The following is a 139,533-nucleotide window of genomic DNA, read 5'->3' on the forward strand; positions in this document are numbered from 1 at the left end:
TAGTGAATCGATTTTAAATTTTGTTTTGGAAAAGCTCAATCAAAGGCTCAAATTTGTTGGGCGTGTTTAAATTATAAAAGAAAATTACAATTTACCTTCTTTTTTTTAAAGCTAGGAGCCTCCCTCTCTCGACTGGAAAACATGGCAGCGCAGACCCAATTTTATGGCAACTTTCCATCTTCAAAACAGCCTTATCTCGTTGTCGTTCCTTCACGAAAGTTGCTCGCCATCACCTCCTCTATGATCTTCCCAAAATACCCAACCTAAACAGCTGACGTTCATGGCCAATTTTGGTTCGAACAGTCCAGCAGTCGTGTCACTATAGCACCACAATATCCAAGGCGCTGTCTTTTATTTGTTTTAGTAATTTCATCATGGTATTGTATTTTTTTTGCCCCTAACTTTTTAATAGGTGCATTTTGCTCAGAAAATGTTGTGTAGTTTACGTTTTATGTACATTTGTTTAGGAAGCATTTGGATTTTAGTATGAATATGTTAAGTATATGGAACTTGTACAATTCTATCAACAATTGATATGTCTTTTAATAGTTTTAGTACTTTCATCATGCTTTTGCCTTTTGGTTCCTAACTTATTAATAGGTGCATTTTTCACCAAACTCTGAAGTGCGGTTTCATTTTTGTTTTTGCTATAGTTTCTACTTTCATTTCTAGTTTATATTTTTGTTTGTAGTTTCAGTTTTTGTTTGCAGTTTTTATTTTTGTTTACATAATTGATATATGTATTGTTTTGTTATAGAGTAGTAGCTAATGGTTTTTTTTTTTTTTTGGTCTTTGTTTTTGCAATTTGTAACATCCTGACCCAAATTTAAGTATTCATTTAATTTAATTAATGTAATAAATTATGAAATTACAATTTTGACCCTAGGGATAGGGTCATTTTGGTAACTTTTTAATCTAGAAGGATTTTGAGGAAATGAATGGCACCATGGTGTCGATCGCGTTGAGATGAGTCCGTAGACATGTAGTGGGCTCAAATTGGAGTGGGAACGAAGAAGTTATGATCAATGAAAGTATAACGGTATAACCGTAAATATTTCGAAGTCCAGTTTTTAAAATCAGATTTTTTTTTCTTCTTTCTTTCTCTCTCTCTCTCTGGAAGCCCCCCCTCGCAACAACATCTTCTGCCAACCATTTCTTTGGCTGGCCGCTGCTTCATCCTGTAACATCCCGACCCAAAAAATTAATTATTCGTTAATTAAATAAATTTATTAAATTGTGAAATTACAATTTTGCCCCCGTGGATAGGGGTAATTTGGTCACTTTGTAATTTTGAAGGATTTTGGGGAAGTGATTGGTACTATTATGTAGATAGTGCCGAGATGAGTCCATAGACACGTAGTGGGCTCAAATCAGAGTTGTAACAAAGAAGTTATGATCAAAAGAAACGTAGTGGCAAAATCGTAAATAATTCAAAGTTGGTTTTTAAATATATGAAATTCTCTCTTCTCACTCTCTCCCTCTCGTGCAAACAGAACGGTTTTCTCACTAACGCTGCCACCTCCGGCCACCAAACTCAACAAGGTTGGTACCAAAAGAACCAGCACAACGTCGCCTTCCCATCCCAACCCTTCGCCGCCCAGCCGTATCTTGCTGGAAATTAGGGGTTATACTGGTTCGACATGTTCAGACCGTTGGATCGACTCCAATTTAATATATGTTGATCTAAGCATCCCTAAGATCGTGTAAGAATTCGCATATCGTGAATCGGAGCCCCAAATGTTCCGATTCAATAACTCAAAGTTTGCATTAAACAATAACCGTCCGAACGTGCGATTGCGAGCGATCCGACTGTTCGATTCGAGCCAAAGTTGCGGGACATACTTATTAAACCTTGTTGAACCCATAGGAACTTCCAGATCGAAAATCGGAGGTTGTTGTTTAAAACCAAGTGACTGAGCCATGCCCACTTCTAAAGAAGAAAAGTAGTTACAAATGATTTCAGATTATTTATTTAGTTATTTCAATTTCAAATAAAGGGATGTAATCGCACAAGCATCAATACAAGTTCAGTTTTTCGTTCACAAGAAATGTGCAGTTATCTATAAGCGTCCTAAGGGAGAAGCATGCCAACTAGGCTATCGTCCATAAAAAGCTTCCTAAGGGAGACACAGGGCGACCACCATGAAGCGTTCTAAGGGAGACGCAGGCCAACTAGGTCGTCGTCAATAAGAAGCGTCCTAAGGGAGATGTAGAGCGACCACCATGAAGGGTCATAAAAGAGATGTAGGGCGACCACCATGAAGCGTTATAAAGGAGACGCAGGGCGACCACCGTGAAGTGTCCTAAGGCAAATGCGGGCCAACCAAGTCGGGGCACAAACATATAAAATCATTCAAGTCTGTTAGGGTATTAAATTGCTAACAGTAGCACGCTCACATAAAAGAAAGTTAATAAACCATTAATGCTTAAAAGATTAATGGAGAATTTTACTTAGCCTTCAACATGCTCAAATTCAAAAAGGGTAAACAGTGTGTGTGTGTGTGTGTGAGAGAGAGAGAGAGAGAATCAGTTCAAGTGGATACTACATGTTGAATTTGCACCATGGCTTGCTGATTCTCTAATGCCTGAAATTGTGCAGGCTGAACATGAATCTTTAACTGCTCTGACTTCGAAGGGTTAAGATCGCTTTGGTGGCCATGTCAATGTCTGAAATGGTGGCTGCGCTGCTTTGCGTACTTCTTAAGAAAGATTTAGATCTGGAGAACAACGAAGATGATGTGGTTTTAACTGATTTTTGGTCCATAGTTCACACAATCTTAGCAAGTCATATATACTAACACCATTAAGATTTGTAATGGCCGTTTGGTAATCATTTCATTTTTTATTTTCATTTTTCTTCTTGCTAGAGATACGGAGAAATTATACAGGAGAAAATTATGAGGAAAAGCACGGGTGCATGCAAGTTTCTCTCGTCTAGAGGCTTATTTCAGAGTGCTAACAGAATACACATATTGTGCCTCTTTTCACATCACCTCAAAAACCCAAGGGTTATTTTATTGGAAGCCATGGGCCCTAAATTTTTGCGGTGTGTTATATCCTAAAGAAATAGGTTGGACAGAAGGAAGCCAGGTACAGTGCTACATGTCTAGTACCCTGCAAATGTCTATGTTAACCAAATGGGCAAGGAAATACTCTTCTATAAAAAAAGATCTCCCTTTGATATCATTCAATACAACCACATGCCAATGAAGATATCATTTAAATTTAGAGACAGGAGAGGGAGAGTGGGAAGAAACACAGAGAGAGAGAGAGAGAGAGAGAGAGAGAGAGAGAAGGGACCTAAACAGGAAACATACTTCCTTCCAAATTATTGTTTGTAAGCTACTTGATCGTTATGTAGCGATTTGTCCCGTGTCTGGCCCAGTATTCCTTCAGATCCAATGGTATTGACAGATCATGACCATCTGCTGCTAGCCGACTGAGCAATCTTGTAAAAACACTTCCACTCATCTTGCGCCCACCCATCCGGGCATGGCGCTTATTTGGCATCTGCGGTAGTGGATACATGGACATATGGGTGGTGCAACAAGATGACTGCCACCCACCATTCCCCCATTTGTAGCACTGGCGTGGTACTCCAGTGCATGAGCAAACTGGCACTGGCATTGTAGACTCATCAAAAGAGACAAGATTCAATCCCAAATCATGAGTATCCCACTCTGATTTATACTTTATCCCGTCAGATGAAGCCTGCCTATTCAAATCTTCGCCTACTTTCTTTCGTGATGGCTTTGATGCCCTGGATGCCTTGTTCTCCTTTGCTCGCTTTGTCTGACGTGACTTGACAGCTTCAGCAGATATAACTGAAATAGGGAAGGCATCAGTTATATGCATATCTTTTGTGCTGTAATGAGCCTCAGCCAGTGTAACTGAATGGTTTGAAGGGTGGTGCAGGCGCTTGGCTCCACGTTGAACTCCACCACCCAATGGGAAGTTCACAGCATTGTCCCGCATATGAAGGGCTGCAAAGGCATTGTCTCGTTCCATCATGGCAGTATCACGCTGAGCAAGTGCCTCATCTCGTTGACGGAGAGCCTCATCTCTTGCAGCTAAGGCTTCATTCTTTTCAGTAAGTGCTGCATTCCGTTCTCGAATAGCAGCATCCCTCTCAGCAATAATGGACATGATCTTCTTGTTCATGACCAAGGCATTTGGTTCCTTCGCTTGCTGCTGGGTCGCCATATTCCACTGCACATGTCAAATCTACCCCATTCAAATGGATCCATAATTGCATAATATAACAAAGAATAAACACCACATGGTAGTACATGCTTTCTTCTTACCGGAGAGGCCGCCCCTCTGTAATAGTCCATCTTGTGTCTCCCATTTTCATGTTGCCGACCATCATCCATTTTTGAATTATTAGCAGCAAGTGCTGAAATCAATTTTAAGCCACTATACATTTGTTAACATCAGGAATCAATGCTAAGCTACTATACAACTGTGAATTGTGAACGTATCACAGAGAAGCAAAGAATCGTAATCGCAGTTACAAACCCAAAACACATTAGTCTTGTCAAGAAGCACATAGAAAGGAATCTACATATAATCATCTTGCCAATTCACTAAACATTACGTTAGAAACAAAATCCAGTTATAAAGGAAGAACCATATTTACTGAAATATTATCATATACCTATCAAATCATGTAGCAAGAAATATCTCAAATTCCACCAGAAAAAATGAAATATCTCAAATAGTGTAAAGAGTTGGCTCAATGATATTGGCATTTCTTTTGTAGCTTACTTCATTATGAAGACAACAAAATGAAAAGGATCCAACCCCCATTAGATGCTTACTGCTAATAGCATCACCACCTGAGTCCCTTATGTATGTCTTTCTCTCTAATTTTTATTTGGTAATGGTCCCATCCCATATCACTTGAGCTAGCCAAAAGAGCACCTGCCCATTGTTACTGAGGATTCTTAGATTTTAATCATCAAATCCAAAGTCTTGAAACCTGAAACTAATGCATAGTTTAGGTGGAAAATGAGCCAGTTGGACTTAAAGTGCTGTTAGTGAACTTAAAGGACCTTTATTGAATACAAATACAGTTAGCAAAATTGTGTTAAGCCAAGCAGCATGGATGATAACGATGACAACAATCCTCATTGAGAATGAGTTCTTGTAGTTGCTGCATTCATACCTTAGCAAGTGTAATATATACATGTTAAGCAATCACTTTGACCCAAAAATAAAGTAAAATTCATGTTAAGCAAACAAAAAAAGATACTATTTTAAGTTCGGAACACAAGAAGAAAATTAAAATACTTCAAAACTTACTCTGTCCTCCTCTCCTGCTATCTGCTGACTGCACACCACGAATACATCCCCATGCTTAATACAGCTAAAGTAACAGGTACACAATAAGTCATCCAAACATGGCAAAATTTGTTGCGGTTACCATATATTAGATCTGCTATCTGAAATGCTCAAAGAGAAAAAGGAAGTAAATGAATTAGTAGAAGGAGGCATACACATGCAAGAACATGTAAATACCTTTTGTTTTGAAAGAACAGCATGCAAGCATGCTTAAATCAAAATACTAGTACACAAAACTTCCAGTCAGAGTGATAAAGAAGTGATTTAATCATGACTTCAAAGTACTACATCATTACACGTAAAGGGCACCAAACACTAAAAAGAACCCCATCCGGTGGGGGTGACACCAATAAAAGAAATTGTTATATTTTTTTGGTGAAACTATAGTAGCACTAAATGCTTGGTGAAGGAAAACTAAGATACTTTCAAAGAAAAAAAACTGAAAAAATAATTCCACTATTTCAAACTTTCAAAGAAAAAGAAATAAACTGATATCCTTATCTCTGTTTTAATCATCCTCCCATCTTGCACTTACTCTCCTACACAGCAGCGTCCACTTCTTGAAAGACTCAAAATCATCACTCTAAAACCAACAACTAATTTTACTAATTAGCTTGAATTTACTTCCCCATAATCTAACCAAAGAAAAACAGACATTTTAAATACTACTTAGACACACCAAACTGAGCTAAGCGAATCCAAAACTAGCCAGTAACTTATAGTCTCAAAAGGGAACAAGAAGTCAAGTCACTCATCAGTATGGTTTATGTTCACTCAAAAGAAAACCAGTTACAATTCTAAGCAGTATGTTGCAGTTCTCAACTTCCATAAACAATCATTCATGAGCTCAAAACATTCACGATTTCGAAGAGAAAAAAAAGAAGAAAAGGTTTTAAAACCTAAATCCACAGTAGGATTCATGTTTTCCATTTCCACAACAGCTACCAGAGATTTTTTTTCCTTTTTCAAATTGATTAAATAAATACAAATCTTAAATTCAAGTACTAATCTGTCTGTTGCATACACCATATAGCATGTAGCTTAGCAAACCAACAAACAAACACACACTCCCTCGCATACTAACTCAACGTGCTAATATCCAAGAGCTAAAAGGACAGAAGAAAAAGTTATCCAAACAAGCAAGAGCTAAACATAAGCAATTACAGAATGCACAGCTCAATCTCAGTCAAATAGGAGGCTAATTCTGAGAAAAATCTACCTTTTTTTTTCTGGAGAATTTTTATTTTTGGTATCAAACTGTAAATGAATGACAAATCAATGACTTCGAATATGAAGCGCTGGAGTTTCAGTGAAATTAGGTTTTCGAGCAGGAAATTCTGAATGAGGATCTCCAAGATTGAAGCTTGAAAGCTCAAAAGCATGAAAAGTGAACGAAAATCACTAACATAAATTGAAGAATCCGCATCGGCTCCGATAGATCGCGTGCTTTGAAGTTGGAAGTTCGAAGAGTTTCCGTTTCTTGGTTTTTTATTTTCTGACTAAACAAACAGTCGCATAGAGAGAGAGAGAGAGAGAGAGAGAGAGAGGGCGTGGTACGTGTGTTTGGGTTGTGCTTCAATCATTTTCGGGCTCTACTGCACGACGTCGTTACGATACCCAGCTCAAAACGACAGCGTCCCCATTTTACCCGCCTCCCATCAATTTAAGAGAAAATTAACAAAAATGGTGACCCTAATTAATCTTTAATAAGATTTCTATAATTATAAATTTTATAATATTTTTATTTACAAAAATACATTTTTTGTAAACTTTTTATTTACAAAATACATGATTTTTGTAAACTTTTTATTGATAATTATACGGTGTACATGAGATTTGAACTCATGACATTCTCCAAGAAAGGGAACTTTGACGTCACAAGACCAAATAAATCAAGTTTTCTTAAATCAAAACTCCTTTTCAATACCAGTTTCTTTTATAGTATATGTTCAAATTCATGGAGATTTCAGTGCAACAACATTAGGGTTGAAAATGACAAAGCTCGAATAGTATGTTCTAGAGTTCTGAAAAGTGAGTTGCTTTACTAGTATAGTAGTATCTTGACAATCTAGGTTTGATGATGAACTTCCAATAGCATACAATATAATTATAAATTATGATAAATCTCAGTTTACCGATACCTCACTATACAATATGAAATTATAAATTATTTATGAGCATTATTGATTTGAATTTATTTTAGAAACCTAATAAAAATGTGCATGTGTTATATTGCAAAAATTATAAAAATGCAGACTTGGAGAAATATGAATTATAGTGTCGGGCTAAGGGATACAATACAAGGGTACGTCTCCAGTTTATCGACTTAGGCAACAATGCCCGGAAGGCCCTTTTTCGTACCGAGGACACATGTCGCGTCCAGAATCCCACATCAAAATATTAAAACAGCCCAAGTGAGTTGTAGCTGTGCAATTTGACACATTTATAAGTTCATTGTTGTAAATTGTAATCATGATGTTAAGAAGTAGGTGGATCCCATGGCGAGAATAAAAAATCAAAATGCTACACAAACAGAAGTTGTATCTCTATCCTCAGTTTTGACAAATCTACAGTTGTTATCCAACAATACAACATCCGAGATCAGTACATAATTTTGTTATATTCACCCAATCTGAGACAGATAAGGTCAGAAAATGTGGAACATAAGTTAAAAAGTAACACATGGTTTTCACAATCCAATCAACCCCTCAATGAGTACTTTTTCCCTGTAAAAGGCTGGAACTTTGGGTCTTCTTTCTTTTCGGCCTGCTCCTCTTTTTTAGTCTCCTTTGCAGCTTCCTGCAGAGTAAATTATAAAATAAAATAAGAAAGGTGCAAATGATTTACAGTCAGCTTCGGACTGGGTTAGGGTTTGTCATATAATTCCAAAGAAAGTTGATGGAAGTCGAAGCAAGAAAAGCAAGAGTACCTTTTGTTTTTCCTTTGGAGCACGGTTGGCATTTCCTCCAAAAACAAGCTTTCCCTGAGCTTGACGACTGGTAGCTTGTGAACTAGATCCCGTAGAAGGCTGTGCACTACCGTTGGTGACCATAGGTTTCTTGTCTTTTGAACCTGAGGAAGAAGCTGGTGCCGGCTCATACTTCAAAGGCCTCCCATCCAAGCGTCTCCCAGCTCCAGTAAAAGGGTTGAATTTCGGCTCCATCTCAGCAGGATCCTCTTCAACTGCAAGACAATCAGTAACTCATATAATTCCTAAATTAACTTGGACAATGGAATAGTCAGATTAGGTGGAAATACATGGAGTGATCAAAATTAAAAGCAGCGCAATGCAAGCTATGTAATTTCTGTTACTTGAAGAAAACCTTTTAAGAGTTCCCATTGTATGCCACCATTTCATATTTTCAATTTCAGACCTTCAAGCAGAAAATTTTGTAAACATTTCACAGAATCTCACAATTTACCGGAATTTATATTGCACCGAGTTTCTTTTTGGTGAATATATTCTACCAGGTAGATGAAGGTAAGAAAACTGGTTTTTATGGGGATTCTGTCAAAGACTCCACCGAAAAAGCTCTTATCACCAATTTTTGTCACCAGTTGTAGCAAACAATGTAGATAATTCTTAAATAATTCACAGAGATAGGCAGGGCCACAGTGGCAAGTGAAGTTGGTAAAACTCACGCAGTTACCAAGTAAGATTCTTCCTCAACAAACTCCCTAATAAGATATTTCAATCAATACCTGTGTAGCCTCTAGAAGCAAGTACATCAAAGATATCGTACAATGCCTATGTCTAACTGCATTAGAACAATGTTTTTAGCATGACGCTCACATATAAGCTGACTCAATCTCAGGAAAGAGCATGGACAGGAAGTAATTTTTTGGGAATGAAAAGGCCACACTATAAAAAACAGCATATGCCAGAGATACTTGCGGCAATGAGGAAATATATACGTACCTTGAGCAGCTGCCTTGTTTAGAGGACCAGATGCAACAGGCTTTTCCGGTTCCTTATAGTCAAGAGGAGGTGCAAAGTCCACCTCACAGTCTGTCTCAATAATACTTATTGCATGAGAAGGCTTTGCTTCTATAATATCTATATAATACTTCTTGTTGTTATATGCTACCATAATACTATCCCCCGTGGTTAAGCAAGAAAAATTCCTCAGTGTTGTCTCCAAGCTGCATGAAAAACAACATAATCAACTACTTCTTTTACATCAGATAGTTTACAGAAAACTTAGCAAACAACCTGTAGAAATTATTTGTTTTTAAAAAAATAATAAAAAAAGATAGTTTCCTGGAATGAACATGGAACAGGTACTCAGCATAAAATAGACACACCACTCACACAAGATACTTGCAAAGAAAGGCAATATCTCAACAATAACATGGCAACAAATCAAATATGCATAATTAACTTGTTTGTTGTCCTCTAAGTAACAGCTCATATCAATTCATTCCTCTGCTATAACACTGATTATATTTCCTCCAACAATAATCCTCCTCAAGAAGCAAACTTTTCCTCCTACCTCACACAAATCAAAGAACCCATAATCTAAAATAAGGATGAAATAGAAAAACCAAAACATTCCAAAGTTCCATGCATGCCTAGGGTCTCCAGAAATAACTGAATTAACACAAGTGTATCACTGCAGAGACATGTTGAAAATAACACAACCAAGTTTAATATAAGAAAACAAAGTGAAGTTCACCTTCAAGAATCCCCTTTTCCAATATACATACATAAATGAATAAGCAATAGTATAATAAACATTAACTTACATCGCTTTTGGATTTGAGATATCTAGAAAGTCCTTTGTATGGGGTTGCAATTTAACATATGTTCCCTTTGGAAGAGTCACATTTTTCAATCGCACAATATCACCTTCTTGCAAAAGCATATTCTCCATCATCTAAGTATAGCCAATTCAAAATAGAAACAACTCAAATTAAAGATCAGATGACATTTTGGCTACCAAAAACAACCGCACAGAAACTTGTTCAAGTTAAGCCAGGCATAAATTCAAACACACTGAATTCTTACCCAATAAGGCATATAGATCATGCCTTCTTCTGCAATGAACTCCAGCACCCCACAATGAGAGACCCGCTCAGCAGAATCATTTTGAAGCTCAAACAACATTGGATAATCAATGTGTAAAGATGCTGCATCATGTTCAATATAAGCACTCTAGATCAGAGGCGACATATTACAAAATAAATTAATTTGAAGTAAAAATCACCAAAACAAATGACTAAAGTAAAACAACTAACCAAGGCGGTCAAGGGCTGAGGGAGGCATTATAACTGAAAAAAACAGAAAATAAACAAATCAGGAATACACAACAAAAGGAAGAGCTAACTAATGAAACTGACAAGACATTGGAGACTTACTTTTATCACCACTTTCAATTTGTGGCTGCAAAACAGATAATATAAATTGATATCAGATATAGGAACAACAGGGAAAGTGTACAGGATTTGGCAGCCTTAAAACACTCCCCAGGGGGATATTGATCATTTATTCTTTTCTCTTAAAAGAAAAATATCTCCAAAACTGAAAAAATGTCTGAATGGGGAGGGGGGAGGTGATCCAGTAGACAACAGAAACCTAATAATCAAGTGTACATTCATCATGCAACAGTAATATAATTGGCGCAGAAAGCCTTGCACAGAGTTATATAGAACTGATAAAAGAGCTGTACGACAGTTTAGTTACAATTCTTAAAGAAAAACAAAAAATAAGACAGCATTCCAACCTTCTCAATAAAAGATGCAGGATAACATCGATATGTCTGCTCGAATGAAGTCCCGTGATACCCATAACCATCAAAATACTGCAACATTACAGAATAATTTTTATCAAATGAAGAAAAATGAATGAGAAAAATCTTTTCAAGTAACAAACGCCAACCAATATACAGTAATGGTATCTGTTAACATCTTTATTTCATAAACTGAAATTTTAAAAAAAAATTGTGCCAATAATATATAGTTTGGTCTGCAATAACACATGCCCATCATCAATCTAAACGAAAAAGAGTCCATAACCAGTAACTTCTCCGAAAACATGAAAATGCAAAGTAGATACTAAGCTATGAGTTAACCTCAAAACCACTCAAGCAATTACTATCTGAACACTGACCCAAGGCCAAGGACTTCACATAAACACATAAAACATTGTTTTAACTAAAGAAGGAACAAATATAAACAGTAATATACTCTTCAACCCAGAAAGTCATCACCTACCCATTGGTATCATCAAGTGACTAAACAATGAAAAGTAAAACCTTTTTTTCTTATTTTTGGATAAATACTTATATATACTGAGCTGAATTCATACCATATTCACTGCGTATGGATTTGCACACTGGCTATCAACCTCCAAAAGCTCCCTATCAAAAAGAAAAGAAAAGCACAAGCTCAAATACTTACACAAAACCCAACAATTAATCCGTACATAAATTTATCTACCCTAACCAGAAACTAATGCCCGCATCATAGTAACAAATATTGAAAGGTTCCAACTTTTTCAACTTCTATCAAATTTTCCTTAGTTTTTCTCGTTGTACTCGGAGCGAAAACTTCAGGCTAGAGTAATCAAATAAACAATTACATTCATATCAGTAAGAAAGATATAATCAATATATTGTATTACATTTCTAAATACAGATAATTGATCAATGTCTTACTAGTGCAGCAACCCAAAAAAGGGGAGAACTTCAAATACCCTTTACTCAAAACTGAACCCAAAAGCAACGCAGTTTTGACCTTTCTTCAAAATAAAAACATGTGGTCAAAAGAGAAAGCTCCAAAATTTGATGGGTTTTTGCTGGGCATGCAAAATTTGATGGATCTAGTATTGAAATAGATTATGAATTGGAAAACTAAACGCGAAACAAAACGGTAATTAAGTGGAAAATCGAAGGTGAGAATTGCGATACCGTCTGAGGAGAGAGAAGAGAAGAAGATGATCAAGTCACTGTGTGTTTGGTTGTCTTTTGATCTCTCCGGGAAGATGTGTTATTGTGTAGAATACTAGAATTAGACAACCGATTGCCCAAGAAAAGGCTAAGATGCGCCTCTGTGCGTTTGGTGCACGCTATGTTTCACTGTCGGCCTACAATCCAAGTCCACATCCAAATCCAAACCCGAATCTAAGTCCGATTCTAATATGGATATTATTGGGCCTAAAATCAAGGGCAATGGCTAATTTTTATTTTTTTTTGGGCTCAATGGTTCATGCTCATCATCTTGGTCGTACTTAGCCCAAAATTAATAATCTACACCAAAGAGTAGCCCTAATTTTACGAAGACTTTTTATTTTTCTTAAAGACTTCTCCAATTGAGAAGAACGATAATATACTAAACTCATACACATTACACAGACGTTGGGACTTGAACCACTACATTAGTGAGTCCTTTACAATTTGTATTTTAGACAACGACATTAAAATACATTGCAAGGTGCGCCTCGAGGCAAAGCATCAACGAATCGCCTCAAGCTTACAGTTGTTTAGCTAAGGTAAGGTCATGGAAAACGTATGCCTTGACAACGAGATGTTGTAAGGCAGTGCAAGGCGCGTACTATTTTATAGAGATGACACGAGGCATTCTTTGAAAGATATATGAAACTCGAAAAGGAGTGAGGATATCTGAACCATTAAGGCACTTTACTAGAAATTAAAAGTGGAGCAAAATGTCATTAATTCGGAACCTTAGTTTCCATGTGAACTCTTGTACTTTATCCTAGCAGTTAAAAGACAATTCAAGTCGGTAAAGTTATGCCAAAAAATTTAGGATATCATGACACAATTTCACTACACTAATCCCTCATCCTATCCAAGATGTAAGGCTATCAAGGCCCCAATCTGATTTCTTCCAAGAAAGTGTGCTCAGAAACATGAGATTCCATAGACAACAGATTCATACACCTTTGCAGGAGTAAAGTAATGCTAGAATCTTAGGGCTGAGGCCAGAGGAATGAAGAATCCCACTATCCCCAACTCCCTTAGATGAGGACATTTAGATAAGATGATTTATAATCATGCAAGAGTTGACAAAGAAATTCTGAATAAAGGAAAGCAATTCATGTCCACAACAATAAAAGGGTTAATATGCTGTCACAAGTAGATTGGTTCAAGGCCATATTAGGATTTGTAGTAACGCAAGGCATCATGAGAATCGGGTTCAGTCCAGCTTAAAAATATATATATATGAATCCTCAGAGCTGAATATTCTCATTCAATCTTAAAGATATAAGATCATCTTCAACGCTTGGTCCCAAACGCAAGAGGATGAAGCTTTATGTTCAATTTCAGCGAGACGGACCAGCAGCACACTACTAGCAACACTGATATTGTCTCCAACTTAATCACCTACAAAGTCCAGTAAATGTGGAGTTTTATCACAAAAGGCATCGGTGCTATTAGGAGTAGAACCACTTACTAATTTATTTTGTTAAGTTTTCAATTGGTAAACAATGAATAAAGTTGGGGCCTCAAATTTTGAGACCGTAAAGTCGAAGGAGAAAACTGTTTGAGACGTTGTATATAGATAAATAGTTGTATTAAATTTGAGTTTGGAACCTTTTGGAGTGGAGATAATCTTGTAATGTTATTGTTTAGATTCCTTTCCACTGAAAACAAAAATAGGTTGGTGGGAAATAGATTCAAGATTATAGAGGCAACCGACAGACAAGTGATCTGTAGAAGATGGCGTTAATTTAGGTGCTCCATTGTGAACCGGAGGGAACAAAAATATCATGAAAGATCTTCACTTTGTTCCAAAAAGGCTGCATTATGCATATTCCATGACCAAATTATAGTCCACCTGCAAAGTGCAAGCCACCATCAACAGAACATCAAATCTCAGCTACAAAATCTGAAGAGCATCATGAGTTGATAGAACCCAAATGCAGAAAAAGGAAAGATGGAAAAAAATGCAGAAAAAGAAAACGATAATGGAAAATATTCAATTCATTTCTACAAGCATCTCAAATTCTTCATCCAATAACTTCCAGAAAAGTAGACATGAAATAGGGTTTAGTAATAATAAGCATGGTTAATTCTCTGCGTTTTTTGTTCCCTGAAATGAGACACACTCATTTGTGTTACTCAAATTGAAGACAGCTAGAATTCTTTTCTAGTTACTCTTCATTGTTCTGTTCTTTTTCTTCTTTCTTTCCTATCACTACAACCCAATAACTCACTCACCTGCACATTGGTCTCCCAATTTACTCCATTTCAAATTTCCATATAAAATTGTATTGTTTGTACCGGTGCATTGTTTTATCGACGACACGATTTTAATTTTTTAATTCAATGGCTAAAACATGCAACGTACCAGTGCATTAGATGTACCATATGATTCAATTAAATGTGCTATTGGTCAGTGGTCATCATCGACTGAGCTAGTTTAGTTTAGACTGGTTTACAATAGCTTAAAACCACAACCAAATCTGAACTATTATGGTCTGGTTCAATTTTGGACTATTTTGACCACTTATTTTGTGGTCAAAATCGAACTAAACCGACAACTACACTTCGGATCAACTAACCACCACTGTTTGCTCCTCGGCTCCAAGTTCGCCGCTCCCGTTGTTCTTGCTCGGTGGTGTGTGGTGGTCCGTGGCTGTGTTTAAAGTGCAAACTGCACTTGGCTCTTGAATTATGGGAGCGCTTCCGCACGGGTGGCCTGCTCACCCCCATCTTCCGTTGGCTTCTTTGATACCCCCGGGTATCGGTTACTCCTCCTTGGTTGTGGTGGATCTGCTCTGGTGGTGTCGCTGGCATGCTGTGTGGTGCGGCTGCTCCTGTGTTTTAGATCTAGGGTTTCTTTGTTTAATGTTTTATGGGCTTTGTTGTTTATTTGGTTTTTGTAACTGTGGGCCTGCTTTATTTGTTGGTGTTGGGCTGCATTTGAATTGAGCTTCCCTCATTTTGTAATGTTTCCCACTTTTAATGAATAGAGTTCCCTTGACCAAAAAAAAAAACTGATTCGATCAGTTTGACCAGATTGTTGCCCGCCCTTATAGTTGATTGCTTCCAAGAAGACAAGCACCATATATAATTTGTATACCGAAGTTGCATAATACTAATTAACCCACAAGCACTCGTGCAAAAAATAATTCATCTCACTCTAACTGTGAGTTTAATACTTCGGGTACTCTCCAAAGGAGAGCAAAAGGAAAAAGAAACTCTTTTTTTGGTCAAGGTAATTCATTCCATAAAGATGAAAAGGATTACACAGTCAGAAAATGTAAAAATAAAAACTAGCCCAACACTGATAGGTACAAGGCCTCATCCCAATATAAATAAAAAGAAGCCACATAAAGGAAAACCCTAAAACAAACATCTAGCCCAATACAAACACAAAGGAAGAACCCTAAATCTGAGAAGCTACAACCGCCACTTCCCCCCTACCGCACTGCAGTCGCAAATCCACAACCACCAGAGATGGGTAACCAGTAACCAGACAGACCATTGCTTAGAATGGAGAATGGTGGTGGACAAACCACGCACTTTTTAAGCATCCTCATCCATGGAGCCGAGGAGCAGTAGTTGATGGTTGAGATCTCGGGTTGGGACACAGTTGTCGGAGGGAATGTGTAGAGGACACCATAACAGAGAAGGGATAAGGGATGTAGAGGTGAGAAGTGTAGATTGAAGAACAACGTTTATGGGTGGGGGAGAAAGAGGAGAGTGGAAGTGCATAATTTAGGGAAATTTAAGGTGAGGGTGAAGATAAAAAAGTAGAGAAAGTCAATCATAGAGAAAGGGGAAGAGGAGAACTTGAGGGATATGTAATGGATAGATGGGGACGTTTGGAAACACAAGGAGTCAGAGATGAGGGAGATCAGAGGGATGGGAAGGAGTGAGAGAGGAGATTCAGAGAGAAAATGAGTACAAACAAACAAACAGAAAAGTAACATAAACTCTCATAGAGGAGAGGAAGAACTGTCACAAGAGAGAGAGAGAGAGAGAGAGAGAGAGAGAGAGAGAGAGAGGAGAATGAGGAAGTGGGAAGGAGGAGAGGAGAGGGGAGGAGGAACTAAGGCCTCCTCCCCCAATGCGGCGTTGCAAGTGTTTTCAAAGGAGGGGATAGGGTTAGAGAGTAAAGCGCAATGCTGAAGTAGTCATTACAACTTCAGTTTTGCTAATAAAAAACTTAGACTATGGAATTCCAGCCGTGGCAGCTCCCTTTGGGGGTCGGCGATGTCCCTCTTCTCCCCTCCCACATCCCTTTGCCCCCCTTCCTCCTCTTGTCCTTCTACTCGTCCCTCTACTCCTACTTTGCTATGGCATTTTGACAGATATGATGTCCTAGATACTCTATTTTTTGGTTTGGTAGTCGTCGATGGGTTGCAGTTGTGTGTGCCCTGTGTTGGTTTGTGGCTATTATGAAATGCAAGGAACATAGTACTTTTCGGTTTTGAACTAATGCCCGCAGAGAGAAGTCTTATATGTGCAAAGAACTATGATGCTGAATTTGAACAGTCTCATTTGCTTCATCATAAGAGGCCTTCTTGGTCAGTTCGTGAATGGCGTTGGTGATGATACCCGCTATAGGATGGTTATTTTAAATTTGTTATTGTTGGTGTGATAGATTTGTTTGTGTGAGTTTGACTCTTTTGTTAATTGAAACTAAGGGTGCTACTCTTTCCTCCCCGAGGTTTTGTCCCATGAGGTTATCTCCGAGAAGGTTCTATCGAGGCTACCGTTAACATGTTGATTCTCAGTCTCTACTGTTTCATAATTTTTTAATGGAATATCTTTTCGTATAAAAAAAGAAGAAGTTGCAGAATACAAATCTTATTAACAGAAATAAAGCTAGCTAGCAATAATTAACCTCAAAGTAGCATCTCATCTCTGTGTGTGCTTAAGCAGAGACACCAAGAAAACTTGACTCAGTGCCTAGTGATCCTAAAGCTCGACGACATTTGAATAAGATAGGTGGAACACTCATGAATGAGCTTGACCAGGAAATTCTAACAATGCACGTCTACAACAGTAGGTTTTTTGTCATGCATGTCTACAACAGTTAAAAGAGCAAAATATTCTCTGACTAAAAAGTAACCAAAGCATGAGAAAGCATGATTTGAGAGAGAGCCTTTGCGATTTTGTTAATTTGTTGAGAAACAAGAGTCTTATTCAAAGAAATCAGATTAATATTTCAAAACATCCATCTCTTCTTACCAATGTGAGAGCTACAAAATCCCCAAAATTGGCGGAAAATCGCAGCGAGCAAAACACGGTATGTGTCGACATTAAAATTCATTTAAAGGAGCTCATAATAGAGGGAACCGACCAGACAAAGCAATCTAATCTGTCCTACATCAATGGTGCTCTCACTATGTGCTCAATTGTGACTTAGAGGGTACAGAAATATCATGAAGGATCTTCACTTTGTTCCAAAAAGGCTGCATTATTATGAATCTCCCATTTGGGTAGGGCAAAAAAGAAGGGGAAAAAAAGATAGAAGATCAATCCCACTCCTGGGTAGGTCATTGTTCTACAAGCATCTCCCGAGCCCTAACCCGTTATTTTCAGGAAAGCAAATCCGAATTTCGAATTTGATATCTCCGGCCAGACTTGACATACCAGGATTGGCTGGAGATAGCAAAATAGTATTATCCATGTTCCACACCAAAGTTTTTCTCCATACATTTTACAGTTGCAGTTTTTCCAAGTTTTCAACCATAACAACCTGCTGCATCTATGGTTTGTGTGCCTCACAAGACTCACCACAACCACCAGTGTTTGGAAATAACATCACAGCCAATCTTGACCACAAATGTCTTGAGGCTCCACAAGGCTAAGCAAACCAGACACAAGCCCACAAAATTGTGGTCATGGTCAACCGAAAGGCAAGTCCTTCATCTCATCCAATCATGCAGAAGAATCATGCAGAAGCAGTTTATTCTACATCATTTTTGTATACTTAAAGCAAAAAATATTCACCCAAAAGACAGAATATAAACACAACAACCAGAAGACCCCACAACCCATGATCTCAGAATCTCCTTATCCGACCCTTTTCAAAAGACATTGACCCCATTCTATTAATTTACTTTTTTTCATCAAACGCTTAACACAACCCAAACCAACCGCCCACAAGGGCCCTACCAAAGGATCTCGAATCATAAAGCAATGAAGAACATCATCAATTTCAATGGCAAGCAACTTTCTTTGTAACATGCAATGGAGAACAAAAGCCAAAAAGAAAATTAAGTTAAAAGCCAGGCCAAGCCAATATCTGAAGAAGAAAAAAGTAAAATTATTTGAAGTCTACTAAGAAACATAGGAAGAGGAGGGAATAGGGCCCCGAATTTACAAAAGGGTGGATTCGGCTCCCATCCCACTCTTTTCCACAAATTGCAAAGGAACATACATGACATCCATTGCTCTTCATGAAATTTAAACTCGAAGAAAACAAAAAAAAATGAACAGAGAAAATTAAAATTAAAACTGACGACCCCAGCAAGCAGACACACCAACAACACTAGAAGGGATGTTCGAGACTGAATTGATAGCAGTAAAGCTCTGTCAAGCACAGCAGTAAGACCACTGATCTTCCTCACCACCACCACCACCAGCAGAATCTGCAACAACATCATAATCATCCTCACTGCAATAGTACAAGCCATGGTTGTTCATTGCAGTCAAGCAACACGATGAAGTTGCCACCAGATACGGCATGTTGTGGAAGGAGCGGGCAAGGCTGGTGGCGACTGCGGCACTAGCCATGCCGCCATCGTCGCCCTGCCCGTACTCCTCCGCACGGTGCTTGAGTGTCTCGAACATGAGCTCGGGCTCATGCTGCATCACTCGGAGGACATCCGAACACGACGGCCCTGGCACAGCCCGCGTTACCGCAAAGCTGTGGGGTCCGTCACTCTGGGAGACCCGAACAACGCTCGGGCCTCCAAAGAGGTTGTGGACGCCTCCGAGTGCCTCCTGATAAGCCCCGCCCAAGAACATCCCCAGATAGTACTTCTGCCCACCGCCATTAGCCCCACCATTACCTTCCAATTCATGCAGCGGCAGGCTCGACTCGCCACCGATGAACTTGTCAATCTTCCCATCACTGTCGCAGGTCAAGTCCGACAATATCCCCCTCACCGCCGGCCGCTGATCGAGGCGGTGAATCGGGACTATTGGGAACGTCTGCCCAATGCCCCAGAAGTCTGGAATTGAAGTAAAAACTGAGAGATTCACGTGGTATGTACGGACAGGGTCAGATGCCCCGATTGCTTTCGAAACCATATCACAGAGCCCATCAACAGTGGCTAATTGCTCAATGCCCAGAGACCCTTCTTTGAACTGATCAATACAGCGTTGTTTCAACTGATCAGCATATGTCAAGCAAGCCTCATACTCACCTCTGATTGCCGCAGCTGAGAGGTTTCGGTAATCGGCACGAGCTTCCTCTGTGAGCCCCTCGATGAAATACTGAAGCGCAAAAGCAGACATGGGAGGAACATCATCACAGGCGCTGGAAGAAATGGCCTCAAATATCATAACCGACTGATGAGACACGAGGGCTCGGCCACTTTCGCTGCAAATCACCGGGTGCTTCACCGACTTCCGGTCACAAACGTTCCGGACTGCTCGGACAACAGCGGCAGCATACTCTTCGAGGCTATAGCTGACTGAAATCTCCGAGTCACTGGATTTGGATCCATCGTAATCGATACCCAGACCGCCTCCAATGTCTATGAACTTCATGTTGGCACCGAGACGGACCAATTCACAGTAGATCTGAGCAGCTTCGGATACGCCATCGGCGAGCAGAGCAGTCGAAGGGATCTGAGACCCAATATGGAAATGCAACAACTGAAAGCAATCAAGCAGACCCAATTGATCAAGTTTCTTAACAACCCGTAAAATCTGAGTGGTGGTGAGCCCAAACTTCCCTTTCTCGCCCGAAGTCGACCCGAAATGACCTGAATGCTTGGTTTTGAGCTTGGCTCGGGCCCCAATCACGGGTCGAACACCTAGTTTCTTGCTCAAATCGATAACCACATCGAGCTCTTCCTCTTGCTCAAGAACAATCACTGTGTTTAAGGCGAGCTTGCGAGCAAACAGCGCCAGAGAGATGTACTCGAAGTCTTTGAATCCATTGCAGATGAGAAGGGCTTCTGGGTTACCTTTGCACAAGCAGCTCATGGCCAAGAGAAGCTCCGGCTTCGACCCAGCTTCCAATCCGAACCGGAACGGCGAGCCGAACCGGACAATGTCCTCCACGACGAACCGGTCCTGGTTGCATTTCACCGGGAACACGCCCTGGTAGTGGGACCCGTAGTCGTGGGACTGGATCGCGAGATCGAACGCCCCGTGGAGCGACTCGAGCCTATTTTTGAGCACATCGGGCAGGCGAACAATGAGCGGGAGCTGCAACCCGAGCCCGCAATCTGGTTTCGGATCCGAAACCTTCTTCACGATCTTCAGCAGATCGATCTCCTGGTGGGGCAGGGTCGCCGACCCGTGCGGACGGACCGCGACGTTGCCGGAGGAATTGACGGTGAAGTAGGGCGCACCCCAGGCGTCGATTCGGTAGAGGTCGGATGACAGGGAGGGAGACCAATGGGAACTGTCGGTGGCGACGGCGGTGGTCGCCGGAGGTACGCCGGAGAATGGCGGCGCGGGAAGAGAGCTATCCCCGGCAAAGGCGTGGCCGGGAGGAGCCACAGCAGCGTCCACGCAACAAGCCAGGGCCGGCATCTCTTCTTCCGCGACGAAGATCAATCAAAAAATGAAATCAACAAAGAAATCAAAAATTAGAGAAATTGGGGGTTAGGGTTTGATTTTTGTGAGTTTGTAATGGCTGGGGGCTTTAGAACCCGCCGAGGCCGGAGCCCCGGCTACCCCCTCAAACGAAGCAGTAAAGGCTCTATTGAAACGGGTCAGTCCCCCTGTAACCCGCTCAGCAAGCTCCGTTATCCCCACACCGAACCTCAGGAGAGAGAGAGAAAGAGAGAGCGAGAGGGTTTCACGATTGAGATTTCAACAGGTCTCGGGTTTTAAGCTCGGAAATCCGACCCGACCATGCAGTGCATGTGACAGGATAAGGATGAGGAAGTAAGGTAGCTGGTTACGGGTTTTCACCTGAAAAATGAAAAAAAAAAAAACCAACGGAAACGAAAGCTAAATTTGGGAAAAAAAATTTCTTCTCCGGGAAAGGCCGAGAAAATTGCTAGGAAAGAAAACGGAGTTTCTAGTTGGGGAAGTTTTTTTTTTTCTTTTCTTTGTTTAAGAATCCGGAAAGGAAGATGGAAGTGGCGAGAATTGCATGAGAGCCTGGGCGCCTTTATATAGGGAGGCAATCAAGGGATTAGGGTTGGGCCGGTGGGTCCCGCGTTTTTGATTTGGGCCTCGGCGAATAAAATATCTTTATTTTTAATTTTTTCCTTGTAAGCTCAATTTCTCGTGATATTATGTGGGACTGTCGTGGCCACTCAGCGTCGAGTTGCCGCGTGGCCCCTGTAGCAGGAATGGGGCCCACTTTTTGGCCGCAGCGGCTCCCGAGACTTCTCGTGGTCCAAGTTGTTCTGTGGCGAGAAAATGGGGGTAGGTTTTAAGATATCGCGAGTGCGGTATTTTGTTGTAGGAAAGCGCGGGGAAGTTTCTTTCTCCTAGCGAGATCTGGGGTTTCTTTTTCCTTGAACGGCTAGGATGGAGTGTTTAGTCGCCGCTCGTATTTCTATTTAGATTATCTCGGTTTACAGGTGTAATTTGTGAAACCTGATTGCATTTTGGTGCCTATTTTTTCGCGGGAGCATTTTTGCTCACCACTTTAGGATACGTGTCAAGCATTGAGGATGGTGGTGAGAGTACATCTATGGTTAAAGTGGTGAGCAAAAATGCACCCATTTTTTCAGTTACTTTATTTTTCCCACCAATCATGTAAATTAAAAAAAAAACACAATTTTATCTTTCCACCCACCATTATTCCAAAAGAGTGCTACTATTTCAACCCTCTTTCCTATTTCAAGTAAATTCTCTTTATTAATCATTAGTAGAGATATGGAGAGGGATTAAGTTGTGTTTGATGGACTGGATAAATGTTTTACACTAATATTTTGATTTTCTGGATCTTTTAATTTTTTATTCTATGCCTTGTAACTTCTGAAAAAAATTATGTATAAATGTTTTAAAGAGAAAAGTGTAAATTTGAAGGGTAATTTTCTATTGTGTTTCATTTGTGTGTAAAAAGAGAAAGGTGAAAGGAATAGAAACAACACCTTGCAGACCCAAAAAAAAAGAACGAAAATAATTGAACTGCTGAACATGGAATATAATCAAACGGTAGAATATGTGGGTTACATGAGTTGAGTTTTTTCCCCAAGTCCTAAAAGTCATTTTACAAATATTTGTCTCGAAAATTTTGAAGATAAGGTGAGAGGGGAAATAGGACTGGGGTGGAAATAACAACACTCTTCCAAAAACACAAATCCAATTAACACATAATTAAAAAAATCGCATGGATTATAGAAACTCGCAAATCTAATTTGGGAGAAATTTACATGTAATATGTTGAAGTTGTGTAATAAATATTAGTCACTCGTAATTTTCTAATTAATTCTTCGTATGTGACCTTTTTTTTATGCGGTTATGTGACCTTTTTTTTATGCGATTATGTGACCTTTACTCATCTTAAAGTGCAATATGGTGTTTTTTTTAAAGCATTGGACTTGTATGGTGTAAATATTGGACTTAAATGGTGTTATTCTAAAACACTGGGTTTGAATAATTTTTATCTAAGGTGTAAAATTATTACTATCTTATATGTGAAAAACACCAACTGAAGAATGGGTATCAAACTTGTTGCGGTTAGGTCTTTGCCTGAGTTTAGAGTCCTCTCACAAAATCTCATAAAATCAAAAATAATATTTTAACCTTGTAAAGGGTATTTTGGTCATTCTATTAATTTAGTTAGCTTTTGTAGGTTGAATTTTCTTCTCATGCGGCGAAAATAAATGCAGAGGAAGGGGGTTTTCACACACGCCAAAGTGTCATGAGGTTTGAATTTCAGTTTTTATTTGCTTCTTGTTTTTTCCCTTTATTTGTTCATTATTTTGTTTTAATTTAAGAGAATGCAAAATATTGCAAGAACCATGTAACTGAAGACGTTAAAAGCATTTACTTATACATGAAAGGTCATCTATTCCGATGTTCCTTCCCTTAATATCGCTTGAATGAAAAAAAACTTCCCAAATATTAGCCAAAGAAAAGGGAAATGCAAATAACTATAGGACAATGCTTTTTGCTTTCCTTTTTGCAAAATGCAAGAATACAAAGCGAGATGTTGTTTACTCATACAAGTGTAATAACCGTCTCCCGACTCATCATACCCCAACAATAGACACAGGATGAATTCCCAATCTTTATTTCATGAACTCTTTTTTTTTTGGGAAATTTTCATTTTCAATTCATGATTTTTGTGTATTTTTTTGCCAAAGTTAGAAAGAGGAGGGGGTTTTTTTTCTTACACACACATTGTCAAGAAAACATGTGAGTTCGAACCTGCGAATACTAATCAGTACGTTAAGACTCTTTTTCCACTGAACCAAACACGTTTGGCCATTTTTGTGGCCTTAGGTTTAATGAAAAGAACAGATGGATATGAGACCAAAGATTTTATAAAATAAAAAGTAGGGGTAGATATTTATTTGGTGAAGGTAGATATTGGGTGGGGTTTGAAACAATTTCGGAAGGCTTTCTTTAGCTGTTTATTTAGCCTAACATTATTTGCGAGAGAATCTGCAAATTTGACGTCTTAAATTTCTATCAAATAAAAGTCCTGAGAGTGAGAGAGAGAGAGAGAGAGACAGACCTTATTTATTTATCTTACGCGCATCCCACACGTAAACAACGTTGATAAAGAAAAAAAAAAAAAAAAAAAAGCTCGAAAGCATGACACTCTCTCCCTCAAATACAGCGAAGTTCAAGAAGCTCCTTCCCAGCGCTATGAACATTAAATATAAAATATTTGTTTTTTTCTATAGAAAAATGCGATAATTATTTATTCTTAAGAGGAGGTAACAAGTTTTAAAAAAAATCGACTAACCTTTAAGGGATTAGATGAGCATCTCTACATATTCAGTCGCCACTCTAATTATTAACCTACTCTTTTTTCGCAAAGCGATTAGCAGGGGAGGCTCTGAGCATAGGCGAGGCAAGGCGGTCGCCTAGGGCCTCCAAATTGGAAGGCTCCCAATTTTTATAAACCTCTTTATATAAATATGTATGTTACTCTAAAAATTGTACTATATTAATATTATATTAAGCCCAAGTACTGTTAAAAAGAAGTCCAATTATTTACTCTAATTTTTTATTTTTTTTTAAAAAACTTAATAAGGGACCAATTTTTTTTTAAAGTTAAACAAGTTTAATAAGTTAATCTAGTTGAATAGGTTAACCTAGTAGCATATACCTTAGCAAAAACCAAAAAAAAACCTAGCAGCATATAGGAAAATATGCTCTACTCAACACAACAACAGCAACAACAAAAAAGCAATTTATTATTAAATATCTACTGCAAGAGGAAGCGATCTTCAAGGAAGAACAAAAAGGTAAAAGCCCACAAGACTATTGCTTATATTTTTATTGAAAAGACATGGTAGAAAAAGTTGATTATACAAAGTTAATTGATATTTTGGCATCGAAAAATACAAACAAGTGATGTTTGTATTTTATAAATTTGTTATGTTAATTACATTTTATTTGTTTCTTGTTAAGTCACAATTCTGACTTTAAGTTCATATAATTTTTTTTTTTAACTTATCGAAAAAATATCGAAGAAACATACATAAAGAGTAGAAGGCCACATTTTTGTGGTTCGCCTAGTACCTCCAAAACATTATAACCGCTGTTGGCGATCACAATGAATCTTACCTCTGATAGAGCGCCGTCTGTTCCGTCAAAGGCGGGAAAAACCAAAAAACTAACTGGACTGGAAAAAGAAAAAGGTATATAATTGGACTGACTCACTTGGGGGGTCTTGTTTTTGTTGGGTGTTATCTGAGCCAGGTTTTCACTGAGTCGCCGCATGGCCCGTCAAATTAAGTTTTCTTTACTCCACAGGACAGGACGCCATGGCTTGCGTGTGTCTGTGTATGCGAATTTACTAAAAAGCCCTTTATCTCTTTCAGTCCTCCCAATACGCTTGAGATTTTCAAGGATCATGGGGGGCTCTACATGCAGATCCTGGAAGTGGTGCATGCCTTTGAATGGACGACATTGACCCTCTGAGATAAGGCTTCATTTGAGACGTCAGATTGGACCGGATTGTTGTTTTGGATTGGATAGGACTGCTACAATTCAATTCCCATTGAATAGCTTCGCATTAGGGTAAATGCATCACATATTTACTGCGACCACTTTTGTTACCAATGGATTGACGGGATCAACTTTTCCTATTAAGCCTTGTTGTCTGGTTCCTAGAAAGCGATTGATAAGAAATTATTTTCCATGTAATTGTTACAATCCAATCATTATTTAGACCAGGAATTGCGTGGCACTTCTTTTTCTAATATTGAAAGAGGTCTTACGTTCGAATAATAATTCTCTACTGATAAATAAAAAATTGTAATTAAACAATATTTCCTTTCGCGTACCAAATGAGACCGTAGAAGTAGAGCTTGGCCTAATAATCAGTATAATATTAAAGATGAATTTTGACATGTGGGATTTTCTTTATAATTTTATTTTTTTAAAGAAGGAACAATGTGTTGGATGGTCTTGAGTAGATGGTAAGTAACACCATGGCAGGTATGACAAATTATTATATTGTATTGAAATACGACCATTTGGTATAGTTTGTTAATATGTTATAATATAGGTGGACGACAGGGTTATGATTTCTTACTTTTAAAATATAGTATTAATAAATATTAATTTCTATTAATAAAATTGACTTTTGGTAGAAATATTAAGTCAAAGATGAAGACCAATTAGACCTTTTCCATCTCCATATAATTAAGCAAAAGGAGCAAAAGAGCCAAAGACAAAGAGTTAGTGGTTGAGGAAATCGACATGCATGCACAAGCCTTCTTCTTTTACCCGCAACTCATGCCATTGACTCTTTGACTTGGAATGAAACTATTCTCTCTCTCTCTCTTTTTTTTTTTCTTGCATGTCACGTGAAATTAAATTCGTCAATTAAGGAGAAGATGTGGATGTTGATATTTCATGACCTAAATCGAAGTTGTTATAGACATCTAATCATGTGGCAAGGTCTCCCGCGGAATATTCGCCAAAATGACTCAATCTACCCACCTAATTATGCTCTTTCCAAGGGCATTTTTGTCATCATGCCACCATTAGATACCAAATCTCTGAAAACAATAGCTCCTCCTCGAATCTTGGATATCTTAGAATATTGTCACCTCTTTATGTTCTTTAGCTCATTTTTATAGTGTTTTTTTTTTTCTCTTTTTCTTTGTTTGCCCGACATTTTTATACGCATTTTTAGCTACCACATTTGATATTTGATATTTTGTATTCGATATTTGATACATCAAGTAAGGTTTATTGCTAGATGAACTAGTATATTATGCTACCAATCTATAACCATTCTGCCAATCAATGGTGATTTCAGGATTCGAAAGTAAATTGGGCAAAACTTATATACTAAAGTCGATGGTATGAGTGAATTTCATTAATAAACATAAAAAGATACACTTAGTCGGGGATGATGTAATGAGCCTTACCCTCAAATGCATCTTTATCTATAAATAAAAGTTCTGCAAATGCAAAAACTAAAACTAAAACCCAAAGTAAATGCAATGCAAAATAAAACAAAACTATCGATGCTTAGAACTCTTAAATTCTTCAATTATCAATGCATTATTGATATTATTAGAAAACTCTCTTTCATCCCTAATTCAACACTATAATACTCAATTTTAAATTAAAACTATAATTAAAGATATATAGAAAATGGAGGGAGAAAGAAGATGTTGATGTCAGGTAGCTAAAAGATAGAGAAATAAGATGATGTCGCATAGCCAAAACATAAGGAGAGAGAAGATATAAGACCACCTGGATGGGCAGAGAAGATATAATTTAGCGTTTGCTTTTAATTTTTTTAATTTTGGAATGGGCTTATAACATATGTAGGTGTTTTTTTTAACAAAATTTTTTGGACTGGGCGGACACCCAACCTGCCTTGTGCATAGAACTGCCCCTGCCCATCCGATTAATTTTTTTTCCTCCATCCCTGCCTTCATACATGCATTTAATATTCAAATCGGGGATTCACATCCCCGTCTTCGTTGGAGAATGGATTCCCGCATTCGTTAAGGTGTGACCTGCGTACTAAATGATTCCTTATGTGTAAGTAAATGCATGGAGAGTCATAAATGAAAATGATTCACTTTCTTCTCATTAGTTGTAAGTAAACATGCCAATGGGGCGAATCGTGGATGTGTATGTTGTTCTCATCCCTATCTTTGTTAAGTTTTTCACCCCATCTTCGCCTCCATACCCGTAATATTTAAATTGGGGATTCCCCATCCTTGTCTTTGTTGGGGAAAGAATTCTCTGCCTTGCCCATTTCAAAAATACAAAAATAATTCATATGAGAATCATAGAACACAACTACGATGGATTTAACACTATATTTATATGAAAAATAAATAATATATATTTTAAACAAGGCGGGTTCAAGTTAGGAATTAGAATACCATATCCCACCTCGTCCTGAACACCGCACTCATTTAATTCATATGAGAGTTATGGGACACAACTAGGATGGATTTAACAATATATTCATATGAAAAATAAATATTATATATTTTAAACAAGACAGATTCGGATTAGGAGTTAGAATACCCCACCCGGCCGGGCCCTATCCCTAAATTTGATTTCTTTCTTTCATACCCAAACCCCATCAGCGTTGAAATACCGTGAAAACCCTAATCCGTGAGGAAAATGTCATCCTAGCCATGAGTAGTCCACCTAGTAGGACCCACTATGTTGGGCCCAGATTCAGACACAGATCTGGTTTTCTGCTTTTTCTAGATTCCTAACCGTTGGGGACTCCAAAACATGTTTAATAGATTCCCGTAGGTCATTTAGTTTTGCTACACTCACTCGTATTGGTTTATTCAGATCGTAACGGACCAATACTGCACACCAACATGGAAAGGTTGACCTTTTTCTTTTCTCTCTTTTGTCTTCATGTTCTTTTGGCTTTTTGCTTTTTTTTTTCTTTTAATAGATACTTATTTTCATCCGGAAAATACTTCCCTTCTTACCATGTAAGTGCGAGTTTATATATTTTTACCAATAACAATGTGTTATATATGCAAAAGTTTTTTTTTTGTATTTTTAATAAATTATTTTTACATATATGTCAAATTGTGGTTCGCACAAAAAAAGAGTATCTTCTCACGAAGAAAGAGGCAAATGGAAACAACCAGTAGCTCAGTTGGTAGAGTGAATCCGCCTTCGAACTGTGTAATTTCCCCCCTCCCCTGTGTAATCGGTCGTACTAAAATAATAATAATAAATCATCCGATTTTTTTCTTTGTTGGAAATTCGCCAAACACCTGTTGCTGTTGGAGACACAATAATGACTTCAATTACTGGTCAATATTGTCATCTCCATGTGTATTAAATATTAGCATTCAATAAGGTTGTGCCGACATTAACAGATGATGTTTTTTTAAAAAATTAAATTTATTTTAAAATTAAAAAAATAATGGGTAGTTATGTTCCATAAAAATAGGATTTATTATTTAATTTTTTTTAATTATGAAAAAGTGTGAATTTACCGTATTGAGTCGCATAATCATAATTCATAATAAATTAACTTGGGCTAGCTAGCCAGGGACATGTGTCCTGAAATGGACCAAATTTCTTATATTCTTGGTAGCTTATAGCTAGCAATAAAGAAAAGATAAGGTGAGGCGGACCATCTAGAAATATAGATGAGGTTTGTTCAAAATGGGTGTTCAGCAGGGGGGGTGTGACCACTTCCTCAATACAATAATAATAAGGCATGTTCGTTTTGGAGCTATTGTTGGCACTTTGGCACGCAGTAGCATTTAGAGGTGTCTGTGGTTGCTTAAGACACACCCACCCTAAACCAACCTCCCCACGACATATCTTCAAGCTAAGGCACTTGTTTGAAACTATTTTGATATATTAGATTCATATTTCCTACACCTATTGAGTACTCTAGATTATGACTGGTTCTGATATTTTGAGGGCCCTGTGCAAAACTTAAATTGGAGCACTCATATAATTTAATATGAAAAATTAAAGAAAAATAAAAATTTCCATGACTTAATGTCATAAAATAATTTTTTCATAACTAAAATTCATCATCAATTAGCATGTAATAGCAATCACAAATCAAATTCATAATTTTTTTTTAATGTTTTTATTTGATAAAGTTAAATATTAATTAGTATGTTTGGTAAAAAAAACAAAAATAAAAAAGCGTTCAAGAGAAAGAAGAAGGCATGAATTGTTTTTTGGTTTTGTTTTGGGTGGAAGAAATTACTTGTTTTTGTTTTGGGTACTATATATACGCTGGAGTATATATACAGTTTTTCAGGAGCCCTCAAAAATCGGGGGGCCTTGTGCAGTGGCGCACTTGCACCATACCTGGGTTGCCCTTACTCTAAATATATAAAAAATAAAATAAAATGAAAACTTGCTTGCAAAGTTATTAGGTACTTCATCTTGACCATTGTTTTTTCTTTAATTGTTGAAATAGCGAATTTTGTAACTTCAAAAAATACGGTCAAGACGGTAAAAGGTTCAAGATTTCAAAATGACAACAAATTGGAGTGACAAATTCAAAGCCAAATTAGACAAAAAAATGTACATGGAAAAAAAAAAACCACAATTAATTAAATGTACATGACAAATTCAAACCAAGGCCACAAGCGTATTGATTCAAGTTTCGAGGGCTACAAATACACAAGCATAATGTATGAGTTTTATTTTTGTCAAATAGTAGGGAGATTGTTTTCATAAATTATGTCACGAGGGCTACAAATACAATAGCCACTACGACTACCCCAGAGGGTTTAAAACAACTTTACAAACAATATGGAGAGATCCATCGGCGCCATCAAACTCATACAGTATACCTCTACTCAAAGTCACACATGGCCAAATATAGTTGGGCATAAACGCATATATGTAAAAGCCAAGTATAACACCCAAACGCAAACTCTCCCGTAGAAAGACCACAAACACACACCAAACTCGAAAGAGTTAAATTTGATGCACTTATTCAACATCAAAAGTTGGTATATAACGTTGGTTAGGTATTTGTCATATTTGAGAATGTATCATGTTTTGTTCCTTGCTTGGTATGTTGAAAGCCAATTCTTTGCTTGGTATATTGAAAGCCAATTCCTTTGCTTTGGTATATTGAAAGCCAGTTCCGTGCTTGGTATGTTTTGTCCCTTAGAAAGCCAATTCCTTTCTGTTTCTGGGGTTCTTCCCCCCTTGCTCATGAAAAAAAGAAGCCAATTCCTAAAAAAGTGGAGCCATTTTGGGAAAAATTGAAAACAATGTGAGTTGTACTGATTACACTGATGTGGGTATCGATTAGAATCTAATCTAGTTTTAATAAAATTTCAATCTTATCCAGTGATTGAAATTTAATGACCGAAAACACAAAATATCCAAGAATAACTTCTTCTTTTTAAAGATATTTATAATTTATCATCATAACGCACCGATAACAAAGTTACATCATCATAATGCGGTTGGCTATAACAAAGTATCAAACTCAACATAAATATATAATTCTCGTCATTTCTGTGAGCCGAATTTGAGACCTATCCAACTAAATTTACACAAACTTAAATGGACTAAATGTTAGTTGGTAAGAATAACTCTTCATTCGGTGCTCACATGACGATAAACCTCCTCCAGTTACGTGTGCAAGTACCGGAAGCTAAGTCTGGTGCATGTGGTGACCTGACTTTTCCGAGAGGAGAAATGAGATCGCCATAGGCCAAGAAATTCATCATCCTCTCATAATTAATTCAAACACTCTATGCATTAAAATATCTTATCTCGCATGCTTTTCCGGCCTTTCTTCCATAAATTTAATAATTTTTTCTTCTTTTTTATTTTCTAGATAAAAAGCAAATGAAAAAGAAACTTTAGATTCCCAGGCAGGCCCCTTTCGGATTTTCTATCAACAGGTTTTAGGTTTAGGTCACAGTAGGGATGGCTTTTGTTTATAATAATATCCTGTAATTTTATAAGTGAAAAAAAACACAATTGGGATCCCAGGTATCGCCGCAACAGGCTTGCTTTTTTATTATTTCTGAACTTTTTCACTTTACTTTCTAATCTGGTATTGTATTAGCGCCACTGAGAGGCTTTTGCTTATTATTTTTCTTGTTCATAATTAAAGTAATATTATTCTTGTTTCATTTTTAAAAACGAAATTTTATTGGACAATGGAATTATAAAGAGACTTACCCTTTTGTCGATCCTATATATATATGCAGCATGTGACAAGTATAACTTTATTAATTTCCAAGAAAAAATAAATAAATATTAAATGTTCCTTTTTACAATAGAACTAATGACATTTTACACCATCGAAACTTGAAGTCACTATCTAAATATTTGTACTACCCCTTTAGAGTTAGTCGGCCTTTACACCTAAATTATGAATGTAATATTTTTTATTCGGCCGGATCCGGAGACAAAAAGATAATTATCACTAAACTCAAACTGATGGTGGCAGCCAGATGGCTACTTCTCAAGGGGTGCTTGCAACACCCAATCGGTGCCATGAGCCACTTAATTTGGCGGTGGTGGTGGGCGCGAAAAATGGCCAACAGCCACAGTTGCTAAGCGGTGGCAACCTGGAAGTTCATCCGATATTGTTTATTATATGTTGGGGGTGACCCAAGACAAGATTTTGACACCCATCATATAGAAGAAGAGCTTTTGAAGTGGCAAATTGAGTCACCACCGCCCATCATCTCTACGCTTTTCCTAATTTGAAGTTTTAGTTCAGATAGATATAATATTATTCATTTTGCTCGCCCGACAAAGAAACAATAATATAAAAGAAAAAAAGTGCTAACCCTCTCTCTCTCTCTCTCTCTCTCTCTCTCTCTCTCTCTCTCTCTCTCTCTCTCTCTCTCAAATGTATGGTTGCCCCATTCTTAATTCACAAATATAAAAAGCTGAGGCTGTGGTCTCTTACTTGATTCCTGCTTCAATTCATCAGCAAGTATGTATGAATGTCGATATGATATAATCTAAGGCACTTCATGGATTTTAAACCACCTTTTTAAAATGAATTTTTGTAGACCTTTATGTCGTAAGCTTGATTAATGGTAAAAATGACAATTCTTTTCCTCATATTTAAATTCTATGACAAATTAGGTAAATATTCTCGTATCATATATATAATTCGTTACGTTACGATATATGCAACGTTCCTACATATATATAATGTAGATTTTTATTTGAGCATACGGTTCGAATTGCTTCTTTCAATTTGGACCACATATAGTCATCTCAAAAGAGGAAAAAAAAAAAAGGACCACATAAGGGATATAATTAAAGAAAGTTGGGCAAACCCTATATCCCAAAAAAAAAAAAAGACATGAGAGAGGAATGGAAATTAGGCCATTATTTGAAGGACGTGAGCAGTGCTGCACCTTATCAGACTCCAGAAAAGAACGATTCATATAAAATACATGTTTTGGTCAGCAGGACAGAGAAACATGGTTTCCCACGTAAGATCTTGGATCATAGAGCACATTGCACAAATATTTTCTAGAATCTAAACCCTAAAAAATGAACACAACATGTACATATAATGCAATGTTGCGTAGGGTTATCTTCTCAGATCCATCCACGATCCACCGAACCATTTTTTTTTGTGTCAAAGTTGTTGTCGTATGCAACTCTATCACGCATGATGTATCGCCTTCAATGCTGATTGCTTGCTTGCCATAAAAAGGGTTTGAGTTGCTAAACAATTGCAAAGCAGCAAGGTGGGGCTGCGTGATCGGTTTGTGAAAGAAGGAGAAAGTAAGAAAAAGAGATAGATGGCTGCAAACGTGTTGAGAAATTGTGCATCGTGACCTAATTAGTTTTACATTTTAAGAGGAGAGAGATGTGGCCTAGCCTATCAACGGGTTGATTGCCTTTGCAAAAAGGAGATAAGAAACTTGTAGGAAAGAGATATGGGTGAATTCGGGAAATTTGACACATATGGTGACCTAATTTGCATTTTAATCGAGATTTGAACGCAATTGTTTGCATTTCATATGTTTATGTCGTCACAAGAAAACATAATTAATAATCGCTAGTCAACAGAGTTTAGTCGAGCCCAATGAAAATGGACATTGACTTTCATATTAGTGGTAATTAAGAGTAATTAATGTGGAGCATGTGCATTTAGCCAAAGTATTACTGAAAAACATGGCACACAGCCTATTATTATCTGCAATTTGTCAGGAGGTAAAGAGAGGATTCTACTGGATGTGTTCATGGTCGTCTGTGGGTTCCAATTTCCAACAATTACTGGCTTTGTCCAACAATGACCTAATTTTTTCAGGTCAAGAAACCCCACGATTTATTTTATTAATTACTTACCCACTAATACCTCATGATTGGATGGTGTATTCAAATTGTTATCTCTAAGTACATATCTTCACATGGATCACATCTTATCTTGAGAAAATTTTCAATTTTCCAATCATATTTAAAAAGTTGGTGTGTCGTGGTATGAATTTAAAGTATAATAAATATGTCGGTAAATATAGTTCAGTTGATTGAGCTCTTTTATTCGCTTATATAGCCAAAAGTTTGAAATTTTAAACACCCAATTAATATTTGTATAAACTGGCTTTCGAAATCACTTAGAGTAAAAAAAAAGTATTTGTTAATGGTTGCATGAGCCATAATTGGAATTCAATTCAATTACATAAGCTCCCATTTTCCTATGCAATAAGACAAGCCAAACCCAATCAACTCATTTACTCAACTGCTACAAGTCCAGGAGGGGGGCCTGCCTGCCTGCCTGCCTGCCTAGTCATGCAGAAAATAATTGCACCCCTTCTGATGGATGTATTATTGCACACCTACACGTTTCGCGGCGTCGTTTTAATAATTAGATCATGTATTTATTTTAGTGGTACAAAAAAGATCACTTCAAGTTAGGGTGTTAACTACTATTATGTATTATGAATGAAGAAGATAATTTTGCATGTTAGGCTGTTCCCTTTTTAAGATGCATGAGAACTACATCTTATTTTCAGTGACGAGGGGGAGGCCCGATTTATTAGCCGAAAGGGGTTGGTTTTTTGAAAGTTTTTGGGTGGAAAGAGAAGAAGTGCTTTCACAAGAAAGGATCTTTTAATTTTTTTTTTATAAAATAACTTAGAGACTAGGAAAGGCCTGTGTTATGTACTAAAGAGCTCCCAAACTTCAAGTTAGGAAAGGCCTCACACATCCACCTAACCATTTACCAGCCAAACGTTAACACGTGGACAACATATATTGGGTGATGTGAAACACGTGTGATCGTTGGGCTTTTACATGTGAGCTAACCCGCTCTAATACCATGAAGAAAGTTGAGGTTCCACCCCAAAACCAATTGACAATAATGGGAGTAGCGCAATAGCTAGGTCCCTTAACTTTTCAGTATGGGACATTTCACCTTCACATTCTCACACCTTGTACCAGTAAACCCATTAAGGACAGGGTAAGATTCACCTTTACTCAACATGAGATGTCCCAAATTGCATTTTATAAGTCCAACTACAACTCAACCATCAAAGAAGTTATTTTACTCAAATATGGTCTTGCAGATTCCAACAATTACTAGCTTTGTTTTAGAACCGTTCTACCCTTATGAAGGCCAACTATTTTGTTCCAATCAATTACTACATGTTTGTACCAAATTTCCACAACCCTTACGGATGCCAACTGATTTCTTTTAAATTTTTCTTTGTAATAGAGGTTTTTGCTATACCCTCAATTTCAAGACAATTTCATTGCTGTCCTCATAATTGAATAATATCCAAAGAATAAAGCAACTCCAACAAAATAAAAAGGAGAAACAAACAACAGAAAAACAAGAATTTATAATAAAAGGTTTATTACCTTTAACCGTGCGCACTATAATCTCTTTTTTATTTTTGTTTATTTTGTTTTTCTTTTTGCAATGATTCGATGAACACATTATGACTAACATGTAATTGAGATGTATCACAACCAGCCTCCTATAGATCATTGGTGGATGAATAAGATCATACATGCGCTAGTTTTAGAATCATAAAAAATATAGCAGTTCATAGTTCTGTTGGAAGAATACATAAACATATTTAAAAACCTGCTTAGGAAGATTTTATTCTGTTGAAAAAGTCAATCCTACTACAAGGCACAGTCGTTACTTTCACAAACATAATCTGTACGAACCAGCAAGCACAGCCCAACGACCAACCAGAGATCAGCCAAAAATTTTCCCCTTCAAGTGCCATTAATAAGCAATAAAGAATATTAGACTGCATGGTCACTTCTTAGTCTGCTCTGGATTGGCCTGATCGGGAAGACAAGATGATGCCGACAATGAGGCCATAGAGGGCCAGTGCTTCAGCAAAGATGAGAATAAGGATCATCCCAACAAAGAGTTTTGGCTGCTGTGCATTAGCTCTGCAAAAGAAGCTCAGTTATTCCAGAGGTGCACAACTTCATTGAAATTAGGCCGATACGATGTAGAGACCATGGAGCATTATCAATCTCAAATCATGTACAGGGCATCCAATGGAGAAATTATGGGAATATCTATCTAGCACAACAAGATAATGACTTCTAATTATTAAAATGATTCCCCTCTCAAGTGACAAACACTAGCCTGACATAACCCATGAAAACTTGCTAGGCAATCTTTCATCTTTACTCCTTTTGACCCATGCTGCCAAATTATAGTCAAACAACATGCTAGTTGTGTAACCAAATAATAGTAATTCTAAGCTCTAAAGTTAACTACAATTAAAGGGTCCTGCAACTAACATTTTCATTTTAAATGCGACACATACAATTGAGACATTAGGATAATAATCAGGTCAATGTGGATTATAGTTATAGGCTATAGCCAAACACCAAACTAATTGCAAGCTCTAAATTAAAACCACTTTCAATAGTTGTTCCTGAGAATGATGTTTTTTGTTTTACATGACAAACAGACATTGACAATTGTCTCATTTGCAGGGCCACGGGGAAAACTACCCTGGGCATGGACTATAACTTTTCACATTGCCACAAAACATTTAAAGATTTCTTGGCCCTTGCATAGTTTATAATGTTTTCACCATCCATTGCCAGACCAATACCTTTATCTTTAATTTTCGTTCTTGAATCTATCAGACCAATGGCTTTAACTTACTATCCTTGTCTAGGAATTTAACTTTTCATATTGCAATAAAAACTCTTTCTTTGGATTTTCTAATTTACAATGGTTTTGCTGATCCTCTATCACACCAATTGGTTTTCCCTTGATTTCAGTCTTGTTAGAAAATTCTGGCTTGCATATCAATAATTCGGGATTTAGATTGAGAGGTGAAGTATTTCAGTTCGAAATGACAGTCAATAAGAAAAGCTGACGGCCAAACTCTGTAATAAGCAGCTTCTGTAAGAAACATTTAAAAGAAGTGGAGAGAGAAAGACCAGTATTTCTATTTCTGCAATTAGATCAATTTTGTTTACTACTCAAAAGAATGTTCAAGGCCAAATATGGCTGCCCTACATATGTTGTGTATGGATCTCAGTTTCTATGGTTTTGGATCCTGCCTTTGATAAAAAAGACAGAACTAATCTAAAAGAGAAAGAAAAGGAGTTCTGACTCGTATAGCATCCACTTCAATGACATTTTTTGTCATACACATTACCATACAACAAACATACCAAAACAGCAGCAGACAACATGAAACAATTATGCGCATGCCTATGTACTCAAAAGAACATAAAATCATACCTTACACCAGCATCACCAACTATACCAATTGCCATTCCAGCAGATAGCCCAGCGAGACCACAAGCAAGACCAGAAGAGAGATGTGCATAACCATCAAAAAGATAGTATGGCTTGGCCTTAGGGTTAATTCCAGTACTAATGATAACAGCAATAATAAGGCCATAAATACCCAAAACTCCAGCCATAACAACAGGAACAATGGACTTCATCACAAGCTCAGGCCTCATCACCCCCATAGATGCCACACCAACACCACTCTTTGCCGTTCCATAGGCAGCTCCCATACCTAAAAAAACCAATTAAACCCTCACATCAAGTACAATAAACCTTCAACGGGCTTCTAACAATTTTTACAAGAATCACTAATACTAACTGTAAACCAAGCCAGATAGATCAATCAGCCTTTTTTGAGTCATTGGGTTTATGATTATTAGCAACAAAGATTCAAAATTTAATAGAGATCCATGTTAACAACTCTAGAAATCCTATCAGCAGACCATAGAAGTGGATAAACAACGAAGATTAAAATACTATGATGGCCTCATCATAACCAACTAGTAGAATAATAACCAAATCTAGCTCGTTTCCAGCAAAAGATTTGTTTTTCAGGGTCCCAAATGATAAATAACCCAAAATTCAACCGAGAAAACCCAAGTTAATCACAACTACAACTTCACTTAATTGCTTGTTATTATAGAAACGAAGTTCAATTGACAACCCAATGAAACAGATACTCAATTGATCAAATCCAAAGTAGATCTAAACTTTCTCGGGAACAAAACACATCGCAGAAAGCAAAAAACATAGAGACAAAAAAAGGAGTTTGAGGTTAGCGTTTGGTTACATGAGAAGACGAGGGCTGCAGCAGCGCCGAGGAAGCCGAAGAACGGCGCCGTTTCATCGCCGCTGAAGGTTGAAGATGACATTATGGAGCGTGGATCTGGGACGACGTCGTCTGGATCTCAGAATTTTGGATCTCTGGTCTCTCTTCTCTCCCTCAGTGGTTGTGTTTCTCGTGCTTCCGCAAGCCAAAGTCGTCGAAAGGAATTGTCTAACTGCTTTATAATTGGCAGACCCGACCCGGATCATAGTCTAAAATATCCACGAGGATGTTATCGTTAATTCGAGTCACGGATATTTCGGAATGTATTCATATACATATCGTATAAATATTAATAATATCGAAAAATATCAATGTAATGGGGAAAAAAAAAAAACACACACACACACACAAAGGAAATTCAAACCCTTGCCATTGCACACCTCCAACGCCTTAACCACCATATTGCTTATATTTTTGTGATAATATGTTAAAATATGTATATTTATATTGTTTTGTTTCCTTGCAAGAATCAGATTTTCACATGAGAATGTGAGTCTTTGACCTTTTCTTTTGGGATGGAACTGAGACCCAATCTTCAAATGATTTTGCTTATATACAACGTCAACCAATCTTGGATCCATATAGGTGGTATGTTAACAATTACATGCAAAACTAATTTTGGGATTTATCATTTGATGATTACTCTTTACAATGCACTTACTCTACACATAGAGATGATGAAGATATGAAAAAATTTGAACCTTATAGGAACTCTATGTGGTACTAAGTCACTCATGTATCTTACCATGCAATGTATAAAGTGTAAAATATTGTAGTAAATCATTATATATAAATGATTATTGTGTGTTTAATCTTCTTTCATTAATTACTACATAATTTCTACATTTATAGTGTTTGTCAGCACGCTATATAATCAACTTAAATCAGTTAAACCCATCATACAACACATTTCCTTCTAATTTTTTGTGATAAATTAATAGATAATTAACTAAATAAACATCCTCCAAAGTTTCAATAAAAATTTCCAAGTTTTTCTTATAATTGTCGTGGTTTTTATTCAATTTTTATTGATAACAATAATATCCCGATATTTTCATTGAAATTTCCGTGTTTTTGGACTACCAATATTTCCGATACCATCAATATTTTAGACCTTGACCCATACCAATATCTGCGTGTCGACCCGTCGACAGTTGAGTTGCGTACACTATCATTGTGCGCCCTCGTGCTCAACTGTTGATCATCTTCCGTTGTCTCGATTTGGGCCGTTCAATGCGTGCTGCGTGTAGCAGATAGACGACATGTCATTTTCATTCTTTTGGCGCAATACAGCCATTGGTTCTCCAACGGCCCAGATTGCACCGCTTTTAATTTCGATCTGAGCCCTTACTTAAACCCAATTTTAAATTATTGAAATCACCGCTCCCCTTGTGCGTATAAATACCCCCCAAACTTTTATTTTTACTCAACTTGCTTACTGGTTTCTTCAACTTGAGAGCCTCTCACTCCTACTTAAGGTAAATCTCTCTCTAGTTTTATTTAATTTCAATTAGTTAGTTTTAATTAGTTTAATTCTAGTTTAGTTAGTTTAATTTTGACTTTTGTTAATTTAGAATTATTGCTTGGTTTAATTCATTGTTAGTAAAATATGGAAAGAAAAAAGTATGAATAAAATACATATATGTTTTATACGACAAAATTTGTGAAAAGTACAAATGTAAAGTTCGGCCACTATATAATATTTTAATATAATTTATTTACAATTGATAATATATATGATTTTTATTCAATAATATATGAAAAATATGTGTATAATACGTGAATTTTATATGTATTATTGAAAATTTTGAAAAAATTGTGTGTATCAAACGTGAAGAATACGTACATACGTGTATTGTATGTTTGATTTAAAAAAAATTGTATTTCACTGTACTTGTACGGAAAATGGAAGTATTTTTGAAAAATACATACGTACATGTATAATACGAAAAAAATGCTAATTAAATAGTCTTAATGAATTAATTTAATCATTTCGAATTTAGTTATTAATTTAGTTAAATAGTCTTATAATTTCCTAATTAGTTTACTTACTTTAAATTTTGTAATTAAGTAATATCTTGGTCTTATTTAATTAATTCAATTAGTAATTAGATTTTAATTAGTGCTTATTGAGTGAATAATTAGTATTTAAATATTTTAATTAATTTCAGACTTTAAAAATTAATAAATAGTAATTAATTGTATTTAATTATTTTCTAGACTTTAAAAATTAATCTTGTATTTCCAAAATTATTTAAATAGTTTCAATTATTTAAAATCCTAGAAAAATATTTTAAGTAACCAAAAACATTTTAAAAATTATTTTAGTGTTCCACAAATGGTTTTTAGCCTACAAACCCTAATTCCATGTTCCGAACCAAAAACCCTAATCCTGAACATTTTTCGAACCTATTCTAAAACCCTTTTCAAGCCTCGAACGCTAACCCTAAACTTACTCTAGGGCACTTAAGACTTGATTAGCTTGAATACTAACTTAACTCAACCTTGGGTTTTACGATTAGGGTGAAGGAATTATTAAAACTTTAGTTTCATTAAACCACAAATGTGAGATTACATATAATCTCTAGGCAACGGAAGCAAAGATTGAATCTTTGAGTTTAAACAAAAAACTAACCCCAAGTATCTTTTAGGCGTAGTTTAGATTGTTCTACGCTAAACATTCTTGAGTCAATCACCTTGTAGGATGGGCCTTCTTTGGTTTATCAAGGAATCACCAAGAGAGGTGACCTACAATTTCTCCATACCAAGGCAAGGAGGAAGATATGATGCAAGCTAGGGAGGAGCTTGATATCCTCTCACTCCTCTCTTGAAACTAGCTCAAAAACCATAACTCTTCTAAAGAGACAAAGTGCATATTTATAGCCCCACAAGAAGGAGGCCAAAGTCTCCCTCTAGGTAGTAGAACCGGCCATGGGGTCCATGTTGGGCCTCTTAGGCTCATGTGGTCATCCTATTATGCCCACATGTCATAATAGCTCCAAGCCCAATGGGCCTTGAACCCGTTTTGTAGTTTAGGCCCAAATTAACCCGCATTCTCTTAATTAATTTAATCTCTATTAAATTAATAATTCTATACTCATCATCTTTATTCTCTTTCCATCCAACCTTATTGGTGTGCATATATTGTGAATTAAAATCCCTTTTTAATTTTCCCTTTATGAGGACTTAACTTTGGTGTGTGTCCTCATGGCTTTCACGAACCATGAGTGATGTCTAGTAACATGTCACGGTTGCCCAAGCCAATATAGAATGAGGTTGTGAACCTATTTAGTTGGAATTTAATTCACAATGTATGTGATACTCACCCCTATTATTTAGTGTAGATTACGTTTAGGTCGACTAGCTGGATCTTGGTTAGGTAGTTGGTTGGGCCCTAATAAATTAGGAGCCTATAAATAGTAACCATGGTAGAAGGCATGATAATTTGGTCCACAAGACGCAAATTCCATACGAGAAAGTGTGGCATGCAAATTTGGAAATTAGTATGAAGAAAAATGGTAACGAGGCTTGCTCAAAAGAGAGTCCCTATATGGACTTACTTTCATCTCATATTTCATGTATAAAATGGCCCAAGCTAAACATTAATCCTTGTTCTAAGATCGTCAGTTGGCAGCAAGTCCAAGTAGGGACTCGCTTTTGAGCAAGTCTCGTTACCATAATTGGCCAACAAAGACATACAAGTTATCAAGAAAGGCCTCGTTTTGTAACTATTCTTCTTTTTATCATATATTTTCCTTCTCTCTCTGCCAAAGAAAAACGAAATGGTTACCAAACATTTACTTAACTTTTTCACGGACTTCAACACATATTCCAGACCAGATGCTCCCAGATCCCAGATTTCAACCTTCCATTAGAGCTCTTTCAATCCTTGAGTCCCTTGGTATATCTCGGTCAGAATATTCATTTCGAACTCGTTCTTTCTGCATGCAGTTGCTTTCTTTTACTTGATGACGTTCTTTTTCATTCAGATTGATATCAATATTCAAAGTCGTTTCATTATTCTTCTTCCTTGATGACAGTTAGTTAAGTAAACGCATAGAATTTAAATCAGATGGTGATCCAAGTTCTTCATATCAAGAGAATTAAAAGTGGAAACTGAGTAAATCCATTAACACAATATTTTTTATATAATTATTTTAAGGCCTTTAATAAGAGCAAAATTTGATTTTGTTGATTCATTTTGACATGATATGATAATTAGAAACTATTAACCCAATTATATAAAAAAAATGGAAACTGAGTAAATTCATGTACATGGCTTGGAATGGTAAACTCAAAACTGAGCCTATAATTATGCAGTGGCTCATACAACACCTATTAAGAAATTGAAAATATTAATTAACCATTCTTTTCAATCTGTCAAAGTTTCGTTTCTCATGCTTATCGATAATCTCATTCGTTTAGTGTTTGTGCTATCTTCGTGTTCGTGTTAAATAACGATTAACTCTATAACTCGTTAATTAACTTTATGTCGAATTTAAGTTGTGTTATTGTACCAAGCAATAAATTACCATGACACCCCCGCTACCACTGAGAATAACGGTGAAGTTCTTGAAACTTGTGGCTCTTATTTGAATAAATCTAAACCTCTCAAAGCATGTTGTTGATAGAAAATAGAATATACCCAGCAGATATTAGAAAATGCTTCCCCAAACCTTCAGATTGTTGCTTTTGTAATAGCAACGGTTTTTCCAAACCAATAAAACAGTAAACAGTTTCTCCATATTTCTCTCTCTCAAAAAGTTTCTCCATAACTTCATGTAACTTATGTCACTGTTCCAATTAGGGTTGCACATGCCTGTCGATTTTCAATTAACCAAGCCACATGCCTACCCGTCGATCGGAAAAAACAAAGAGATGCAATTTCACATGCCCTGATTCTGTGACCAAAAAAAAAAAAAAAAAAAAAAGATTGCGTGATTAATAAGGACCACTAGGCCAATACAAGGCCACCAAGGCCTAGAAATGGTTGGTTAAAAGAGGACAAAAAGATTGTGCAGAGGATAAATGATAAAAGGTTGTCAAAACTTGGGCTTATTTTAGCCAGCGTTTGGGACTTTTTGCAGCCTTATTTCTGTACTGGCTTTAGGCTAGGGTAACTCTCAGCTTAGGAAGGCCTAAGAAGCAACAAAACTAGGATGAGCTAGGTTTTCACCTGACACCTGTATGCCCTAATCCCCTTTCGTTTCACAAGCCGGCTAGTGACTAGAGGGTAGGGACAATATTTATCAAGTCGTGGTTGGAGTGTACTTGACTTCTTATAGGTTAGGAGATAGATATTTGTGTGGGTAGAAAGGAAGGAGGATGGTATATATTTAAAACGCTTGTCTTTTATCTCATATATGTGTGTGGCAGAGTATGGTTCAGTTCGATATATGATTGTGGTGTTGATAACGAGGTCGGCATGGAGAATTTTTCATTTTCTATGGTCGGTTATAGTTGGTTATAATCGGTTATAAGTCGATTACATAACAATCATGCGATTTATATTATGTCTCTCGTCTCGTCACTAACGCAATATGATGAGTTCGTGTATAATTGTGATATTGATACCTGAGTGTCAGTGAAATGATTTTTACTTCTTCTTATATTAGTTTCATACAACTATGTGTCATATGTCTCATCATTACTTAACCTAATTGGTGACGAAATATAAATATGATTGTACATGATAGAAAAAAAACTTTTTCGTAGAGGAACTTTGCTTAAAGATATTATATATACAATAAGTGATACAAAACCATACTTCGTAGAAGAACTTTACTTACAAAATGAGATTAAGACATCATAATTCATTATTAGGGTCTTGTTAGGTGACTAAGGTCTAGGTTTGATTCCTCCCGTTCATAATTTGCTTACCTTATCTCATTGGGTATTGCAGAATTACATTTGTTTCTCATTAATTTTTTTACAAAAGACTTGTGTCACGACCCAGGAGCCGCAAGCCACCTTGTCGCTATATCCTAAAAGAAACTAGTCATTGAGGCTCTCTGCAACTACTTCTGAAGCCTGAATTGGTTTACCGATGTGGAACTCAACACGCCAACCTAGACTAGACTGTTACAACCTGATTGATTACACTTTCATTCCTTGTTTTTAGGTTTATTTTTTTAATAAATAAAAGATAGAGAGAAAATGCATAGACGACAAAAGAGAGAGAGAACGATTGGAGGAAATGGGTGGCATAGATGATTGGAGGAAAGGGGAAGGAGGATGGATGAGGGAGAGAATGTGCGCACGGAATATTACCTAAAATGAAAACCAAAAACCAAAAACAAATAATTCCAAATAGCTTTCAATTTTCCAAATTTTTTTTTTTTTTAAAGACGAAAATATTATCAAACGAGCAATAAGATACCGCAACGTCAGCCCGAAAGATTTTAAGACCCATAACATCCGGACTAAAATTTAAAAAAATCACTGTTGATTTCATTATTCATGTGGACCCAATCACCTTTTCCAACATAAAGTTTCTTTTTATTTTATTTTATTTCATTTTATTTATTTAAATTTGCCTGCTTCCTTAATTATTTCATGCCCATGCAGCTATATAAGGTCACAAGGGGCACGAGGTTTGAGTACTCACAAGCATACAGAACACTGAAAATACTCATACACGAGAGAGAAGAGAGAGAGAGAAAAAAAACAGACTGCAGAAGTCGGTTTGTGTTTGGAGAGTGAGAAAACATGTCCACCATAACTCTCAACAATGGCTTCGAGATGCCGGTCATCGGTCTCGGTCTCTGGCGCCTGGAGAAAGAAGAGCTCAGAAACACCATCTTAAACGCAATCAAGCTTGGCTATCGCCATTTTGATGCTGCTGGTATGAACCCTTCCATCCCCTCACCTTCTTCTTATTTTCTTTCCAAGATTGACCATCTTTTCTACATCTTTACATTAATATTCCAATATCTTGTGAATAAAGACAAATAAAAAACAAGTTTTTTTCTTCTTACTGTAATAATAGCGTTGTTGAGTTGTAAAAAAGAAGGGTTTAACTTTTTATTGTTTATACAAACGATAATTTAAATCATTCTAAAGCTTGCTATTTTGGATAACTGACTAATACCTTTGTTTATCCGGACAAAAAAAAAGTGCACCACCAACAACATGCCAAATTAGAATAACTAAGGTGCAGTTTGATGAGGGAAGGAAAAGAAATGAGTGGCATACGATCGTTCCTATGTTTTTGGACCAGTCAAATATTTGCTTCACATAGGATATAGGAAAATCCCGACAAAAAAAGAAGAAGGCAAAACTACAATCCTGGTGACCCTAAAAACTAATATAAATTTTGTTCTTTTTGTTCTATAATTTAAATATATTGTCACTTTTATTTATGAAATTCTGAATATATATGCTGCAGCTCATTACAAGACTGAGGTAGACGTTGGGAACGCAATTGCAGAAGCAATTCAGAGTGGGCTTGTCAAGAGGGAGGAACTTTTCATCACCTCCAAGGCCAGTAGTCTAATTGCCAATCTAATGAAGTTGCTTAATTTTAAGAGTAGTATTATTATTAGACCTTATCTCATATAATTTGTTATGTTCATGTGTATATAATTGCAGGTTTGGAATTCAGACCATGGGCATGTGGTTGAGGCCTGCAAAAATAGCCTGAAGAAGCTTCAGTTAGATTATCTGGATCTCTACCTTGTTCACTACCCATTAGCCACCAAGCATAACGGTACCCCCCTCTCTCTCTCGTTTTCTTTCGTGATTGTGTTAGGATAATCCAATTAAAACATGACATGTGTCTAAAACCGATAGATGGTATGTTTCATCTAGATTGCAACGAAATGGTATTTGATCCATTGCTTGTGTGCTCACAGGAGTTGGTGCAACTGCTAGTCTTTTGGACGAAAATAAGGTGTTGGACATAGACGTAACAGTCTCCCTGGAAACGACATGGCACGACATGGAAAAGACCGTCGACCTCGGCCTAGTTCGTAGCATTGGTCTCAGGTAAATGTCACTGAATCAAATGATCATCGGCTCCTTTATGTTAATGTTTTTTTGTCTTGGTGGGGAATTTTTTTTTTTCAATTGGTCTTGTGTCCTAACAGAAAAATGATGATATTATATGCAGCAACTACGAGCTCTTTCTGACCAGAGATTGCTTATCTTACGCCAAAATCAAGCCTCAAGTGAGCCAATTTGAAACTCACCCTTATTTCCAGCGTGAATCTCTCGTCAGATTCTGTAAGAAACATGGAGTTATACCTATGGCCCACACCCCTCTGGGGGGTGCTACAGCTAATGTCAAAGCATTTGGTTCCATTTCACCTCTGGAAGATCCAATTCTCCTTGTAAGTATACTCTTTCTACTGATACGAACGACCGATCATGCAATCGGAAGAACATGTGATATGTGCGATCCAGATTCTCATTCTGGCACGAGAACATTAGGCATTCATAAAATATTTGTTCACCTATTTCTCTTACTTTTTCAGGCTCTGGCTAAAAAGTACCAAAAGAGTGTGGCCCAGATTGCTCTGAGGTGGAACCTTGAGAGGGACACACCAGTGATTCCAAAGTCCTCAAAAGTTGAGAGGTTGAAAGAGAATTTGGAAGTTCTTAACTTCAAGCTGGAGAAAGAGGACATAGAGCTGATCAATACCATAGACAAGAAATTCAGGACCACTCTACCTTCCTTATCTTGGGGAGTAGATGTTTATGCATAAACTGCGTAATTCGAAACCCTCCGAATCACTGCTTCCACATGTTCTTCAAAGGGTAACAAAAAGGGAAGCAAAACAGAAACCCTCATGAATTTTCACTTGCAATAAACTGAGCTTTATGTCCTCCAACAATGCTCATTGTATCAGTTAGTTCGAAAACTCCATAATTTTGTACATCTTTGCATTAGGCCTTGCAAAGAAAAGTCTAAATAAAATGAAGGCTGTTGTATTTGTTTGGTATTAATATTTAATAGAATGATCATTAAAGTAATCATATGTATAGTTTGGTGTACCAATTACAGATTGCATACCTATTTGTTGCTACATGCTTCTTTGGATGAAATTGTACAGAGTATCAAGTTACAATGTACTTGCTTGTATGTCAAGATCAGCAGAGTTGTACATTGGAGACTTGTCAGAGGCTCTCCTATCCAACCCTTCTTTCTGTTAAACAAGAAAAAAGAGTTTGGGAAGGGCATCAAAGTTTTCAATCTTTCCATCGGCTTGCTGTGGGCAGAAAAGAAGCTACCATAGTGATTGTTCAAGTGTGTATAAAAAAGCTTTACGATCACTTACCTTTGCACAAGCTAATATATGTTTGCACTTAGTATACAAATGGAATAATGGCAAGCCGATTACTGGGATAATTCTTGAACTTCTTGAGGTACCACCTATGTGTTTCCGCGGATGCAAATACCAAGTTTGACACCTGAAAGATACCCCAATGAAAGAGTAAAGTCACTATAGAAGACATCGGTCTCTTGTGCGTGTGTGGACTCTTGTTCTCTTGTGTGTGTGTGTGAGCACTCTTCTGTATGCATGTTTATGTACATTATATTTTCAGCACAAAAAAAAATCATACCACAAATCCAAAAAGTAACCAGATTGTAGGGTCTGTTCCTCCACTAGCAACCACAAGGCCAGCATATATAACCTTCATCATCACCAGAAAAGCAATTAACCATATAAATCAAGACTCAGGAAGAAAATCCAAGTTAATCATGAAAAAAGAATACTCCTTAGGCAGGCAGTTAAGGGAAGCATGAGACTTACTATCTCAGCCAGATAGTGTGGAGATGAAACAACTTCAAACCAATCACCATGAGGAATCACATATTCATCATTTTGTCCACTGTGTTCTCGTAATGAGCCCTGTTAAATATATTCGTATGTCAGTGGACAGCATAAAAGTGAATGCAAGGAGGATTGAAATAAGAAACCACAGATTTAAATTCCTCTAATCAGCTGTATGAAATGATTCAGTTCAGTGTATATTTCTGCAGCACCTCGTGGATGTCAGGTTATTCCATTTTGTTTTTTATATTTCTTCAAATTTAAACAACTTAGTATGATTTCTTAGGGCATAGAATATATGTTTATTCGAACTGCAGAAGAGAGAGTATGTGTGTGTGATGAAACATACAAGAATTGCATGGCAATTGCGCTGATGGATCCAGCCCCAAAAGAATATAACCGCACCAGTCCATTGGAGCCAACGAAGCCTCAAAAGAGAACTCACAAATTCCAACCAATCAAATTCCATGTGTTGCACAGTAGTCTTGCCTTTGACAATGAACTCAGCCACTGCATTCAATGAAAATTTGTACACCTCCAGAGCATTATTGCAGCAAAGTGACAATGGTGCTGCTGTGTAGAAGCTAACCTCAGAAAATAACATAAATCAGTAGAACATCTATCATGTATACAGTAAATGTGAAAGAACATGGGAAATTGACATCTGCAAAACATTTCTCATTCCAGAACAAAAAGGTTAGTCAGTTATGAGTTCCCATAAATATATGACTCCTAAATTTTACAATTATTAAAACAATATCTATTATCTAGAAGAGAGTACATCTTGCAAGAAAGAAAAAAGTCGGAGATGTTTTAACCAGGCTTAACCTATGGAAAACTGCAGTAGCAGTTATAGAAAATATGAATTTCAGCCAGCTTTCTTACGCTTTATCATTTGAGATTTGGTTTTTACAATGAACAGGAATAATTTGGAAGTGGTATCTCAACTTGTATTAACAACTGTACCATTAAAGATGCCGTAAATTAATGACATATTGAAAGCAGTTGAAAAGATGCACGCTGCAAATCAATATATGTATTGCACAAAGCCAGTATCTTTAGTTAATTCAAACTATCATAGCAAAAAACTGAATGGACAAGGGTTTCTGAAATAACTTACAAGAGTCCAGTCAGATATCCGAAAATGTGCATCCGAGCAGAGGAGCTATAGTTGAATACATATATTGTCTCAAAGAGGCGCCTCAAGACTTGAACTTCCATCAATAAAAGCAGAAAGACAGAACGCCAAACGCCATATCTATAACTTATAGGAATCGAATGAGACTTGTGCCATGAAAAGATGTGTGAACCTCCAGTCAAGTGGCCGGCGAATGTAGGATAAACCAATGGCACTGTTTTATACGCATACATCCAAGTTGTAACAAGGAGTAGGGTTGTCCACACTACAGCCACCAGATAGAAATGGCAGAAGAACTTTTGAGGAACTGTGAACTTCTACAATACAAGAACAGGAAAATTTCTGAAGTTTGAAAATGAGAAAATTGATCATGCAAGGAACTAAAGAACAAAACTAAATAGAGAAGATTCCATTGCTGCAATTTTTTGAAAACTATATAGGCAAGAATATGAATCATTCAAACTCTTAGGTCATGCTATCAACCAAGGAAATATTCCAAAATCAGAAAATCTCTGTTTGTTATGGAGAAAATGTTGGAAATGAAAAGTAAACGTGGGAAAGCCTCCTCACTTCTACTCAGCCCGGTACAAAAATTCACTTAGTTAAGAGTTTACATCCTCCAAAACTCATCACAATTTAAAATTTAAACCTTTAAACTTTTTTATTTTCTTCCACTTTCTCCCCAACCAAATAGACCATAAACCTAAAAAGACAATCACAATCAATCAATCACTAACCTGAGAAGAAGATTTCATGATCTTCCCTCTCTTGGTAAATTCCAAAACAGCTCCATGAAATGAGCTCAGCCTAGAAGAAGGTACAGAAGCTATGAGTATAGGCAGTATCGCTGCAATCCAAGCTGTTCTGAGCAACCCAACAAGACCCACCTCCATTTTAGCAAAAACCCAGATCAGAACAGAGCTTAAAGAGTTGAAAAAGACTAGTCTCTCTGCCAAAGGAAAGCACTGGCTCAACTGGGTCTTCAAGAGCAAGCGCCTTTTTTTTCTTTGGAGAAACAGTGCATGGAATGCACATAAAAAGGAAAAAAAAGAAGAAGAAAATCTGGAGAGAAATTTAATTTATTGTAGAAATGAATGCAATCACGAGGTGGTGGGCACGAGTCGTCCAAGTTGATGAGATACCATTACCAGGCGTGAGGTGAGGTTTTGGGATAGAACTAAGTTATAGGCTTATAGCACAGTATTGAAGGATTAAACGACAGTCTGTTCAGGGTCGTTTCGGGCTGTATTAACTTCCGCCATTTCACAATTTTTTTTTCCAGAACTACAAACCTCCCAAACCATGGGTCATTACAAACTCATACCCATTGACCTAGGGGTGTACGTCGGTTCATTACTAGTATTTCAATTAAAATTGGATTGGATTGAATCAGTCAGTTTGGGAGAATTGAACTGTTGCCCAGATTCCAAGCCTTCTAATCGATCCAGAAGTGATCCAAGGTGGTAATAGTACCTGTTCTTATAAGATCTATCTGTTGTGATCCTTTTTTGTTTACTGTTTTGTTTGCTTTCTATTCCCTTTCCTTGTATTAGAGAGTGATAGGACCGTTACCCACACTACATCACCCTGCACTATCCATATCACCCTTCTATTTTCATTGCAATAGCTAGGAAATGGTTATCATTTTCTCTCGGTATGCTTGCCATGTGGCAACATCCAGAATCATGTATAAAGTACCTAATAGCTGGTACAGAGAGGGGATTATGAATGAAATATGTTGTTCCTTTAATTTCCTTATCTGTATTTCCTTTTCTACATTCACGAACCTACCATTTGGTATCTAGAGCATGGTTGCTTTTCATGGGAAAAAAGTCCCAGGCCACCCTGGCGGCAGAGCTCGCCACTGTGGCAGAAGTCGAGATGGACCTACTGTCAAACAAAGTAAGGCAAATATTCAAATATGCTCATATATGCTCATATTATTATTCTTCTCCAATATGGAGGTATTTATACACGTACAAAGATGTGTTAACCCTAAATAAAATAGGAAATATATATAAATTACAATAGGAAGTAAATCTCTATTACAATAGGACTAAATAATAATTGGTAAGTAACCAAAATTCTAATGAAATAAGGAACCAAAATCCTAACTAAGTAAGGACTCGTCAACACTCCCCCTCAAGTTGGGCAAAGATATTTCGCACGCCCAACTTGACAAGCGAGTCACAGAACACCATACTAGCACCAATTGTAGAGAAGGTCTTTTCGTCAACCACGAGTGAAACAAGTGACAAACTAAAGCAAAGTTCGCAGCGGAAACACAAGAGCAAACCCTAAAAAATAGAGCACATAGCAGAACACAGAAACCCTGTGAGCACAACAGCAGATAAGGTAGAACATATAAGCCTATGAGCACGACAATAGATAAGGCAGAACACAGAAGCCCTGTGAATACGGCAAAAGCAAAGGCAACCAAACCCTAAAAATAGGGTAAGGCAGGGTAAGGCAAATAAAGGCCAAGCAAAGGCAAGGTGGGAAGGCATGGCAAAGAAAGCCTAGATAGGGCAACAAAACCCTAAAAATAGGGTAAGGCACGACAAAGGTAAAGCCTTACCCTAAAAATAGGGTAAGGCAAGGCATGGCAAGGCAAAGCCAAACCCTAACAAATAGGGTAAGGCAAGGCAAAGAAAGTCAAGAGCAAAGGCAAGGTCAACGAGCATGACCACAATGGAAACACACCAGCAAAGGAATGAGCAACAATATTGGCACCAACAAGAGCAATAAGGCAGAGACATAACAGACATCATCAACAGCAATACAAGGCATTGGCACCAGCAATAGCAGAGACAACTTCTCTTCACTCCCCTTCTTCCCCTGAAGAGAAGGGGTTGATGGAGCCATATGATCAATGGTACTTGAGAAACATGCACTGACTAACACTGAGATGTAGCAGAATCAGCCATGGCAAATAGGTGGTTAAATCGCAGCGGAATAGATGAGCAGCAGTGTCACTCCCCCTCAAATCCAATGATGTATGAGAGTCGAGATTTGGAGAAAGTAACACTCAAATAAAGTTGCAACACTCCCCCTCAAATCCGACACTGGTAAAGGGTCGAGATTTGGAAGAAGAGAAATTGAATAATAGTAAATAGACTCAAACATGCCAGTCTCGTGGCAGAAACAAATGCAAGATGGGAAGGTGGTAGGGAGGTGGATGAATTTGTATAGATAGGGTAGGTGATGTTGACAAATGCGAGAGGTGTTGATAAAGGAAGAGACATATGGTGCAAAACAAGTCAATAAAATAAAGGAAACAAGTGGAAGACAGAGTGCATGAGGGATATGGGCAAGACAAGAAGCCGGGACAATGCCGGCAACACAGAGAGAGTAAGTAGCTGTGCAAAGGGAACAACGACAGTGTGGATTGGCTGGGATAACTTTGAATGAATTGGTTTTAGGCTGGTATGGTAAGGGATTGCAGATACCATACGGGCCTAGAAACTTAATTGGAAGCTTGACTTGGGATGTGATACCAAGTCTGTAACACAGAGGAAGAAATCACGGCAGATATGGCTCGGCGAGCGTTGACGAGGCTCGCGGAGGAAAGCAACGGCTCCGTGAGTGGTGACGAGGCTCACTGAGTAAAGAGACCTATTATGAAGTTTTAAAGATAGAGAAGCTGGGACATCAAGAAAGACCATTTGGCATACAAAGATGAAAAATAAAATTTTTGGGATAGTAGCAAAGAAGCATGTGAAGGCTAGGTGCGGTGAAAACACATATGAGAGGATGAACAAAAAAAGATGACTATACAAGATGAAGACCCATGATGGGTTAGGAATGAGGAGTGCCAACGACTCTCAATTTGGCAGAGGTTATCACAGGGGAACACAGCAAATACACAAATACTGTAGATGCACGAAGACAGGAATGACACGAACACAGCAACACAACACACAAACCTAGGAGGGCACATAGGGCATCGGTAGGAAAAAATATGAGGCTAGAACACGGGTGAGCACAATACACAGGTCACCAGAAAAGTTGGCTCTGATGCCATGTCAAACAAAGTAAGGCAAAGATTCAAATATGCTCATATATGCTCATATTATTATTATTCTCCAATGTGGAGGTATTTATACAAGTACAAAGATGTGTTAACCCTAAATAAAATAGGAAATATATCTAAATTACAATAGGAAGAAATCTCTATTACAATAGGACTAAATAATAATTGGTAAGTAACCAAAATTCTAATGAAATAAGGAACCAAAATCCTAACTAAGTAAGGACTCGTCAACACCTACAGCGTGACCATCTGGAAGCTCAGTTCCAGGAATTTCAGAATATGGTGACCACTGTTTCTCAACGCCAAGACGTGGTACAAAGCGACGTCGCAGAGATTTTGAAAATGCTTACAGCATTAAGCGACCAACAAACCCAGAACTTGACCTTCCAGAAAACGGTGATGGATGAACTTCGGACCTGACGAGCTAGAAGCCCAGTTTTTCCTCGCCCTCCTGTGTCTCCCACCCACCATCCGGTACCAACGCCACAGTTGCCGTCGGCATGGGCAATTCCGCCTACAGGTCCGATTCTCGGCTATAGCCAACCAAGTTTGGCTTCCATGACCACCATGCCTCAACCATCGATACCCACTTCCACGGGTTCACCAACAACCCAGATCTTACCAAACCTCTCCACAAACGCAGGCCCAAGTTTCATACTAGGATCGCTCAGATCCCATCCATCTCAAGTCACCACCCAAGTATCCCATCCATCACAGGTCACTACCCAAGTACCTACATCAAACTTTTCCCCCTTTATTCCACTCGGTCAATTTCCCCACACTATGCCGAGCCCTAATTCCATGTTTAACCAAAATACCTCTTACAGCTCCATGAAACTAATGAAGTTGGATCTTTCGTGTTTCTATGGTGAGGACCCATATGGGTGGTTAGCAATGGCCGAACGATTACTCGACAACCATGAAGTGGAAGACCATAGGAAGGTCATGGTGGCAGCGATGCATCTGGGTGGTGACGCCGCCCTATGGATGAAGTGGTTCGAATCACGATACCTACGCGACTCATGGGTCGTCTTCTCCGACATGTTGCTTCAGCGTTTTGGGCCCGGTGAAACCCTAAATGTCAATATGGCCTTGTCCCACAGTAAACAAACTATGTCAGTAGCTGAGTACGTGGGCCTTTTCATTAAACTCTCCTGCAGAGCAGTGGGCTGGACCGATGAGCAATTGCTGGGCACCTTTGCAGGTGGGCTTAAGGAAGATATACAAGATGACGTCATTGCCTTAAAACCACAATCTCTGGCCCGTGCCATGGAACTAGCCCAAATATTTGAAAACAAGCTGAAAAAGAAAACAGGTCAAATGAATTTTAATTCCAGGTTTACTAGTTCCCAATCCACAAACCGTTACAAACCTTAAAGCACACCTAATTTTTCTTCGACACCCTTCTCTCCAATTTCTAAAGCCGCTACAGATCACTCGCCAACCAACCGCCCAATTTTTAGTCGGACTCAAGCTGAACTTCAAGAACGGCGTTAGAAAGGGATGTGCTTTAGCTATGATGAAGCTTACTCTCCAAGCCATCGTTGTAAACAGCCCTACATCTTGATGATTGAATCCGAGAACTTGTTAGACGGGGTGACTGAATCCACCCCCGAAATCCCAGAACCCTGCTATGATGAAGAACCCCAACCTTCCATTGAGGACACCACCACACACCTCAATGCGATAGCAGACTGGAAACGGACCCGCGGAAGGGCAATGCGTTTACACGATACCATTGAGGACATTCTGATCATGGTGTTCATTGATTCGGGGGCAGATCATAATTTTCTTAACCCCAAAATAGCCACACAGCTGAAGGCAACCATTGATGCTAAGAAGACAGAAAGAATAGTGGTTGCCGCGGGTCAGTCTTATAGCACAAAAGGTATGGTTTATGCTGTGAAAGTAAAACTCCAGGCCTATGAATTCCAAGGTGATTTTTGCCTCCTCTCTGTATCTGGGTGTGATTTAGTGTTGGGGGTCGAATGGTTAGAGACATTGGGACTCATTGGTTGGCATTTCAGAGAAAAGTTCATGGCGTTTACAGTGGGTAGCAACAATTATCGTTTACTGGGCAACAAGGGCAATGGGACCAATGTCATCCCACCAAAATCTGCAGTATTGGTTGTGCTTGCAAAAGATGAGCAATTCTAGAAACCCCAGCAAACCACAGAGTCATGTGTACCACTCCACTGGGTGTTCAAGGCTTATTAAAGCAATTTTCTGATTTGTTTGAGGACTCTATGGGGTTACCACCCTCTCGTGCCATTGATCACCGTATACCATTGCTGCCAGAAACCGGACCTATTAATGTACGGCCATATCGATACCCACATTGGCAAAAGGCCAAAATTGAGTCTCAAGTGAATGCTATGCTGGAAGCTGGGATAATTAAGAGGAGTTCGAGTCCTTTCTCTTCCCCGGTACTGCTAGTCAGCAAGAAAGAAGGGACTTGGAGGTTCTGTGTTGATTATCGCGCTCTAAATTAGGTGACAGTCAAGGATAAATTTCCAATACCTGTCATTGACGAAATGCTAGACGAATTGAATGGTGCAGCCTGGTTCTCCAAACTAGATTTGCATTCCGGGTACCATCAAATTCGTATGTAGGACGCTGACATCCAAAAGACGGCATTTAGGACACACGAAGGGCACTACGAATTCCTTGTGATGCCATTCGGCTTATTCAATGCTCCATCCACATTCCAGGCACTCATGAACGACATCTTCGGCCCTTATTTGCGTAAGTTTGTCCTTGTGTTTTTTGACGATATACTGGTATATAGTCGGACTTTGAATGAACATGTCCACCACTTAACTACTGTATTTGAGGTGTTAAGGTTTGCTCAACTCAAAGTGAAGGCTTCTAAGTGCACATTTGCTCAGTCCACTATCGATTATTTGGGTCACACCATATCTGAAGCAGGAGTATCAGTGGATAAGATGAAAATTCAATGCATTGATAATTGGCCAAGGCCTGAAACGGTAAAGGGGTTGCGTGGTTTTCTGGGATTAGCGGTTATTACCGCAAATTCGTTCATCATTTTGGTACAATTTCCAAGCCCCTTACAGATCTTTTGCGCAAAGACAACTTCCATTGGAACCCAGCTGCAGAGTTTGCCTTCCAAGCCCTCAAAATTGCCCTGGCAACCACCCCTGTCCTCCGTCTACTAGACTTCTCCAAACAATTTGTCGTGGAATCTAATGCCTCTAACAATGGGGTTGGTACCACTTTGTCCCAAGAGCAACGACCGATAGCATATCTTAGCAAATCCTTATCCGAAAGGCATCGCTATTTATCGGTTTATGACAAGGAGATGCTGGCAGTGGTTCTGGTAGTGCAACAATGGCGACCATACTTGCTGGGTCGCCAATTTAAAATTGTCACAGATCACCAAACCATCAAGCATTTTTTGGAACAACGCATAACCACTCCAACTCAAGAGAAATGGCTGCTCAAATTACTTGGTTACAACTATGAAATAGAATATCGTGCTGGGCCTGATGCTTTATCCAAGAAGTCAGAGTTATTGGCTATTATGGGTTTATCCACTCCCATTTTTGACTGCATCCCACAGATTCAACAAGATTATACTTCTGACAATAAAGCTCAGCAACTCATTAGCCTTCTCCAAGCTTATCCTAATGCTAAACCCCATTATTCATGGCAAAATAATTGCCTTTACTATAAGGAGCGCATCTTTGTCCCTGCTTCTTCTAAATGGCGTACCATGATCTTGGAGGAATTTCACTCCTCTCCAATGGCGGGACACTCAGGGCAACTCCGCACATACAAGCGCATACTCCGTAATTTTCGCTGGCCAGGTTTGAAGAAAGATGTGCAAGCATTTGTAGCAGCTTGTGACACTTGCCAGAGCCAAAATTATGAAGCTTTACATCCACCTGGGTTGCTTCAGCCTTTGCCCATACCTGAATCCATTTGGCAAGACATTGCCATGGATTTCATTGAAGGATTACCCTTAGTCAAAGGGAAGAACGCCATCCTTGTCGTCGTTGATCGCTTGTCGAAGTCTGAGCATTTTATCCCCATCAAACATCCTTATACAGCTTCACAGGTTGCAGATTTGTTTATTCGCTAAGTTTTTAAGCTCCATGGGATGCCACGGACCATCGTGAGTGACAGGGACCCAACATTTACAAGCCAATTTTGGACTTCTTTCTTTGCACGCCAGGGCACTAAACTCTGCCATAGTTCAGCATACCACCTGCAATCCGACAGTTAGACTGAAGTTCTCAATCGCACGTTGGAACACTACCTTCGTTTTTTTGTGGGGTACACACCCACGTCCTGGGTTTCTTGGTTACCATGGGCCGAGTGGTGGTATAACACCACCTACCACTCTGCCATCAAGATGACTCCATACCAAGCGGTTTATGGCCAACCCCTCCCTATGTAGAATTTTATACTCCAGGTTCATCCGCTGTCCAAGCTGTTGATCTAGCCCTGCGTGAGTGTGACTCTTTATTACGACGACTCCGACAGAATATGCAAGTTTCTCAGGAGCGCATGACATTTTTTGCAAATCACAAACGTTCTGAACGCCATTTTGCTGTGGGCGATTGGGTTTTCTTGCACCTTCAACCATATCGGCAGTCCACCATGGGTACTACTAATTTCCCCAAGCTGTCTCCACGATTTTACGGTCCATACCAAATCCTTGCTAAGATTGGAGCAGTGGCTTACAAGCTTGCCTTACCACCTGGCTCAAAAATTCATAGTGTCTTTCATGTTTCATTGCTCAAGAAGAAAATTGGTGCTCACTTCACTCCATCCCCACCACTTCCTCCCTTGCGCCCTGATAGCTTTGTGCAATAGACACCTGCAAAAATTCTGAATCGCGGGCTTTTCAAACACCGCAACCAGCCTGTTGTTCGTTTGGCTGATTCAGTGGTCTGGTTTACCTAAGGAGGATGCCACTTGGGAGGATGCTACAGACATCGAGCGCCGCTTTCCTCAATTCCAGACCTGAGGACATGTCTGTTTTCATCGAGGCAGAATTGATAGGACTGTCACCCACACTACATCACCCTGCACTATCCATATCACCCTTCTATTTTCATTGCAATAGCTAGGAAACGGTTATCCTTTTCTCTTGGTATGCTTGCCATGTGGCAACATCCATAATCATGTACAAAGTACCTAATAGCTAGTACAGAGAGGGGATTATGAATGAAATATACTGTTCCTTTAATTTCCTTCTCTGTATTTCCTTTTCTGCATTCACGAACCTACCAGAGAGATTATAAAGTCCTCATTTGTCTTGTCTTGAGGCATAGAACAGAATCTCCATTCAATTCATAGTTGCTTTGATTAAAGTTATTTCCTTGGTGAGCAAGTTACAATTCTCATTCAAGTTTTGGGTTTTATACTGCTAATATTGGCACGCTCGCAAATCACATCATTTCAAGCCTATTCTAAGGCTCGGATATTTTTAGGGTAAATAATAATAAACAAATTACTTATTAAAAATTGAAAACAAGTTCAAAACCCCAAATTATACACAGCCTCGGCCACATACCCACAACCCTTCTTCCTAACCTTCTCCTGCTTTTCCTTCCTCCCCAACCATCGTCCCACACTCTACCCATCCCCCTATCCTGATAAAAATTGCTGATGATACAGAATCAAGAGAACACCATATAGTTGGAAGTAGTGTGATTTATATTGAACACTTTCAAAATTTGTTTTTAGAGGCACGAGATAATATAGTAACCACTTAAAAACTTTGTAATTGGTTAAGGAGCCAGGACAGCCGATCCATAGCATCTACAATACAAGGACCCAAATCTCACTTGATTACTTGAATCTGAATTTCTTATATCTAACAAAAAGAATGAAAAAGAAAGATGTTTCTTCTGCAACTTATTATAACAATACCTAAAAGAATGAAGAACCATGATGTTTCCTCTGTTACATTAGGTCACTTATTGTGAAATAATGGATCTTAAAGCATCTTTCACAGAAGAGTACTTGAACGTGAAGCCTAATTCTTTGGCTTTAACTGGAAGCACCCTTTGCCCATCCAGAACCTGCAATGACCTTATTGAGTTTCTGAGCAATATGCAATCAGGAGAAAATTGAAAAGAAGATAAAGAAAATTCTTACCACAGAAGCACCTTCTCCAAGGACCACTTTCAGGGCGAAATCTGGTACAGGCAGCCACGAAGGCCTACCCAAGACATTTCCCAAATGTTCACACATTTCTGCAAATCGAACCGGGTTGGGTGCAGTTCCATTGATAACTCCTGAGATTAAGGTTTTAACAACCGCGTTCAATATGTTGAAAAGTTCCGAGAACCAGTTTCACATGGATAGCCTAGGTGAAAATTTGATAACTCCTGAGATTTTGGTAATTGTTGAAAAGCTGAACACATTTATCGTATATTTGTATGCAGGTATGGTAAAGAAAACATTTGATATCTACTGTGACTGCATATGTCAGTTAATTTGAGTAGCTTTGAGAAGGGAACAAGATATAATAATATGAAACGGTACGTTAGATTAATAGAGTACTAGAACTCTTTAGAAGTGTAGTTATCTCCATGTGCTAGCAAACTTTAGATGAAAGCAGAAGGAATCATCAGCTTCAGCACCAGTATGTTGGTTTTATTCCAACATCAATCCTTTTGTACTTTGCTAAAACTATAATTAAAATTACAAATAATGAAATATTTACCTTTATAAGATGGATTGGATAGAGCTTCATATATCAGGTTCACTATGTCATCCAGATGAATCCAGGAAAACCTACAGCACATTGAGAATAATAAATACAGTTGTTGATATCTTCGGTGCATTTATTTTCTTCTCTTCATCAAACAGGCATCCAGTAGATAATACATGTCGAAAGTAAAAACTTAATTTGTCAAGTTATATTAATTCATTAACATCATTGAAATGCTTATATTTTCCTTTTTAATGCTGAACCAGAGGAAAATGCCAACCGTACAGCGTTAGTAGCACAAAAGTGTGACAGACTACCCTTACAAAGGACTGAAATTTAAGAAAAATACCATTGTTTTCCAGAGCCCAAGGGTCCTCCAGCAAACACCATGAAGAGAGGGATCATTTTAGCTGCAGAAGCTCAAAGGTGTAAGTATGTGTGAGGCAGGAGAAGCTTTGTTACCTTGAAACCAACAAAATTATAGATATGTATAATTGTTACGCTAAGAAGATAAAAATCATACAACTTTTTAGAACATTTTTGCTAGTATATTTTTCTTAGATGACAACATAAATAGAACATTAGAGATAACTATGCATAAAATATCCCAATACAATTATGAGATCATGCAACCCTAAGCATAACCAGATTGGTCAATGTATAATTAAACAGTAAAGTGGACAAACCCAAAATCCAAGTAGGCAAGTTTTGTTAATGAGCATACATGCAAGGCTGAAGTACTAGTCATACGCAACGTGAACATACAATGCAAGGGTTCATTTCATAGTACCAGTCATACCCACAGTCAAAGTAGATAAGTTCAGTTCATGCGCATACAAGGGAAGTAAGGGTTGACAGGACTATTCATACCTAAAGCACCGCCATCTTTGCCAAGCACAACACCTATGCGAATAAGTGCTAACCTCACATCCTTATTTACTTTGAGGGCAGTTGCTTCCCATTCTCTACAAACCTGAAAGGTTGCATTTTAGTTTAAGATGAGGATGAAATGTTGAGCTCAAAAGAACAAGCAGAAGTCATATTTCTTCATGCGTTGGAAGTCATTTGTTAGTAATAAAAAGTGATGATATATTGCAGAATGTAGCTGAACAGAGAATATGTTCACGGTTTGAAGGTTGATTGTTCTATTCATAATAACAGTAGACTCCATTGACTACAAGCTTTAAACTCTAAAAGGAAAACAATAAAACATAATTCTAACTCATCTGAACTGCAAAAGCCCTAGGATAGTGTTCGCAACGAAAACCAGGGATTAAACATGATTTAGCATAATCTTCATTTAAAAAAAATATTTAACATAATCAGGAAATATTCTACTTGATCAGGCAAGCATCACACAGTTAAAAGTTAGGCATACATAAGTTACAGTCACAAACTCAAGATCTTCATCAAAGCAGCCTATAACTTTTAAATAACAGATCAGCAAAAGAATGATATATCCAATATGAAAGTGTGTATTAAAGCTCCCTATATCAATTTCTATATACTATTGATAAGGAGATTCACCCACTTTGGTCTCTACACTAGAAGGACAAAAGTAATTCTCCATGTTTAAGGGTTAGAACTGAGGGTCAAATAGTTCATTAAATTTTAGTTTCAAATTCATATCCCTTAAACCTCTCCCTAAATCTCTCCAATTGTTTTATAGGTTACCATTATTCCTTAAGGATCTCCAGATTTAAAATAACTTACGCACATGTTCTATGTAACAAGTACTCCAGGATTAACCTACTACAAAACAACTTCATTCATTTTTCTCCTTCTCCCTTTTTCTCAAGTAGAAGTACAATCACAATCCCATCCCTCAACAGGTGGCTTCACCACCTTGGTTTTTGGCTCACCTGATTATCCATATTACATTTATGTAGTATGATAACCAGTTAGTTAATATTCTGGAACATACTGCATAACCGAAATTTTAGAAGTTTTTTTATATAAAATTTTTGTTTTTATTAATGGGGGAGGAGGATTCAAACTCTAGACCTCTTCCAACATTAGAAAGAAAAGTACCACTAGACCAATTGGTAGTTGGTGCCAAAATTTTAGAAGTTTTAAGCATATCTTACCACCTCTTATAGACTTCCTTCATTTAAAAAAAAAAAAAAATTATGATTATGCATAAAATATACATAATATGAATTATGTCATTGCATACCTCAGCCAAGTAATCATTTCCTGATGGACTTTGTTCATCAAATACTTGTGTCTCACTAGTACCTGAACATGAAAAAATTAAGATAAATAAAAATAAGAAAATGGAAACTGGAAGTTGGGCTTAGCAATGCAAGATATAAAGAGGCTCCTCAAATTTGGATTATACATTCTTGAGCATTTAAAGCAATGGAAAATCATATGCCAGTGAGAGGCAGAGAATGAGCATCGCCTCAATGCGATGACAATATAATATTTGCTAACTGGTTTTCTAATGGGGTGTGACATGAGGAGGTATCAGTATGAACTTTATCAATTATTGAAAACAGTTTTCAGAACCAAGCACCTAATTGTAATTTCTGTGGAACTTTGTGACTCATGCAATATGACAATCATACTAAACTCTGAGAAAAATTCAAAAAACATATGGGTAAAATGAAATATTTAAGGACACTCCAGTTCCATGGGGTATCCAAATGCTCCATTAGAATCTAATGGTCTCAAGAATATGAACAAATTCCACATGAATATCTAAAATGCTTGACAGATTAATATTAGCAGAGCAACAAAAATCACTGAAATTGATTGGAAACACGCAAAAGTGTGACACATTGGCATTAACAGATAAAAAGAGTAGGACAGAACGGACCATAGTAACCGACGGCTGTCGCGCTAACCAAGACTGTAGGCCGAACGGAATCTGGTAAATCATTTATTAAATCTATGACCTTCACAATTAGTTGAAAGGCCAAATTAGTTTTTGCATCAATAATATTATTAAAAAAAAAAAAAAGGAAATATAAGAGAATTTTAATTTTGACTGCAGCATGAGTGGTTCTGTATAACAGTATAAGAAACAACTGGTTACCTTCGAGGTGACTCTAATCCTGCTATCCTTGATCTCTTTCTTTATCTACAGTCCAATGAGAAGTTAGTAACTACCACCAGCTTCTAGGGATGCATATACAATATGTTGACTTCTGATATTGACACATCATATGAGTCATACCATATAATGTTCTGTCAATTCATGACAAAATTTTACTACAATAATAATTTTCATTTTATTATCCATTAATGTTATTTGCTGAAGATAAAACATTTTATGATTAATTTAATACCTTTAATCATATTTCAGATAATCTAGGTCAGAAGCATGAGCTTGACAATAAAAATTATTTACATAGCAGTGAGTGAGACCCAAGAAGAGTCTCTAAAGTGGTGCGGCAAAAAAGTTTATATCTTTGATTCATGTAATCACTAGTTGCTAAGTAAAAAGGTAAAAGGTAGTAGATGGAAATGGAAGATCGAAATGAGCAAGTGATACCAACCTCAGGAGACCATCTTGTACTTATGGGCACTCCAGCTAAATTTACAACGCCATTTGAACCTCGGATACTGTCTTTCCACTCTGGCTCCTCTGCAATCACAATTCCTGGAAATTCCTTGACTACAAGTGGCAAGGAACATCTCCAGTATTAAATCATAATAGAAACAAGGTATGCAGAAGACTAGTTATCTCACTATTAACAGGGAAAAAACAAATGACATTTAGCAATGAATCAAGGAGTTCTGGAAGTGGTTAATTTCAATCTGTATATGCATGCAATAGTATTTTAGATTTATAAATATTTTTAATTTTTTAAGAAAGAAATTGAATATTGTTTGTGTTAACCCAAAAGCTAAAACTCTTAGGAAACAAGCCCAGCAATGTATATCAAGCACATTCAATACAAACACTAATACTCCCCTCACATGTTCGCCCACAATATAACTGAATCAATGACTTAAGAAACAACAGGAGACAGGCCCAAAAATGTTTATCAAGCATAAAACATTAACACACACTAACAGTTTGCTTAAAGTGCAAATGAGAAATCTCTTCCTTTTCTTTTTTTTCTTTTCTTGTGAGGGGAGGGTTATTGAACATATTACCAAATAACTACAAGCACACATTACCTTCTTACCAGGAAAAATTAACTCAGCCTTGGATTTAGACCGTGTCAAGACATGCACACTATGATTATCTGCATTCCAAATTGGATTAAAAGGAAGTTTAAGTTAGCGCAATGCATGGACATGCAGTATAAGTTTCAGCTTTATACATAGAAAAAAAGTATTAGGCAACATAGTCTTAGTGAATGCAATAAAGCAACACCATAACCTTGAAATGATTTGATTTGGTTCTAAATGTGCCTTGTTATGCACACAAATACTGAAAGAAACACATGTATGTACTCGGCCGCTCCAGTAAAAATAAGGATCAGATCAACAGTCAATTGGAGATAATTAAATACCAAAAGAAAAACATTAAGCCGAGGTGGAATGCATAATAACACCTTAACACGTAAAGGTAATACAATAAACACACTGCATATTAGTTGCAAGATTATATAATTTTGGAGGTGGAATTCAAATGACCTGCATGCAGCCTTTGCACCAATCTTCTACCGATAAAACCCGTGGCTCCAGTTATTGATACGGTCATTGTATTTGCCTATGACAACCTGCAAAGGGTCAATGAAATCTCCAACAAACAAAAGGCAACCTACATAATATTTAACTTGTTAACCACACACACACACAAATGCTTCATCCTAATCAATGACACCACCATGTTATAGAAAGGACTGATGATAAGTAACTTTGTGTAGTCTAATCTCCACAACTTTGGGCCAAATTGCATTGCAAAGAGCAGGGAAGTTAGTTAGTTTAACAAGATTAGAGCACCAGCATACAAAATTCTAGTAATATTGAAGTGCCCAAATGAATTAGCTACGCTCGCAAATACTGTCACAGAATCATCAGCAAATGCGAGTGTGAAAAGATTCAAAATTTGAAGAGCATACCTTCTGGTTTTGATCAGAGGCGCACCAAACACTGAGTCTCTTAGTCTCAAACTTCTAAAAACCCAAAAAAGATAAAATGAAACAAATTTAAAGGAAAAAAGAAAGGAGCATTGTGTGAACAAAGTGAGAAAGCAAGAATGAAAAATGGGAGAGCTGGGTACTCACAGAGAGGGGCAGAGAGACATGAAGAGAGGTAGAGATAGTGTGGGTCCATGAGAAAGCAGTGGCTCTACAGACCTCCATTGTTGCAAAGCTCTCTCTCTCTGATAAAACAAGCTGCTTTCTTGTCTTTACTTCTTTTGCTGTGTTGGTAGTGAAACAAAGAAAGATGATGATTGAATACCAATTTTAGTCACTGATGAACGTATGGCAATGTGTTTGATTTGGAACCACAAGGCCATTTCCATCATCCATTTTCCAACAAGAATATTATTGGGCCCTTAATGGGCTTGGGCAAAAAAATAACCCAACAAGCCCAGCCCATTCTGTCATCACCTAAATATGTCTACCCCTTTCACAGCTTCTCTCTGTACTAAGCGAGTGCGGAGGAGAAATGGCGATGATGCAGTGGTGCGGCGCAGTAGCAAGGCGGGTGCTGATGACGGAGCAGCGTGCCCTTTTCACAACAACCTCATCATCATCTTCTTCAGCAGTAGCAGCAGTGGCGAGAATGAGTTCTATTGGGGCGCCGATCGTGTGTGGACGAGGGGACAAGAAGACGAAGAAAGGAAAGCGATTCAAAGGGTCGTACGGAAACGCTCGACCGAAGAAGGAGAAGAAGATAGAGCGCATCAAGGACAAGGTTGAGGTGCCCAGGTCCACTCCTTGGCCTCTTCCTTTCAAGCTCATCTGAAAATTTGAATTTGATTTCTCACTTGTCTTTCTTTCTTAACCCTTTTTAGCTTTTTCCTTAGGGTTTTAGCTCAATATATGTAATGTTGATCTCCCAATTTTAAGGGTTTGAAGGGTTTCATTTATATCTTGTCATCAGAATGTGTACATTTTTATATGAATGCTTTATGCTTTTCTTGGGTTTTACATGCTTTTATTATCATTTTGTTTGATGGGTCATACTCTTATTGCTTCTTCTTTTTAAAATCACAAAATTAAATGCATAAGATTGAAAATTATAATTCAGAGCTACTTAGTATGGTGAGGTTAAGAAGGAAAATAATGATTGCTCTTGTAGCAGGCATTTCATGAGTATACCGTGAAGTACTTCCTTTGCTCAGGAAACACTTAGCAAGGGATGCTTGTAGGACAAGTCTTAATCTTTCAGGTTCTAAGGTGAACTTGTAAATCAGATTCTGGTTATACATATTCACATAAAAAAGAATAATTTCAGAAGCCCTTGAATATGAATTGCCCATGAATTGCCTGTATTATTTTCAAATTTCTTATCATGTGTGTGAGTTTATCATTTTATAAGATCACGCTTCACAATCGAAGATATATGTTTGAACAAAATTACCAGAGAGACAGATTGGTGAAAAGATTAAGACTAGAGAACTAGGTACAAGTACACTTGAGCATAGACTGATTGGTGAAAAGGGAATTGTAGCATACTAGGATTGCTTGTTCCGAGAATGATGGACACCAACTATTATTTTCGAAGCGGTTTGCGAATAGGGATAGAGGCCTTTATGATGTGCAGTTTGTGAGCGGGGTGAAAACACTTAGTGGTTCATCACGTAGCACTAGCCGCATACCTATGGAATGCGAAACAGTCTTAAGATGTGCTGCGGATGATAATAGTTGTAGTAGGGCTTAGTTGGCTTGATATTATCCCTGATCGTTGAGTCAATTAGCTGGATAAATGTTGCTATTTGAGGTATGTGATGTTGGTTGGTTCCCCATGGTCAGACTTTGTTTCATTGGTCTCAGATGGTTACTTTCAAACAAGAATAGTTGGCAAACAACAAATCTGGAATCAAATAGAAAGAACATCATTGCGAGTCTTCTAAACATGGAGGGGAAAACCTTAGAGCCAACCTACATGTTCTGAATATCGATTACAGATTGCTGAATGGTCATGAATTGGTGGGAAAATGAATGAAATGACAAGCCAATAGAGCATCTGAAACCAAAAACCTTTCCTTCTTTGTGATTGAAATGAACTAAATCTACTTACTGATCAGCAAGAGCATGATATTTGCACGTAGTATGATGTATTGTACCAATGTCAAACAAAAAATTTGACATCTATTTTGCCAACTTGATGACTAACTAATTCTTCTTTCTCTGTCCTTTGCAACTGTTTTATCAATTCTAGTGCTAGCTCTGCAATTACGCAGAGTCCAATGATAGAATAAGTGAAGCCAAACATAATAGTAACAACACCAACTGGGGATGCTAGAGGATAATATTTGCCTTCTCTTCTAGGTTCAGTTGCAAGCCTAATTCCAGTGTTAATGGCCCATGCTAGCATGAACATTGCAATGACACTTATAGCCAGGCGGCTGATGATACATATTGTCTTCAACTTCCCTCCTGCATCATTAGGAATCAAGTAAGCTGATAGTTGGCAAAATATGCTATATCTGCGTATACACACGTTCACATAAACATGAAAAGTTCAGATGCATGAAAATTCATAAAATAGTTGAGAAGGCGTTAGATGTATTATTGAATTGAACTCTTTGGCTTTCGATGTGTGTTCAGAGAGTAAAACTGCCATATTCTGGTTATATATACCCCCCTCTCCCTATCCATTCACTCACACGAGGTGAGAGATAGAGAGAGGGGTGATATGTAACTGGTGCAGGTAAGCTTTTCTGGTGTTTGGAACAGACTAAAGTTCGGAAAAGCATACGTAGAAAATTGCTAACAATGAGATGATCATCTGACAGAATGAAATTTCTGAATTTTGGTTCTGGTTATTAACTTAATACCTTGATGTTTTCTGCTCTCCTCTTGGTTCTGCAATTGCTCCAACAATTTCATAACCAAGTCTGCGAGTAAAGGAAGCCCAGCAGCCAAAAACAAGAAACCAAGTACTAGGGTTAAGACTCCAATACAGAATCCCCAATTGTTATACCCACTGTTTATGCCTGCCTTCTCTACAGCTTCATATTCAGACCAAATGGTCCACAGGAACAAAACCACCATGATGAGAGAAGCCAATACAGGAAACATTGTTGCACATAGGGTTGTGAAATCTCTCCCTACTTTCCAACCCAAAACCCTTATGGCTTCTTCCTCCATCTTTGGCCAGAATTCAAGAGAACTAAAAAGCAGAGAAGCAACAAAGAAACAAAGAAATGGTTTTGGCACTGGAAAACTGAAAAGGGTTGTGGGTTTATGGGTCATGCGAGATAGAGGGGAGAAAAAACTATATGTTCTATAAGTTAGTTGGGTCATCACTGAATTCAAATATAAACAAACAAGTGCTGTCAAAACAGGAAAGAGATGGAAACCATGAATTGTTATCCCATTTATGAGTAAAATACCCTCTGTGCTTCATTGGCAGTTATCATTGCCATTCCAATATAAATCAATCATAATTAAATAAAAAAAAATATTTATCACGATTTATACCAATTTCAGAGTTGATGAAAGAGACTTTGAAATGGACACCAACTCTTTGAATACGTTTCCACAATGAGAGGCACTTTGAAATGGACACGTCTTAAGCTTCTAACCAAATGAAACCTCTTTTTTTTTTTTTTTCGGTTGTTGAAACAATTTTTGGTTTCTTCCAATTCCATCGGTCCTCATTGGTTTCTCAGGTTTATCATGCGTGCAAACCTAATTTAAAATTTGTAATGTCCTAATCATCTTTTCCTATCAAATTCAATTCAATGGTGTTGGTCTTCAAGCTTATAATTACAAGCACTCTCCTTAGTCTCCCTACTCCTACCGCACCCTCTCTCTATCTCGGAGTGCATGTATGACTCGATAAATCTTTTGGTGTGGTCATAAAACTGTCATGTGGTTTTATTGATTTATGTAAAAATACGTAATTTTGCTTTTATTAATACAATATCGTCTACTCATATTATAATATGTGAATTAATAACATCCTGTGAAACGTGTAAAATTCACACCAGGGTTATTCTATTTTGGATAATTGATGACCCAACTACTAACATTGCATCACTTTTTGTTTGGTCTAAACATAATTTATCTTCTGTTTTAGCTAAAACCAAGAAGTTTGTACGCCGTTTCTTGTTAATCTTCCATACCTATCTGCGTGAATTTTCACCTCAATCCAACAATTTCGAGTATTTTTACTTTCCTCTTTGAAAAACAAAGGAGAATCTTTGCTTTGAACCTTGAACCTAGTTTAGCAACAAGATTACTGACAAAGAAACATAACTACCAAATGACCAACCATTCCAATTTCATTTCTTCCAGGTACACTTAACGCAACCTTTGCCTTTACAATTTCCATTGCATGGGTTACCTTAGAGTGGGAGAACCGAAAAGCATCCATTTTGCATTTTATCAAGGCCAACTCCAAATCTAGACGCTTATATGGCCAAATTCCCCAAATTCACAACTCGCAATATACGCTTAGCACACAGATACACCCACACTACATCACCCCAATTGTGGGGAGCATATTGGCCTAATAATGCAGCCAAGGAAATGCAAATTACATTGACCAGGAGAAATTTGCGCAAATTAAGCATCATGCTTAATCCAATCCTGCAACATACCACGTTGGTCACTGTTGTTTTGTGTCAACGAAAACATCAAATACACCTCAAAAAGGAGCAACTAAACAATTAGAAGAGTTTAAAGCTTAAAACCATCATTTGCTTAAGTAACATATCAAAGATGCTGGCCTCAATAATTATCTTCATCATCATAGTAATTCTCCATCTTGATCTGCATCGGTGAAAGCAACAGATATCATCAATAGAAAAGTCATAAAAAATCTATTGGAGGGCATGATTGATGCATCTTAAAATAGGGAAGAAAAAAAACGCATTTGCTACATGAAATACTCAACAAAACAAGCCAAATGAGTAGCTTATTATCTTCTCCTTCCCCCCTTTTCTCAAGGATAATTAGATTTCTTACGCAGCATCTTTTCAACAATAAAAACACCAATATGAACCAAATTCATGTTCACTAGAACTGCCAAATAATTTGTTCAGAATATCTTATTTTACCGTTATGTACACAGCAATATGAATAATTGAAACCACTTAACAAGAATAAATGAGAAGTTAAAAAATAAACAAAGAAACATTTGCAACAACCTCTCATGAGTTTTATTGCCTTCCCTTGTTTCTCTCCCCCTCCCCCTCCTCTAGTCCTTTGCTGACTATCTCCATGTCCCTCCATCTACTTTCTCAGTTAGTTACTAATTCTCTCTACTAGGGCAATCCAAACATCTTAAAGATGACTATTGCCACAGATTTGTTTGTTGCAGTGGACTTCAACGCCTACATCATGCTCGTCCACTTTAGCTCCAATCCCTCCATAAATTAGAGCAATATCCCCCATCCATGTGCACACATACACACACTTGCAAACAGTGGAAATGTTTGTGAAACGTGATTTTCTCTTTTGCAATTTTTGAATTCTTACCAATTAAATGCAAATTACATTTAAGGCGTCCTCTACCTTCCACCATTTTCCTTCAAGTTTTGTTTCAGTCAGATTAGCTCTTTTCCAGGTCCAAATCATTTTGTCTCTTCTTTCTTTATTTATTTCACTCTCCTTTCACTTTCTGTGTACTATTTAATTTCTTTCAACTTCTCAAGATTATGCAAGGAGTTAATACAAGATGAGTAACAAAGAAATTGAAATTTTCTGTTTATGACTATAGTCCCATTACAGTTATCAATGGCACAATGTGGGTGTGCCGAATGATTCATATTGAACTAAAAACGGTCAAGAGAAAAGAAAAATCAGGACTTGTGGATTGTAAAAAAACAAGATCAAGTTTTGGTATGACTAGATTTGTGATTTCCTGATGAAATTATAGTGAGACTATAAGCTGTGCTTCTCCGTAAGTCACTTTAACTATTTATTTACATTAGGGAAGAAAAAAATGTCAATCTTAATGTCACCAATCTGTTAAGAAATGGTGAATTGACAAAAGGTGGAATTCACTGTGTCAAAATGAATAATAACGGATGGTGTGATTCTTAGAACAAGGAGTGTCATTCCTAAGACCAAATGAGTGACTACACACACCTAAAAACATATAAAGAAAATACCAAGCAAAACACATATATCAAGCAGATATTAAATTGCTAACCTTTATTTATCGAGAAGAAAAATATGCAGGTTTTTACTCATTATCTTCTTTTCCATAGTCATATACTATCTCAATCTGCATCAACAAAAAATATCACAATGGAATCATAAACAGTGAAGCAAATAGCAATGCTTAACTTGCAACCATGGTATAGTGGATCCACCAACCCTTGGTAGCTGTGTCATTGCTCCAGGAGGGAAAAACATGAGAATAAGAACATTGCAAAATCAATGAATTCATAGGAAAAGCAAAGAACTTTCTACTTGCAATATTAAAATTAAATAAAAAATTGAGAAAACTAAACTACTTCAGAAATTTTTAAAAAAAAAGTAAATAAGAAAATTCTCAAGAATCCATTATTTAAAACTGAACAAAAGGTCTCTATATTTTCCTGAAGGAATTAAAGGACAAAAGTAGAACACAAAAAAACTACTCTTACTGTGAATGGTCATCTAAAAAAAATATTATTTCCAGCTATTATACAACTGCAAATATTGCTTTTGTTCCAAACAGAAGAACAGCAACCAATTTTGAGAATACTTGTCCATTTCCACTTATGTCCTTTGGTTAGAAAAGGAGCACATTACTAGTTAACTAGACACTTACACTACAAAGTAAACATATAACACAACAGAACTAGGGAATCAAAATCACACAACTGATTGCAGAACATTCTTTGTAGATGTCGTCAAAATATTAGTGAACAAGTAAAAGAACAAAGCATAATGATGAACCAAAGAATGAGTTACTATAATATATTACCCCTGCAGGTGGAGTGGGATTCCGATGAAACTTTGAACCACCGGGAGCCCAAGGAACTGCACACGCAAAAAAGATAAATGAGAAGAGAAGAGAAGGGAAAAAAAAAAAATTAAAACCACGAGACAACATATTATGGAAAGCAAAGAGATTATTTAAGATCATAAAGACATAGCAAAACCTAGTGGAATTTACAAAAGCAAGCTTTCATTTCAAGTTTTTAACACATTTGTATTATCTATGCACTAATAAGAACAAAGATACGGCTTTAGAGAGAGCTCAATAGCTGGCCCCTCAATATTCATTCCAAAAACAAAGAAAAATCTGGACGCAAAGTTAATTGGAGGCATAGAACCACATAGATCCACATAATTGCGCAACAATGATATTGTCATTGATCATCCAAAACCATTTCTCAAAGACATTGCAGCTTAAAAGCACTGAAAAAAAATTGAGGTCTGAAGTCTAAACGCCATCAAATCCAAATTGATGACATTTCATGCCAATTCCAAATTCCTCTCTCCCCGAACTAATACCCCATATGAAGGCTCAAAGCCTCTGGAGCTTACAACTTAAAATTAGGTTCAGAACATCAACCAAGCAATACGAAATCTAAAGAACCCCTCATTTTTCCAATTGAGGGCAAAAGCAATATATATTTATGTAAATTTGGTCTTACCAATATAAGGATCAGGGTGGCGCCACTTATTGTAGGAGGCTTCAGCATTTTCTATGAGTCTATCAATTGTGTCAGGATCTTCCTGTAAATCCACACCAAACCAACAAACAATCAAAAGGGTACCTTCATTCATTAGCAAAACAATCAAAAGGGTACATTTATTCAGTAACAAGCAATGCAGCCAAGCTACAAAAATCAAAATTTTAAATTGAAAGATTCAAAACAAATCGAATTGAAACACAAACAAAAACAAAATGGGGGAAATTAAACAAAAGGGAACAAGGAGGACGAACCACGTGCTTGTTGGTTTCGAACCTCTCTCGCAGAGCATCGGCCTGAAGAAGAAAAAATCAGAAATTGAGAGATTGAAATCGAATGCAATGCATAAATTGATGGGATATGACGAAAAATTGAAAAGGGGGAACAAAGCGTAGTTACATCTGGGTAGAAAAGGTGGCGGTGAACAGCCCAGTTGAGAGTGTCTTTGAGGGCTCGTCTGTAGAGGATCCGAACCCTCTCCTTCTGAGCTGCTCGACGAACTGCGTACGCTGCTGTTGACACTCCGCTCATCTCTCTCTCTCTCCCTACAGTCTTTGTTTCAGTCTTTCTTCAGATGAATTTTGACGAGGAAATGATCCCCCACGACGTCGTTTCGTTTGCCGTATCTGGAAACCGGGTTTTTATTGGGCCGAATTAAACCGTACTCGCGGGCTGGGATCCATTTTTACATCATTGACGTCAGTGGACGTCAATTCTTACCCTACGGCCTCATTTGGTAGGCTAAACTGGATCAGATATTTTCAATTAAAATGAATATGAGTCCTAGCCATTATTTAGTGGACTTAAAAGGGTGTCTCGAACTGGATATAGGCCTTGGATCCAAGTCCCAAATAAGTGGGACTTTGAAACCCAACCCCAAACGTGGGTTGTGAAGCCGAGTCATCTCTTGCGAGAATGAGCATGCCTCCTTTGGTTTGCGCAGCCCCCTTCTTCAATCGCTGCTTCGCCTTCTCCTCCTCTGCTCTTCTCGTCACCTCTTCCTCTCTTTACACTTTTGTGTGGCTTTCTGAAAGTAGATTTCTTCTCTATGATGTTTATCTCTCTTCTCTTCGTCTAATGTTTGGTGGACTTTAATTCTTACCCTATGGGTCCCGTTTGGGCCCTCAAATCTAAATCCTTATGTTTACAATTCCTATTATGTTTCTTTGCACTAGGGCAAAATTCTATAGTAAGGGTGTCATATATGGACACTTCATGTGGACCTTCATATTAACCACATGATTATTTCATTAAACTTAAGTGAAGTTACTATTCCGATGAATCATATAGCTAATATGAAAGTCCACATCTATGGTACATATGAACGACTCTTGCACTAAGAAGTTGTTGACTAAGCTATTGACTCTTGCATCTATGGTCATAAGGTTTTTTTTCTTCCATTAATTCCATGTAGTTCAATGCTTCGAGCATTAGTTGATTATGAGTAGATGATTAAAAGAAAAAATTAATATTGCACTAAGGTTGTGACACCCTTAAGAAGAATGGTTTATTTTATTTTATTTTATTATTTTTTATACATGAGGACATCCTCATTTAGTTATAGTTTTTGTTGAAGGGTAGAATGTATCGACTGAGTATTGTTCTATAGGGAACGTTTGTCAATTATTGTTTGGGGATAAGAAGGGGGGATGGGCGGTGGGATGAAGGTTGTGTCTTTTTTTTTTTTTTTCTTTTCTATTATTTTGTTTTTAACTACTATTTTATCCCATAAAATATTAACTTCATAAAATTATACTTTTATCACATTGAGGCCAAAATTATGATGTTTATAAACCCCTATAATAATATGACTAGATGATTAAAAGACAACATTAGTTTGTACTAGAGTTGTGACACTAGCCTGAGGAAGAATATTCACATTTTTTTTCCTTAAGTGAGTACATCCTCACTTAAAAGTTCTCTTTTATATAACATGTGAAAATATGGATTTATAATATAAATAGTTTAATTATTCTTTTCTATGAGTATTGTTGATGCCCATTTTGTCTTGCTTTGTAACCATTTTGTCTTATTTCTATTTACACAGAAGCAGTCAGTGTTTGCATTACAAATATGCAATTGCATTACACCGATGCAATTCCAAAGTGCAGTGCACAAATGCAAATAAGGTAAAACTATACATATTTTTAAAAAAGACATTTTATAAATTGTAAGGGGCAATAACATACTGATGCAAAGTTGTATATATTATAAATGGTAAGGGGCAATTATCTACACACAAATAAATATTATATAAAAGATAATTTTTTAAGCAAGTACAACCTAACACAATTGTACATATGTTATGCAATTGCATATATATTATGCAATAGTTGATCCCCTGTATACAAATATAGGTTTACATTAGGATGTAACATTGTTGCCTTAAACAGATTATGTCCCATACATCGGTCTCTTCTTCCAATTTTTATTTCTTTTGAAATTTTGTTTTGTAAAATCAGAAAGACCATGTTAAGGTTTGAATGATAAGCATTGATGTGTTTCTTAGCAAGTTTCTTTTAAAAACGACTTAATTATTTAACCAATGTTCATGGCTAAGCAATTAAAGTTAAATTCATACAAAGCACAAAATTAGAAACAACCTTTAAACCAAAATATAACAACATTTATATTGATCAAAATTGCCAGAATTGTTCTAATGGCATAACAATATAATTTATTTAAGAACTATTGTGCAAAATTGTTCACAACAAGGCCTAGCTCTACTTGTGCCTAACTATATCTTTCAAAATTGGTACACAACATTCATGTTGGCTTGCAGTTGTCTTTAGCATATATGATGGGCGATGGATTTTTTAAGTACAAGCGATAATCTAAACTAGAGGGGAGGGGGTTTCTCACACACACACAACTGATGTCATGGGGGTTCGAACCTGAAACCTCTTGTCTACATGTCAAGGTCTTTTTCCACTTGGTTAGACCCTGTTGGGTGAGAAGTTCTTTCTACATGTGTTGTGTTTTTGTTTTTTATATCAACGTAATCTTTTATTATTATTATTATCAAATATAAACTTCATTAGATAAACTTTAACAGTACAAACATCAAACATCAACATGACATCTAAAGTACAAATTCCAAGAGAGCAACAAACTAACATGTTAAAAACAAAACTATATATTGGACAAGTCTCACTAAAACTACTAGTCCCCCACATCACCACAATTAACCATAAGCCCAAAAAAAGCCCACAAACCCAACATGTTCAAAACCCTAAAGCAACCCATGAGCCTAAATGAACCCTACCACCATCACATGATAAAGCGTCGTCGTGACCACACCCATCATTGCATCTGTAACAGATATGGGGAAAATATAATTTCCAGTGATCTACCTGCGTATTAGAGTGAACAAATTAACGAAATAAACAACCTTGAGAAAGAACAATTAGGTGATTTGCAGCGACTTCCGTCAAAGACGATGTAGAAACAAATTTAGAGAACATGAGCATTGTTAGAGTGTGGGTTTTGAAAGAATGTTTGTGCCTGATAAGTCACGGTCGTACTTTGACCAAAGTGGTCTTCCCCCTCGGCCTCAGCACCTGTTCGCAATCCAAAACGCAGTACTTTTGCCTTCCTCAAAACAAAGGAAAAATTGCGAAGGCATAGTCATCTCGGCCTTGCAAACACGATATCGACAGGCCGAGGCTGAGGGACGAAGGGGACACGGCCGAAGATATTAAGAGTCAAATCGTCACATGGTAGCAGGGCCCCACGCCTCATTTAATGAAGTAACGCCTCTGACTAGCAAACCCACTAGCTGCAAGAGGGCATTTAATGCACGAGGGAAGAAGGGAAGTGACTCAAGTCAGGATTTGGTGACAGAAATCAGAGTGGTTAGGCGCCAACATACTTACAAACATTCTTACAAAGTGAGGTCAGATCACCAACCACCAAACAAGGGCATTAAATGTGTCCCCACGGCCAGAAGAGCAGAACCCACGATCAGGGCGGCGGCCGAGATTTACCAGGATTCATGGGGTCACACCACCATGCTTCACGATCCCAAATGTTGATTGGACTACCCACTTGCTTTGATCAGGCTCCACCATGCAGATTTTCAGCCTCGATTACTCCTCCAAGAACTCTTCCTATAAATACCAAGTTTAAGCTACATTCAAAGGGTTCAAACACCAAACCAAAGCCTCCCACGGAGCAAATTATATTTTCCTGTAATGCACTTTCAATATCTTTACTTGCTTTCCTAGGAGTAGTGTTAGTTTGTAAGGAAAATCCGTTCATCAATATATCATACGACCCTTGATTTTCAAGGCGCCGGAGCACCATCCCTGTTACTCATTCATTCACCCCATATATCATACGACCGTCGCTCACTGAGCAACGCGCCGGAGCAACGCCCAAAACCCACCATCCACACCACCACTAAACGGCCTTGTAGCTCAGGCCGTGAACCTGACGGCCGAGATCAGTTCCTCTCTCGGCCACAATCGTTTGATTAGGAGTCGAACCCAAACAGGCGCACCACTTAACCATTTTCATCCACATCACCATCTCGACGCACGGTAGACCGTGCTGGCACGCCCGCGCACAACCGCACCGCATCCAAAAGCAGGAAGCCACGTGTTAATGAACATCCCCTCGGCCCGGAACTCCAGGCCGTGAGATTTGCGCAGCCAACAAAGAATGATTTGATTGAGAACATAGCCTAAAAGGGGTGATGGGGAACTTCAATCTAAGCAGGGCTCAAAAGAAATCACCACAAGAGGCTTCTTAATCAAAACGCCCGAGTGGACTTATTCACTAACCCAAAAGGAAAAAACGAGAAGAGAGGAGAGGGTGGAGGGGCAGTGACTTCTTCCTCCCCCTTCTATGGAGTTTTCCTTTGGGACTCACAAAAAGAGAGAGAAGAGAGAGAGAGAGAGAGAGAGAGAGAGAGAGAGCGGCTAGAGATTCACAAACTATCAACGTAATCTTCTTTTCATAAAAATAAAAAACAAAAAAACGATACAAGTTTATTAGATTAAACAGAAAAAATAATATAAAGGAAAAAATGGTAAAGGAGTCATCCCAATATTAGTACAACATATATGGACAAAACCTTCCCTAATAACGTGAAGAGAAAGACTATTAAACTAATCTTAAATATCCATATTATTAAAGTTTTTATTGAGCTTAATAAAGAGCAGCAAGAGGATTTTTTTCCCCCATATGTATGTGATGCCATTTTATTTGAGGATAAACCAAAAAATTAAAAGGAAAACCAATTATTAAGCAATTGTTAATGTTGACCAAAAAGCAGTTGTTTAATTGTTTAATTGTTTAATTAACCCTAAACCCTTAATTAATTGTTTAATTAAGCATGTTAGGACAAGGTGCCATACGGCGAGGTACCAAAATTAACTTGGAGAATATAAAACAGAATTCGACCCATTTACGACCACGATTTGACTCAATTATACGTGAGCTGAGAACTTTTATTCTTTTTGCCAAAACGTGAGCTGAGAATTCACAACGAAGAAAAGAAGAGAGACTTGATGAAGAAAACATGCCAGCGCTCGTCTCCGTATTCGGCTGGTCTCCTCGTCTCCTCCATCTTGGGCTGGAAATCTCTTCCTCTACTAGTTGAAGAGAGTCTCTTCTTCTGTCACCATGAGGTAACCTTCCCTTTCCTATTGATGATAGGACTGTTACCTATGATACCTCTCCCTTGAAATTTTGTTTTTGGTCTTCTGGGTTTTGGAAGACCACTGCATTTCTACCTTTTGGCTTGTTCAGTTCATTGTAAATCTTGCTAATCCTTTGAAAAGTTGGAACCTTTTTCTTTGATAATTATCTAGTCGCTTATGTATTTTCTTGGTCTTCAGGATCTGAGTTTTTCTTTAACTTTTGGGGAAGGAATCGTACTTAGAGGAGCACAAGTGAAATTCTGAAGTACCCTTTTCTTTTGCAATCTTTTTTTTTTGAGAGATTGCATTTATTTTGTTAATTCTTTTCCCTGCTCTGTTTAGTTTTTATTTTCCTTTATGTTGGACAGAAGAGATTATGCAAGCCCATTTAGGTGGTTTCCATGTTTATCTATTTTCTATTGCCTTGCTTGTTCTGCATGTTAATGGCTTTTATAGTTTGTTTGGGTGAAAATGGCATAAAACTGGCAGTGGGTAGAGCAAAACATGAAGCAAGTAAGCAAATGAATTTACTGCATTTCTCCATTATATTCTTGTAATTCAATAAGACTAATTTCTTTTTCTTGGTTGATGTTTCTTGGTAGTTTTTTTTTTTTTTGCGAGAACAATGGTGATGTCAACCGAAACTAAAAGCCCAATATATTTGACGGTTAGGGCAAATGAAACGATTTTTTGGTACGTTATTGAAAGGAAATCCACGGCGGCGAAGGCAGAAAATGATAACAACAATGAAGGAGGGAACATTATAGTACTGCGTGAGAGCGAAAGAGACAGAGTCCGAAGACTCAATCTGCCGAGTTTTGGGGGCGAAGGGGTGGACTGGATTGACTTTAGCAGGCTTGTTGCCTTGAACCGCCGCTTGTACCTCATTGGCAGTACCATTGGGGACACAAATAAAGTCGGTAGGGTCGGGTTGAGGTACATTGACTTGGATGCTACTTCGATGCCGATCTGGCATATTGGGGGCGGAGTTAATAGCGACACACAATACGGGGCTATTGCTCGAGAGGATGGCTAGATATTTACTTTGGGAGATAACCTCTACCGTGTGAATCATCCTAGTGGCAACTCCACCAAGTTGCCAAAAATGGAAGGCCTGAGAGGAGAAGTACATATGCTTGGTGTTACTATGAGTAATATTTTGGTTTATGTCGACGACTTAGATTATAACACCATATACTCCATAGATTTGAGATCCAACCGCTGGGAAGTCATTTGCAACACATTTTGGGGTGTATGGTCCACCGGGGTGATACTTTTTGACGACTCGCTTTTATTCTCCCTTGGAACGCAAAACCCATTATTGAATAGAGCATCCCTCGATTTTGAGGCTCCTCCGGCTCGACCAGGGGTTTATGCGTTTGATATTCGTGCTCGTAGATGGTTGTCCAGCCCACTTGAGGGCCTGCAAAATGAGTTAGGCCATGAAAATTTTGGCCCTGACCTTGGCCTTGAGACAGTCCTTCCCAATCAGGGTCCATATGACCGTGGAGATGTCCATATGGATGGGCTTGTAAACCCATTCAAGCCATGGTGGGTTCCAATGTCGTTGGTTAAAGTTGGAGTCGAGAATGGCCACCACAAGTTGGATTTTGTATGGGATCGCACGATCATCTATGACAACAATGTAAGGTCTTGTCAAATTCATTGGTGCAAGTTCAAGATACTTACCCGTAATGGTGGTGATGTATTAAAGGCTGAATTGTTGTCAAGTGGGATATGCAATCTAGATGAATCCACTTACATGGTGATGAATTGCACAATAGGATTGTAAGTAACGTCCCTTAATATGGATATGCTAATTAGTTGTTATGTTTATCAATCTAGCTGCATGTGTTGTTTGTTGTGTCGTACCATCTTTCCGATCACAACCCAGGGAGTTTAAACTATAAGTAAAATATATCTATGGAGAAGTCAGCATGCTATTAATTATCTCTTTGCAATCACATCGACACGTCCCTACTCTGCTTGAGACGACTGACAGTAGACTAAGTGTGGTTAGTTTGTCTATGGCTAAATTTAAAACTTAAACAAAAGCTGAACAAGCACAACTTTCTCTTTAGAGAAAAGAAGTTTCAAACTAAATGCATAACTTTTCTTTTTTGCTTTGTCTGCCCAATAGCCTTTTTAAGTTTGTGCCTCAAGTTCTTTAGACTGGCTAATATGAGTTGGGTAATTCCAAGGACCAGTTTTTCTTTGCGTTTTGAAAATATTAAGCCGTTTTGGAGGATGAAAGAAGACTAAAGTTCTTCGAGGCTATTTGGTGCGTGGCAGCTTTGGTTTTGGTTATTTGGATGACAGGAAACAAAATTCTTTGTTAAATGTTGGATCCTATTGTTGAACTGAGCATCAGAACTTTGAATAATGAGTCATTCAACCAATCACGTAAGCTTCCGAGCTTTTATAAGTTTGGATAGTATAGGTTCTAAATTGCATGACACTTAATGCTATGTGACTCTCATTATTTGGCTATACTCATTGACAGGGTAGTTGCACCAGATGAGGGAAAAGAAGAAGAGAAGGGTGATAAAAGAAGAAGCGAAGGGTAATGAAGAAAAATAACTTGAAAGTCAGTCACATATAATGTTTATCTGTAGAATCTTATGTTGATGCTAATTTTATCTCATTGTTTGACTGTATATTATTATTAACTGGGTCATTGCACCAGATGGTGGTAATGAAGAAGAGAGGGATAGGGATAGTAAAAGAAGAGGGTAATGAAGAAGAGTAACTTGAAAGACACATTAGTATATTTGTAGAATCTTATGTTGACGTAATTTTATCTCATTGTTTGACTTTGTATCTACAGGGTAAATGCACCAGACGACAGTAATGAAGAAGAGAAGGGCAATGAAAGAAGTGGAAGGTAATGAAGAATAGCAAGCTAGAAGAGTGTATGAAGCAAGTAGTTGTTACCTTCTCATTGATTAGTTGTTGATTATGACTTTTCTTGTTGCAGATGCTTCCCAACAAGTCAGATAGAGGAAACTCGCTGATTACTTTGTTATTCAAGGTATATTTGATGGTTATGTTTTACCTGAAATTTTCTTTGGATTTATGCTTTACTAATTTTCTTAATCTTATGTTTGGTGAATGTGAAGTTGGAGGCCTGAAGCCACTGCATCCTTTTTGGAATTTGTAAACTGCAAGTTTGAACTTGTTTTTGTTTTGCATAGACTGTAGTTTGAACTTCACCTATATGTTCAGTTAATTGTATGACTTAGTTAAGCTGGGATGTAGTTATATTACCCAAAAAATATGACAAAGAAAAATGGGGACTTTGCTTTGGATATTTGAAGTTTCGTTAATGAAGGTTATCTTTGAATCATGGATTTTGGATTAATGTTATGTTTAGTGTTAATGATTTGATTCAGAAATGATGGCGATGCCTCAGGTGGCGTCGCCATCGCATTTGAGTTTTAAAGATAAACTCACGTACCTCCGGGAATGATTCACCTCCTCCATTCTAGCCATACGACTATTTGGAATAGTGGTATAGATGCTTTGCTTGAGGACTCAAAGGAGAACTGTGTTTGATTCTTGTCTGGCTAAGCTAAATTCAAAAGCCAATGCCAGTTTAAGCAAAATAAATAAATGTACGGAATAGGGATAAGTTTTTTTCTTCAAGAAGCATCAATTTAAACTTGAAACTCATTCTCTCTCTCTTTTCCATTGCCCCAATAACGTTCGTTTTGTAAGATATTTGGGGAGGCTAAAGTAAGTTGGGTAAATTCTTTCCGGGAAGCAACTTTGCTGTGGGTAAATTTTTTGTTTTGGTACAACATCAAGGTTGGTTTTTGATAGAAAAAAAACTACAGTTATTTGGGGATGTTTGGTGGTAGCTGTTTGGTGATTTAGGTTATTTGTGCACAGAGTTCCTATTTCCATTCAAAAAAGAAAATGAGGAATTAGAACCAAAAAGTTCAAGACAGGGAGGGTTACTTATTTACATCTAGTATCTTCCTCAATCAAAACAGTGATTTCAAATGTAGTCCTTGACTCTTATTTGTCCAACTCATAATATTCAAATTTTAGATGAGTATTTGTTAAACAAATTTCACAACCTCCTTTTACACAGCAATCAACTGCTGGGACTTGAACATCTAAACTTGAATACATCCACACTACATTTCTGTTGTTGTCGGATCGCTGCACCAAAATGGGTTCAGCTGTATCCTCAACTTGTGATATTTGCAAGTGCACGAGCCGTTTCGTAATATAGCATATGTAAGTGCGAGGTCGTACCCACGAAGACTGAGAAATTAAAACTAGTTATGTACTTAGATTACCAAATTCAAGAAAGTAGGAGGTTATGTCTAAAACATAATTTAAAGCAAGAGTGGTTGTGATTGTTGAACAAAAGAAGCAAAATGAAATTGCAAGCGAAAGCAAAGTAAGTAAGTGTAACAAGAGTGGTCTTAAGGGTTGGAAAGCGGATTTGGAGACTAGGGCATTCGATTCACCATAACAATTCAATTCTGGGTTACAAGGAGTCAAGTGACAAGTCTAATTCAGATTCAAAGATTGATTATAGGTAAAGTATGATTAGGTCATGGTGTCTGGCCCTAACCTTGTGTTCCTAATTCCCTAATTTGACCATCTATTGTCTAACCTAAAATTAAGCATTAGGAACCCATTAAGCATAAAAGAACAATTTAAACAACCAAGCATGTATCTAATCCTTGTTGTCGAATGTCTATACATACTCTTCCTATTCATAGTTCAATTCGAATCAAAGCATGGTGTCTACTCTTGATTCAAACCAAGATAGCTAACATACAAGTTCTAATGGTGATCAATCATTCAAACAAGCATATTAACTGATAAGCATAATGAATAAGAACATGAATCATGAATCAAACTTGAAACTCCAAACTTCAAACTTATAAACCCAGAATATTCATGTTAGGTTACATCGAAGCCCTAGTTATGAATTTAGCTGCTCATAATGAGAAAGAAACTTAGACAGAAATGAGAAAACATAATGAATGCAATAAGAGTAGAAAAACCCAATTATGAGGTTCTTGTGGTGTCCAAGGCTTCTCAAAGTGCTTCTCCACATCTAATGCTTCTCCAAGAACTTCCTCACGTCTAGAAGGATGTATGATAGCTAGTAGGTGATTTGGGATGAGTTTGGGTGAGTGGTGATGGCTGAGAAAGAGGAAATTCGTAGGGAAATGGAACAGAGGCTTTCTGGAGTTGTTTTGGTGATTTGGGGTAGTTTAGAGTATTGAGTTGATTGCTAGAGTGTTTGGGGTTGGATGGAGTGTTTGAGGATGGATGGAGACGGTTTTGTGGGGTTCTGAATCCCAGGCTTGCACCCCTTGAATGTGGAATGGAATTGGTATTTATAGGGAGAGGGAAGTGAGAAATTAGAATTGAATATGGCTAATGCCGACAGTACTTGCAATTGAAAATCAAATTCTGCACTTCACCAACAAATCCCACTAGAAATCATAGGTCATGCATAGCTCACCATGACCAAGCAACAATTAACTCATCCTCATGTCAGCATGATGTGTAATTTCATGGGCTCACGAATTGGGCTAGGCTGAATCAATTGATGACTTTGAGCTGTCCATCTTTAAGTTCAGAATGTCTTCTTTCCAACCACATGTGAATTGGCCCAATCCAAGCTTGGATGAAAAAGATAAGTCTGAAACGAACTTCTAACTCAGTCTCCAGTTTTTTTACACATTGTTTTCACCATTTTACTTCAAATGCCTCAAGTGGTACATAGAGCTCAATGAACTGAATCACAAACACAAAGGAGGTTAAAAGCACAAGTTTATCTCAAAAACATAACTAAATCATAAGCTAAAAGGGTATAAAATGATATACAATTGTGAACCGAACATCTACTAATACAATCTCCAATAGGGTATTTATCCATCCTTCTTCCTAGTTCATGATAAAAAAAAAAATTTAAAAAAAAAATAATAATAATAATAAAATAATGCTGCTACACATTTGACAACATTGTTTTTATTTTTAAGTAATGTGAGGTTGAGGTGAACTTAGGCCTCGTTTGGTTCATGGGAAAGGAGGCTTGGGGACAAGAAATCAATTCCTTTTCCTATGTTTGATAAGTCCAGGCATGGGAAATCGTTGCCTTGCATATGGGAAAGTAGGGAGAAAGTGAAGCCCACCTCACCCTTGGCTTTTGTTTTCCTCACTTTGGAAAAATGAGCTAACATTAAATACACATTTTCATGATCATATTGTCCCTATTAACAATTTAGAATTATAATGTAGCATTAAATGCATTCTTTTTTTATTTGTTTTCGTATGGTTATAATTGAAAAATTAAACAAACTTTGTTTTACATTCCTACACAAACCAAACATGTGAAAGGAAATAAAGTGGTATTTCTTGGTTACTTTCCCAGGATTACCAAACATGGGAAATGAATCCCCTTTTCCCATTCCTTAGGAGTAGTTTGGGAAGTGTTGAGGCCCAAAAAAGTCACGAGAAGCCCAAAGACATTTAAAGCCCAATATAACATATAATGTTGGTCATGTGTTAATCCAAGCTGTATTTTTGGAATTAATTCATTAAATAAAGGGAGCTTTAGTTTTAAACCATAATATAGTTTACTAATTTAGTAGAAAGAAATACAATTTAGTCTAATTAGCAAAAGGCCAAACACCAAAATGTAACAAAAATACCATTACAAAATATGAAAATTACAACATATGCCATTTTCAGTATTTAGTTTTAAACCAAAGCTGAAAAACGACATCAAACTAAAACTGAACCAAAACGACATCAACCGAAACCGAAATTGAATCACAACCCATTCGCGCGACCTTTCAACTTCACCTCCAGAAACCTCCAGACCACCAACAATCATCGAAGACCACCAACGATCGAAGCCACCAACGATCATCGAAGACCACCAACCCATTCGCGCGACCATCATCGAAGACCACCAACGATCGAAGTCGATTCTTCATCTCAGTTTCTGGTTTTGATTTTCTGCATCTCAATTTCTGGTTTTGGTTTTCTGCTTTGGTTTTCTGCATCTCATTTTCTGGTTTTGGTAGAAAGAAATACAATTTGGTTTTCTGCATCTCAGTTTCTGGTTTGCATCTCCTTTTCTGGTTTTGGTTTTCAGTATTTTCTGGTTTTGGTTTTCTGCATCTCATTTTCTGGTTTTGGTAGAAAGAAATACAATTTGATTTTCTGCATCTCAGTTTCTGGTTTTGGTTTTTTGCATCTCATTTTCTTTTTGGTTTTTTGCATCTCATTTTCTGGTTTTGGTAGAAAGAAATACAATTTGGTTTTTTGCATCTCAGTTTTTGGTTTTGGTTTCGTTTTCGTTTTCTGCATCGCAGTTTCTGGTTTTGGGTTACGTTTTCGTTTTGGTTTTCTACATCTCAGTTTCCGCTTTCGTTTTCGTTTTCGTTTTGTGTTTTGAATTGCTCATTTTATATGTCTACTATGTTTGATTAAAAGCCTTTTGGATTGCGGATTGCTCTTTTTAAAATAGGGTTTTCTGCATAGCATTAATGGAAACTGCAATGCAGTTTCCGTTAATGCAATGAAGTTTGTAGTTCATTAAAATGCATTTACGCAAATTGCATCACATTAGTGGCCTATATTTTGTGTTTTGGATTGCTCATTTTATAGTGTTTTCAAAACGATGATAAGAATCACAAAAGAATGAAGCTCAAAATCAAAGAAAGCCAAGAATCAAAACGATGATAAACATAAATAATAGTGTTTTCGTTTAATTACAATCAAATTGTTGATGATAAAATACAAAAACCAATTCCTCATCTGGGTAGCCTTTACTCTTCAAATTGGTGAGGTTGAAGGCCAGGGAAAGAGCAAAAATCCAATTGTAATTAAATGTAAACTGCAATGCAGTTTCCTAAATTGCAATGTAGTTTGTCCAAAACTACAATGCAGAACCTGGAACTTGCCTCGTAAAAACCATATAAAACTAAGAAGCCTTCAAACGACGAATCTCTATCATCTAAGAAGTCCTGAGCAACTGCAAGAAAGAAAAATGAGCACAATGTTAGAACCTGGGTAGAGGAGTTTTTGCTAGAAACTCAACAAAACCAAAAGAAGCACTGCACAATAAGATTATGTCATAAACAACAAGCATCTCTATCCTAAGAATTGCAATATGATCTCAAGTTTCCAGGACGAAATTGAAAATATAGCTAGAAACAAAACAAAATTGAAATATGCATTGCTGCAAACTAAATAATTTAGACAGCAAACTCCACAAGTACAAAGAGAAGGGAATCAAATCAACACTAGCTTAACAACTCAATAACCAACAACCTATACCAAACATATCGATTATCGTCGTCATCATCAGCAGCAGCAACAACCAAATTCATCAGAGTCAAACAGTCAAAAATCATCACAAACCCAACACCATAAATTCAAACAGCACAAAATGGAACATAAAACCATTCACCAAATCAAATCCACAGCAATCCACGCAATGCATGATGAACAATACAACAACAGAAATATGAAGCATAAACACAATTCATTGAAAATACGTTATTGCGAAATCAAAAGTTCAGCATTAACACAACATATCAAACACACCTAATGCTTAAGCACACAAGCACAAACATACAGAATTAAAAAAACTGCAGCCCCATCTTCTGAATAAAACCTTCAAAATCTACAACCACCCCAAATTTTCCAAATACCTTGCACACAAAAAACCAATTAAATTACTATAATTTCTGAACAAGCATAGACATAACATAAAACGAAATGAATTTAATCGCAGCATCACCAATCAAATCATCATAATTCGAAAAACCTAACCTAATCCAAGCCCCAATTTTCAAAACCCTATACTACAACACAACAATCGTGACCAAGAAGCAAATCGTTATTAGGGTTCAAATAGGGTTTTAACGTACCAGAATGAGATCAAATAGGGTTCACTAGTCATTGAGCTCGGCCCCGATCTTGAACTCAGCAAGATAGCGATCATAATCGCCCTTCATCTTGAGTTAGAAGACCTTGGAGTTGCCGGTGAAGGCCGAAGGGATGAGCCGCGAGTCAAGGAGCTTGAGAATTCCATCGCAGGTGAAGGTCGTGGTTGTCAAAGCGTCGTTGCTGTGGAGAGAGAGAGAGAGAGAGAGAGAGAGAGAGAGAGAGAGAGAGAGAGAGATCTGATCAACAAAAAGGAAACTAAAGAATTTGGGTCATGCTTTTAAATAAAAAGGGTATAATTGTCTTTTCAGTGATTAATATAAGGCGGGCCAACGAATCTGAGCCTCCTCTTTGGCCTAATCAAAAATAACAATTCTTTTATAGGTATTAAAACCCAAACCAAAATACCAAATGTCTCAAATACTAATTAATAAAGTTAATTATGTCTAATACCTAATTTTCCTTTAAATAAATAATAGTGTCCATGCCATGCGAAGCCAATAATACATTTTTAATATGTCAATCACCTATCAAGCTCACATGAACCCAAGTCATGTGGTTTACGGGGCTAGCACGAGGGATTGTGGTGTGGATGGTTACGGAGGTCCACAAGGCCCACGGAAGCTCTTGGATAATGGGGACTTTGGTGCTCGGGCTAGCTACTTGGGAGCACCAAAGTCCAAGCCTATTACTTTGAGTTCTCCAATGTGGGTGAGCAAATGAGATATTTTTCAAGCACTTCCTTTTACCCATAGGAAATAGTCATTTTCCAAATGCCTAGCTTTACCCGTTGGAAACAAGCCTTTTCCAGCACTCCCTATTACCCGCTAGAAACAAGCCATTTCCAGTGCTTCCTTTTACCTATAGGAAATAATCAGTTTATGGTACCTAGCTTCTTTTGCTGAAAAATAGCATGCCCCAGTGCTCGCTTTTAACCATTGAAAATAGGCTGGTCCCAGCACCTCCATTGGAAAAAAAAGGAAAACTCTCACCCTCTATAAATTGGGAGGCATTTGCTATGCAAAATCAACCTCTCTTGGTTGCTGCAAGCCTCTTAGCAACCATGAGAACTCATCTTCCTTCCTCCCTTCAGCTGCTACAAGCATTCCAGCGGCCATCCAGCCATCAACCTCCATTCTTTGGCTACTGCAAGCATCCCAACAGCCATCGACCAACATCTCTTGGTTACTCAAGCACCCCAGCAACCATCAAACCATTTTCCTTCCTCCCTTCGGCTGCTGCAAGCATTCCAGCGGTCATCCCAGCCATTCCTCAACCATCACAACCATGTTTCCTACTTTCTCGCCCTTGAAATCCATCATCTTCTCTATAAAGCCTCACCAAGCATAACCCCAAGCTTTTCCTTCCTTCCAAGCTATAAAAATCATAGCCTTCAAACATCAAGCTTTTCCTCCCATCCTCCTTCTCTTGAAACTCTTAAATCCATAAAGCCTCACCAAGCATAACTTCAAGCTTTTCCTTCCTTCCAAGCTATAAACATCATAGCCTTCAAATCTCAAGCTTTTCCTCTCATCTTCATCTTGAAACTCTTAAATCCCCAAAGTCATACCCACAAACAACAAATTATTAACACCCAAACTCAAGCATATCCAACACCAAGCCAAGCACATGCATTCTCATTTGCTAAACTTGTGGGTCTTTAGCTCCCACACCCCAAGCTCTCATGCCAAGCTTATATAATCTCAAACCAACATCAGCAAGTCATCTTCAACTCTTCGTCAAGCTACCGTAAACATCAGCAAGTCATCTTCAACTCTTTGTCAAGCTACTGGAAACATTAGCACCAAACACGCAGCCACTGGAAGAAGAACGGAGTACTCCCCTGGGACTTGTTTCTCACTCGGGATGCGTTGGGCCTAGTTCTCGCTAACTCAGAAAAAGGGGCAACGAAGGCTTGATTCATCACTCTATGGCGATCCAAGAATCAACAAGCCCGGACGAGCCTTCCAATGAAAAAGACCCCAACAGAAAGAAAGTGGGGTTTTCTTAGAAATTATGAAAATTTAAATTACAAGTTGAGGTGAACTTAAAATATGGGGTGAACAAAGAGAAGTGCGGGGTTTAAATAGAAAAACTCTAAAATAATTGTCTTTTGATTGCCCCACGGTTTAAATGAACTAAAATAATTATATATGGGGGCGGATCCGTGGCACTACGTTTTTTACACAAGTTTTGACACAATTTTTGAGCCATTAGATTACTCCACTTTCAATGGTTGAGATTAAATATTACATGGCAAGTAGTTTTAATTTTTTTAAATAGACAATCATTAATTTTATTTTCTCTCTCTTAAAAATAAAAGAAAACTTTCTCTCTCCAACCTTTTTGCTGGAAGATGTGATATCTCTTGCCTCTTTAATCTCAAATATTTATTAGGGTCTAATAAAAAAAGAATCTAATCACCAAAAACTAAATGCCCAAATACAATCCCACATTCGCACGCCTCTCTCTCTCTCTCTCTCTCTCTCTCTCTCTCTCTCTCTCTCTCTCTCTCTCTCTCTCTCTCTCTCTCTCTCTCTCTCTCTCTCCTCTTTAATCTCAAATATTTATTAAAGTCTAATAAGGACTCTTTTCAGTTTATCCTTCTTCATGCATAGCATATACGCAACCATGAATTCATCTTCGGTATAGTTTTTTTTATGTCAAAGCAATTTCTCCTATCTTAATACAATATTGCCTCATCAAAATGTTGGAGCACACACAAGATATTTCCTCCAACTCTCAGTGCATATCTTTGGTATGTTACCTTCATCTAAGATTTTTTTTTTTTTTTTTTTTTTTTTTTTTATCTTTGTTGTAGCTCTTCCTGTAGACAATTAGGATTGCTGAATTTTTTTTTTTGTTTTATAAATATGATGTTATATGATTGACAAACAATAATCTTTTAACGTAAGAATTATTTTTTAAAATCAGTATGAAATTTTATTCCATTATATTTCATCTTGCGTTAATATTCTGATACAGAGAGAATCATATTCTTTATTTTCATATATATCTTATTAAGTTGCATCGTTAAGAATGATTGATATGTTCAATAGGTAGAGGAGATAATTCAAGGGGAGAATGGTGAAACAAAAAAGAAAGTGACACAATTAAAAGCACCATATGCAGGGATGGTATTTAACACAATGGAAGAAGCAAGAAACTATTATGAAGAGTATGGCCGGCAAGAAGGATTCTGGATTAGAACTCGATCTTCCTCCAAGACAAGAAGGCGTTTAGATGAGGTAACGAGTAGACAATTTGTTTGTGCACATGAAGGAAAATACGTGCCCAAAAATACAACACAGAAGGCTTCAGAAGAGAATGATGAGAGAAACATAAGTGAGATTGAGAATATGAAGAGAACGGGTAAAAATTGTTCTACGGTGAAATGTGGATGCAAAGCAAGTATGCGAATTAAGCTTGATAGATGGTCAAACAAATGGAAAGTTTCAAGTTTCCAAGACTCTCACAATCACAAGCCAGTTACACCGGAAAGAAGAATGAAAATGAAGTCAAATAGGATTATGCCGAAAGCAGCTAAAATTCTGACTGAAACATTTCATGAAGAAAATTTGCCAATAGCAAAAGTTCCTTCAATCCTTGGTGGCCCACATATTGGTTTTAACAATAGAGATTGTTATAACCACTTGAGAAATGTTCGACATAGACAACTGGATGGAGGTGATGCACAGTCAGTTCTTACTTACTTTAGGAAGAAGCAAGCTGAGAATCCTCAATTTTTTTATGCCATTCAATGTGATGAGAGAGAATTGATGGATTATCTATTTGGGGATAGACCCTAATAAATATTTGAGATTAGAGAGGCAAGAGATATCATGTCTTCCAGCAAAAAGGTTGGAGAGAATAAGATTTTCTTTTATTTTTAAGAGAGAAATTAAAATTAATGATTGTCTATTTAAAAAAATTAAAACTACTTGCCATGTAATATTTAATCTCAACCATTGAAAGTGGAGTAATCTAATGGCCCAAAAATTGTGTCAAAACTTGTCTAAAAAACGTAGTGCCACAGATCCGCCCCCATTATATATATATATATATATACAAACTTTAAATAAATAAATAAAACAAATAGAAAAACCACTCCAACGGTTCACACCCCGAGTTGTGGTGGTTTTCCAATATTATTTTTTACCTTTTATTTTTTAATCAATATGAACCTGAAAATTTAAAACAAAATTTTATAATTAACAAACTTGTAATTTTATAAAAGAAAATTTGGTATTTTTTTAGTCTGGGTTGTGGTTAAGGCTTAAAGGTGCCACCCATAGTTGGGGCCCATCCAGGACCACCTCATGGTTTAGACCCAAAAAAAAAAAAAATAATGGGAGATTCACTAACCCAATATAAGAGCCCAAATTATTATAAAAAAACCTTATATAAAATGAACTTTAAAAACACATCCAAAGCTCATTTACAACATAACAAAAAGGCTTTTAACTTCTTTTAAATTACAAAACTGCCATTGATTTATTTAAACAAACTCAATCCCAAAATCTCGTAGAAGAGCCCAAAACACTTAATAGGGCATCAAAGTAATTTAATAATCAAAATTAAATTAAATAGGGTCAGCTGTCATTTTTTGGGTGTTTTTTGGGGTTGTTTATATAAATTAAATGGTGTATGGTTTATTTGTAGTTTTAGTGCTAAAAATGGATATATTTCTAAATATCTCTAAAATAATTGGGTTCAAATAAAAACTTCCCTGAAAGCTTGTAATAACTTGGAGAAATTGAATCTCACCCATTAACTATGACATAAATATTTAAAAATTAATTGAATCGTATTTATATCATGGGCGGACCTAGTTGGGTTGGGTTGGGTTGGATCATACTGAACTCAAATGGGTGAGCCATGCACCATGTCTAAATTTTAAATACATTGACTATACCCTTCCCATCAAAAATTCAGGCTGGGCCAACCCGCCCAAGATTACAAACCGAGCCAGGCTATGATCTCATGAGCTCAGGCCAACCCAATTTGGCCCATGGGCCGCGGGCTATACGATGAACCCTTCCCTAAGCATTCTTATGTCGTCTTTGTTGCATCATGCATAAACAATAATATTTTGACTGTACATTTGATGCAAACAAAAATGACAACACATAAGATTCAAAACTAACATTTCATTAAGGATGCAACTTAACCAGAAAATCATATTCCCAAAACACAACATAGCTTTCTAACCTGAGCATGCCGATTGCCAACTAAGATTTATACAATCCTATCGTAATTATAAGCAAACTGTTTTAGGTTTTGATGATGCTATGTGGCCTCTACAAAGTAGTATACGTGTGAGCAACATGTTTAGATAAGAGATGCCATGCTATTTTTCCATCCAAAGGATCTACGCCTTGCTTTCGGGGGTGTGAAACTCAGCCCAAACATTCCCTTGAGGGCATGCCCCTGTTCTACGAACATCACGAGCTTCGCAACAATGGCAGCACTCTCCGTTACGTGGTTCATATCATTTGTGTTACTCCACAAGCGGTTGGCCAGCTGCAGCCTCCTGCGCTTGGAATTCAGTGCAATGCCCCACTTCTGGAAGAGTCTCATTCTCTCTTCTTCTGAAAACCTTTTCTGCATCAGCTTGCTTAGCATCTGTCTCTCACGACCGATAGCTCTGATGCTGTGTCCAAAAAAACATGCAAGGATAGGACAATTAGTTAAATAACATAGAGTTACAGCAATAATTCATGAACAGATATTTATTAATTTGTGCATGAAATATATGTTGCATTGAAACAAAACTCAAGTCCAAATTTTCATGGGCTCCGACAATGGTCTAACGGGTTGTAAACAGGTTTTTAACAATAAGAGAAACATTGTGTCAGATAAAAGAAAACGAAAAACAAGAGACAAGAAACAAAACTTGATTCATCTAACGAAAAGAAACTTGTTTCAAGTTATAACCAAAATACATTTTCCTTGATTAAATTTAGCATCTAAAAGCACTCTGAAATTCAGAATATAGGCCAATCTCTGTTAAAATACCATGTTACTAGCCTGCGTAGCAAATTCTAATGAAAATGACAACTATTGAACAGTTTTTATTTAAATGGGTAGCTACAGAAAGAGAGGAAACCAGGGGAGGGAGAGAGAGAGAACCTTGAAGCCAGTGTGAGCGCCTGACCATCTTCCACAGCATGATCTCCACGGGAAAAAGTTTCCTTGAGGAAAGAGAGTCTCCTAAGCTCTACCTCCATGTAAATGGAATCCGTTGGATCACCTTTGAAGAGCAAGAAAAAGTAGGTTCTGTGGACCACTGATATGTAGCAAGTTTCCCAAAGTTCAAGTATGGCCCTCTGCTGTCTCTCAAATTTCAGAGGCCAATCAAGTATTTCTGATACTTCCAGCATTGGATCTATTCCTACATCTTTCACATTCTTCTCTAAGTTTTCAGCTGCTACCCCAGTCTCTTGGTCCTAGCATGCACATACCGATCCATGTTAAACGAAGCAAAAAAAGGGTGAGAAGCTGACTCACCCAAATGCCTTAAAGTTCATATAAGCAATTTACTGGCTAAGAATATTGGTAAATAAGTTGTGAGAATATGCAACTTTAGAGGATTATGAATTTGCATAGTTCCATATCCACACAAGCCACATGAACCAGTTGAAATGTATAAAGTTCTTAAAAGTTGCAAAATTCTCCCCAACATGGAAATGCAAATGTTGCAATGCGCAACAGTCACAAATTCTTCCCAACTTTATTAACGTGAAAACTATAAAGTGTGAATATTAAGAGAGTCAGAGTGATGGCTAATGTTTCACATTTTCAGAAAATCATTCTAATTACTATAACAAGCACATTCAAAAAAGATTGCCATCGCTCAAAGCAAGATAGACATAAAATGGTATTCTTTTTGTTTGCTTTTTGGAAAAGTTTGGAAGTCAGGCACACTCTCACCTGACCATTGGCAAGTTGTTTGTCATACTCAAGCTTTTTGGCCATTTTCTTTAGTCCTGCAACAAAAGTATGGACACTGGTAATATCTTCATCGGCAGTCGCTGCTCCTAGCTCATCCACAGCACTCCCAAGGGAAGATTGAGAATCATTTCTTGACAACCTTCTGTTGGAATCATAATGTAATAGAGGAACCTTCCTCCCAAAACTTTCTGGTCTCCCATGAAAGCTTTTCTCAAACCCATTAGGTGGGGTTCTCTCCGATTTATCCGGAGAAGATGAGCCAGTCATGAGATTTGCTCTACAACTCCAGCTCCTAGTTAACTTTAGGCTTCTAGAACTTGACATATTTGCTGAAATATCATGCGGAAATGATTCTTCAGGGTAAGGACTACCAAGAGAATCAATGGTCATTTGTACATCATGTAGTCTCTGCTCCAACGTGCCATATGCAAAACCATTTTGCATCTGAATCCCTTCTCTATCTGCATTCACTGGGGTAGATACCAATTCTTGACCTGTTACCCTTGTATCCCCAGATGTCAAAGCAGATGTTGTTCCTTCATGGCCAATAGTAGATAAGGCAGGGGATCCAGAGTTCTTGTCCCAGCTTGACTCTTCCATCTCAATACAGCGAACTTCTTTGCAGTAGTCATCAGTATCTTCTGCAGTTCCACCTGCAGTTTCCTCAGGACTGCTCTCACTGTCTCTTTCATCAAAATGTGGATTGTTGAACTTTCTGACACCATTTGGATAATGAGAATCAACCACACCTGATGATACTGAATATTCATCATCTGAAACATCCCCTGCTTGCCATTTAGGATGATGATTGGCTGAAGCCTGAAAAAGAAAAAATAAGCAAGAGTTAGAAGAATAAGGGCATATATAACATGTAATATAACTCCAAAATGCGTAGGCAAAATTATGTACTTGTCTTGAATCATTATCATTTCCAACCATCCGTAGTAAATCCTCCACCCGTGATTGAGCAAGATCGCGTTGCTTTTTCAGCTCTCTAATTTCCTTCTCCATCTGCAAAAATGTGGCATGCCATGTCTTGGTTTAAATGCATTGGATCCAACACTTTCTTAAATCAACCATGTTTACAGATTCCAAATATGAGCATAGATAAATATAAAGCCTAGAGCACACTTACATCTAGCTGATGACTAGGTACATACATGTAAGTGTGTTTTAGATACTAGGTACATGCAAATTTCCTTGAAACAGGCAATTTGGTACATTATAACTGATGATTTCCACTGCATCAAGGACTCCATTGTGGACTTGGTTTTGCCAAGTACGATTGGTAAAATTTGTCAGAATAGGTATGTGCAGTATTTCTCCTTGAAAGAAAACTTGGAGAAACATGTTCGTGTTTGTGAAACTTGGAAGCAAACTCAACACATCTCAAATGCTGTCTTCTTGACCTATCTTCTGACAGAATTTTCTCCCACATTCTTAACTCATCTCATGTACTGCATTTTAAATAATGTCCTGTGATCTGCCACAGGTCTTAAGCACTATCTTTGTAGCTGTGTACATATATTTACTTCCCTTTTATAGGTGCTATCCCTAATTGTAAACTACTTCAGAAAGTGACTCATTACCTTTTCTATCTGAACATCTTTCTTTCTAAGTAATGTTGTGTAATCACAAGTTGAGGAAGGAGGGCCAGGTGTTCTCAACTCACTCTCCAATCTAGCCAGCTCTTTTTGTAAATGCTTAACCAGGGCCTTGTCTGACATGACTACATTGACCTGTGCTTTTGTAGTCACTTCTTTTGCACAACAAGCAAACAAAAGAGTGTTTCTAGTTTGCTCAACATGGCTTCGTGCAGGGCTCAAAGTGCAAATGATGGCAGTTCTAGCGTTACCACCCAAGCAAGGCTGCAGTATGCGTGTCAGCTTAGAATCTCTGTAATTGATGTGTCCATGTCTTCCTTTACTGCGTTGAACAATACAAGTAGATTTATAAATCATATAACATGAGTAAGTACGACAAAGGAGGAAACATAAATTGTTCAGAAGAAAGGTCAGTCAGTCAATGTTTGCAAAGTCAGAAATTATATGAGGTAAGTATATATCTTATTTTTCCTGGAAGTAAACAAAACAACACTAATTTTTTTTTTTTATCAACGGGGGAGTGGGTAACAAAACAAATTAATTAATCATTATACTAACCACCTTCATTTCCACTAGGAATACTTGTACTCAAATTTGTATCTTTAATAATAGCCAAGACAAAGGCATTGCTTTTGGAACCTTCAGGACATTCATCATAACTACCAAATTCAATAGTTTGTTAATTATCAGAAACATTACAGACAAATCCAGGAAATTATGATAAGATTACCCAGCATATCGGACCATTATTCTATTAACTTTTTTTCAGAAAAAAAAAAAAGGTTAAAGAGACATTTTCAGTTTATTAAAAAACAACAGGAAAAAAACGCAGATAATGATAAGGCATGTAATTGTAATTCAAAGGGTTTAGCCAGTTTTTGTGCCTAGTTGTAATTTCCCTCCAAGAAATCATATATTCCAGTGACATGGTGGTTCTAAACAATGATATAGAAAAAAGCTATCAGACTTGAAACTAAAAAAATTTATTACACATGTAGGTAGATAAACATAATACAACAGCAAATATCCACAATCAGTAATAATTTACTAGACCATTGCCTGCCAAGTCAACTTGGTATAGCGAATGACATAAAGAAAGGACGGACTAGACAACCTTAGCTTGCGAATAACAGTCCCGAGAGTAAGTAAACTGCGATTAATGTGGCTGCCTTCTTTTAATCTCGTCCCAGCTGATAATGCCTGAGCTGCACGCTCACTTCCTGCCAAGTCCACAAAATTCTGCAACAAACCCATGACTTCTGAATGTATTATCAACATGATTTTGGGATTGGAAACCATTAAATTAATTTAACAGATAATTTTTATCTATTGAACCAAATATCCAATCTATAAATAATTAATATATATACCACGCTAGCTGCAAGGGTGGTTGAATTTCCCTTGCCTAAGAACTCACGAGCAGAACTTTCAATTGCCTACACAAGTTAAAGTAGCGTTAAGTAGAAAAGTCTAAAGCACTGCATATAAAAATGAAAACCCTTATCAAATGAAATCCAGGAGGAAGGGCAAACCAATCTGATAATTTGATGTGATCTAGAGCTTTTCTCGTTCAATGCAGTCTCCCCTATCTGTCTTTGAGCTGCAATAATACACTAAAATACTTAAAATACAACATTTTCTGGTAAAGGCAGTATTTTCTAAAATGATTTACCTTCGCAGATAGAAAGGAGCTCCTTTAAATGGCTCCAGTCCCTCAGAACTTCCTCTGTGATTTTCTCTATTATAGTCCCCCGCTGATGAGAACAGAAAAGTGTCAAAGCAAAACTCATATACACATGAAAGAAATTATATTATAAGAAATAAAAAAATGCATCCACCTCAGGATCATCTAGCAGCCTAAGTGGAGTATTATCTGAACTTAGGAGGTCTCTAACAGCTTCATTGTATATCTCAATTGCTGAAAACTTTACAACAAATGCTCGTTCCTCGTGCTGAAAGCAATAGCAATCCTTAGATTAGTGATGTCTCCAATAAGATCTTTATATTATTAAGGTCTGTAAATAAAGAGCACAGTCAAGTAAAAAATTGCAAATAAATAACTGCATAAAATCATTACACATTTTTCTTACCCTGTGTATGTAGTCAAATATTTCTGCTACTGTAAACTCTGTTATACCATCCATGGTGTACGTTTTCCCACTGCTTGTTTGACCATATGCAAAAATACTTGCTGAAAAGAAAATCTTAGTGTAAACTTTCCACTAGTTGCATAAAGTAAGGTATGAGGAAATAGTTAGAGCCCAGATCTTTGTACTTACAGTTGATACCATTGACAACTGAAAGGGCAATTTGTTGGGCTCCTTCTTCATAAACCTGCCTTGTAGAGCAATCACCCCGAAATACTCTGTCTATCACAAAAATACGAACAGAGATAAAGAGATAAAGTAGTTTAGATGTTACCTTAAATTCATGAACTGTGATAAAACTTGCATTCCCAGAAATTCAGCTGGCAAAGGCCACTGCTGGGCATAATCATAGGCTTAACAGGAATTACAGTGAGTAACATTGTATACAGATGTCCCATTCTCAACAGATGAATATTTTCTTACCAAATGTATAGGCAGTTGGAAATGTAGACCCTTCCCGCAGTGTGTTTCGGTATAAGATGGTGGTGTCATTGATGCATTCCCAATCTGCTACTTCATTTGATGCAACCTCCTTCTCACTCAAGGGCCTTAACCTCACTAAAACTAGAATCTTCTCTTCGCGAGCACCTGCTCCTTGCATCTTCTCCCACTTCATTAGATCTTCCCCACCAATTGCCCCCATTATCTAACTTTTCCACCCAATGCTCTTCTCAACCCAACAACCAATTAATCGAAACTTTAATGAAAATACATAAATCAAAAATCTCAAAGTGGAAACACAAGCTCAGTGTTCAAATACTCCAACCCACTCTTGGCTTCCTAAAATGCAAGATGACTTAAATGTTAAAAGCAGGGTTGTTGCACTCTTCAAACATAAATTAGGCCTTTCATTACCACATTGTCTGCAACAACAAGCTAAATCATCGGTACTATCCAACCACCTCAGAATAACTACAGGTCACATCAGCAACAACAAGCTAAACCATGGGTTTAAGCATTTTAACCCAAGCATCTCGTTTAAAAATAAAATATATAAAGATTGTTAAAACAATAAAAACCCGAATCTGCCAATCACGTCCTATATCTGCACCCACAAGCCAGTCTGTGGCTAAATCCAACCACCCCCAGAAGACAACATTCACAAAGAAAGTTAATTATAATTAAAAGGTTTGTTAAAGCTTAATTCTTCGATTCTAAGCTTCAGTTCACTATATTAAAAATGAAAAATGAAATCTCTTTTTTTTTTTGGATGCTTCATCTAACAACGACCAACATGAATGTCAAATCCAAAGTGGCGACCCACTACTATGCTTCAACAGCAAGTAACGGAATCTCACTTAAAAAATCTTCAATATGCAATCAAAACGTGCAAGCTTGCAGAGAAAATGGTCCCCTAAAGTTCCAAACCTACCCAGATCATCATCATTTATTCGTTTTCACCTCTCAAAGTAAAGTTTCAAGCTTTTCACTGTACTTTTTTCTGTTTCTTTCACTAGCGCTAATATTTCTAACAAGTAGACAAAACCCAGATGAGATTTTACCTCCAAATTCTTTGTCGTTTTCACAAAACCGTTAGAGGCTCTCCAAGTGGATGGGCAATGTGGCTAGAAGCATACTAGACCACACTTGCCGACGCTTGTCGTTTCAGTCTGAGCTCTGAAGCTTATCTGCTACTCTGATTTGTGCTCTGCAACACCAAAAAACAACAAAATAAGAAACAAAAATTAACTAAGAATTAATGCATTAGACGTTGGCAGTAAAACCCAATTCCAACGGTTATTTATTTCGAAAAAAACAAAAACAAAAATATAAAAACCCAGAACTACAAGTGCCACAAAAATCCCTGTGTTATTTTATTACACTTTCAAAAAATGCCCCTCGAAATCCGATTTATTTACCTTTTTCGAATACAAACAAAACTCAGCGCTTCGGATTTGGAGCTTCTCTGGGATCCAGAGGAGGAGGAGAAGGAGCCATTGAGATAGCTTAGGAGGAACTTGAAGCAAACTTGAAGCAAGATTTACTGACGAAGGAACTTTACTTCACTCGACGAATAAAGCGCAAAAGCAAAAAATAGAGAAAAAGAATGCGAGGAAGAAGAGAAAAAAGAAAAAGCTTGGAACCCGAAACGGAACGGAACGGCGTCGTAACGGAGGCCAGAGAGGAGCTCGATGTAACAGTAAAACTGGGGCGATTATATCCCACAGCCCACGATCTGAAGCTCTCTCTCTCTCTCTCTCTCTCACGCTCCCAAAGAGAGAAAGAGACGGTTGCTTTCGTTCTAAAACAGAGCCTCACTGAACGTGGAGCGGGTGAAATTGCGGTTTTGCCCCTGGCTTTTGGCTTTCTCAAGCTGTGGGATGGCACGTGAAAAAGGGAAAGACGTTGGGGACTTGGGATGAATCAATGAGGGCTTCGGATGGGTGACACGTGGGGTTTTGTGATTCGGTGCCGTAGTTTCGGGTTCTGGAACTGTTCGATCGGGAGTTGATGACCGTCAGATGGTTTGGTTTTGGGTGGTTGTCGTCAACGGTCGGAAATGGACGGTGGATTGCGGTTGAGTACTAAAAAGGGAAAAGGTAGGTCATTAGTGAAACTGAAAAAGAAGGAATCATGTTTTACCAAAAAAAAAAGAGAAGGAATCATGTTTCGGTTACCCAAATTGACCCAAAAAAGATAAATAAGTAATGAATGTTTGCCTTTAAATTTAACAATCATGGATCAACATGACTTACCAAAAAGAAATCCACATCAACATGATTGCTTACCAAAGAAATCATAGGTTAACACCAAATAATTTGATAACTAATAGTTGGAAATAATTCTCAAAAAACAAAAAAATGTATTACATGTTTGTTTTTCTTTATTCTTATAACAAAAAAATTGAAGTTATACGATAGAAAATATATGCGGGTCAACTTATATGATAGAAAATATAAGTCAAATTGAGATCAACCCACTAAGACATGATTAATAAATAGGTGGGTTTCGGATCCTCCTTCCAATCCTTCAACCCATTTGCAACCCATTTAATTTTTTTAGTTTATATTTTTATAGGATTAAAATTAATTTTTTTACACTAAATTTATCTTTCCGTATAATATTCTCAATATCATTATAAATTTCTTAGAATATGTGAGTGACAATATTGATAAATACTTAATAGATTAAATGAGTTTAAATAGACTAAATTAGTTTAAATATGCTAAATAGGTTATGATGGTTAAACATGTCAAATGAGTTGGATGGGTTAATAGCTTAACCTAAATGATCAAACTCATTCAAGGGCGAAACCAGAAATTTTTCAACATGTGGGCTAACTAAAGTTATTACCTTAAAATCTAATGAATTTTTTTTTTTTTCACTTTCAGTTTCTATAGTCTTTTTTAGAAATAAAAGTAAATATTAAATCATATAAATCACGCTAATTCATAATTTTATTGACTAATTTTCAATATGGTTTTTTTTTCTTTTTATATAAGTGATATTTGTAGAGAAGGGAATCGGACCTAGGACGTCGAGTGCATGGTTCAATGCTAATTTCCAATAAGGTTTAACATAAAACAAATACATATTAATGAAACCAAAAAACACATATTATAAAATGAAAAATATGTTCGACAACACAATTGAAAGTGTACTTATTTTAATGTGTATTTTTATTAACGTCTTGCAACTAAACTCATAACATAAAGAATTGGACTTTTATGGACTAGTAAAAGTATAATGAATGGATCTGATTAGCAACATGGATCACGGACCACCAAATTTTTGGCTGTCAAAGGATCTGACATTGAACAAGATGATGATTTAAAATAAAGATTAAAAAAAGATGAGTTTTTGAGTGCTTGAGCCGGTTTGTCGGTTGACTAACTACCAAGTACCAACCTTAATGAAAAGATTGGGAGCGGGGCAATACTCACGTAGCTCCAAAACATCATCATATATTAAGAATTCTTTCACTTGTTTATGCTATATGCATGCCTAACTCACTGGGCAATTCTTCTCTCAACCAACTTCCTCTATTTTTAATTTTCTATATCTAAATAATTTGTCATTTATTATTTACCTTTTACATTACATTATTATTATTATTTTAACATTTAAGTTAACTAATAGCATTTCGGGGATTTAAATGTTTCACCGTTTAGCTAATGGAGTCTAGCACAACGGAAAATGATATTGACTTGCAGAATAGTGGTATCAAGTTTGAACTCCACAGCACCTTGTTAGTGCGTGTGTGAGAAACCTCTCTTATCTCGTAGTTTAGACTATCTCTTGTATTAAAAAAAGATATTCCATTGTTTAGATCTTTCTCCTTGTATAACTAGTTTCTTCGCGCATGAGCGCGGCATACCAATTGACTTTCTCTGCATATACAACATCTCAAGCATCGTCTTTATTTTTCTTCTTATTTTGCTGATGACTTCAAGCATTGTTCCTTTGGGAAAGCTGGGTCGTTAAAGACGTTCAACATCCTCTAACAACAATAATTTAAAAATAAAAAGTTCAATATCAACTACAAAACGTGTCCGTTTGTATGTGTGACCAAAAAGGGTTTGCTTTTTGCCAAATAGAACTACTTTTTTTTCTCTCTTCAAAATATACTTATGATGTGAGCAATAAGATTTTTTAATGTTTTTTTCAAAACATTTATGGTCGTTGAAGTAGGCCTTTTGAATAGATTGTGGATTCTATAATTCAATCCAATCCGATCAGAGGTTAGGATCCAATCTAATTTTAATTCAACTTACGTTGGATTTGATTGAATTTTGAATAATCGGCCTTGTAACCTAAATTTTCTAAATAAATATTGAAACATGAAACAAGTATCGTTAAATTTGTAATATATGTAAAAGCAAAAATAAATAATTAAAAAACCAGCCAAAAAATATGAAACCAATTAGAGTGGATTAAAATTATATTATCACAAGCAAATTTGTCATCAAATTGACATGTTTGATAATTAATTCTGAGATCCAATCCAATCCAATCAAATCCATCAAATATAGGCAGAACTACGCCCAGAGCTATACTGGATTGTACCCCAAGGAGATTTTGGGGATAAAAAAATAAACATATATATATATATATATATATATATAACTTGTTTATATATAGCCCAATATGTACTAACTTATTAAAGTCCAAAAAATCAAAGTTTTTATGAATTTAGTTGCAGAGCATCAATAAACATACACATTAAAATACGTACCCTTTCAATTATGTTGTTGAACATATTTTCATTTTAATAAGAGCACCTCCACCCCAAAAGGCAAGGGCAAGGCAAAGACAAGGCAATGTTTGACACTATTCACGTGAATGGTGGCATCCTTACTTTTTTTGGTTCCACCCCAAAGGGCTAGGGTAAGGGCAAATACTATTCATTTTACTTTATTTATTTATTTTTTTTATACTTAAACAATTAATTTTGATAAGCTTTTCAGATAATATTTTCGGTTGCCACGTGTCACTATTTATTATAAAATTCTCACTTAAAATTTCATATAACATTTTCGGATAAAATTTTCAAATTAAATTTTTGGATAAGATTTTCGGTTGCCACGTGTCCATATTTATTATAAAATTCACATCTCACTCATCATACAATTGAAATACCTACTCACTCATCATACAATTGAAATACTCCCGGTCCTCATAGTCCGACACAATGAAGTACAAGAACGACTCAATCATTGGCGGAGGTGGTTCCACCGGATCACGACGTGGGGTAGTATTTTCCTTCAGAGGATGTAATAGTGCCGTTATTTCAAACACAGAATGCACCACTAGAACCAACTGTGAGCATTGTTCACTTGAGGAGCCATGTGAAATGGTTTTCCTCTTTTTTGTTTTGCCTTGAATAATCTATTAAAAAAATGGAATTGGAAATGCAAGAAATATATATTTTAAAAAATGACATTATATTGAATAAAACGGATTTTTTCTTTTTACCTCCCCAAGGTTTTGACCTCTTCGGATATTTGTCCACGAACCTCCAGCTTCGATGGAAGAGGTTATTTGTATTTTTGCACAAATGGAATTTTGTAGTAGAAAATTTGGTGTGGAAAGTGAAAAATATTGGAAGGAGATGAGTTTGTATGAAGATTTGATGTGGAAAGTGAATAAAATTGTTAGGTATTTATAGGGAAAAAATCCAGAATTTTTTGGTTTTTTTTATTTTTTATTTTTATATAAAAAATTCAATTTTCTTTTTGAATTTTTTTAGCCAAAAAAATCAAGGCCTTTGGATTTCTGGAAAAAATTGCATCGGAGCGTCTGGGAAGCACCACGTGGCGTATTCCCGTTGGGCCTGTCAGCGGTGACATCACGCTTACGTCAACAAGTGGAAATCAAAATTTTTTTACCGTTGGCACGTGAAATTCACGCACCAACAGTAAAAAAAATTTGAATTGCGCTCACTGATGTCAGCGCCTTCGGGCTGCAGCCTAGTCTGGATTTGCACTTGGGGTTGCCCACCCTGGTGAGTCCAGGGCTTGCCCGGGCTAGTGTCGTCGCGCTGGAGTTGGATTTTGGCTCTCGGGGGGCTTGTTGCCAGGGTAGGCCCTTTGCGCTGCACATGCTCTAATATGTGTTTTTTGGTTGCATTTAATATGTATTTGTTTTATGTTAAAGTTTTTTTTTTGTTGGAAGTTAAAGCTTATTGGAAATTAACATTTAGCTTTGCACTTAATGTCCTAAGTTCAATTTCCCCCTCATCCAATATCGCTTATATAAGAAGGAAAAAAACTTATTGGAAATTAGTCAATTGAACTATGAACTAGTGTGTATTTTTTTTAACAGAAAAAATATAAGCAATAGTCTAAGCTATAAGGGGGATGGGGGTTTCTCACACACACACACTACCAAGGTACCATAGAGATTCAAACCTAAGACCAATGGTTTGGAAGATAAAGTCATTATCCACTGGGCTAGACTTTGTGGGCGAACTAGTGTGGTTTATATGGTTTAATGTGTACTTTTATTTTTAGAAAGACTATAGAATCTGCAAGTACCAAAAAAATTGATCATTAATAAAATAAAAAATTAAGTTAATAACTGTAGCTAGCCCACCCATGAAAACATTTCTGGTTCCGCCCTTGCAGTCAAAGTCATAAAAATCGTTAAACACCTAAAATATATAATTATTTATATTTTTTTTAGTACAAGTGATAGTCTAAATTACAGGGGATAAGGGTTTCTCACACACACGCACATAACTAAGATGCCATGGAGGTTCAAACTTGAAACCTCTTGTCTACAAGTCAAAGGCAATTTTTCATTGGGTTAGACCTTGTTGTCCAGTCATCTAGGTTTATCAATATCTAATCTATAAGGTAAAACAGTTTTTGTTTTGTCTTTAACATTTTATCTCGATGGTAAAACCTTTTGTTCATGATCGGTAAAATACCCTAGCTAGTCGTCAATTCAGGCTACCCACCACACTTGGTGGCATGATTTGAGGCATAACAAACGCTGACAAAGGGCAAAATAAAATATGCAAAAGCAGTTAGGGTTGTTGATGGAGTCAAAGGCAAGGACAAGGGTTCTATTCGATTACAAGATTTTGCACGCCTACCCATCATTATATGGGAGCACGATCACCAAAATTTCCAAGTGGAAATGTTTCTTGTACAATAATTACAAACGTGCACAAAGGTGTTAGGTAAGTCAATATCGAAAAGAAAAGGGTGCTGTTAAACGAAACCCTAAAACTGACTGAGTACGCTTTATTATCAAACTAGTTATTAAAATACTAATTTATTATAATATAAAATGACTAAAAAGAATATATTGAATTGTGAAACATATGTGATTTTAGTAAATACGCCCTACTCACCATATTCAACCCTAATCAAACGTAAGAGAAAAAACCCTACTTCCAAAAACCCTAGTATCAAATATCTTCCTCTATTTGTCAAGGATTGTGCAACTCTCATCAGAGTCTCCAACTCTTGTAGATATCTCAAAAAATAACTTCAAGATCTTTAATTCCCACACCTTTAGTATTACATGTTTCGTATAGTTTGGATCACTTCCAATGAATAAAAAAGTTTAATCTCAACTAAACTTCATGATATCTGAACAACTTCCAGTTGCCAAATTGTACACTCAATTATTATATCCCAAATTTGAAGCCCACATTCTGGTCCTCACCAATTGCGGGTAATATGTGTTACTCAAACTCCAACTTATATCCTCTCAATGCATTTGAAGAGCAAAAAATCGCAGGGCCGTGGGTCTTCAACCGCGGAGGTTTGAGGCAGCTTTGTCGGTTGTGAACGTTGCAATCATAGATATTTGATATAGTTTTGTGTTTGTCTGATAGCGTTTGGCAACAAGGGTTTGGTTGTCTGATATTGTTCGGCAGTTAATTCTCGAATGAGTTTGGTGTTGTGTGTTAGAGTGCATTAAGGTGTATCATGAGTATTTTTGGTAGTTAAATAGGTTGTACTTAGTTTATTTTACATTTTGATTTAAATATTAGGGTGTATTCAGTTAGTTTTTGGGATCGATTAACAACACCCAAAGAAAACTATGAATATATATAAACTTTCAACGGAAAAAAAAACTATAGATATAACAAAAAATTATAATTATAGCAGTAATTATAGCACTAATAATGTACATATTGTTTTTAATCAGTGAAGTAGTGTCAACATCTTTATATTTAAAAAAAAACTAAAATAGTTCAAGTTAAACAGTTTGACATGCTTATAACTTTGTTTGGTAAATAAAATGTCATAAACGAAAATTTTTATATAAATTCTTTATGATACAAGTGGAACAATACAAAAAACAATACATTAATTTGCGGAGGTGGAAGATCTCAACCCGCCGAGCTATATCCCACTCTCCACTTTGTTGTGGTAAACAGTCAGATTAATATAGTAGGACCTAAGCTGCAGGCACCCACATGTTACTTGGAGCCTGACCAACCCACATGGTCTTGAATGCATACAACAGAACTGATGGCACCTTTTAGTTAGCAACCACCTCAAAGTTGCATGCATTGTAAGTTGTAACATAATGAATCCCTACATTTCTTACCCCTCAAGAAAGCATCTTTACCAAATCTCATGTTCTTTACACCATTCACAACCAGCTAGCAGCGGTGACTTGACTCTTTATGCGGCCTTTTCTCACTAAAAGGTTCAAGACAGAGAAAAAAGTATCACACATTCTCAAAAAGAGCATTGATTTCAACTATTTGAGGACCATTACGTATATATAAATGATAACAATTGTCTATACATGTATATATATATATATTGTGTATTGATATTCGTAGTTGATCATCTCTACGTTCCACTGCCTTTGACCCTTCTCTAGAGTCATGGCCTCCGACAGTAAGCTCTCTCCTGCGATTGTCCAGTGCTTTGAGACCAACTCGACGACGTCGTTGCTTGGAGATCCAAATCGTAAAAGCAAGATCTTGGAGATGCAGGGTTAATGGGTGGATGCGACTTCCAACTTGACGACGTCGTCTCCTTAGATTAGATTTTTGGGTTTTGCATATGGTTCCGGGCTTTTTACAAAAAGTCAAGGGTTTTCTTCGGTCTGAATTTTGCATCTGATTTTAAAAAGGAAATTGATTTATTAAAAAAAAGAAGAAGTTATTTGTAGTATGTTGTTTGGTGCAAAAACGAATACAACTGGACTTAAAACCTAGTTAATCCAATGCTTCAAAGTCCATTCTAACCGGTTCAAGCTAGCCCACCAAATAGGGCCTTAGGAACTCTAAACGTATCCGAAATAATTGGACTGAAATAGGAAATTTAAAATCAAATGATGAGTGTGAAGAATGAAACAGACAACTTTTTCATGTTCTTGGTCAGAATATTTGTCGCTTGGAAACCACGAAATAGGCACTTCAAAAAGGTACTTTTGGCTGAGGGAGAACTTAAACTTTGGATCCTGTCCTGTCTATATATATTCATCATTGTATTGTCTGTTTTTTCTTTTGTGTACGTTTATGATTAAATGAAGATCTAATAATTTTAATAACAAGTACTATATGATCAAATCACTCATAGATTTTTCACCAAATGACAACCATATTAGTCCAATTACATATATTTGTAATTTTTATTTTTATTATTTGGAGAAGAACGAACAACTGTGAATGTGAGAATAAATACTCTGTGACTAGAGTTATGAGTCACAAAGACATATTGTTCTTACTTAGAAGTTAGAATTGAGATTATTCTTTTGCACACAGTACTTGAGAGAAGTGTGCAACATAGAATAGAAAGTAGTTGTTGCACTTTTTATTTTTTGTAAGGCTTTTATTTATTTATTTAAAGAATTATTATATGATAGCTTAGATTAATCCATGAGCTTGTTTAATCAATTACAACGTCAACAACCACAATCATCTTCAAACTAACCACTGATTAAAATGTGACAACCACTCTGTAGGACTTTTCTGATTTGGGTCATGCTAGAAACATCAATTTATTACACAAACTGATGTGACATGGTTTAATTTGTTGACAGTTGATGTAATTAATAAGTTAATGTCTCTAGCATTATTGTTTTGGTTTTAAGAATTATAATGTTTATTATATAATCATCAATCGGGTACCTAGAATATTTTAATTATTAACATAATTGTGCGCTTTTGTCAACGAATATCATGATTGGGAAACCATTTTAATGAACTGGGATTCTCATTATCAGCAAATCGTAAAAATAAGTAGACTAAGTAAGCGACTTGTAACTCAAACAGTTAAGAGCTCTGAACGTAAAATAAACGTGGGCAGATTGAGGCAATGTTTTCAAAAATTCCAATACCATAAGCGATGGGGTCATTTTTCAAGCACGAATAGAACGAACTACCAGAATAAAAGAGAAAGTGACCAAAGAGATTCTTCTAACATTTGCAGACCTGAATTTTTCCATCATATGTGCGTAAAATTTGCATATAAGTATTCAAATAGAATTTTCACTGATTGCATTGCTCATACCCATAAAGGAGCTGGTTCCCCTCCAGCCATTGTCGAGCTTCGTGGAAAGGCAATTGCTTGCTGACCCATCCATATTTCCAATAGAGCCCAAAAGTTCAATTTATTTAGCTCTCAAATTTGATAGGCCCAAAATGAAAGAGAGAAACTAAGAGGGAGCTTTTATTGATGTCCTTCAATCTTATATCTACGCCCAAATAAATTCTAATAGCAATTTTTTTTTTTTGGGTGAAGAAATGGGGCTCCCGTCCAACAGAGAAACTAAATAATAGCTTGAGACCTATAGATTCCAAGTAAATCTTCACTAAGAAAAGACTTAATACTATCGGGAGGATCATAAAAGATTGGCATATCCAACTCAAGACATGAACCTTATTTAGCTAATAGCAAGTTTATCCCTTTCCAAAATTAATAAAAACATTCCTACTAAGAAAAACTAATCCTCATTTAAAAAAAAAAATAAGAAAAGAATATATATACAAAGATCTTCAATTGAGGGATCCCTCAAATAAACACTTGTAGGGCCACCGTGAATTGTATTTCAATGATCTGAACAGTCAATTTTTTAGATATTACCTCAAAGATCATCTCTGCAAAAGATTACGTAAATCTGAAACCATTTAACCACTCAATTAAATGGTTGTTATTATAGTCTTTTCTTGAAGCGCCATGTTTGTCTATTTTGTTGCTCCTAATTAGATGCCTTGATGATTTTTAATTTGCATGATTTTTTGCAAGGATGATTTATGAGTGAAGATTTGAAAATAGATGATTTGGATAATTGAAAAAATTTGTAAGGGTGTCCCTCGAATAAAATTATTTACAAAAAATCACTTGAATCATTTGACCACTCAATTGATGGTTGTAGTTTTAGTGTTTTCTTGAACCACCGGGATCGTTGATTTTGTTGATTATAATTAAAAAATTTAATGGTTTCTGATTTTCCTAAGTTTTGACAAGGATAATATTTGAATGAACACTTAAAAAATGAATGGTTCAGATTGTTGAAATAAAATTTGTATCGGACCCTACAATCCCTCAATAAAATTATTTAAGGGACGAGTTAACATGTTTGAGGTTTTGGCCCAAAGTCTGGTTGGGAGGTTGGAGTTAGGGTCGAAAATTCCACTTTAAAATTCTACATAAAAATGTACTGTTTTTCAATACTATTGCATTGGGATTTAGCGCAACCCTAGACACAGAACTATAGACCCTGGATCAAGGACTCATAATATGAGACCTCAGTCTCAAGATTTGGTATCTGACCCAAATTCGAGATCCCTGACTCGAGACTCAAGATCTTGGACTCCATACATGGGACTAAAAAGTCGAATCCTGAACTTCAAAACTCATATGTAAACTCTAAACATGATAAACTTGGACAACATCTTGAGTTTGGGGTCCCTAATCATGGTGACGCAAGTGTGATAATTGATTGGCTAAATCTTAGCCTAAAACATGTAATTCTGGAATCCGCCAGGAAGATATGAGGAAACCTTAAAGTTGATTTGATAAACTGGAATAACAAAACATAACTCTAACTACGAGTAAAATATGCTTAAATACTCCTAGAAACCCTAGGAATAATAAATGAATTAAAATACGAATATAACCAAGTTTCCAAAAACTGTAAAAACTTTAAAACTGAATTTCGGGCTAGTAAATGATCTCGGATGCCTGAAAAAGCCCATACATCATGGCAAAGTGATGAGTTTTACTTGTGACGTCATTCTCTTCGAATTGACGGGTCATATGCCCGATTCTGAGCTTGGAGCCCAAATCTGCATTTTACCTAATTTGCCTTTGCGTACGCATCGCTCCAACTTCTCTTTATTTACTTCCGTCATCTGTTGCACATCACATGGACTATGAACTTGGGACGTGAGAAATTTATGCTTAATTTAAGGGGTCTTTGAGTTGAGAGCATCTTGTCCACAATCATTGAGCTAGCGTTTTATTCTAATAATTTGATAACAAAAGAGGAGCTTCTGGCCCAAATTTATTAGAGACTTAAAAAATAAGGTGGTGGGTAAATGGAGAAAGGAGATTAGTGGCTTAAAATGGATTGGAAGGAGCTTTCATTCTATGACCAGCTTTGAACAAGTGGCTATGCCACAATAACATGTAATAACAAAATTATGTGGATCCTTTTGGTCCTCTAGATATGCTTGACCATAATTATTTTATCTTTATTTATTATTCTATTTTAGAAACTGAGGGAAGAAATCGCATCCCTTGCCCTCACCCCAAGCTCTCCACTCCCTGTCTACCCATCCTATCATTGTCATGGAAATGGCATCTAACCATGGCCATGACTATGAGATCAACAATAAAACTCAAAAACCAAGTTAGGATAAAATTGAAAACTTACAAAAGCTTTTCAAAAAAGAGGTGTTTTGAGTAGTTTAATGGATACAAATAGACGTATGTTTCAAAAAAAAGTGTGTCCAACCCTTTGAATTCGAATTTGAATTCCCTAATGATACACTAAATAGTTTAGAATATTGTTGTTTTAAAAAAAAAAAAGATGTTTAAAATAATGTTGATTATTTCCTTTCTTAAAGCTACAATATTTCAAGGGAGCTGATTTCCCCACTCCCCTTTTTTCCACTTACACTCCCTTTTGTTTTTAAATACTTTTTAATCAATTTTGTTCTTTCTCTTTCCTATGCTATCCTTACCCTACATTAATTTCTTTTTTACTTCACTTTTATATTATTTATTTATCTTTATACTTAATTTTTCAACTTACACTCCATTTTCAATATTAAAAGGAAAAAAAACTTAATTTCTTACTCGATTAAAGGAAAAAAATACTGAAAATAGAGTGCAAGTTGGAAAAATAAGTATAAAGAAAAAGAATTAATATAAAAGTAAAGTAAAAAGAAATTAATGTAGAGTAAGGGTAGAATAGGAAAGAGAAAGAACAAAATTGATTAAAAAGTATTAAAAAGCAAAAGGGAGTGTAAGTGGAAAAAAGGGGAGTGGGGAAATCATATCCCTATTTCAATCCTTATAGTTCTTGTTAGGGCTGGCTTCGATGTAGTTCAACTCGATTTTTGGCCAAAACTGACGCCAAATCGGATAGCCATCCTCTGGACTATCGTCAAATCGTCCCGTATGGACTAACGGTGCAACACAACACCCAATTGAGTGACCTCTGCAACTAATAATTGAATTGAGTGACAAAACTGTAAATACGGGTATAGTTGAGGGACCATTGCTGCGAATAACCCTTGGGTATAATAGTGAATCTCCCATTAATTGTTTACACAAGAATTAGGATTATATTATATATTGTTTATAAAAGAAAAAGAGGTATGTTATTTTGAATGAAATGAAATAGAAGTAAACAAAAAGTGATTGATTTGTAAATAGAGGTTTGTAGAATTGCAAGCTCCTCGAAATATTATTTCCCCCCTGGTAGGAGTTTACTTTCACCAAGAAAAGATATATTAGAAATGTGGTCAAACAATAAATGTAACAAGAAAAAAAATTAATGGTTGGCAAGATCCCAACAGAACCGCATGTGTACTTGCATTGATTGATGCTTGAGGAACACCATCAACTGAAATTGAAGTGTAGCTACTGGCTACCAAAAGAGACGTTTCCATAAATGGTAATGAAATTAAGAACCTGAAAGCACAGAGACCAAATCAAATGTCACAGGTAAAGACTCCAAAGTACTACTGCCCACGTTATAAAAGGACCACTACAAGACTTAAATTCTCCTCCCTTTGTCTTTGGCTTTGCCTGTATTTGAGGAAACCGAAAACGATGGCGTTTGGGGAGTAGAATGGAGGAATGAGAAGGAGTGGGAGACAGAATGCGAACGCTTTGCGACGTGTGCGAGGGCGCTGCTGCCATCGTTTTCTGCGCAGCTGACGAGGCCGCTCTTTGCCGTTCCTGCGATGAAAAGGTTGTTCATTTCTTCTTTTCTTTCTTCATCTGCAATTTTATTTATGCAAGCATTGACTTTCTATTTGACACTCATGATTTTGGGGAATTTTGAATTTGGGTTTTGGGATTGGGTTGCTTTTTATGCTTCCAGTGATCTTAGCATAAAAATTTGCAAGTTTTTGGAATTTGGGTTTTGCAAAGTATTTTTGTCTTGATTGCTTTACCATGTTTGAAAAGTAAAAAGCTATAGCAACTGCTTTGTTGCCTTGCTTCTATGATGTTGATTTCATCATTGTAAGCTGAATCACTTGTTGTTGTTGTTGTTGTTGTAGTTGGTTTATACTTAATCCATTGACTTCGTCCTCTTACTTGATGTAGTTGTCGCCTGCTGAAATTTTCCTTTTTGGCTATGCTTAATTATGGTATATTGTTGCCTGAACCCAAAGATGGGGAAACTTAATTAGTTCACATAAATGATGAATTTTGAGTTGTTGGTAAGAGAAGTGATTGTGGGATTCTATTTGAATGTAGTGTGTTAGTTTCAAATATCATGAACCGTATACGTATCGAATAAAAGCTCTTAGCAGGCATATGGCACCATCTGCTCTTTATATCTTATATAATTCACAAATTATAGTAGAAGCATTATTTGTTCTTTTGTGTTGGAATCGCAGGTCCATATGTGTAATAAACTTGCCAGTAGACATGTACGGGTTGGGCTAGCTAGCCCCAGTGACGTTCCTTGCTGTGATATTTGCGAAAATGCTCCTGGTATGCAAGACTTTTATGTTTCCGGTTTTTGTGAGAATATCAATGTTGAACTTATGTAGAAAGATTTTGAAGATTTCTCCTCCCTGTGGGCACATGTATGTAGCCTTCTTTTACTGTGAAGTAGATGGTAGTTCCCTTTGCCTGCAATGCGATATGATTGTACATGTTGGTGGTAAAAGAACCCATAGGAGGTATCTCCTTTTCAGGCAGAGAGTTGAGGTTTGTTCCTCTCTACTGGGGAGTTCTGGTTAAGGTTTATATCTGGCTTATAGGCCTCCTGAGATTATTTCCTTTCTCTTGGGCATTTCTCTGTAGTTTCCAGGGGATAAGCCTGGCCGTTCAGAGGAACTAGGGCTTCAACCACTTGACCAAAAGGAAGTAAGAAAAGACCATATTCAGCCACCTAGTTTAAGTATAAGAGAGAATCAACAGAATTGCAGTGCCTCTCCAGTTGCAGTCCTAGACAACAATATTGTTGGTGACTACAAGATGGACAATAGATTGATTGATCTTAATACCAGGCCCCAAAGAATGAACGGGCAAGCTTCAACTAGCCCGGTATATATTTTTCCCATGTTGACCTCAGTATCTGGTTCTTTAATATTGTACTTTTTGTCTTTTTATGACATTCATTATTGGATTTCTGTTTGACTGTTGTGAACTGTGTTCTGATCCTTCAGTTATTTGAAATTTATAAGCATTTTGGGTTATCAAAACAACAATTTTCTTGCCATTATATTTTAGGAACAGGGTTTGGATGTTCAAAATGGTGTGAATGATGAATCTGCAAGTGTTGTTCCTGTTGGGTCCTTCAAAAGATAGCCTGAAAAGTGACCAAGGTGCCTTTTACGTATGTCCTTATTCTCGTCCATCTGATTTGTATTTCCTCAATTTTCTAGCATGAAGTTGTCATTGTTGCTTATTGCTCAGGAAGGTATTCTAGCATTGAGTTTGATTTTCTAAAATTCAGACCTAAAAACAAAGAGTTGTTCGGATCAATTGTGTATCGACAAGCGCACATAAAATACATGGCAATTTTCAATAGTTTTTGCTTTCAAAATGCTAAAAAATGTCTGGAACCTTTTTCTCAAATTGGGTCACTGCCAAGGGTAAATTTCTTACGAAGGGAAAAAAAAAAGTTTACAAGTAAAATCTTTCATCCACCAGCCCCAGCACCCACCACACAAAGCCCAGCCCCAGCACCCACTACCCGCTACATGTGACTGGATGCTATTTAGAAACAAGGCCATTTTAGAGACTTTCAACCGAAAAAAAAAAAACAAGGCCAGTTTAGAGACTCATTACTATTAATGTCTATATTTCCATTTGATATCAGACCTCCTTGACATGAAGATACTGTCAATTTTAATAACATGAGAGAGTATTTGTATGAATTTTAAAGAACTTTATACAACCTTTTGCAATTATTATCATTATAATACTTTTTACACTTCCCCAATTATTTATTATATGATAATGCATGGGCAAAATTGGATCCTTACTAACATTTGATTACTAAATAGAAAGCACATTTCCTTTAACCTTTACTTTTTTTTTAACCATAATTTTACTTTGAATGCACAAAAAGAAAGCATATATATAAATGGAGGATATTTTAAACAAGAAGGGGTTATCTTACATAATGAACTTCAGTTAATAAATTAAATTAATGTAATGCAGTGGTTAAGGTAGTCTTTTGCTCTAGGTACCCATCCATTTATGCCAACACCCACCATATTAGCTCTTGACCTACTTTAATTGCTAGCAGAAAACAATAGTACTTAGGCTTAAATAGCCATTTTTGGGCAATTTAAACGGTTGTTTTTCTCCGAGAACTTGGATGATATGTCGGAAACAAGAAGGATGGTTGTTTTTCTTAACAGTTGCTATTTACTGAAGAGAGTAAAAGGCTACATCCTCTTTGTTTCAGGAAAAACTTAGAGGCTTTCCCCCCTTTTATGAAAAATTGGATATGGTTAATGTCAATGTGCCTTTTAATGTTGGAAAACAACCAGGTTTCGGCATTGCTGTTTGGTTATTTGTGGGATTCTAGCTCTGGTATTGGTAACAAGTTTTTGCTTTTAATTGGTATGTGGATACGTGGAACTTCTGAGGTTGTGAGAACCACTCTGCATGGCTTATAAAAACTTGAATAGAGACCTTTTGAAGGAGAATGAAACATATTGGTCTTAAAAGTAGAGTTAGTCCTCCTAAATAACCAAACGGTAGTCTGGTGGCAGATCTTAAGAGATTTTTGCTTGGTATTTTTTCTTAATTCCAACTATGTTGAGCGACTCATGGTGTGTCTTTAAAACCAAACTGAATGTGAGCTGTCATCTTCTCCCTCCAATTTGTAAACTACCCTTTCTATCTTTAAAGTTTTGGTAGAAATAAACAGGTGGAAATTGTATTGGCTTCCTGTTATACTATTGCCAGGACCAAACAAAGTATATGTCACGGATTAGAGTTTTGGGGAAGTAGGGAAATTAATGTCTTATGATGTGATTATCCGGAATATGTAACTCTACTTGTTTTGATATCGGTTGCGTGTAGACATAAACAACTTCTTTTAAGAATGAAGTCAAGATTGAAGGAAGTTGAGGTTCCACCCCAAAACCAATTGGCATTGGGGGGAGTAGCTCAACTCCTTATAAACCCGGGCTAGGTCCCATAACTTTTCAATGTGGGACACTCTCAACAAAGATGTCGCTGTATTTTTATGCTGCCAGCCTATTTGTATTTTTGATGGTTTTATGTATTCATTAATCTAACGTGATTTTCTTTTTCTTTGTCAAAGTTGTCTGAAAAATTTACGAACCCTTCTCTGCTTCTACTTTGTGGCTGCAGATGTTCTGGACAATTACTGTTTCATGATGCTTGTCAACTCGAGTACTTGTAACCTTCTTCGTACATTTATTCTGTTTTCCTTGGTTCAGGATCAGTCTGTCACATTCCTTGTGCAAAGTAGATTAGATGAAGAAAGTATCCACTTTTGTGTCAAAAACATTGTTTCTAGCTTGAAAGAGAGAAATGAAAGTTGTTACTATAGTTTTCTCAAAGTGTCTGTAATTGAATTTGAATATCGTTATTGACATTGGTCTTATTTGCACTTATATGACATTTTGAACAAATCTTAGAAAAGAAAATGTGAATTTGGGCAAAAGCTTGTACCTAAATAGTAGCATTAGAATCATAGTAGGCTACTGAACTATGCCTAATTCTGTAGTTTAATGCTCCCCCAAAAACTCATGTGAATTGTATTTTGATGGGATTGGAGTCTCTCAGCCCCTAGTTATTGGATCATGTCTTTGAATTCAATCCCAAAGAAAATGTAAAATGCAAACACTTCTACTGTGAGCATCGAAGTACTCTATCTTTTAGTGTTTTAATCACGACAGGTCTAATTAATCAGGATTAGTTGCTTAACAGAGTGTTTATACAGGCACAAAAGGCAGTCCAAGGAGGTCTTTAGTTGAAGGCTTAACTGAATGAGAATCGCATCGTTGGGATGTACTTAACGATGTGGTCTGATGATTCGAACCGTATTAGTTTAGTGAATTTAAGTGGGAGAGTAATCGCTAAAGAAAAGAAAAGCTAGCAATTATATGGCCATGAACAAAACAGCTATGTACTACATAGGATCAAGCGGGTGCTGAAAGTTGCTTATTTTTCGGGGTTGAGGTTAATTTATGAACTGAAAATGCAAATTTCAGGCACTAAAGAATCTGATTTATAAGTTATAACCACCGGCTAACTAACTCATCATCAAGAAGCTTATTAAGTTGCTAAAAAGTACATGGAATGTTCATCAACAAAAATAGTCTTCATGGCTATAAATCATTACACACATTTAAGAGAACCTGGTCTCATTCCTCCATCAACATCAACAACATCAGCTGCCATTTGTTCTTCATCATCTATAGCTTTGGTACAAATGACTTAGTACACGTAGCCCTTGACGAACAACTCTTTCTTTGCCTCCTCTGACTCTCCCTCTCCAGTGTACTTGCCAAGCTGTGCAAGTGAGTTGGCTTTGGCACGAATGAGCAGAGCATCCTGAGCTGCCTTCACGTTCTCTGGCCTGCCTCCCCATGTCTTCAGGCAGGTGTTTTGGAGAGCTCTGGCATAGGAGAATGACACATGCCATGGGTTTGATGATTGGTTCATTGCGTTCAAGTTCAGGGTTGCCTCAACCTCAGATTGTCCACCGGACAAAAACTGCTCAACAAGACAATTCCATCAAGATCAGTACATGATATCTTGTCATCATAGAAATAATAAATCAGTGTTAAATTTTTAGAAAATCTTTATGATACTTGCCATGATCCCGGGGACGGCTGGGGGGATTCTCCTGTGGAGGAGCTTGAGGGTGTAGTCTGCAACCTGTTGAGGGGTGGCTCTTTCCTTGGCCTCAGCACCAGGAGTAACCATGCTTGGCTTGAGGAGGATACCCTCAAACAAGACATTGTTCTCAGCAAGGTAGAAGAAAACCTCGGCCCAAACCTTCAGGGCGACTTCGAAAGTCCTGTCAATGGTGTGTTCACCATCAAGCAAAATCTCTGGCTCTACAATTGGGACCAAACCATTGTCCTAAACAATCAAGAAGCAAAACCCTTATCAGAAACACATCCTAACTAGACAGAAAACACCAACCCGGTTGGCTAATTAGCAATTTGATACTCGTCAATAAATTTTGAAAGCAAAACTACTATTGACTGATAACCAGTTAAAAAATACAACTACTGTCTGCATAGATATCAGCTCTCTTACTTGGGCAATGGAAGCGTAGCGGGCAAGACCCCATGCTGCTTCCTTCACTGCAAGAGCTGATGGCCCGTTGGGAATGCTCACAACAGTACGCCTAGTTCATCAAAGTTGGAAAATATGTTAAAATTCTGTTTTCATCAGTTTACCTTATTATGATATGAGCTAAATTTTATTGCCAGATTAACATGGGGATTTTAGATTTGATCCATACCATTTGGCGAAACGAGCTCCCTGTTGGTAGTAGGCAGCTGTGCGAGAGGCAAGACCATCAAGACCTTGGCACCATGACTCATCGTTGGAACCAGTTAGGGGCACCAGACCCTGTTGTTATCATGATAAAAACAGGCAGCTACAGTAAGATTTATGCCCTATGTTTTCATCAAAGTATGCTTGAAGCTGCTTAGGTATGTATGTATTTTTATTTCAGTGGCTTACCTTGTCGACTTTGATCCCGGGGACGATGCCTTGCTCAACGAGCACATCAACGATCTTCTTACCATCGATGGTGGATTGGTAGAGAGTCTCCTCAAAAAGAATGGCGCCAGAGACGTACTGGCCAAGGCTAGGGACTGACACAAGGAGTGTACGGTAGGCTTGGCGGTTAGCCTCGGTGTTCTCTAACCCAATTGAGGCAAGACGCTTGCCACAGGTTGCATTTGATTCATCCATGGCCAAGATACCACGGCCTGGGGATGCAACAGTTTTCTACACCCAAACCAAAACCAATCATCATCAGTATTCAAACCTCAACAGGCTATGCAAGTTTAAGGATACTATTTTCTCTACTAACATTACAACATGTTATCAATAGTTCAAACTGACAGTTTAGTTTTGGCAAACTAACATTTCCATAAGATTTTTAGATTTTGTTGGGGCTAAGACTATACTTAGATAAGAGCAGAGCAAGACAAAAAGGCATGCATATACTTTCTGGAGAGCATAATTTATAATAATGTACAAATCATATGGTAAATAAAATGTTGTGAAACTTACAGCGGTCTTAACAAGCTCATCAGCATAGGAACCGGCACGAATGGTGAGACCAGACGGGGCAGTGGGGAGGCATCTGACCACAGAAGAGGCTGAGGGCTGACGGAGAGTCTGGCCTTTCACCCACTCAGATTTGTCGAGGACTGGAGAAGACTTGAGGAGAGAAGCAGAAGCCATTGTAGCTGCGAGAGTAGCAGCCTAGTGAAGAACAGTTTAATATAATCTTATCTCCTCTGGCAAAGCTCTCTTGTGCTCTTTGCCACACATGGGCTCACTCTCTGTATTTATAATTGTCTTCTGTATAACAAAGATGTCTAATTTGAGGCTGTTGTGCGAGGACCAATATTGCTTCGCCATGTGGATGATAACTTGCTGACTTGGCTGGCTGCATACGTGGTTCAGACATGAGGGTTTTTGCCCACCTCGTAAAAATAGGCTGAAATATTGTCTTGGAAAACTTACGATATTTATTTTTCTTCTGTTTAGTAAACAGACAAATGCATGACGCTCACATTGTGAAGAGTCCAAAATGGAAAGTAAATATGCGGTTGTTATCATCTCTCTTGCTTGTTTTTTCCATACTTACTGACTAATGGCTATGGTTTAATAGTAAAGTTGTGATGTTGGCCAGCATCCACTTGGACGACCGATAGCATTACACGTCAGCTACTCCACATGATGGGGGTCATGATTTTCCTTGCCAATCTAAAGGCCCTAACCAACTAGCAGATGCATGGTTGGTGCACAATGGCAGTGGCAATGAGTGGTTTTGCTGATTTGCACAAACAGCATCATCTAGCTCTTGCCTCCCCATGACATATTTTGGTAAGATGTTGAAGTCAAGTCAACACATAAATCAATCATCTTCTAACATAGGAACTAGACTGATGGCAGAAAATAATTATTTGGGCATCATGTAACCCATAAATTATGAAACACTGAAGACAAAACCAGAGTTTCAAAACTGCAATCCTGAAAACTTCCCCGGTCTAAAACCATCATCCATGTTTCAGTGAAAATTTGAGACAACAAGAAGCCAATACTCAACAGCAGCACAATGATAATGGCAAATTAAACTTTTGGTATATACATATATAAAATATGAATATGTTATCTGGAAATTTGACCCAAAGACAGGTCTGCAATTCCAGCAATTAGAGCATCAACCGAATCTACTTTCAAATTTTTCCACACATCAGAATCATCGACAGTTGGTGGGAGCGGTTGAAGTGAACTTTCTTCAAGGGCCTTTTCCAACTGCTTAACAAGATCATCTTCCTCCGCTGGAACATCCAAATCCCAAACCCTGAAAATATCCTCAGTTGAAGGCTCCATCTCAGATACTGTAGAGACAACATTGGCTCCTAACTCAAGCTTTCCAGTCACTCCAAGGTCATCATCACGGTAACCCGGCAAGAATGGATTTCCCGTAAAAGTTGATGACTGCAAATTACTAGCATCCTCATCGGTGGGCATATCATCATCTCCACTCTCTGCGTCTTCATTAATAGGAAGCAGACTCCTTTGGGTTCTTCTTTGGAAGCGTTCTGTATCTGCCCCCTCACCAGAAGGAAGTGCAGAAGAGCTGAGTGATTCAGGCTGAGAATTAAGGATTTCTAGCAGGGCACCTTTCAGAGAAGACCAGTCATCATCCAAATTATCAGATTCACTAATCAGACAGGAATCAACCCAAGCACTATCTTCTGGAGAAAGTACCTCTCCTTTCTGAACATAATCTACTATAAGCGAAGGAATAGTGCTTTCCATCACCTCACCTCCAACATCCATAGCTACAAATTTGTGGGAAACAGTAAGTAGAAATAAGTACAAGTAACACCTAATTGTTGCAAATGCAAAACAATTTATGCTGACATGTGAATGCGAATATATTCCGTCAGTACACAGGTTCATATACATGTTCAGATGCAAATTTTTATGTTCCTGTTCCATTCTGACATGAAAGTTCAGAGCCCCAAAAAAAAAAACCCAAACAGAAAAAGATAAAAGCTCCTCGCAAAAAATGCCGAATGACAACAAAAGCCTAGTTTCCAATCATTTTGGACCAAAGTCAGTATGTTGGTTCAACATCATCTGAAACAACCTTTCATGCTATACCCAAAACACCTAGCATGGTTTCATTCATGATATTCAAATATTCATGTAATAAACAAAAGAAAATACAATATAATCAGACATAAAAGTTCATAATGATGGAAGAAACAAAGCCAACAGATGATATAAACAACTAATTAACAATGCATAAAATAGAATCGTAGTGCACTCAGGGTGAATTAATGAAATCTGTTATGTTAGAGCTGAAGACATATATGTTTCTTCTGCGAGGAATTATTTTGAGTATAAGTGCAACTTCCTAGAAGGCAAACAAACCAAGCAAGAAGCGGAGTAATGGACAAGTAATGGACTTTTCTACATACAAGCTAATTTTCCAGAGAATTCAACCTTGCAATAAAAACATCTCACACTAACAATTTGTTTGTGTTTTGCAATAAAGTCCAACTTTATCAGTGAAACACATTGATAATCCAAAAGATAAATGTAATCAACTCATTAATCAAACCTCGATAATTACCTTCAAGAACAAAACCTTCATTTTGCCTCATAAGTATAATGCTCTATGTTGAAACAAAGGGAGACAAAGGTTTTCAAGCATTTCGATAAAACTACTCATTCTTGTCAAAACGCCAAAACAAAAATGATCCAAGCAAACCATTCACACATAATCATACACAAAAACACATTTATGAATCTATTACTATAGAGTCCCCATCCAGTCGGGTATCCCTCAAATAATATTTGAGGGACACCTTGTGGGGCCCACTCCGTCTAGTATTCCAATGATCCGAACCGTCTAAAGTCTTCAATTAATAGATCAGCTTTAAAAAAATAGACAAATTATAAACCATTAAAACATCTAATTGTGACGAAGCTAATAGACGAACATGGTGCTTTCAACAAACACTAAAATGACTATCATTTGATCAACTGGTTGAATGATTTTTGATTTAGGTGATCATGTAAACAAAGATTTAAAAAATATATGGTTTGCATCGTTGAAATACAATGCAGACCGGGCCTAAAAGAGTGTCCCTCGAATAAGGTCTGAAGGATACTCAATTGAAACTCCCTCTATCACTATATACCCTTTTCTGCTTTGTATATATTTAGCTTCTGTGTTCTGGTCTGCACTAAGTTAACACAGATTTCAAATTACAATTTTGGGTTTTCATTGCCAGATGTATATGTAAACTGGAAGTAAAAAATCATATAAACAAACACAAACAAAAACAGAACTCACTCATGTTAAGATCATACAAACTGTCAAGAAACAAACTTTAACGCAAGTCTAAGCCCTAAGGGAGAGAATTCCAGGAATTCGAAATTAATTAACAAAGAAGACGAAGAAAATTGTAGGAGCGTACCTTGTGCCATTGAAAACCCTAACTTGAGAAGCTGTGAAGAACAGGAGGAAGACAAAGATGAAACCTTTGGAAGGCAGACACTGAAGAAACGAATAAGTCTTGGCGTTTAATGCTTATCAAGGTTTTTTATTTCATATGAAAAGCGGATAAGGTAAATACAAAATTATGCGATTGTATTTTCGGACAACCCAAAAAAAAAGCAGTTATTGTATTTAAACTTTAAAAAATACTGAAAGGAACCAAAGAAAAACAAAGTTGAGTTAACTTGACAAGTGTCAAAACCCCGTTTGTTTTAAGGAGAAGCTCATCTTCAATTTTGAGGAGTCAAGAACATATTCATATGCTTAACACCTGGGCTTCATTTGTGCCGCCTTTCAATTCTGTAAAAATTTGGAGTCTGTGCGTTATTTTTCACAACTTTTATCTTATAATAACCCTTTCCTCCTTATACAGTGTCTCTTTGTTGTCCCTATAGTTCCCTCTTTGTTGTCCTCACAACATATTTTGTATTTGAACGACAAATGCACCCACCTTAAAAAAGTTTAAATGGCATATGTGCAAATTTCCCAAAGAGTAAAGAACTAGTTCTGCCCTTGTGTTGGGGCAAATTTTGACTCTTCCCAATGTAACTAAAATAACACAAAGGAAGATCCCAAGTTCGATTCTTCCCTCCTCCATATCGCTTGTATGCCAAAAAAAGAAGAAGAAAAGAAACAAACGTAGCATGAAAGTCATCCAAATCCAAAACTACTTTTCTTGCTGGGTCAGGCCCAAATTGCAAGCCCGCGTTACTTACAAACCCTCTCCTCCATTGAATAACCAACACGCACCAAAAAAACCAAAAAAAACCGAAACCCTTCTCTTTCTTTCCCTGCTGAGGTTTTAGTTCCGTATTCACTAGCTTCCTTTCGCTCACTTTCTCGCTAACCAAACAGAGATGGGGAAGAACAAAAGCAAAGATGGTGGCAAAACGAGAAGCGAAAGCGAGCAATGTGCCTCCACTGTCTTCGCCTCTAACTTGCCCTACTCTTTCATCAACTCTCAGGTACTTTCTCTTTCTCACACCCCATTTTGCTCCTGTCTTTCGTTTCTTTACTGAAATAGAATAGTTGAATAGTTGCATTACAATCTGTTTATATGATTGCTGTTCTTTTTGCTATTTTTGTAGTTAGTGACTCTTAGGTAGAGGCTTCGTTTGTTGGAACTTAGTAAAGATGGGGATTTTGGCGAATTTGTTTATGCATCTTTCTATGGTTGCAAGAACCCCAGCTAAACATAAGAATAGAAATGCAGAACCCCGACATAACTTGTTGGTTTTTGTAGGGATGAGACATGATAGCAGGTCAAGGTCTAATGGTTTTATAGGGCTGTGGGCAAAATATAAAACAAATTTGGCATCAGTTTGTAAGATGGAGGTGTTGTTGTCAACATTGGGTAGAAACTGTAGAGCTTTCATTTGAAAGCTTGAAAGCAAAATACTGAATTTTTTGTTGTTGTTTAGAGAAATGAGAGAAGCAGAGTATCTGAAGATCCTAATCTTGTATTTTTTATTGTTTAGAGAAATGAGGGTTTAAATAAGCAAGACAGAGGTACGTGAAGCTAAACATATGTCAGAATAGTTCCCAAGATCGCACTCTCCCGTTGATTTTTAGAAAATTAAAGTAATTGGTCAAAATTTGAAAGCCTTTAATTTTTTAAAAATTGTATTTGAAAGCTTTTAATTTAAATGTGAACTAGTTTGACAATGTTCTTTACCTTCATTTGACCATAGACGATAAGCTGTTTTGGGAGCATTCAAAACACAAGTGAAATCCACTATAAAAGCTGGCTACCACATACCAATGCTGGCCACCCTTGCCATGTAGTTAGGTGTCTTAAGTGTTTGAAAGGAACATTTTGAATATTTCACCCTATTTTTCTTCGGCCAGATCAGTGAGTGCATGAGTCTGGTTAAGAATATAAAGACATATTCCTGAGTTCAGTTCTATTGATTTTTAATGCTTCATATATTTTGTCAGTATATATTATACAGTATATGAGGTCTTATAACGTTGAATTATTACCGTTTTCAGGGAACTCAAGCAAATTTCTTCGTGGCTATCAAACAGGCTACGATAGACCTTGAATCCAAACCGGACCTCAAAAGAACCTCACACATTTTTCTAAGAAGTGACTGCAGTCAAGCCTGATTTCCACCTTAGCTTGTTGAAATTTTTGAGATCAAAGTTTATCTTGAATTTGGCTGTGATTGTTGACTATAATGGTTGATGGATTGAAGCATTGCTTTCATTACATGTGTCATGCAGCAGGAGTGTTTGCAAGCAATTGTCAGCCAAAGGGCTCGAAAAAAACAATGGTTTGTGTTCCTCAAGAAGTACTCCACTGTGAGTTCTCCGGTTCGAGGAACTAACAAGGTGGAAGGTCTGTAGGTGGAAGGTCTGTAGGTGGAGGCAAGACAGAGTGATCTGAGTCTTTCCCATTTTCCACTACGAATGCAGTCTTCAAATCCCAGTTGGTATGGAGCTCCAAATGACAGTGCATGAACCAGACACGTAAACAAGATCAAATACCATTAAAAATATTAGTGAAATATCTATAAAAAAAAGAAAAAAAGAAGAGAGATTATTCTGGCTTAATTAGTAACTTTGAAGTTTAATGTAGCATGCTATTTGGTGAGTTTGACGTGTTTACTTGGATTATCCAATTGTGTTTCTTTCGGAAGATCCACCAAGTTATACTTTGCCAGGTCCTTTTTGGGGTCGAAGTTCCCAACTCCAGTCCCAACAACAAAGAAATTGTAACCATGAAGGTCGAAAGGATGGGACTCCAACTCAACTGTTGAATTGAAGGCAAGTTTGCAAAGCCGGGTGCCTACTTTAGTGCCAAGGTTGGCAGTGATTGGTGCACCAGTGTAATTGAAAGGTGTTAGAGGGCGGTCTGGGAAATCCGTGGTAAATACTCCCTTGGTGTTGAAATAATGAGCTTGAAGCAGCCAAATTTGGGGCATCACAAATGTGATATTGTTTAAAGAAGCAGTGAGCTGTGTTCCATTGAGGCAAGTCGTGCATTGGTTGATTCCCAACCTGATCGTGTAAAAGAGACGCCGATCAACTTTAAGAGGTACACTGGCCGGGAACTGTGCTGTGTTTAAACTTCTTAGCTTGGCATTGAAGCTCAATGCAAAAACTGTGTTATTGATTGCCGGAAGTTGGAGAAGAACTGGCTGCACAGTATTTGGGATGCCTTTGTACTGCGGTATTCCAGTGGCAGTTTTGTTGTGAATGGAAACCGGTGCGTCCATGAATGGCCTAGCTGCCATGAAATATCTGCCGGGCGCTTGTTTGGCTTGAACGAGAACATTCGTGGTCTGACCTGGCGCTATTAGTATTGCTTGAGATGTGAATGGTTTGGTGTAGACTGCATCAATTTCCACCACTATCAAGTTGTGACCAGCAATGGCAAAGAATAGCTCATCATTGAGTGCAGCATTGATGATTCATAGAAGGTACGTCTTTCCCTGTTCAACCTCCAATGCATAGGTATCTGAGATAGCAAAAACAAGAAAGGATGAGAATGCGCAGTCTCATTTTTCATGTCCAAATGGCATTGCCATAAAACAAAAGTGGTCTCAGAACATCTAGTGTCATAGATGGGAAAAGTTCTTGCATACAATGAGTTTATACAGCATTGCTCTCACAATAACTAGTTGCACGTCCACCATGTGCATTGTATAAACTTAGTGTAGGCAACAACTTTTCTACAGAATGCTGTGCGTTTTTCAGAACAGGGAAAGAGAGGCCCTAGCTTCCCATCATTGATGGTGTGTGCATGTTTGGTGGCAATCCCAGTTTGTTTCCTTGTTTAACCTCTTCGACGTCGTTATTCCACCATTCTCCTACACCATTCACAAGAAACAATACAATCATTTTCTGCATAAACTCTATAAAAAAAATTGTATATAGTTACAAATCTTATAGTTGCACTAACTCACCTAAGACAATATTAGCCTCCTTGTATGGCTGAGGAAATGGAAAACCAGTCCCTTGTTTAGGCAAGATGACAATTGCTCCATACACAGTGGCTCTTAGCCGGAAAATATGTGCATGCCACCATAGAGTTCCTCTTTGCCCTGTTATAGTAAATAGTGTAGGGTGTAACAGGCCCTGTCTTAATAGGACATTGAAGAGTTCCTAATAAAGTAAGGTCAAGCTTTTTTCTATGTAGAGCATTGCAAAATGCACTACCTTGTTGTTGGGCCTGGCCCAAAAGCTAATGCCTTAAATTTCAGCCACAGTGATAATGGGTCGAAGTCAATTGAAAAGAAATGGTGATGGACTCTCATTTGATTTCTGTGGTTGCTATTGACCTAATTGAAAAAAAAAACAAAAACAAAAAGGGGTGATGTTGAATTAATTGAATCCTGCAGAAAACTTTGAGCAAGACAAAAATAAATTAATCTTCTTTGCTTGGAGGTTTTTCATAAGAGAATGTTCTTGACCCAAACTATCCTCCACCATGAACCCTATCCAACCAGGAGCCGCATATATTTATAATTTTGCAGAATGGGACAAAATTCAGGCACATTGTCAATTTGTCACCTTATTTTGTTAAAAATAAATAAATAAACACAAACAAGAAAAATGACTATTTATGAGAATGGCATGAATACGAACCTACCGTACAGAGCCGGACGCTATGGGACCAATTAATATTATTGGTGGCAATTGACATCGCAAACAAACTATCTTTTGGTTGCACTTTAAATGTTGGTAGGTCACAAATAATGCAATCAATGGCTCAAGAAAGTGTTGGTCTCCTACTACTAGTGCTAGAGACTTCAATAATATTAAGTTTAGCTCTTAGTAGGTGCAAATATTTTTCCGTTGACTTAAATGTGTTTCTGTTGAGTTGAGAGTTTTGATGGATGTTATGTGTCTAACGTGATTAGGTAGCGTAATAAGAAGATTAGAGACCTCCGATTGAGGCGTTATTTGAGGGGCCATCTTGTAGGGTCCACTTCATATTGTATTTCAAAGATCTTAACCCGCTATCTTTTAGGTATTCCGTAAAAATCATATTAGCAAAAAATCACTTGAATTTGAAACCATTTAACTATTCAATTAAGTGGTTGTTGTTTTAGTGTTTTGTCGAAGTATTGTTTTTGCCCATTTTGTTGGTCACAATTAGATGTCTGAATGGATTTCAATTTGCATAATTGTCTGCAAGGATAATTTATAAATGAGAAGACTTGATAAAAAAGGATGTTTCTGATTGTTGAAATAAGAGTTGTAGTTGATCTCACAAAGTGTCCGTCAAATGAGATTATTTAAAGAATCCTTCAATAGAAAGAGACGGTATATAAACGCATAAATGCTATAAATTATCGAACTCATAGATGCAACAAATAAAATAAGGAAGAAACCTCTACCATGATGTAACCCTAATATTCGACAAAATAAGCAACAAAGTTAAATTATGAAAGATCGGTTAATGCAAATAATTTGTTTGTTGTTAATGAGCCTGAAAACCCTAATCATTCCCTCACAAAGGAACAAGACCCGTGTTGTTCACGAGAGCCATGGGAGTTTTCAGTTTTCATGTGTTCATCTACAAAGCACCGGCGTCCAGACAAACCTTTTTCATTAATTTATTGAATCAAGCAATACCAAGAAAAACAAAATAAAGTAAATGAATTAAATTCCAGGCAACATTATTTGGCTTCATGAGTATTCTTTTTGTGGACTCTAACTTCACGTGCTGCGCATACTTTTGATTTTCGATTTCCACATGGGGGATTACTTGGTTGTCAAATTAGTTTGGGACATGGGGGATTCATTGATCTGACATATATGAGAAATGGGAGAAATTATTTGTTCCAAAGTCATGGTCAGGGATTGAAACTTTCATTGCTTATCTCTCTTCTAATGTCACTTATAATACGAGCATATTTGCAGTGTTATTGATTAAATCTTCTAATGTCACTTATAATACGAGCATATTTGCAGTGTTATTGATTAAATCGTACGTATCAATTGTCATATCATGAATTCACCGGATATGATATGTAATGTAATTTATTTAATATTATTCTTCCATGTGTATTCATTGTCCATATGTTAGGATAGATACATCGTATAAGTGTCTGCAGGCATGCGCGATGGATAACAATTTTTTTTTTCTATTACAAGAAAAATTAAAGGACATATGATTCGAACTTTGTGCTTAGGTGTGGAAAAATAGTCTCAACAATTTGAGTTACAAGTCCCCCACATTTTTGGAAAATTTTGTTGGAATAGAGTGAAAAGATTGTATTTTATTCTTCTTCTTCTTCTTCTTCTTTTTTTTTTTTTCTGGAGAAATCAAAACCATATATATTGAATTTTACATAACAAACCTCTCTTTATTCTCTGTAAAATGTCACGCGAAATTTTTGTGACTCAAAACTTATGACAGTATAATTCAAATTCCAAAGACTAAGTAACAAGCCTCTTCTCTCTTTGCTCTTAAGATGAGAGACATTTTTGTTCTTTTCCTATTTTTCAAATCCTGATATGGGTTATTTACAAAAACAAAAAATGACATGTTCTTGACCAAGCATCAATGTGTGCTAATTAGGATTGGGATTAGCCACAAAGTATGCCAAAACACCAACAAATGGTGCATTGATGTAAGTGGTTGGCTCAGATTTCCTAAAATCGGCACGATCATCATTATAAACATCGTCTTCTCCAGGACCTCCCACAAGGGCACCCACAAGCACATTAGGGTTAGGGCTTGAGGAGTTGAAGTAGACTGAGCCTTCCTTGCAAGCAATGGGTTGGGGATGGTCCTTGATTGATGGCAATGAAGAGCCACGATGATGAATGCGTTGTGGGAAATGGTCACCATAACCAACCATGTATGACATCCCCATTGGATTATCTCCCAAAATGTAATCAACTTGTTTTTTGGCAATTTCGCGTAGGGTTGTGGGACTGACATTTATGTTGCCACAGTTCAGAGACTGCGAGGTTCGCGAAAGGTAATTTGCGTACACGAGTAGTAGGAATGAGATGGAAGTTACATGCTGTAAATTGCTGCCGCCCGGCTTGTAGATGAGGCCGCCGGGACTGTACTCAATGTGGGAGGACGATGAGTCCGGGATTAACGTGCACATGAAGCTATCAGCTGATGCTTTGTAGGATTCAAGAGTGTACATGTTGCCTTCTAGGACTTCCTGAAAAAAGAAGAAAAAAAACTCGGATTTACTTTTTGTTTTTGATACATTTATGTCTTGTTTATCTGCTTATATTTTCTGCGTTGATATTGTGCTTCCATCTTAAAATGTAATGTTTGTTTGACGATATATATAAAATCAGCACACATTATAGATATTATATGTGTTGGGAAACATATAAACTGACCTTGGAAATTAGAACATTTAGGCCAGCATGCTTGTTGTCCCACCCAAATTCGTTTATATTCTCCTCGGCACCAAGAGTTTTGCCATTGTTTTGTATGTAATCGAAAAAACCACTATCCTGAGTGACCCTACTCAACCATGCTGCTCCCCATAGCAACTCGTCCTGTCAAACATATCACCAAAATTAATATACAAATAAATACATGTGAGACATACGTTATATTTTAAATATAAATATAGTTTTTTTTAAAATATTTAAAATAATACAAAAAGTCATGTGATTTTGACCTTGGACTTACTTGGTAACCATCAAAATCACAATAAAATGGGCAGACACCACCTCTAACATTAGGATTGTCACTGTAAGCTCCTCTATAAGTGTCAGCTAGCTCAAACGCCTTCTTGGCATTTCGTAACAATGTGTCTGAGTAGCCGGGATCGGAGGATTTGAATGCCATTGATGAAGCTGCCAGAGCTGCGGCCGTCTCTCCGGCGACATCAGAAGCTGGATTGGGCGAATCCACGGCATAAACAGTCCTGGCTGTGTCCATATCTTCTGGCCTTTCCCAGCAATTATGGTCTATAATTGGGTCCCCAACCTATTATTCCATGAAAAACATAGTTACACCCTCCAAAAATTGGAAAACTTTCCTTGTCATTAGCACCAGAAACCCTATTTGCATTGGTTGATTATTTGGGACGCATTTTGGACTAAGCTGAGGACCATTTTTGTCATGGGCATAAAGCTTGATGAAGACAATTGATTGTCTCATGCAAACTCACGGGCTTTATGAAAAGTGGTATAGAGACATATCCCACCGCCCACTCACAGATGACAAGTATTTAAGAAAATATAATTGATTCCTCCTTCCTCCTTTATCTTTTGTTATTTTAGATACAGACACTTTTATATTAATTAAAGTTTTTTCGGGGGGTTAAGTATTGAAATCAAAGTTTGAAGTTGACAAAACTACAACAGTGAAAAATAAAATTACAACTATGTTACTCTTTTAGAGTGTGTGACGATTCATGCGATGAGACAGATAAAAATAAAAAAGTATATAAAACATGTTACATGGAAGTTTTACTCTTTGACCCTTTGACGGACAAAGGGATCAATGTGTCAGCTTGTTCTAATAAATAAACAGACAAAGGAGTAAGTGAAAATGTATGTCCTTCAACCTTAATAGTAACCAGCGTGTGAAGCAACAAAACAAAATAGAGACACGCACACTTGTGGATGGGAGGGAAGTTATCTTGATCCACATTTCATGAATTTTGAGAAACTCAAGGACTGAGTTCTATTATAGACTTTTTCACAGGCAGAGGCAAGTGCACGCAATTTAAAGGGATCAAAATAAACTGGGGCCACAGGACTAAAAGTGACAAACCAGTTGAGACACCCAGACCCTATGGACTACATAACTCCACACTCCTACACCCATCCAAATATAAAATAATTATATATACGCTTAAAATCTATGTGTTAAACTGTAATTTGCAATGTATATGAATTTCAACGCTTATATTTGGTCATATATCTAAAGTTTAACAAAGATATGTGTCAAACTGGAATATACAATGTTTAACAAAGATATGTGTCAAATTGTAATATACAATGTGCGTGAATTTCAACACATATATTTGTGCATATGGGTAAATAAGGAGTGTCAAAATCACTAGCATATATATATATATATATATATATATTAAAAGTTTAACAAAGACACATTAACTGGTCCACCCACTCTCCCTCCTACCCAAAAACCCACCACCACAACCACAACCATTAATTTTTACCTTACCTGCACAAAGATCCTGTTAGGCTGAGACACAGTCTTGAGCAAGTAATCCGTAGCCCAGCGGATTGCCACAAGCGCATTCCTCAGCTCATTGGGAGGCATGGAATCTCCAAACTCAATCACACTCCAAGCCAGCATTGTGGTGGTGAAGGCCATTGGAAACCCAAACTTCACATTGTCCCCAGCATCATAGTAGCCGCCAGTCAAGTCTGTGTCGTAAGTCCACCCATCACCTAGGCCCGAGTTGGCGCGCCATGACAGGCGCTGGTCCTGGGGCAAAAACCCTGACCTCTGCCCCTCAAAGAAGAGGATGGCCTTGGACAATGCCTCTTGGTAGTCATGGTGGCTTGATGATGCAAAATTGGGGAGGCTGATTAGGGCTAGGGCAAAGATGGAAGCAAGGAAATGAGGGAAGGAGAGGGTTGTTTTCATGGTGTTTTGAAATGGGTTGGTTTGTTTTTTGTGGTTTTAGCAAGTTTTTGATGATGAGTTTTGGTTTTGAAATTTTGGGTTGGTTTGGTTTTGGGTGGTGGTTTTATTTATATGGGGCAAATGAAGGTGTCACGGGGAAGAAAGGTGAGGAGATTGGAGGGAAGGAAGAGCGAGAGAGAGTCGTGCGAGCGCCGACAGGTGAGTGTGGAGGGAGTGTCAGTGAGACTCACATGCCTTGCACAAAAATGGAATAGTGTTATGTTATGTGAGTGCACAATACTTCTCACAGATGAATGTGATGCTTTTGTGGTGGGGACAATTTTCTAAATAGAAAAGTGAGTGCATTGGGTTTTTTTATATTCCCTTTTTCTTTTTATAAATCTTTTTGAGTTTGGGTTGGAATTGATATTGAGGAATGTGGATTCCTCTAATAAATTGATCAAAGAAACTACACTTGTGTGTGCTTAAGAAGAAATACATTTGAATTTACTTGACACTGGTGATTTACTAGTATGTGGGACTTTAAAGTTTATCGTAAACCATTATATCTAGCGAAGAAGAAGAAGAATGTGATGCGGATTTTTCTCATTGTTCTAAAGTATCTTTGAATTCTAGGTTACTGAATCTTGGTGAGTGCTTAGAGAAGCATTTGGATCGTGCATTTATATTTTATGTATTAGCATTATGCTTATGATCAAAATTATGCCCTTTGAGGCTTATGCATTTGGATTTTTCTCATTGCATTTGTTGTTGTGGATTTGGGCCTAGGATGTTTGAGGTCAGTTTTACATCCAATGTGAATGCAGCAACTAAATTGTAGATTGCAAGGCCCTTTTTCCAATCAAACCTAACAAGGCAGAAGCATATAATGGGATATAGTGATGAACTTGTTATGCAGTGTTGGAGTTTATAGTTCTAGTGGCTAAGAATATTTATTTCGACAGTCAATGTTAGAGTTCGAACCCTTCCCTTTCTAGTCGTAGGATAACCTTATATCGCATCCACAATTTACTTGAACTCTTAAAATTACATTTCTCTTTATAACATGGAGTACCTATACTATACAGAAAGATTCTTATCTCCTTGTGCAAGGCAGCCAAGAGAAGAGAGGGCTAAGGGCGGTGCTTACACTCAATATTTTGCCTTTTTAGGAAAACTATTGCTTTGTTTGTGGAATATAATTTGCTTGAAATGGGACTTAAGAATTAGGGGCAGTTTAAAAGAAAGTGCTTTGGGAATTGGGTTCTTCTATCACTTTTGGTACATCCTCCTGAAACTGTCAAACATAAGCTAGACCGCAAGGATTTTCCTTTGAGTTCCTTTGAGTTTCTTTTGAAAACATTCAATAAAATCTTCGCTTCTTTAGACCCTAAAAATAAAAGAAATAAAAACCCAAAAAAGAAGAAGAAGAAAAACAAATATATACTCGAATTAAGCAACTGCAACTGTGTATCACGTTTGTTGTGAGCATCCATTTTTCTTCTATTAAACACACACTTGAAGCAACTTCAAGTGCGTTCCATGAATCAAAATCTTATATCAAATTAAGAAAGGCATCATCATTGATGGCTTTCGTCTTAAGAGACTTCATGGAATGGAAGCATATGGGTATTGGGTGGAATTATGTTCAAATATTACTAGAGGAAATTTCCTTGACAAAAATAGAAGTAAATACGTACTATAAATAAATAAAAAGTTATCTCCTCTAAGTTTCATATGGGATTGATCAATGCTCTGGTAAGCAAAAAATAAATAATAAAAAAATAATAATAATAATTTTATGTCAGATATTTGGTGGGAGCAGCCTTGCCGCCATTTGATGACAGTGTATTGTAAGGAAAATGCTAGGGAGACCAACTTGGGATACCAACTTGTGTACCAACTCTCTAATAGAGTGTGGGACCCATTGTATTGGTGGGCTCCACCTCTATTAGAGAGTTGGTACACAAATTGGTATCCCAAGTTGATCTCCCTAGCATGACCCGTATTGTAAGCCCACTACATCTATTATGATATGAGAGTAAAGTGGTGCACAGATTATTCATTCATGATAAGTTAAAATATTTTATCTCTTGAATATAAACAAGCCAAAAATGCTGGCAAATACCTTGTCAGTAAGTAGAGTAAGAGCATCTCCAACAACCTCTTTAATAATTTTGGAAATTTAAAATAAGTGAGCCACATCAGAAAAACTCTCTCCAACAGCCTATTAGAAAATTCCTGAGAAAATTAATATTTATTAATATATGTATTATGAGGGAGCTCTTATTCGATGGATATTGTTGTAGGATTCACTTTGTACTTTATAAATATGAACCATATATTTCTTAGGTATTCACTCAATTATCATATTTAAAAACAATTACTTGAATTTGAAACTATTTAGCTATTTAATTAAATGGTTGTCATTTTAGTTTTTTTTATTGAAACACCGTACTTGTTTATTTTGTAGGTAACAATTAGATGTCTTAATGGTTTTTAAATTGTCTACTTTTTGTAATAATGATTTTTGGATGAAGAACTAAGAAATAGATTGTTTAGATATGCGAATCATTAAGGTAATGTAGGGGCTTTTTCGTTCCGACAGCTACTGCGGGCCTAAACTGCTGTAAAGAGCCAAATGTATGAAACTGCCCCCTAAGTCTGAGTTCAAGGATCAGACCCCAAGAGTGTTTCGAAAAGGTAGCTAAGCCTTAGGAAACACCTTGGTCTTCTTCACCAATGAAACCAACAGTCGCTTACAGATAAATTCTTGGCTTGGCATGAGAAGCTTGTGGCATGGGAGCTGAGCATTCATGGGTTTAACATGAGAGAGAGAAAGAGCTACGATTTCCTATGAGAAACAGAGGTTTTAAGGCAAGGGGGAAGGGATTCTAAAAGGGGTCGTTGAAGAGAGAGAGATGGTGGAATAACAATGGGTGTGTTGAGTAGTTTCCGGCAGCTTGACGAAAGCTCTGTCAAGCTCTGGAACGATTTACCAGAAGAGAAAATGGGAGAAAATAGAGGAATGGGGCTCGAAATTGCAGAGGTTTCAGGGATGAGAGATGAAGCTTGCTATCTGGACGTGTATTGTAAGGATGAGAGATGATGCTTGTTCTTTTGATGTGGTTGTTTTGATGGGTAGGAGATGACCCTTTTTATAGCCGCTGGAAGCTCCCCCTTTCCAAGAAACCCTAATGGGTTCTCTCCAATTTTGCCAAGTCTTCCCTTTCATTTTTATTCTCTCCTTTGATTCATCCCTATTTTGTGAAATCTTCCTTAGTCCAAGCACTCAAAGACAAGATTTTTGGAGGCCCTAGAGCCTTCCCGCAGCTGTTCCAATGACAATCTCCTATCTTTGGTTACCATCTCTCCTTCTTTCCTCCCTTATTTCATGGCAAGAGCTGGTAGGAGAAATTAGTGGGTAATGGCGCTGGTCTAAAGAGTGTTTTGCTCAAGTATCCTTTGGTTTTTTGGATGGCTTGTGTTGGGATTTGTCTTTGGCCATGTGCTGGAGATTCCCAGCAGCCTGCATACATAGGTAACCTTTGGCTTTTGTCGTTGTTTTGTCTCCAACCATGTCCTGGAGACTTTCAGATATTTTATAGGTCATTTGGGCCATTCTTTAAGGTAATGGGCTAGTTCACTAAGGGGATGGGCTAACTTTCTAAAGTGATGGACTATTTTTACTAAGGTATTGGGCTATTTTCCTAGGGTATTGGGCTCCCTTTTCCTCTCTTTTATGTTTACCCATATATTTGGGCTCAAGAAACGGGCTTGAGTTTCAGGTCTCCCAATCAATGGGCCTCATGAAAGTTCATTACCATCCATGCCACAACCCACTCAGCAAGCCCGGGCATTTATGTGGCTTGGGCCCACTTAAGCTTGTAGCGTGGTTGGGTGTGAAATAATGATTTCCTGCTTGGCATGGCATGTCGATTGGCGTGCTTTAGTTTTATCATCTTTGAAAAGGGATATGATGCTTGACTGGATAATTAGCTTGGGCTCGTAGAGCCAGTGCATTTTATAGGCTATAGCGTGGCGGATTGCATATTTATTTGGCATGGAACGTGGTCGTGGCTCGTGCAAGCGTGCATGACGAATTTTGTGTGCTCCGAACCGGGTCTTTTCTTAATAAGGTGTCATACTGGGCCGGGAAATTATTTGGGCCTAACCCTGGATTTTTTGGGCCTCAACATTAGCCCCCTTAATTATTTGGGCCATGAATGAGTGCTGGAATGGGCCGAATAATTAAACTTGATCCAAAAATCAAATTCATAAGCTCCAGCAGTTATTTGTGGTTTCTCAGATACCAACTTCCTCCCTCTTCTTTTTCATTTATTATTTCTTCCTTCTTCTCCTTCCTCTTTACGTGCACAAGAGTAAACCCTTTTCTACCACTTTCCTCTTCTTTTCCTTTCCTTCCTCCAGCGAACTTAGAGTGAGAGAGAGAGAGTGAGATTGAGAAGAACTGCCCTTCTACAGCCGCTGGAAGGGAGCTCAAGCCGAACCTGACTCAGTTATCCCCCTATGAAGAAAACCCACTTGTTGCTGGAAGAGATCTCTTCGTGCAAACTTTTCTTCTAAGAATCCCTGATTTCCCCCTTGGTGCATCTGAGGCTATCCTTTGAGGGGATTAACAAGGTATACCATTTTCTCTTGCAATTTCTTGAATCTATTGAGGGGTTTGTTGGGTTCCTCACACCCATGGATTTTGCTCTTCGTTTTGGCAGCCAAGCACCAAACCCCTTTGACCCATTTTGTCACCGTCGCAACGAGGGTACTCACGGCGTGGGTGCTAGCAAGGAAGGGCTCGCGTCAATTTTTGGGGTTCTCTTCTTTTCGATTTCTTTCTTTTGCAAGCTGCTGGAAGAGTGCTAAAGAATTGTGAGAAGAAATCGATGGTATGGACTGCATCCTTTCCTTTTCTCCATTTTTCTTCCCCATTTTTATAATGTGTTGGCCCTCTTTGTGCTAGCGAAAAGGCTGAACTTTGCGTGATGCGTTGCTCCCGTGATTGTAGGTTTATATGTCTCTGGCCCAGGAAAGGGGAGGTGCTGAAAGCTTGTGTTGCATTTCTTGCTGTTGGAAGCTTTGAGCGCACCCAGCTCCGTAACTTGGGCACTTAAGCTCTTCTTTTGGTAAGCAATTTTTCCTACTTGCTGGAGTTGTGAGTTCTTTTTTTTTTTTTTTTTTGACTTTGGGCATAGGCATGAACTGGTGTTTCGGCCTAGGCTCGTCTTTCTTGTGAATACCTGCTTCATTAATTTTGGGCTCTCTCTTATGTTGCGAGAATAAGGGCTGTTAAGAAACTGACAGAATGCATGTTTTGCAATGCTTGAATTTTGCATTATTGGGAGAGAATTTTGCTTGCCATGGGAATTGCTTGTCGATCATGGAACTAGAATTTTGCTTGCCATGGGTAAATTGCATGCTGTTTGGGCATTTGCTTAAGTGTTTCCTTTAGCATGAGCTCGACTTGCCATGCTTGCCATGGGTAAATTGCAAGACGTACTTGAAACGTCTAATGAGGTCATCCGCGTCAAGGATGTCTCGTTCTGTGATGGGACTCACAGCACTACCCACATACAAAGGATGCTCACAAGGTGCAGGGTCCACAAGAAATTGAACCTAAAGCTCTGATATCAAGTTGATAGGACCCGGCCCAAATTCCTCCCGGATAAAAATGACTAAATTACCCCTACTCCGAGGGCAAAATTGAAAAGTCATAATTCTTGAAATTAATTAATTCACTATTCCTTTATTTTGGGTCGGGATGTTACAGCTTGGCCTGTAAAGTTCATATGGCTTGCATGCTAGTGTGGAGATTGCTTGGCTTTAACACAGAGAACTAGCTTTATAGTTTGCCCTTTTGTAGCATATTCTTTGTTGGCAATTCTTGCAGGGATTCACATAATAAGTCATAATGACCTCTGATGAGTGATGGCCTATTTCCTTGTGCATAATGGGCTGAAGAAGAGACGACTACCTTCATCGCTTAGAAACACTTGCCAAGACTTGATCATAGGCACTGGGTAATCTTTGGAGGCTACTCTCATTTCCAGGTGCTGTCTAGAAGAAATGCATGTTTCCAATAGCCTCTTGATTTTTTTCAATACCCTTGCAGCATCACTAAGGGCTGGCCAGAGTGGTTCGATCGTGAGTAGGCTTACCTAATTACCGAAGATGTTTTGCGAATGATTGAAGGTTGCAGAGGAAACATCATTTTCGACCTTACATCAGTGTGCTAAAAGGGTTTGAGCATGTGTCTTATTAGGACCTCCCATGGACTTCCCGCTTGATACTTAGAAGAAGTTATAGCACACACTATTTTTAGAGCTCGAGCTGCTTGTAGCATAAAGATGTATGCCCAATCCCCTGAAGCAAGAGTTGTTGTTAATGTGTTGAGCCTTAAGGAGCACAAATTGGAGAGCCAGTGTCGTAAGCTACGAGACCTTCTCCTTGACAAATGAGCTACTGATAATGGCACTTGGTGCGTGGTGGAAACATCGAAAGGATCATCTCTCCGTGCTTCTTCTATTCTGTTTTAGTCATGCACTGTGATCTAGTTGAGGTACCCAATTCTCCTTCTTTGCACCATGATATGCGTAATTTTTATTTTTTTTAGCAAGGCTCTATCTTCTAGCACCATCTTTCTCTAACACCTGTCTTTATTTCGCCTTGCAGGTCGCATTTCTTTGTTGTGGGGGGGTTGGCTGGCTTGACGCTTAGTAGCTTTTCCTTTTGAAACTGCAAGGTGTATCACTCTTCAACACAGTTGACTGCATTTGGGCTTGAGTTGTACCCCTCTTTTTTTTTTGGAGAGCCTAAAGCTCATGTTGTTGGAACCTTGAAACACAACATTGTTACATACTTTTTGCCAGAACTCTTGGTTTAGAATGCTTGAGATATTAAGTTTCGGCTTGTTTTGTACGCTTTGCGTGGTTGGAAATGATGGAATGCATGAATTTTTGGGGTTTGGAATGCATTGAGATAATGATTTCTAGCTTGTTTAGTATACTCTGCTTGGTTGGAAATGATGAAATGCATGAATTGCTTGGGTTGTGGTAGGTGCAAGGTATATGTTGCCAATCTTTACAGGATCACAAAAGTGTTTGCCCCATTGCCTCTGTTTATAGGGCCCTCCTTATGTGATATGATTTTTCTTTCACGGCACCCGAACACATACACTCTCTTCAAATATTGCAAGGACTGGAATGATTTTCCTTGATAGCATGACCTCACTTTTTTTTTTCTTCAAGATGGACACATGATATTACTTGTGCATGGTGCTTGTTAACAGCTTGGG

General features: G+C 37.4%; 17 protein-coding genes, 1 long non-coding RNA gene and 1 pseudogene across 32 annotated transcripts; 5 read left to right on the top strand and 14 right to left on the bottom strand.

Moving 5' to 3' along the window:
* Positions 1–3,140: 3,140 nt before the first annotated feature.
* Positions 3,141–6,900, bottom strand: BPC4 (basic pentacysteine 4). 4 transcript variants are annotated; one of them, XM_021950629.2, is made up of 4 exons: positions 6,750–6,900; positions 5,305–5,444; positions 4,305–4,396; positions 3,141–4,209 (listed from the first exon to the last, which is right to left on the bottom strand). In XM_021950629.2, exons 3-4 carry the CDS (start codon positions 4,371–4,373, stop codon positions 3,343–3,345), a joined length of 936 nt encoding a protein of 311 aa, XP_021806321.2. In that variant the 5' UTR covers positions 4,374–4,396; positions 5,305–5,444; positions 6,750–6,900; the 3' UTR covers positions 3,141–3,342. The 4 variants fall into 4 exon arrangements, with proteins under 4 accessions (XP_021806321.2, XP_088102175.1, XP_021806323.2 ...); XM_088246049.1 differs by having other exon boundaries at positions 3,141–4,224; positions 6,563–6,890; XM_021950631.2 differs by having other exon boundaries at positions 4,305–4,416; positions 6,563–6,889.
* A 946-nt stretch (positions 6,901–7,846) lies between these two features.
* UFD1 (ubiquitin fusion degradation 1) lies at positions 7,847–12,433 on the bottom strand. Of its 3 annotated transcripts, none has more exons than XM_021950625.2 (10): positions 12,252–12,433; positions 11,651–11,702; positions 11,067–11,144; positions 10,702–10,726; positions 10,582–10,614; positions 10,352–10,473; positions 10,090–10,220; positions 9,263–9,486; positions 8,273–8,526; positions 7,847–8,142 (listed from the first exon to the last, which is right to left on the bottom strand). In XM_021950625.2, exons 2-10 carry the CDS (start codon positions 11,651–11,653, stop codon positions 8,044–8,046), a joined length of 969 nt encoding a protein of 322 aa, XP_021806317.1. In that variant the 5' UTR covers positions 11,654–11,702; positions 12,252–12,433; the 3' UTR covers positions 7,847–8,043. The 3 variants fall into 3 exon arrangements, with proteins under 3 accessions (XP_021806317.1, XP_021806319.1, XP_021806318.1); XM_021950627.2 differs by lacking the exon at positions 12,252–12,433 and adding an exon at positions 12,038–12,222; XM_021950626.2 differs by lacking the exon at positions 12,252–12,433 and adding an exon at positions 12,000–12,222.
* Positions 12,434–18,565: 6,132 nt separating this feature from the next.
* Positions 18,566–21,607, bottom strand: ADC2 (arginine decarboxylase 2). Its single transcript, XM_021950639.2, has one exon. It carries the CDS (start codon positions 21,030–21,032, stop codon positions 18,855–18,857), a length of 2,178 nt encoding a protein of 725 aa, XP_021806331.1. The 5' UTR covers positions 21,033–21,607; the 3' UTR covers positions 18,566–18,854.
* A 13,922-nt stretch (positions 21,608–35,529) lies between these two features.
* Positions 35,530–38,346, bottom strand: LOC110750331 (V-type proton ATPase 16 kDa proteolipid subunit). Its single transcript, XM_021950640.2, has 3 exons — positions 38,141–38,346; positions 37,297–37,582; positions 35,530–35,975 (listed from the first exon to the last, which is right to left on the bottom strand). Exons 1-3 carry the CDS (start codon positions 38,220–38,222, stop codon positions 35,843–35,845), a joined length of 501 nt encoding a protein of 166 aa, XP_021806332.1. The 5' UTR covers positions 38,223–38,346; the 3' UTR covers positions 35,530–35,842.
* Positions 38,347–39,563: 1,217 nt separating this feature from the next.
* LOC110750328 (NADP-dependent D-sorbitol-6-phosphate dehydrogenase-like) lies at positions 39,564–47,152 on the top strand. The gene is made up of 7 exons (XM_021950638.2): positions 39,564–39,657; positions 44,747–45,023; positions 45,567–45,661; positions 45,770–45,887; positions 46,033–46,165; positions 46,290–46,509; positions 46,654–47,152. The coding sequence occupies exons 2-7, from the start codon at positions 44,888–44,890 to the stop codon at positions 46,882–46,884; spliced, it is 933 nt and encodes a 310-aa protein (XP_021806330.1). The 5' UTR covers positions 39,564–39,657; positions 44,747–44,887; the 3' UTR covers positions 46,885–47,152.
* A 305-nt stretch (positions 47,153–47,457) lies between these two features.
* Positions 47,458–50,635, bottom strand: LOC110750327 (3-oxo-5-alpha-steroid 4-dehydrogenase family protein). The gene is made up of 6 exons (XM_021950636.2): positions 49,831–50,635; positions 49,076–49,410; positions 48,305–48,539; positions 47,935–48,033; positions 47,744–47,815; positions 47,458–47,590 (listed from the first exon to the last, which is right to left on the bottom strand). The coding sequence occupies exons 1-6, from the start codon at positions 49,984–49,986 to the stop codon at positions 47,486–47,488; spliced, it is 1,002 nt and encodes a 333-aa protein (XP_021806328.1). The 5' UTR covers positions 49,987–50,635; the 3' UTR covers positions 47,458–47,485.
* A 7,000-nt stretch (positions 50,636–57,635) lies between these two features.
* Positions 57,636–57,965, top strand: LOC148292421 (uncharacterized). Its single transcript, XM_088245812.1, has one exon. The coding sequence runs from the start codon at positions 57,636–57,638 to the stop codon at positions 57,963–57,965; it is 330 nt and encodes a 109-aa protein (XP_088101938.1).
* Positions 57,966–58,790: 825 nt separating this feature from the next.
* SULA (NAD(P)-binding Rossmann-fold superfamily protein) lies at positions 58,791–65,199 on the bottom strand. 4 transcript variants are annotated; one of them, XM_021950617.2, is made up of 13 exons: positions 65,001–65,197; positions 64,836–64,889; positions 64,408–64,483; positions 63,954–64,013; positions 63,318–63,436; positions 62,855–62,899; positions 62,636–62,714; positions 61,991–62,052; positions 60,685–60,787; positions 60,164–60,224; positions 59,827–59,897; positions 59,256–59,395; positions 58,791–59,179 (listed from the first exon to the last, which is right to left on the bottom strand). In XM_021950617.2, exons 1-13 carry the CDS (start codon positions 65,076–65,078, stop codon positions 59,075–59,077), a joined length of 1,053 nt encoding a protein of 350 aa, XP_021806309.1. In that variant the 5' UTR covers positions 65,079–65,197; the 3' UTR covers positions 58,791–59,074. The 4 variants fall into 4 exon arrangements, with proteins under 4 accessions (XP_021806309.1, XP_021806310.1, XP_088101629.1 ...); XM_021950618.2 differs by having other exon boundaries at positions 64,408–64,493; positions 65,001–65,086; XM_088245503.1 differs by lacking the exons at positions 58,791–59,179; positions 59,256–59,395 and adding an exon at positions 59,407–59,466 and having other exon boundaries at positions 65,001–65,199.
* Positions 65,200–65,355: 156 nt separating this feature from the next.
* LOC110750336 (30S ribosomal protein S31) lies at positions 65,356–65,906 on the top strand. Its single transcript, XM_021950645.2, has one exon. The coding sequence runs from the start codon at positions 65,389–65,391 to the stop codon at positions 65,686–65,688; it is 300 nt and encodes a 99-aa protein (XP_021806337.1). The 5' UTR covers positions 65,356–65,388; the 3' UTR covers positions 65,689–65,906.
* A 322-nt stretch (positions 65,907–66,228) lies between these two features.
* Positions 66,229–68,320, bottom strand: LOC110750344 (uncharacterized). The gene is made up of 2 exons (XM_021950653.2): positions 67,727–68,320; positions 66,229–67,325 (listed from the first exon to the last, which is right to left on the bottom strand). Exons 1-2 carry the CDS (start codon positions 68,193–68,195, stop codon positions 67,018–67,020), a joined length of 777 nt encoding a protein of 258 aa, XP_021806345.2. The 5' UTR covers positions 68,196–68,320; the 3' UTR covers positions 66,229–67,017.
* Positions 68,321–69,398: 1,078 nt separating this feature from the next.
* On the bottom strand, positions 69,399–73,109 carry CIB22 (LYR family of Fe/S cluster biogenesis protein). Its single transcript, XM_021950655.2, has 6 exons — positions 72,929–73,109; positions 72,784–72,825; positions 72,491–72,572; positions 71,815–71,870; positions 71,053–71,127; positions 69,399–69,668 (listed from the first exon to the last, which is right to left on the bottom strand). Exons 1-5 carry the CDS (start codon positions 73,058–73,060, stop codon positions 71,086–71,088), a joined length of 354 nt encoding a protein of 117 aa, XP_021806347.1. The 5' UTR covers positions 73,061–73,109; the 3' UTR covers positions 69,399–69,668; positions 71,053–71,085.
* An 11,646-nt stretch (positions 73,110–84,755) lies between these two features.
* Positions 84,756–85,059, bottom strand: LOC148292422 (uncharacterized). The gene is made up of 2 exons (XR_015826218.1): positions 85,010–85,059; positions 84,756–84,938 (listed from the first exon to the last, which is right to left on the bottom strand). It is a non-coding gene; the product is annotated as an uncharacterized LOC148292422 (long non-coding RNA).
* A 5,198-nt stretch (positions 85,060–90,257) lies between these two features.
* LOC148292423 (protein FAR1-RELATED SEQUENCE 5-like) lies at positions 90,258–90,917 on the top strand. The gene has a single exon (XM_088245813.1). The coding sequence runs from the start codon at positions 90,258–90,260 to the stop codon at positions 90,915–90,917; it is 660 nt and encodes a 219-aa protein (XP_088101939.1).
* Positions 90,918–92,240: 1,323 nt separating this feature from the next.
* LOC110750326 (kinesin-like protein KIN-7E) lies at positions 92,241–100,071 on the bottom strand. 4 transcript variants are annotated; one of them, XM_021950635.2, is made up of 15 exons: positions 99,673–100,071; positions 99,316–99,461; positions 98,237–98,510; positions 97,946–98,035; positions 97,757–97,857; positions 97,505–97,618; positions 97,339–97,420; positions 97,199–97,266; positions 97,037–97,102; positions 96,781–96,905; positions 95,652–95,988; positions 94,972–95,073; positions 94,042–94,881; positions 93,241–93,557; positions 92,241–92,761 (listed from the first exon to the last, which is right to left on the bottom strand). In XM_021950635.2, exons 3-15 carry the CDS (start codon positions 98,454–98,456, stop codon positions 92,440–92,442), a joined length of 2,784 nt encoding a protein of 927 aa, XP_021806327.2. In that variant the 5' UTR covers positions 98,457–98,510; positions 99,316–99,461; positions 99,673–100,071; the 3' UTR covers positions 92,241–92,439. The 4 variants fall into 4 exon arrangements, with proteins under 4 accessions (XP_021806327.2, XP_088101628.1, XP_088101627.1 ...); XM_088245502.1 differs by having other exon boundaries at positions 98,237–98,593; XM_088245501.1 differs by having other exon boundaries at positions 98,237–98,676.
* A 12,182-nt stretch (positions 100,072–112,253) lies between these two features.
* Positions 112,254–116,400, top strand: LOC110750314 (B-box zinc finger protein 19-like). 4 transcript variants are annotated; one of them, XM_088244953.1, is made up of 6 exons: positions 112,254–112,660; positions 113,316–113,412; positions 113,516–113,631; positions 113,728–113,970; positions 114,163–114,251; positions 116,260–116,399. In XM_088244953.1, the coding sequence occupies exons 1-5, from the start codon at positions 112,568–112,570 to the stop codon at positions 114,232–114,234; spliced, it is 621 nt and encodes a 206-aa protein (XP_088101079.1). In that variant the 5' UTR covers positions 112,254–112,567; the 3' UTR covers positions 114,235–114,251; positions 116,260–116,399. The 4 variants fall into 4 exon arrangements, with proteins under 4 accessions (XP_088101079.1, XP_021806307.1, XP_021806305.1 ...); XM_021950615.2 differs by having other exon boundaries at positions 112,255–112,660; positions 114,163–114,262; positions 116,260–116,400; XM_021950613.2 differs by having other exon boundaries at positions 112,259–112,660; positions 114,157–114,262; positions 116,260–116,400.
* Positions 116,401–117,119: 719 nt separating this feature from the next.
* Positions 117,120–119,439, bottom strand: FBA1 (fructose-bisphosphate aldolase 1). The gene is made up of 6 exons (XM_021950641.2): positions 119,173–119,439; positions 118,615–118,884; positions 118,391–118,500; positions 118,183–118,273; positions 117,733–118,002; positions 117,120–117,630 (listed from the first exon to the last, which is right to left on the bottom strand). Exons 1-6 carry the CDS (start codon positions 119,344–119,346, stop codon positions 117,352–117,354), a joined length of 1,194 nt encoding a protein of 397 aa, XP_021806333.2. The 5' UTR covers positions 119,347–119,439; the 3' UTR covers positions 117,120–117,351.
* A 794-nt stretch (positions 119,440–120,233) lies between these two features.
* LOC110750333 (uncharacterized) lies at positions 120,234–122,934 on the bottom strand. Its single transcript, XM_021950642.2, has 2 exons — positions 122,610–122,934; positions 120,234–120,959 (listed from the first exon to the last, which is right to left on the bottom strand). The coding sequence occupies exons 1-2, from the start codon at positions 122,617–122,619 to the stop codon at positions 120,280–120,282; spliced, it is 690 nt and encodes a 229-aa protein (XP_021806334.1). The 5' UTR covers positions 122,620–122,934; the 3' UTR covers positions 120,234–120,279.
* Positions 122,935–125,160: 2,226 nt separating this feature from the next.
* Positions 125,161–127,685, bottom strand: LOC110750342 (laccase-11 pseudogene; annotated as a pseudogene).
* A 1,260-nt stretch (positions 127,686–128,945) lies between these two features.
* LOC110750334 (endoglucanase 24-like) lies at positions 128,946–132,516 on the bottom strand. Its single transcript, XM_021950643.2, has 4 exons — positions 131,817–132,516; positions 130,311–130,610; positions 130,013–130,174; positions 128,946–129,825 (listed from the first exon to the last, which is right to left on the bottom strand). Exons 1-4 carry the CDS (start codon positions 132,243–132,245, stop codon positions 129,217–129,219), a joined length of 1,500 nt encoding a protein of 499 aa, XP_021806335.2. The 5' UTR covers positions 132,246–132,516; the 3' UTR covers positions 128,946–129,216.
* Between the last annotated feature and the right edge of the window lie 7,017 nt (positions 132,517–139,533).

The sequence above is a fragment of the Prunus avium genome, chromosome 8 (genome assembly GCF_965620075.1).
Source record: "Prunus avium chromosome 8, drPruAviu1.hap1.1, whole genome shotgun sequence".
NCBI lineage: Eukaryota > Viridiplantae > Streptophyta > Magnoliopsida > Rosales > Rosaceae > Prunus > Prunus avium.

Coding starts and splice junctions, on each gene's coding strand:
- BPC4 (XM_021950629.2), bottom strand. CDS start 4,373: ATGGATGATGGTCGGCAACATGAAAATGGGAGACACAAGATGGACTAT. Junction 4,210..4,304: donor ACAGAGGGGCGGCCTCTCCG/GTAAGAAGAAAG, acceptor TGACATGTGCAG/TGGAATATGGCGACCCAGCA.
- UFD1 (XM_021950625.2), bottom strand. Junction 10,727..11,066: donor CTGCATCTTTTATTGAGAAG/GTTGGAATGCTG, acceptor TCTGTTTTGCAG/CCACAAATTGAAAGTGGTGA. Junction 9,487..10,089: donor ATCTCAAATCCAAAAGCGAT/GTAAGTTAATGT, acceptor TTTTTCATGCAG/CTTGGAGACAACACTGAGGA.
- ADC2 (XM_021950639.2), bottom strand. CDS start 21,032: ATGCCGGCCCTGGCTTGTTGCGTGGACGCTGCTGTGGCTCCTCCCGGC.
- LOC110750331 (XM_021950640.2), bottom strand. CDS start 38,222: ATGTCATCTTCAACCTTCAGCGGCGATGAAACGGCGCCGTTCTTCGGC. Junction 37,583..38,140: donor TGCAGCCCTCGTCTTCTCAT/GTAACCAAACGC, acceptor TGGTTTTTTTAG/GTATGGGAGCTGCCTATGGA. Junction 35,976..37,296: donor GTTGGTGATGCTGGTGTAAG/GTATGATTTTAT, acceptor CTTCTTTTGCAG/AGCTAATGCACAGCAGCCAA.
- LOC110750328 (XM_021950638.2), top strand. CDS start 44,888: ATGTCCACCATAACTCTCAACAATGGCTTCGAGATGCCGGTCATCGGT. Junction 45,662..45,769: donor AACTTTTCATCACCTCCAAG/GCCAGTAGTCTA, acceptor ATATAATTGCAG/GTTTGGAATTCAGACCATGG. Junction 45,888..46,032: donor ATTAGCCACCAAGCATAACG/GTACCCCCCTCT, acceptor GTGTGCTCACAG/GAGTTGGTGCAACTGCTAGT.
- LOC110750327 (XM_021950636.2), bottom strand. CDS start 49,986: ATGGAGGTGGGTCTTGTTGGGTTGCTCAGAACAGCTTGGATTGCAGCG. Junction 48,034..48,304: donor GCAATTGCCATGCAATTCTT/GTATGTTTCATC, acceptor TATATTTAACAG/GGCTCATTACGAGAACACAG. Junction 47,591..47,743: donor GGTTACTTTTTGGATTTGTG/GTATGATTTTTT, acceptor GGTATCTTTCAG/GTGTCAAACTTGGTATTTGC.
- LOC148292421 (XM_088245812.1), top strand. CDS start 57,636: ATGCAAGTTTCTCAGGAGCGCATGACATTTTTTGCAAATCACAAACGT.
- SULA (XM_021950617.2), bottom strand. CDS start 65,078: ATGGAGGTCTGTAGAGCCACTGCTTTCTCATGGACCCACACTATCTCT. Junction 62,900..63,317: donor GTACAAGATGGTCTCCTGAG/GTTGGTATCACT, acceptor ATTGGACTGTAG/ATAAAGAAAGAGATCAAGGA. Junction 60,788..61,990: donor GAAATGATTACTTGGCTGAG/GTATGCAATGAC, acceptor GCAACCTTTCAG/GTTTGTAGAGAATGGGAAGC.
- LOC110750336 (XM_021950645.2), top strand. CDS start 65,389: ATGGCGATGATGCAGTGGTGCGGCGCAGTAGCAAGGCGGGTGCTGATG.
- LOC110750344 (XM_021950653.2), bottom strand. CDS start 68,195: ATGACCCAACTAACTTATAGAACATATAGTTTTTTCTCCCCTCTATCT. Junction 67,326..67,726: donor GGAGAGCAGAAAACATCAAG/GTATTAAGTTAA, acceptor CTAATGATGCAG/GAGGGAAGTTGAAGACAATA.
- CIB22 (XM_021950655.2), bottom strand. CDS start 73,060: ATGAGCGGAGTGTCAACAGCAGCGTACGCAGTTCGTCGAGCAGCTCAG. Junction 72,573..72,783: donor TCGAAACCAACAAGCACGTG/GTTCGTCCTCCT, acceptor GTGGATTTACAG/GAAGATCCTGACACAATTGA. Junction 71,128..71,814: donor ATCCCACTCCACCTGCAGGG/GTAATATATTAT, acceptor TTGTTGATGCAG/ATTGAGATAGTATATGACTA.
- LOC148292423 (XM_088245813.1), top strand. CDS start 90,258: ATGGAAGAAGCAAGAAACTATTATGAAGAGTATGGCCGGCAAGAAGGA.
- LOC110750326 (XM_021950635.2), bottom strand. CDS start 98,456: ATGGGGGCAATTGGTGGGGAAGATCTAATGAAGTGGGAGAAGATGCAA. Junction 97,421..97,504: donor GGCTGCTAGATGATCCTGAG/GTGGATGCATTT, acceptor TGTTCTCATCAG/CGGGGGACTATAATAGAGAA. Junction 95,074..95,651: donor AAGATGTTCAGATAGAAAAG/GTAATGAGTCAC, acceptor ACATTTTTGCAG/ATGGAGAAGGAAATTAGAGA.
- LOC110750314 (XM_021950613.2), top strand. CDS start 112,568: ATGCGAACGCTTTGCGACGTGTGCGAGGGCGCTGCTGCCATCGTTTTC. Junction 113,632..113,727: donor TTTTCAGGCAGAGAGTTGAG/GTTTGTTCCTCT, acceptor ATTTCTCTGTAG/TTTCCAGGGGATAAGCCTGG. Junction 113,971..114,156: donor GGCAAGCTTCAACTAGCCCG/GTATATATTTTT, acceptor ATTATATTTTAG/GAACAGGGTTTGGATGTTCA.
- FBA1 (XM_021950641.2), bottom strand. CDS start 119,346: ATGGCTTCTGCTTCTCTCCTCAAGTCTTCTCCAGTCCTCGACAAATCT. Junction 118,885..119,172: donor ATGAGCTTGTTAAGACCGCT/GTAAGTTTCACA, acceptor GTTTGGGTGTAG/AAAACTGTTGCATCCCCAGG. Junction 118,003..118,182: donor GCTACGCTTCCATTGCCCAA/GTAAGAGAGCTG, acceptor TTGATTGTTTAG/GACAATGGTTTGGTCCCAAT.
- LOC110750334 (XM_021950643.2), bottom strand. CDS start 132,245: ATGAAAACAACCCTCTCCTTCCCTCATTTCCTTGCTTCCATCTTTGCC. Junction 130,611..131,816: donor CTAACAGGATCTTTGTGCAG/GTAAGGTAAAAA, acceptor ATGGAATAATAG/GTTGGGGACCCAATTATAGA. Junction 130,175..130,310: donor GTGATTTTGATGGTTACCAA/GTAAGTCCAAGG, acceptor TATGTTTGACAG/GACGAGTTGCTATGGGGAGC.